This window comes from Balaenoptera borealis (genome assembly GCF_965194805.1).
Source record: "Balaenoptera borealis genome assembly, contig: HAP1_SCAFFOLD_1623, whole genome shotgun sequence".
Lineage (NCBI taxonomy): Eukaryota > Metazoa > Chordata > Mammalia > Artiodactyla > Balaenopteridae > Balaenoptera > Balaenoptera borealis.
The window spans coordinates 1-105,322 of record NW_028122612.1 but is presented as its reverse complement, the minus strand read 5'-3'; the positions used below and the strand labels follow the sequence as shown (position 1 = coordinate 105,322).

General features: G+C 42.5%; 1 protein-coding gene and 2 pseudogenes across 3 annotated transcripts; 2 read left to right on the top strand and 1 right to left on the bottom strand.

The window, feature by feature from the left end:
- Positions 1 to 38,076: 38,076 nt before the first annotated feature.
- LOC309622144 (uncharacterized protein) lies at positions 38,077 to 105,157 on the bottom strand (the record flags this gene model as incomplete). Its single annotated transcript, XM_082409292.1, has 9 exons — positions 38,077 to 45,631; positions 46,342 to 46,388; positions 52,690 to 52,750; positions 55,543 to 55,680; positions 68,233 to 68,370; positions 80,926 to 81,063; positions 89,508 to 89,645; positions 98,090 to 98,227; positions 104,976 to 105,157. Coding segments are annotated over 9 exons (1,048 nt in total), but the record flags the coding sequence as incomplete, so codon positions are not given.
- On the top strand, positions 46,576 to 51,208 carry LOC309622145 (RING finger protein 11 pseudogene; annotated as a pseudogene). The gene has a single exon. The product of its transcript is annotated as an RING finger protein 11 pseudogene (transcript).
- On the top strand, positions 59,136 to 66,103 carry LOC309622146 (uncharacterized protein C2orf78 pseudogene; annotated as a pseudogene). The gene is made up of 3 exons: positions 59,136 to 59,256; positions 62,158 to 62,907; positions 64,186 to 66,103. The product of its transcript is annotated as an uncharacterized protein C2orf78 pseudogene (transcript).
- Positions 105,158 to 105,322: the final 165 nt, after the last annotated feature.

Sequence of the window (105,322 nt, the reverse complement as noted above, 5' to 3'; positions counted from 1 at the left end):
TGTTGGGAATTTTTAAATTGCTGATTCAATTTCAGTTCTGGTAATTGGTCTGTTCATATTTTCTGTGTCTTCCTGATTCAGTCTTGGGAGGTTGTACCTTTCTAAGAATTCATCAGTTCCTTCTAGGTTGTCCGTTTTATTGGCATGTAGTTGCTCATAGTAGTCTCTTATGATCCTTTGTATTTCTGTGGTGTCGGTTGTAACTTCTCCTTTTTCATTTCTGATTTTATTGATTGGGGCCCTCTCCCTTTTTTTCTTGATGAGTCTTCCTAAAGGTTTATCAATTTTGTTTATATTTTCAAAGAGCCAGCTTTTAGTTTCATTGATCTTTCCTATTGTTTTTTTTAGTCTCTATTTCATTTATTTCTGCTCTGATATTTATGATTTCTTTCCTTCTACTAACTTTGGTTTTTATTTATTCTTCTTTCTCTACTTGCTTTAGATGTAAGTTTAGGTTGTTAATTTGAGATTTTTCTTGTTTCCTGAGGTAAGCCTGTATTACTATAAACTTCCCTCTTAGAACTGCTTTGTCTGCGTCCCATAAGTCTTGGATCATCGTGCTTTCGTTTTCATTTGTCTCTAGGTAGTTTTTGATTTCCTCTTTGATTTCTTCAGTGATCCATCAGTTGTTTAGTAGCATATTGTTTAGCCTCCACGTGTTTGTGGTTTTTGCAGGTTTTTTTTCTTGTAGGTGATTTCTAGTTCCATAGAGTTGTGGTTGGAAAAGAAGCTTGATATGATTTCAGTTTTCTTAAATTTACCAAGGCTTGTTTTGTGGCCTAACATGTGATCTGTCCTGGAGAATGTTACATGTGCACTTGAAAAGAATGTGCATTCTGCTGCTTTTGGGTGGAATGCTCTATAAATATCAGTTAAGTCCCTTTGGTCTAATGTGTTATTTAAGGCCTGTGTTTCCCTGTTGATTTTCTCTCTGGATGATCTGTCCATTGATGTAAGTCAGGTGTTAAAGTCCTTACTATTATTGTGCTGCTGTTGATTTCTCCTTTTATGTCTATTAATATTTTGCCTTCTGTATTCAGGTGCTCCTATGTTGGGTGCATATATATTTACAGTTGTTATATCTTCTTCTTGGATTGATCCCTTGATCATTCTGTAGTGTCCTTCTTTGTCTCCTGTGACAGTTTTTATTTTAAAGTTGATTTCATCTAATATAAATATTGGTACTCTGGCTTTCTTTCGATTTTCATTTGTGTGGACTACCTTTTCCATCCCCTCACTTTTAGTCTGTATGTGTCTCTAGATCTGTAGTGAGTCTCTTGTAGGCAGCAAATACACGGGTCTTATTTTTGTATCCATTCAGCCAGTTTGTGTCTTTTGGTTGGAGCATTCAGTCTGTTTACGTTTAAGGTAATTATCGATATGTATGTTCGTACTGTCATTTTGTTAATTGTTTTGGATTTGTTTCTGTAGGTCTTTTTTTCCCCCTTCTTTTGTTCTCTTCTCTTGTGATTTGATGACTATCTTCAGTGTTATGTTTAGATTCCTTTTTTGTGTATGTGTGTATCTGTTACAGATTTTTGGCTTGTGGTTACCTTGAGGTTATTGTATAGCAGTCTCTGTATACATATGGTGATTCTTCTAAATTGCTGATGTCTTAATTTCAAATGCATTTGCCATTACCCTCCATGTGTACTCTCCTCCCCTCATGATTACTGTTTTTTATGTCATGTTTTACATCAAATTGTTTTGTGTATCCCTTAACTGCTTATCGTGGATACAGATGATTTTACTACTTTCGTCTTTTAATCTTCCTGCTAGCTTTGTTTGCGAATGATTTCCTACCTTTACTGTATGTTTACTGGTGAGCTTTTTTGTTCCATAGTTTTCTTATATCTAGTTGTGGCCTTTTCTTTTGCACCTGGAGAAGTTCCTTTAACATTTGTTGTAAAGCTGGTTTAGTGGTGCTGAATTCTTTTAGCCTTTGCTTGTCTGTACAGCTTTTGATTTCTCTGTCAAATCTGAACAAGAGCCTTGCTGAGTAGAGTATTCTTGGATGTAGGTTCTTCCCTTTCATCACTTTAAATATATCATGCCAGTCCCTTCCGACCTGCAGAGTGCCTGCTGAAAAGTCAACTGATAGTCTTATGGGAGTTCCTTTGTATGTTATTTGCTGCTTTCCCCTTGCTGCTTTTAGTATTCTCTGTATCTTTAATTCTTGACATTTTGATTACAGCGTGTCTTGGTGTGTTCCTCTTTGGGTTATCCTGTATGGGATTTTCTGCGCTTCTTGGACTTGGATGACTATTTCCTTTCCCAGGTTAGGGAGGTTTTCAGCTATTATCTCTTCAAATATTTTCCTGAGCTCTTTCTTTCAAATATGTTCCCGGGCTCTTTCTCTCTTCTTCTGGGACCCCTGTAGTGCGAATATTAGTGCTCTTGATGTTGTCTCAGAGATCTTTTAAACCGTTCTCATTTCTTTTCTTTTTTAAATCTTTTTTCTGTTCAGTGGCAGTGATTTCCACTACTCTGTCTTCCAGCTCACTGATCCATTCTTCTGAATCCTTTAGTCTACTTTGATTCCTTGCACTGTATTTTTCATTTCAGTTATTGTATTCTTCATCTCTGGTTGTTCTTTACATTTTCTAACTCTTTTCTTAAAACTTATAACTTCTCGTTCTGTGCATCCATTCTCCTCCTGAGTTCTTTGATCATCTGTATGATCATTGCTCTGAACTATTTCTTGGGTAGATTGCCTATTTCCACTTCACTTAGTTCTTCTTCTGGGATTTTATCTTGTTCCTTCATCTGAAACATATTGCTCTGCCATCTCATTTTGTCAATAAGTTGCTATTTGTATTTTTATGTATGTAGTAGGTAAGTTACATCTGTCAACCTTGGAGAAGTGGCCCTCTGTAGGAGGCGTCCTGTGCATTTCAGCAGCACACTCCCCTCTCGTTACCCAAGCTGTGTGCTCTAGGGGTTCACCCTAAGAGGGCTACTTGGGCCTTCTGTTGTGGTGGGCTAACTATGTGGGCAGTCTGGTAGGCCCCTAGTCTGGTTGGTTGCCAGGTCCTGCCTTGTGTGGATGCTGCTGGCTGCTGTTTAGCAGGGCCTGGTCACAACGTGGCTGGTTGCAGAATGCTAGGGGCCCCGGGGCTAATGCTGGCTCACTGGTGGGTGGAGTCAGGGTCCTGAAGACCCTAGGGTTGTTGCCTACCCACTGGTAGTTGAAGCCAGATCATGGGGTTAGTGCTGGTCTACTGGCAGGCAGAGCTGGTCCCTGGAGTCCAGCTGCAGGGTCCTGGGATCCCAGAGCTCATTTCAGATTGTTGAGGGGGTGGTGTCGGTTCCTGACACAGTTGGGTACAGGGTCTGGAGTGTCCTGAAGGTTTCCTTGGCCTGCTAGTGGGCCAGTCCAAGGCCCAGCTGGTCCCAGGGTAGGCTCTGGCCTGCATTGAGGAATCATAGTTTTCTTGCTTTTGGTGCCTGCATCCTGGTGAATGAGACTGGTCTAGAAGCTTGGCCTGGCTTCCTGGTGGGAGAGTCCTGTGCCTGTCTACTGGTGGGTGGTGCTGGGTCTTGGCCCTCTGGTGGGCTGGGCCATATCTAGGGGCTAGTCCAAAGGCAGCTGTGAGCTTTTTTGTCTTTAGGCAGCCTGTCTGCTAATGGGTGGAGCTGTGTCCTGACCCAGTTAGTTCTTTGGCCTGAGGCGTCCCAGCACTGTTGCCTGCAGGCTGTTGGGTGGGGCCAGGTTTTGGAGCTAATGAGCCAATATGTCATCCACCAACAGTATTCCCCAATATGTCTGCCACCAGTGTCTATGTCCCCAGGGTGAGCCGCAGCCACCCTCCCCCAACCCCTGCCGCTCCAGGAGACTCTCCAAGACGAGCAGGTAGGTCTGGCCCAGGCTCCTATCAAATTACTTCTTTGGCCCTGTGTCCCAGGGTATATGAGATTTCATGTGCACCCTTTAAGGGTGATATCTCTATTTTCCCCAGTCCTGTGGGGCTCCTGCAATTAAGCCTTTCTGGCCTTCAAAGCCAAATGCTCTGTGGGCTCATCTCAACAATGCCAGACCCCCAACCTGGGAGAACCTCTGGAATATATTTACTCTCCAGTTTTCGTTGCCTACATAGGGGTTATGGAATTTGATTATATTGTGAGTCTCCCCCTATTACCGGTTTTGTTGCCGTTCCTTCTTTATGTCTTTTGGTGTAGGAGATCTTTTCTGGTGGGTTCCAGTGTTTTGTGTGTGTGCGTTTTTTTTTTATTGGTTGCTCTGCGGATAGTTGTGATTTTGGTGTGCTTGTGAGAGGAGGTGAGCTCAAGGTCTTTTTACTCTGCCATCTTGCCCACTTTCCTCTATACCACATTTTCTTTTTTTTTGTTTTGTTTTAATTTTTATTGGAGTATAGTTGCTTTACAGTGTTGTGTTAGTTTCTACTGTACAGCAAAGTGAACCAGCTATACATATATATATATATATATATATATATATATATATATATATATCCCCTCTTTTTTGGATTTCCTTCCCATTTAGGTCACCACAGAGCATTGAGTAGAATTCCCTGTGCTATATACAGTAGGTTCTCATCAGTTATCTATTTTATACATAGTATCAATAGTGTATATATGTCAGTCCCAATCTCCCAATTCCTCCCACCCCCCCCCATACCACACTTTCCTTATCTATTCATCCATCAGTGGACACTTAGGTGGTTTCCATGTCTTGGCTATTTTAAATAATGCTGCAGTGAGCACAGATCTACGAATATCTCTCCAAGACCAAGCTTTCAATTGTTTTGTGTGTAGACCCAGAAGCAGAATTGCTGGATCGTATGGTAGTTGCATTTTAACTCTTTGGGTAACCTCCATACTGATTTCCATAGTGGCAACACCAATTACATTCTCACTAACAGTGCACAGAAAAAGGAACCTTTAGCTCCATAACCTCACTAATGCTTGTTATTTCTTGTCTTTTTGATGATAGCCATTCTAACAGGTGTGAGGTGATATCTCATTGTGGTTTTGGTTTACATTTCCCTGATGATTATTGGTGCTGAGCATCTTTTCCTGTATTTGTTAGCCATTCGTATGTCTTCTTCACAAAAATGTCTATTAAGATCCTGTGCCCTCATTTTTTAATTGGGTTGTTTGTTTGTTTGTTTTTATTTGAGTTGAATTCTTTGTCTATTTTGGATGTTAACCCCTTGTCAGATATGTCATTTGCAAATATCTTCTTCCATTCAGTAGTCTGATGGTTTCTTTTGCTGTGCAGAAGCCTTTCAGTTGGATGTACTCCTACTATTTACTTTCGCTTTTGTTGTCTTTGCTTTGGGCGTCAAATTCAAAAAATTATTGCTAACACCAGTGTCAAAGCTCTTACTGCCTATGTTTTCTTCTAGGAATTTTATGGTTTCAGACCTTACATTTAAATCTTCAATCCATTTAGAATTGATTTTTGTGTATGGTGTAAGATAACGCTTCAGTTTCATTCTTTTGCATGTGGCTATCGAGTTTTCCCAGTACCATTTATTGAAGAGACTATCCTTTCCCCATTGTATATTCTTGGCTGCTTTGTCATAAGGTAATTGACCTTATATGTGTGAGTTTATTTCTGGTCTCTCTATTCTTTTCCATTGATCTACATGTCTGTTTTTATGTCAGTACTATACCATTTTGATTACTGTAGCTTTGTAATATAGTTTGAAATCAGGAAGTGTGATGCCTACAGTTTTCTTCTACTTTTTAAAGATTGCTTTGGCTATTTGGAGTCTTTTGTGGTTACATACAAATTTTAGGATTGTTCAATTTTTGTGAAAAATGCCATTGGAATTTTGATAGGGATTGCATTGAATCTGTAGATTGTTTTGAGTAGTATGGACATTTTAACAATATTAATTCTTCCAATCTGTGAACACAGAATATTTTCCCATTTGTTCATGTCTTTTTCAGCTTTTTTCATCAATGTTTTCAGTATACAGGTCTTTCACCTCCTTGGTTAAATTTATTCCTAGGTATTTTATTCTTTTGATGCAATTATGAACAGGATTGTTTTAATTTGTTTTTCTGGCAGTTTATTATTAATGTATAGAAATGCAACAGATCTTTGTCTGTTAAATAATTTTGTATACTGCAACTTTACTGAATGTTTTAGTTGTAACAGTTTTTTTGGTGGCGTCTTTAGGGTTTTCTATATCTAAAACCATGTCATTTTCACATAGTGACAATTTTGCTTCTCTTCTGATTTGGGTGCCTTTTGTTTCTTTTTCTTGCCTAATTGCTCTGGCTAGAACTTCCAATACTGTGTTCAATAAACGTGATGCCGGTGGATATCCTTGTCTTGTTCCTGATCTTAGAGGAAATGCTTTCCATTTTTCAACATTGAGTATGTTAGCTATGGTCTTGTCAGAAATGGTCGTGAGCTATGTTTCCTGTATACCTACTTTGGTGAGAGTTTTTATCATGAATGGATTTTGAGTTTTCTCAAATGCTTTTTCTACATCTATTGACTATATGATTTTTGTCCTTTATTTGGTTAGTGTCATGTACCACATTGATTGATTTGTAAGATGTTGAATCATCCTTGCATTCCTGGAATAAATCCCACTTGATCATAGTGTATAATCCTTTTAATATATTATTGAATTTGGTGTGCTAATGTTTTGTTTGGTTTCTTTTTGCATCTATGTTCATCAGGGATATTGGCTTGTAATTTTTTTGTAGTGTATCTACACTGGGTATCTAGGTAACGTCTGGATAACAGGGTAATGTGGGCCTTATAAAATAAGTTTGGAAGTGTTCTCTCCTGTTCTGCTTATTGGAAGAGTTTGAGAATCTTTCATATTAATCCTTCCTTAAGTATTCGGTAGAATTCAGCAGTGAAGCCACCTGGTCCTGGACTTTTGTTCATTGGGAGGTTTGAGAGTCTTTTTATCCTTTAGATATAAAAGCAGACTCCATGTATCCCACTATATTTTCGGGAAATTGTCTTAGGGATTCCCAGAGTATTTTGTGAAAATTCTGATTACCAATAATCTATAGAGAAGGTAAAATGGATCCCATAGTTACAAGTGATACTGTGTTTCATATGTATGTCTGTTTCTTCCATGACTTAGAACTCTAAAAATGTGTATGGACACTGAATTAACGTTTGCAATTATGGTTTATAGTTGTTAAGATGTTCTACATCTTAAAATGCCTATTTTGATATAGAATGACTGTCAAAATGTGAAGATGGAAGATGGTAAATTATAGTAGGTGTATTTTACCACAATAAAAAAAATGGAGGGGGTGTGAAGATGGTTCAGAAAAAAGAATTTTTCAAGGCTCTAAAACATACAAAGAGTTGGAGTTTTAAAAATTCCATCCATTTAATTACTGATGATAAAAATAAAGTCTCAGGTTTCTTAGCTGAAAATGAGATTAATAATACCTCTCTCTCAGTTTGATAAGAGGGGAAAAAACAGATATAGAGCATATATCATAATAGCCCACACATAGCAAGCAGTAATACATAGCAGCTGCTGTTACAATCCCAAGAACCTAAATGCCCTCCTCAAGGTCATACAGCCAGTCTGTGGCAGAATCCAGCCCAGAATCTGGGTCTTTTGATCCTGAGTCTCTTAAACTATTACCATGCCAATCTAGCCACTAGGCACAAGGCATGAATCCTTTGTCCAGGCAGTGAATTTTCTGAATCTTTATATAGACCATTCTTTCCTTCAGTCTTTGTTTTGTATCTAAAGAATTAAATGTGAATACTATTTCTAAAGGGAATGCAAATATTTTGAAAGTCCTTCAAAATCTTTTTTTTTTTTTTTTTCACCTTTTCAGAGTCCAGATGTCATTCAGAATTTGAAAATACCACCCATTCTGTCTTCAGGTCAGCTAAGTTTTACTTTCATCATCCAGTGCACCTACCAAGTGATCAAGATTTTTGCCATGAATCCTTAGGAAGAAGAGTTTTCATGAGGCATTCTTGGAAAGATTCCTTTCAGCATCATCCAGACAAACAAAGAGAACACACTTGTCTTCCTTCCTCTTATCAAAATGTGGCAAAGACAAAGTCAGATTATACCAGAATAGAGAGCCTCAGTATCAATGTAAGCTTGGAAAACAAAGAAGTACAGCATACTACTAAAAGTCAGGCTAGAGATTTTCCAAAATATGACAAACAAGTTAATGACCTAAAAAGGGATCATAAGGCCACCCCAGAGTTAACAACTCAGCACACTGTGAGTTTAAATGAACTCTGGAACAGGTATCAGGAGCGACAGAGGCAACAGAAACCTCCTGAGTTCAGTGCCAAGAAGGAACTTTCCTTGGTGGAGCGACTTGATCGTTTGGCTAAACTTCTTCAGCGTCCCATCACACATTCTCTCCAGCCCTCAGAAAGTACACAGGATGATAGCAAGGGGGAACAAGATGTTAAGGAATGGAGTGGTAGACAGCAACAGCAGAACAACAAGCTTCAGAAAAACAAACGGTATAAAAGCCTGGAGAAATGCCGTAAAAACACAGGCGATCTTAAAAAAAAAACAAGGTTCTTTCTACTCATCAAGCTGGGAGGGCCAATCAGATTACAATTGAACAGATTAAATTTGATAAATATATTCTGAGAAAACAGCCAGGTTTTCATTATATAAATAACACTTCTTCAGATTCTAGACACTCAGAGGAGAGTGAGCTGCTCACAGATACTGCCGCCAACATCCTTTCCACCACCACTTCTGTGGAATCAGATATATTGACCCAAACAGATAAGGAAGTGACTCTGCATGAGAGGGGCAGCTCTATTTCCACCATTGATACTGCCCGACTGACTGAGCCATGCTTTTGGCCATGAAAGAGTTTGTTTGTCACCCAGGCGAATTAAACTAGACAGCAGCATCACCGACCATCAGAGGAGATACCTTGAGAAGCGGAGCGAGAAAAACAAGAAACCATTGAATACAGGTTACCCCCAAATTACTTCAGAGCACACCAGAAGGAAACACATCCAGGTACATGGCTACAAATTCCATCTGGCAATGTGACTGCATTTTTCATGGACTTTTTAGTTAAGCTTTGCACACAGGTGAAAAATAGCCAATTGCCCTTTCCTCACTATAACATTTCTTACCAGCTGGAAAAGAGTGAGAAAGTGTAGTACAGTGCTGTTTGAGTCGTCATGCTTTTCATCAACACTCATTTACGAATTACCCTTTGGATGAAAGGCTTTGCTGCTAAATGCTTCAAAATCTGCAAAGTCTATACCTTTGGTACAGGGGAGCTTCAAGTTTAGAATGACCTCCATTCTGAACAATATTGCCTGGTTTTTTTGCCTGTTGGTTTTTGTTTATTCATTCCTTCCTGTCTTTTAAGAAATTTTGAGGTGCTTTTAAGCGCGCGCACACACACACACACACACACATACATATATAAGTAATATGATATGATTGTTTTTTAAGTAAATGAAGAATTGGAATGATGGAAAATTAGACTGAAGCCAGGGAGGGGTGAGCTACAACATGATTTGAAAAATAAATACATGAAGAATTAAGAGTGACGGGAAGGCAAGTTGATACCTTGTGGATGTGGTTGCTAAAAATGAGCCACAAATTTTGCTTTATGTTTTCTAGCAATTAGTGTTGCTAGAATTTTGTGATCACTTACATAACTCGAATATAAAAGCAAGCGAAATTTTCAAAAGCATTACAGATATTTCTGGTACTGAGACTTCTTAAATTTCTCTCGTCTGTCCTCATAAAGAAGGCGTTGTGGTGTAACAAAATCCTCAACGGCGTCCTTACAGTACATTCTCAGTAACAACAATCATGTAAGGCTAATAGGGCCTTAGTTTAGGGAATTCCATAAAGGCAGATTTCAAGGGGTCAGTAAATGCAGACCATTACTTTAACCCAAGATAAAATTGATTTGGAGAGGTGCTCTCCAAATAGGGATACTTGCAAAATGGTTCATTGGAGTATGAACCTTTTAAAATTTATATTTTTGTATATGTTTTACAGGGCATGAGTACAGCAATAATATATAATTTATAAATAAGTATCTACTTTAGTAGTTTGTACTCAAAAATATTTTATCAGTGGGACCCCATGATCAAAACAATTTGGAGACCACTAGTTTAGCTGAAAGAAGGCACAAAACATTCAGACATTTAACCATAAATATTATTTCTCAATTGAGTTTTTGGTAGGTATTAAATGACAGTAATTACACATATAAATAGTACAATCAGACTCTTTTTTAAAGTAAGCCAAAAATTGGGACAGACACAGATTGAGGCTTTTTGTTCCATAGAGGAGGTAGGGGGAAAGGATGCAGATAGAGGGGTTTTTGGTGTGTGTACTAGAATACATATACGTAACAAAGTTTACAGTTTTATCATTTTAAAGTATGCAGTTCAGTGGCGCTGAGTATATTCACAGTGTCTTACAACTATCACCACTATCTAGTTCCAGAGCTTTTTCATCACCCTAGTGGAAACCTCATACCCATTAAGCAGTTACTCTCTATTCCCCCTTCCTACCAGCCCCTGTCAATCACTAATCTACTTTTTGCCTCTGTGACCTTGCCTATTCTGGTTATTTCATTTAATTGGAATCATATCATATGTGGCCTTTGTGTCAGTCTTCTTTGACTCTAGAATAATCTTTCTGAGATTTATCCATGTCCCAGCATCTGTCAGTACTTCATTGCTTTTTATGGCTGAATAATATTTCATTATATGTTTAGACACATTTTGTCTATGTGTTCATCCATTCATGAACATTTAGGTTGTTTCTACCTTTTGGCTATTGTGAATAGACCTGATATGCACATTTGTGTACAAGTTTTTATTTGAACAGCTACATACAGTTCTTTTGGGTATACATGTAAGAGTTGAAAATGCTGGGTCATTTGGTAGTTTTATTTTAAGCTTATTTAGGAACCATCAAACTGTTTTTCACAGTGGCCACACCATTTTACATTCCCAGCAGCAATTTCTAAGGGTTCCAATTTCTCCACATTCACCAACACTCTTTGTTTACTTTTTTTTTTTTTTTTTTGCCATCCCAGTAGGTACAAAGTGGTATCTCACACTCATTGTCATTTTGATTGTGGTTTGTTTTGCCTTTCCCTTTGCATAATGACTAATGATGTTAAGTATCTTTTTATGTGCTTGTTGGCCATTTTAAAAATTTAATTAATTAATTAATTAATTAATTTTTGGCTGCATTTGGTCTTCGTTGCTGTGCATAGGCTTTCTCTAGTTGTGGCGAGCGGGGGCTACTCTTCGTTGTGGCGTGTGGGCTTCTCATTGCGGTGGCGTCTCTCGTTGCAAAGCACGGGCCCTAGGTGCGTGGGCTTCAGTAGTTGTGGCTTGCTGGCTCAGTACTTGTGGCTCGTGGGCTCTAGAGTGCAGGCTCAGTAGTGTGGCGCCTGGGCTTAGTTGCTCCGTGGCATGTGGGATCTTCCTGGACCAGGGCATGAACCCTGCGTTGTCAGGTGGATTCTTAACCACTGAGCCACCAGGGAAGTCCCTGCCCACTTTTTAATTAAGTTGTTTGGCCTTTTTGTTTTTGAGTTGTAAGAGTTCTTCATATATTCTGGATTGTGGAATCTTATCAGATGTGTAATTTGCAAATATTTGCTTCCACTCTCTGGGTTGTGTTTTCACTCACTTACTACTGTTTTGTGAAGCACAGCAGTTTACTTTCAGTGAAGCCCCAGTGTACCTATTTTTTCTTTTGTTGCCTGTGCTTTTGGTGTCATATTTAAGAAACCATTGCCAAATCCAAAGTCATGAAGATTTGTCCGTATATTTTCTTTCAAGAATTTTATACTTTTAGTTCTTTCATTTGCATCTTGGATGTATATTGAGTTAATTTATTTATATGGTATGAGGTAGGGGTCAAACATTCTTTCCACATGGAATTGTCCCAAAATCAGCTGTTGAGACTGTTCTTTCTCCATTGAATGGTCTTGGCACCCTTGTCAAAAATCAGTTGACCATAGATGTGAGGGTTTATTTCTAGGCTCTCAGTTCTGTTCCATTGATCTATATGCCGATCTGTATGCCATTACTGCACTGATCTGGTTACTGGAGCTTTGTTGTAAGTTTTAAAATTGAGAAGTATGAGTCTTCCAACTTTGTTCTTTTTAAAGACTGTTTTGGCCAATCAGGGCCCTTGTGTCTCCATATGAATTTTAGGATCAGCTTTTTTTCATTTCTGCTGAAAAGGTTGTTGGGAATCTTATGTTAATTGCATTTAATATGTAGCTTGCTTTGGGGTTTATTGCCATCTTAACAACATTGTCTTCCAGCCGATGAACACAGGATGTTTTTCAATTTATTTAGGTCTTTAATTTCTTCCAGTAAGGTCTTGTAGTTGCCAATGTACAAGTGTTATACCTTCTTGTCTAAATTCATTCCTAAGTATTTGATTCTCGTGTTTTCTTTCTTTTTCTTTATTATTTTTAATTGTGGTAATATATGCATAACAAAATTTATCATCTTAACCATTTTTTCTTTGTAATTCTAGTTTATTTATTTTTCTTCCAGTTTTATCGATTTAATTGACATACAGCACTGTTTGTTTGAGTACAGCATAATGATTTGACTTACATACATCATGAAATGATTATCACAGTAAGTTTAGTGAACATCTATCATCTCATACAGATACCAAATTAAAGACATAGAAAAAAATATTTTCCTTGTGATGAGAACTCTTAGGATTTACTCTCTTAACCACTTTCATCTATAATATACAGCAGTGTTAGTTTTATTTATCATGTTGTACATTACATCCTTAAGAGTTGTTTACCTTATAACTGGAAGTTTGACTGCCCTCAACCAATTCCCACTCCCTCCCCCCACCCGTTGCCTCTGTTAACCACAAATCTGATCTCTTTCTATGAGTTTGTTATCTTGTTTCTGAAGTATAATTAATCTACAACATTCTGTTAGTTCCTGTGCACAAAATAGTGATTTGATATTTCTATACATTTCAAACACCACGGTAAGTCTAGTTACGATATGCCACTATGCAAAGATATTACATAGTTATTGACTGTATTCCCCACACTGTACACTTAATACCCGAGACTCATTTGTTTTACAAATGGAAGTTTGGACTTCTTAATCTCCCTCACTTATTTCTTTCCTCCCTTCACCACCTCCCCTCTGACAACCACCTGTTTGTTTTCTATCTATAACTCTGTTTCTGTTTTGTTATGTTTGTTTGTTTTGGTTTTTAGATTTCACTTAGCATAATACCCTCTAGGTCCATCCATGTTGTTGCAAATGGCAAGATTTCATTCTTTTTATGGCTGAGCAATATTCCATTTCATAAATATATACACCACATTTTCTTTATCCATGGGCATTTAGGTTGCTTCCATATCTTGGCTATTGTAAATAATGCTGCAGTGACCATAGGGGTGTATATACCTTTTCGAATGAGTGTTTTTGTTTTCTTCAGAAAAATACCCATATGTTAATTGTTGGATCATGTGATAGTTCTGTTTTTAATTTTGTGAGGAGCCTCCAAACTGTTTTCCATAGTGGCTGCACCAATTTACATTCCCACCAACAGTGCACGAGTGTTCCCTTTTCTCTTCATCCTTGCCAGTACTTGTTGTATTTTGCTAATAGCCATTCTGACAAGTGGGAGGTGATATTTCATTGTGGTTTTGATTTTCATTTCCCTGATGATTAATGATGTTGAGCATCTTTTCATGTGCCTCTTGGCCATCTGTATGTCTTCTTTGCAAAAATGTCTATTCAGATCCTTTGCCCATTTTTAAAAATCAGGTTGTTTGGGTTTTTGATGTTGAGTTGTATGAGTTCTTTGTATATTCTGGGTATTAACCCCTTATCAGATAGATTGCTTGCAGATATCTTCTCCCATTCAGTAGATGATAGTTCCCTTCACTGTGGAAAAGCTCTTTAGTTTGATGTAGTCCCATTTGTTTATTTTTGGTTTTGTTTCCCTTGCCTGAGGAGACATATGCAAAAAAAAATTATTAAGATCAGTGTCAAAGAGCTTAGTGCCTGTGTTTTCTTCAAGAAGTTTTGTCTCTTTTTTTGGTTGTGGTTTCAGTTCTTACATTTAAGTCTTTAATCCATTTTGAATTTGTTTTTGTGCATGGTGTAGTTTAATGGTATTAAATACATTCATATTGTTGTGCAGACATCACCGTCACCCATCTCTAGAACTCTTTTCATCTTGCAAAACTGAATTTCTACATTGACTCAAATAGCAACTCCCCATTCCACCTTATGCTCAAGCCCCTGGCAACCACCATTCTAAGAATTTGACTACTCTAGGTACCTCACGTAATTGGAATACAGTATTTGTCCTTAAGTAACAAGTTTACTTCACTTAGCATAATGTCCTCAAGGATCATCAGTGTTGTACTATCTGACAGGATTGTCTTTTTTTTAAGACTGAATGATACTGCGTTGTATGTATATACCACATTTTGTTTGTTCATTCATTCATCCATCCGTTAATAGATACTTGTGTTGCTTCCACCTTTAGACCATTGTGAATAATGCTGCTATGAACATGAGTGTACAAATATCCATTCAAGATCCTACTTTCAATTTTGGGGGTTACATATCCAGAAGTGGAATGGCTGGATTATATGGTAGTTCTATTTTTAATTATTTGAGGAACCACCCTACTGTTTTCCACAGCAGCTGCCCATTTTACAGTCCCACCAACAGCACACAATGGTTCCACTTTTTCCACATCTTTGTCAACACTTGTTATTTTCTGTTTTTTTTTTTATAGTGGCATCCTAGTGTGTATGAAGTGATATGTTTTTGACTTGCATTTCTTTCATGATTATATTGAGCATCTTTTTATATACTTCTTGGCCATTTGTATATCATCTTTGGAGAAATGTCTATTCAAGTACTTTGCCCATTCTTGAATCGCGTTATTTTTTGGTCATTGAGTTGTAGTAGTTCTTTACATATTCTGAGTATTAACCTCTTATCAGATATATGATTTATAAATTTTTCTCCCAATCAGTGGGTTGCCTTCTCACCTTTGTTGATTGTGTCCTTTGATGCCCAGAAATTTTTAATATTGATGTAGTCCCAATTGTCGAGTTTTACTTTTGCTGCCTGTGCTTTTGGTGTCATATCTAAGAAGTCATTACCAAGTCCAATGCCATGAAGCTTTTCCCCTGTGTGTTCTTCCAAGAATGTTATGGTTTTAGGTCTTTAATCCATTTTGAGGTAATTTTTGTATACGATGTAAGATAAGGCTCCAACTTCATTCTTTTTTTTTTTTCCCCATTTCATTCTTTTTAAGAGCATGTGCATATCCAGTTTTCCCAGCACCATTTGTTAAGGAGACTGCTCTTTTCCTGTTGAATGGTCTTGGCCCCTTGTCAAGGGTCAGAGATCATTTGACCATGTGGCACAAAGGTTTATTTCTGGGCTCTCTATTCTAGTCCATTGATCTATTTATCTTTATGCCAGTACCACAGTGTTATTGTATTACTGTTTTGAAATCAGGAAGTGTGAATCCTCCAACTTTGTTGTTCTCTTTCAAAGTTGTTTTGGTTCTTCAGGGTTTCTTATCATTTTTAATGATTTCTTATTGTTTTCCATTTTTTTTATTGCTATATGATTTTCTTTGAGTTGTTTTTTTTTGCTAACTTAGCAGCCATGTAATTAACAAATATGCTTAAGCCACTGTCTCAATGTACCACTCAGATATGAAATAGTATCTATTGACTCCATTATATAAAAAATTAAGAAACTGGTTGCACTTGCCCTACTTCTCCCCACTCTCCACCTACACACACTTCCCCCAACATAACAATATTCGTTAATTTTGTGAATGTTGTCTCAGTTCATTATGGTAGTATTACTACTGTATTGATTAGCTTTATTTTTAAGAAGTATAGCATTTTTCTTCCATGTTATAAGCAAAATCACCATTTTATGTGTTTTTTAAAGGGGGTCAATATCATCAGTCTTTTCAGTGTAACTGTTTGTGAGTTTATTAATTTAAATAATTTTATTATTTAGCTAGATTTTTCAACAGTTGTTCAGGAGTGAGCATCTCTTCAGTTCTTATAAATTTGAGATTATCATTCTGTAACCTTTGTATAGGAATAACAACTTGTTTGGGTATAAAACTTTTGAATAATAATCTTTAATTCAAAACTCAGTCAGATTTGCTCCCCCTTTCTGGGCACATACAATTAATATTTCTGTGCCAGAGGCAACCCTAATATTTTTTCCCTATTGGATCCTGGATTGTTGTTGGGTTTTTAAAATTTAAGTTTTCTTACTTTCCCAGGGTATGTCTCAGCGTTGGTCAATCTCTATTGATTTTTTAAAAATAAAATTTACATACCTTACAATTCATTCTTGTAAAGTATACAATTCAGTGGTTTTTAATATATTCAGAGGAGGTTATACAACTGTCACCACTAATTCCAGAACTTTTTGTCATACCAAAAAGAAACCCTGTGCCCCTTCACAGTCATTTCCTAGCCTTCAACCATTAATCTACTTTCTGTATCTATGGATTTGCCCATTGGGCACATTTTCTATAAGCAAATCATGCAATATGTGGCCTTTTGTGTCTGGCTTCTTTTACTTAATATTTTCAAGGTTCATCCATTTTGTAGCAGGAATCAGTACTTGTTGTTTGTTATGAACAGTAACAAACAGTATTTCAAATACATATACAACATGTTTATTCATGAGTTGTTGGACATGTGGATTGTTTCTGCTTTTTTGGCCATTATGAAAAATGCTGCTGTAAACATTAATGCACAGGTTTTTGTGTGGACATGTTCCTTCAATTTTCTTACGTATATACCTAGGCGTAGAATTGCTGGATCATATGGTAACTCTGTTTAAGCTTCTGAGTAACTGCCAAAGTGTTTTCCAAAGTGGCTGCACCATTTTATATTCCCACCTGGATCATATTTCAGTTTGTCTACATCCTCATCAACACTTGTTGTCTGTCTTTTGATAATAACTATCTTAATGGGTGTGAAGAGGTATCTCACTTTTTAATGATTTTAATTTGCATTTCGCTAATGACTAAGATGTTGAGCATCTTTTCATATGCTTATTGGCCATTTGTTTACCTTTAGAGAAATGTCTATTCCAATCCTTTGCCCATTTTAAAATTGGCTTATTTGTCATTTTATTACTGAGTTCTGTTTCTTTGTCTATTCTGAATACAAGTCCCTTATTAGGATATGTTTTGCAAACATGTTCTTTCATTCTGTGCCATCCTTTTCACTTTCTTGATGACTTTACTTGTGGTACAAAAGTTTTAATTTTGACAAAGTACAATTTGTCTGTTTCTTCTTTTGTCACTTGTGCTTTTCATGTCATATCTAAAACTATTGTCTAACCCAAGGTTACAAAATATTTACTCTTTATTTTCTTCTAAAAGTTTTATAATTGTAGTTCTTACTTTTAGTTCTATGATCATTTTTTAGTTAACTTTTGTTATGTGGCATTGAGGTAGTACAGTTTTATTCTTTTGCCTGTGGATAGCCAGTGTCGTAGTACCATTTGTTGCAAAGACTATTCTTTCTTCCATTGAATTGTCTGGGCACCCTTGGCAAAAATCAATTGATCATAAGAAAAAAAAAAATCAGAAAAATAAAAATAAACTTAAAAAATGAAAAAAAAAAGCGATTGATTATAAATGTAAGGGTTTATTCTAGACTATAAACCCTATTTTATTGATCTATATGTCACTCTTTATGCCACTACCACACTGTCTAATTAGTGTGACTCCTCCAACTTTGTTTTTTCTTTTTCAAGATTGTTTTATCTATTCTTAGGTCATAGGAATATTCAGATCAGCTTGTCAATAATTTCTGCCAAAAAGAAAAAAAAAAAGACAACTTGAATCTTGGGTAGGGATTGCATTGAAACTGTAGAAAAATTTAGGGAGTACTGCTGTCATAACGATATAAAATCTTCTAATCCATGAACTGGGGTGTTTTTCCATTTATTTAGGTCATCTTTAATTTCTTCAACGATGTTTGTGGGTTCCACTTCTTTGTAGTTTGGCACTTCTGTTGTTAAAAGTATCCCTGAGGGGGGAGAAGAGAAGATGGCGGAAGAGTAAGACGCGGAGATCACCTTCCTTCCCACAGATACAGTAGAAATACATCTACACGTGGAACTGCTCCTACAGAACACCCACTGAATGCTGGCAGAAAACGTCAGACCTCCCAAAAGGCAAGAAACTCCCCCCGTACTTGGGTAGGGCAAAAGAAAAAAGAAATAACAGAGACAAAAGAATAGGGACGGCACCTGCACCAGTGGGAGGGAGCTGTGAAGGAGGAAAGATTTCCACGCACTAGGAAGCCCCTTCGCGGGCAGAGACTGCGGGTGGCAGAGGGGGGAAGCTTCGGAGCCACGGAGGAGAGCGCAGCCACAGGGGTGCAGAGGGCAAAGCGGAGAGATTCCCGCACGGAGGATCAGTGCCGACCAGCACTCAGCAGCCCGAGAGGCTTGTCGGCTCACCCGCCGGGGCGGGCGGGGCTGGGAGTTGAGGCTCGGGCTTCGGTCGGATCGCAGGGAGAGGACTGGGGTTGGCGGCGTGAACACAGCCTGAAGGGGTTAGCGCACCACAGCTGGCTGGGAGGGAGACCGGGAAAAAGTCTGCAGCTGCCGAAGAGGCAAGAGACTTTTTCTTGCCTCTTTGTTTCGCGGCGCGCAAGGAGAGGGAATTCAGAGCGCCGCCTAAACGAACTCCAGAGATTGGCGCGAGCCGCGGCTATCAGCGCGGACCCCAGAGACGGGCGTGAGACGCTGGGGCTGCTGCTGCCGCCTCCAAAAATCCTGTGTGCGAGCACAGGTCACTCTCCACACCGCCCCTCCCAGGAGCCTGTGCAGCCCACCACTGCCAGGGTCCCGTGATCCAGGGACAACTTCGCCGGGGGGAACGCACGGCGCACCTCAGGCTGGTGCCACGTCACGCCGGCCTCTGCCGCCGCAGGCTCGCCCCGCCTCCTCTGTACCCCTCCCTCCCCGCGGCCTGGGTGAGCCAGAGCCCCCGAAGCAGCTGCTCCTTTAACCCCGTCCTGTCTGGGCGGGGAACAGACGCCCTCAGGCGACCTACACGCAGAGGCGGGTCCAAATCCAAAGCTGATCCCCAGGAGCTGTGCGAACAGAGAAGAGAAGGGGAAATCTCTCCCAGCAGCCTCAGAAGCAGCGGATTAAAACTCCACAAACAACTTGATGTGCCTGCATCTGTTGAATACCTGAATAGACAACGAATCATCCCAAATTCAGGAGGTGGACTTTGGGAGCAGGATATATTAATTTTTCCCCTTTTCCTTTTTTTGTGAGTGTATATGTATATGCTTCTGGGTGAGATTTTGTCTGTATAGCTTTGCTTTATAATAGCTTTCTTTTACTTCACTATATTATAGCCTCTTTCTTTCTTTCTTTCTTTCTTTCTTTCTATTTTTTCTCCCTTTTACTCTGAGCCGTGTGGACGAAAGGCTCTTGGTGCTCCAGCCAGGCATCAGGGCTGTACCTCTGAGGTGGGAGAGCCAACTTCAGGACACTGGTCCACAAGAGACCTCCCAGCTCCACGTAATACCAAACGGCAAAAATCTCTCAGAGATCTCCATCTCAACATCAAGACCCAGCATCACTCAATGACCAGCAAGCTACAGTGCTGAACACCCTATGCCAAACAACTAGCAAGACAGGAACACAGCCCCATCCATTAGCAGAGAGGCTGCCTAAAATCATAATAAGGCCTCAGACACCCCAAAATACACCACCAGACGTGGACGTGCCCACCAGAAAGACAAGATCCAGCCTCATCCACCAGAACTCAGGCACTAGTCCCCCCCACCAGGAAGCCTACACAACCCACTGAACCAACCTTAGCCACTGGGGACAGATACCAAAAACAACGGGAACTACGAACCTGCAGCCTGTGAAAAGGAGACCCCAAACACAGTAAGATAAGCAAAATGAGACGACAGAAAAACACACAGCAGATGAAGGAGCAGGGTCAAAACACACCAGACTTAACAAATGAAGAGGAAATAGGTAGTCTACCTGAAAAAGAATTCAGAATAATGATAGTAAGGATGATCCAAAATCTGGGAAATAGTATAGACAAAATGCAAGAAACATTTAACAAGGACGTAGAAGAACTAAAGAGGAACCAAGCAACGATGAAAAACACAATAAATGAAATTAAAAATACTCTAGATGGGATCAATAGCAGAATAACTGAGGCAGAAGAACGGATAAGTGACCTGGAAGATAAAATGGTGGAAATAACTACTGCAGAGCAGGATAAAGAAAAAAGAATGAAAAGAACTGAGGAAAGTCTCAGAGACCTCTGGGACAACATTAAACGCACCAACATTCGAATTATAGGGGTCCCAGAAGAAGAAGAGAAAAAGAAAGGGACTGAGAAAATATTTGAAGAGATTATAGTTGAAAACTTCCCTAATATGGGAAAGGAAATAGTTAATCAAGTCCTGGAAGCACAGAGAGTCCCATACAGGATAAACCCAAGGAGAAACACGCCAAGACACATATTAATCAAACTGTCAAAAATTAAATATAAGGAAAACATATTAAAAGCAGCAAGGGAAAAACAACAAATAACACACAAGGGAATCCCCATAAGGTTAACATCTGATCTTTCAGCAGAAACTCTGCAAGCCAGAAGGGAGTGGCAGGATATACTTAAAGTGATGAAGGAGAAAAACCTACAACCAAGATTACTCTACCCAGCAGGGATCTCATTCAGATGTGATGGAGAAATGAAAACCTTTACAGACAAGCAAAAGCTGAGAGAGTTCAGCACCACCAAACCAGCTTTACAACAAATGCTAAAGGAACTTCTCTAGGCAAGAAACACAAGAGAAGGATAACACCTACAATAACAAACCCAAAACAGTTACGAAAATGGGACTAGGAACATACATATCGATAATTACCTTGAATGTAAATGGATTAAATGCTCCCACCAAAAGACACAGGCTGGCTGAATGGATACAAAAACAAGACCCATATATATGCTGTCTACAAGAGACCCACTTCAGACCTAGAGACACATACAGACTGAAAGTGAGGGGATGGAAAAAGATATTCCATGCAAATGGAAATCAAAAGAAAGCTGGAGTAGCAATTCTCATATCAGACAAAATAGACTTTAAAATAAAGACTATTACAAGAGACAAAGAAGGACACTATATAATGATCAAGGGATCGATCCAAGAGGAAGGTATAACAATTGTAAATATTTATGCACCCAACATAGGAGCACCTCAATACAGAAGGCAAATACTAACAGCCATAAAAGGGGAAATCGACAGCAACACAATCATAGTAGGGGACTTTAACACCCCACTTTCACCAATGGACAGATCATCCAAAATGAAAATAAATAAGGAAACACAAGCTTTAAATGATACATTAAACAAGATGGACTTAATTGATATTTATAGGACATTCCACCCAAAAACAACAGAATACACATTTTTCTCAAGTGCTCATGGAACATTCTCCAGGATAGATCATATCTTGGGTCACAAATCAAGCCTTGGTAAATTTAAGAAAATTGAAATCGTATCAAGTATCTTTTCCGACCACAACGCTATGAGACTAGATATCAATTACAGGAAAAGATCTGTAAATAATACAAACACATGGAGGCTACACAATACACTACTTAATAACGAAGTGATCACTGAAGAAATCAAAGGGGAAATCAAAAAATACCTAGAAACAAATGACAATGGAGACACGACGACCCAAAACCTATGGGACGCAGCAAAAGCAGTGCTAAGAGGGAAGTTTATAGCAATACAAGCCTACCTCAAGAAACAGGAAACATCTCGAATAAACAACCTAACCTTGCACCTAAAGCAATTAGAGAAAGAAGAACAAAAAAACCCCAAAGCCAGCAGAAGGAAAGAAATCATAAAGATTAGGTCAGAAATAAATGAAAAAGAAATGAAGGAAACAATAGCAAAAATCAATGAAACTAAAAGCTGGTTCTTCGAGAAGATAAACAAAATTGATAAACCATTAGCCAGACTCATCAAGAGAAAAAGGGAGAAGACTCAAATCAATAGAATTAGAAATGAAAAAGGAGAAGTAACCACTGACACTGCAGAGATACAAACGATCATGAGAGATTACTACAAGCAACTCTATGCCAATAAAATGGACAACCTGGAAGAAATGGACAGATTCTTAGAAATGCACAAACTGCCGAGACTGAACCAGGAAGAAATAGAAAATATGAACAGACCAATCACAAGCACTGAAATTGAAACTGTGATTAAAAACCTTCCAACAAACAAAAGCCCAGGACCAGATGGCTTCACAGGCGAATTCTATCAAACATTTAGAGAAGAGCTAACACCTATCCTTCTCAAACTCTTCCAAAATATTGCAGAGGGAGGAACACTCCCCAACTCATTCTACGAGGCCACCATCACCCTGATACCAAAACCAGACAAAGATGTCACAAAGAAAGAAAACTACAGGCCAATATCACTGATGAACATAGATGCAAAAATCCTCAACAAAATACTAGCAAACAGAATCCAACAGCACATTAAAAGGATCATACACCATGATCAAGTGGGGTTTATCCCAGGAATGCAAGGATTCTTCAACATACGCAAATCAATCAATGTGATACACCATATTAACAAACTGAAGGAGAAAAACCATATGATCATCTCAATAGATGCAGAGAAAGCTTTCGACAAAATTCAACACCCATTTATGATAAAAGCCCTGCAGAAAGTAGGCATAGAGGGAACCTTCCTCAACATAATAAAGGCCATATATGACAAACCCACAGCCAACATTGTCCTCAATGGTGAAAAACTGAAACCATTTCCACTAAGATCAGGAACAAGACAAGGTTGCCCACTCTCACCACTATTATTCAACATAGTTTTGGAAGTGTTAGCCACAGCAATCAGAGAAGACAAAGAAATAAAAGGAATCCAAATCAGAAAAGAAGAAGTAAAGCTGTCACTATTTGCAGATGACATGATACTATACATAGAGAATCCTAAAGATGCTACCAGAAAACTCCTAGAGCTAATCAATGAATTTGGTAAAGTAGCAGGATACAAAATTAATGCACAGAAATCTCTTGCATTTCTATACACTAATGACGAAAAATCTGAAAGTGAAATTAAGAAAACACTCCCGTTTACCATTGCAGCAAAAAGAATAAAATATCTAGGAATAAACCTACCTAAGGAGACAAAAGACCTGTATGCAGAAAATTATAAGACACTGATGAAAGAAATTAAAGATGATACAAATAGATGGAGAGATATACCATGTTCCTGGATTGGAAGAATCAACATTGTGAAAATGACTCTACTACCCAAAGAAATCTACAGATTCAATGCAATCCCTATCAAACTACCACTGGCATTTTTCACAGAACTAGAACCAAAAATTTCACAATTTCTATGGAGACACAAAAGACCCCGAATAGCCAAAGCAATCTTGAGAACGAAAAATGGAGCTGGAGGAATCAGGCTCCCTGACTTCAGACTATATTACAAAGCTACAGGAATCAAGACAGTTTGGTACTGGCACAAAAACAGAAATATAGATCAATGGAACAGGATAGAAAGCCCAGAGATAAACCCACACACATATGGTCACCTTATCTTTGATAAAGGAGGCAAGCATATACAGTGGAGAAAAGACAGCCTCTTCAATAAGTGGTGCTGGGAAAATTGGACAGGTACATGTAAAAGTATGAAATTAGAACACTCCCTGACACCATGCACAAAAATAAACTCAAAATGGATTAAAGACCTAAGTGTAAGGCCAGACACTATCAAACTCTTAGAGGAAAACATAGGCAGAACACTCTATGACATACATCACAGCAAGATTCTTTTTGACCCAGCTCCCAGAGAAATGGAAATAAGAACACAAATAAACAAATGGGACCTAATGAAACTTAAAAGCTTTTGCACAGCAAAGGAAACCATAAACAAGACCAAAAGACAACCCTCAGAATGGGAGAAAATATTTGCAAATGAAGCAACTGACAAAGGATTAATCTCCAAGATTTACAAGCAGCTCATGCAGCTCAATAACAAAAAAACAAACAACCCAATCCAAAAATGGGCAGAAGACCTAAATAGACATTTCTCCAAAGAAGATATACAGATGGCCTACAGACACATGAAAGAATGCTCAACATCATTAATCATTAGAGAAATGCAAATCAAAACTACAATGAGATATCATCTCACACCGGTCAGAATGGCCATCATCAAAAAATCTAGAAACAATAAATGCTGGAGAGGGTGTGGAGGAAAGGGAACACTCTTGCACTGTTGGTGGGAATGTAAATTGATACAGCCACTACGGAGAACAGTATGGAGGTTCCTTAAAAAACTACAAATAGAACTACCATACGACCCAGCAATCCCACTCCTGGGCATATACCCTGAGAAAACCATAGGTCAAAAAGAGTCATGTACCAAAATGTTCATTGCAGCTCTATTTACAATAGCCAGGACATGGAAGCAACCTAAATGTCCATCGACAGATGAATGGATAAAGAAGATGTGGCACATATATACAATGGAATATTACTCAGCCATAAAAAGAAATGAAATGGAGATATTTGTAATGAGGTGGATGGAGTTAGAGTCTGTCATACAGAGTGAAGTAAGTCAGAAAGAGAAAAACAAATACAGTATGCTAACACATATATACGGAATCTAAGGAAAAAAAAAAAAAAAGGCCACGAAGAACCTAGTGGCAAGACGGGAATAAAGACACAGACCTACTAGAGAATGGACTTGAGGATATGGGGAGGGGGTGGGGTGAGATGTGACAGGGTAAGAGAGTGTCATGGACATATATACACTACCAAATGTAAAATAGATAACTAGTGGGAAGCAGCCGCATAGCACAGGGAGATCAGCTCGGTGCTTTGTGACCACCTAGAGGGGTGGGATGGGGAGGGTGGGAGGGAGGGAGATGCAAGAGGGAAGAGAAATGGGAACATATTGTATATGTATAACTGATTCACTTTGTTATAAAGCAGAAGCTAACACACCATTGTAAGGCAATTATACTTCAATAAAGATGTTTAAAAAAAAAAAAGTATCCCTGAGTATTTCATTCTTTTTGATACCAGTGTAACTAGTATTGGTTTCTTAAGTTCATTTTGGGAATTTTCCTTGTGGTACAGGAATATTACTGGTTTTTGTATGTATTTTGGTTCCTGCAACTTTGCTGAACTTGCTTATAAGTTTGAGTAATTTGTGTTTGTGTGTTCCTTAGTGTTTTCTATATAAAATATTGTGTCATTTGCAAAGAGAGATAGTTTTCCTTCTTCTTTCCGATATCATGTCATTTATCTCTTTTTCTTGCCTAGTTGCCCTTGCTAGAACCTCCAGTACTGTGTTGAATAGAAGTGTTAAGAATGAGTATCCTTGTCTTGTTCCTGATTTTAAGGAGAAATCTTTCTGGTCATTAAGCATGATGTTAGCTGTGAGTTTTTTTTATAAATGCCGTTTATCAGGTTGAGGAACTTCTATTCCTGTTTTGTTGAGTGTTTTTATTATGGAAGGGTTTTGGGTTTTGCCATATGCTTTTTCTACGTATAATGAAATGATCCTATGTTTTCTTTATGAAGATGGTGTGTTACGTTGATTGATAATCATATATTGAACCAACTTTGCCTTCCTGGGATAAATTCCTCTTGGTTTTAATGTATAATCCCTCTTCTGTGTTGCTGGATTCAGTTTGCTAGTATTTTGTTGAGGATTTTCCTTCTATATTCATAAGGGGTATTGGTCTGTAGTTTTACTGTATCTTTGCCTTTTTTATCAGGGTAATAATCTCCTTATAGAAAGAATTGGGAAGTAATCCTTCTTCTCATTTTGTTTTGATGATGATGTTGTTTTTTGAGTTTGTGAATGGTTGTTGTTAATTCTACTTTAAATGTTTTTTAGAATTCACCAGTTTGGGCCTGGGCTTTTCTTTGGGGGGTGTTTTCTGATTACTGACTCAGCCTCTGTCCTTATTATAGGTTTGTTCAGATTTTCTATTTTTGCTTGAGTCAGTTTTGCTAGGTTGTTTTTCTAGGAATTTGTCTATTTCATCTGGGTTACCTAATTTGTTGACATGTGATTGTTCATAATATTCCCTTATGATCCTTTTTAATTTCTGTGTGATTGGTAGTAACATCCCCTGGTTCATTCTTAATGTAAATGATTTGAGTTTTCCCCTTTTTGCTTTTGGTGAATTCTAGCTAAAGATTTGTCCATTTTTGTTGACCTTTTCCAAGAACCAACTTTTGATTTCTTTGATTTTTCTCTTTTTTTGATTCTCTGATTCATTTATTTTCATTCTAATCTATATAATTTCCTTCATTTTGCCTGCTTTGGGTTTTATTTGGTCTTCTTTTTCTGGTTTCTTAAGGTTGAAGGTGAGGTTATAGTTTCGAAATCTTTCTTCTTTTAATATGGACATTTACAGATACAAATATCTGTAAGCTCTGCCTTCACTGCATCCCAAAGGTTTTGGGATGTTTTGCTTTCGTTTTCATTCATCTCAAAGTATTTTCTAATTGCCCTTGTGATTTCTTCTTTGAACATTGGTAGTTAAGAGTGTGTCATTTAATTTCTCTATATTTTTGAATTTCCCAAATTTCCTTATTGATTTCTAGTTTCATTCCATTGTGGTCAGAAAACATACTTTGTATAGTTTGTAAATATATTGTGACTTGTTTTATGGCCTAGCACATGGTCTCTCCTGGAGAACATTATTATGTTCCCTCAGAAGAATGTGTATTCTGCTTCTGTTGGTTGGAGTATTATGTATATGTCTTTAGGTCTAGTTGGATTATAGTGTTGTTCAAGCCTTCTATTTCCTTATTGGTCTGTCGAGTTTTTCTATCCATTTTGAAAGTGTACTATTGCAGTCTCCAGCTATTACTATTGAATTGTCTATGTCTCCCTTCATTTCTGTCAGTTTTTTTCCTTTGGTACCTGTCCTTGGTTTTCCAACACATGGCAGACATTCATTAATTTTTGGATGAAGTGTGTTAATTTGTCAACTACCTTTTAGTCTCCCTGTATTGTCCTAGCTTATCTTGGATCCATTTCATTAAGTCCATGTTCTTTTTAAATTTTCTCTAGAGTGAGAGTACAAATTCTTTATTGACTAAAATGGGTAAACCTTCTGGCAAAATAAATTCTTTCTCTTTCCCTTCTTTTTTTCCTTCCTTTCTTCCACTTGTTTCTTTATACATTTATTTATTTTATTTATTTATTTTTGGCTGCATTGGGCCTTCATTGCTGCGCCCAGGCTTTCTCTAGTTGTGGTGAGCGAGGGCTACTCTTCATTGTGGTGCGGGAGCTTCTCATTGCCGTGGCTCCTCTTGTTGTGGCGCACGGGCTCTAGGCACACAGGCTTCAGTAGTTGTGGCGCGTGAGCTCAGTAGTTGTGGCTCGCAGGCTCTAGAGCACAGGCTCAGTAATTCTGGCACCCTGGCTTTCTTGCTCCGCGGCATATGGGACCTTCCCAGACCAGGGCTCGAACCCGTGTCCCCTGCATTGGTAGGCGGATTCTTAACCACTGCGCCACCAGAGAAGCCCCCTTTCTTCCACTTTAATGCTATAGAATATTTTCATAAATCCTTCTCTTTTGTTTTCAGATGACCTTTGTCTCAAAACAGTTCTGTGGAAGCCATTTATTTGATCACAACCATTTATTTGATCACATTTGATGACCTTATTACCTATTTACAAGATACTGCTTGAGTCCCCTTCCTAGGACATGAACTTGAAGGCTCATTGTGTATGGCTTGTATTTCTTTTGCCCCTCAGAGTTTGGGAAAGGCAGAAAGATAGTAATTGATTCTAGGACTCTGGACAGCTACAGTAGGTGACATTTTTCTCTGCCATTGTTTTGAAACTCATAAATTGATGGCCACCTTATCAAGTGTGGAGGTGAGGAAAGTATCTTGTTCTATAGGACATGCCCTTGGGGTTTTGCTATTACACTACTGTAAAGTCACCTGGCAGCTGCTTTCATAGCATTGTCGTGTGGGCAGTGATATGGCTGAGGCCTTATTTTTTTCTAGCAAATCTTAGTAATAAAACTAAGACATTTAGACTTAAAAGGTTATTTCCCATCCCTTTTTCTGACTTCTTCCTGGCCAGAGTAGGCATACAGTGAACCATTCTGGCAAGGACATAAGGAGCTATTTTTTCACAGGGAACGTGTCTCCAATTGGGACATTTATCTTTCTCCTGGGCCACTTATTACCTCAGTCCCCTTTCTGAGATACCAGTGGGATATTTTGAATTGTTGACTCACCTTTTACCCTTCTGCTGTATGGTCCTTTGTGTAGGAAGAGCTTTGTGGTGGCTCCTTATATTTATTCCCAGTTGTTTCTTTAGACATTATTTCTGGGATTTTGTGGTGTGAGTTGAGTCTGTTCCCTAGATTCTGAATATTTTTTTACTTTTTTAATAAATTTGTTTATTTATGTAGTTAGTTATTTTGGCTGCGTTTGGGGCTTTGTGCACGGGCTTTCTCTGGTTGTGGCGAGTGGGGGTTACTCTTCGTTGTGGTGCACAGGCTTCTCATTGTGGTGGCTTCTCTTGTTGTGGAGCACGGACTCTAGGCATGTGGGCTTCAGTAGTTGTGGCACATGGGCTCAGTAGCTGTGGCACACGGGCTTAGTTGCTCCACGGCATGTGGGATCTTCCCTGACCAGGGCTCGAACCCATGTCCCCTGCCTTGGCAGGCGGATTCTCAACCGCTGTGCCACCAGAGAAGCCCTATTTTTTTACTTTTTGATGTTTTTTGTTTGTGTCTTTCAGTTATGAAAGAAAAGGTTCATTAAGGTCTCTGTGCTGTCATATTTTCTAAAATCCATTATCTGTTTTCTCAGTTTTGTTTTCGCTCTCTCTTTTATATTCCATTTCTTCCTTTTCTGTAGGCTCCTTCCTCTCAGCTAGAACCATGCTTATGTCTCTCCTTATCATAGACTGGGGAGTGGAGGGCTTGCCTGTGGTTGATGCTTCTACCACTTTACATCTCTCTCTTCTCTTTATTACTAAATACTTTGGTCAAAAAAGATATTTTATTACTTTTGAGTATAAAAGTAAAAAGGTAACTAAATATAAAGAGTTTAGATAATATATAAAATATAAAGACCTTGGAAATCACCCATAATTCTCACCATCCTGAAATAGTCGTGATTAACATTACAGATAAGCTTCCAGGTTTATATTTTATGATTCACATACCTACTGCCTATCTTGGATCTATTTTATTAGGTCTGCAATCTAATGAAGCTAAATATCAAATGAAGAACTCCATGAGAGCATAAAATGAGAGCTTTATTAATGTTTAATTAAATGTTTACCAGTGTTTCTTACACTTTTATAAAACAGGCCGATTTCATACCAGTCTTCAAAATCATGTTCATATATGGAGAGAAACAACAGTCCAAAAAAATGAAATCATACTATGTATATGTATGAATACATATGTATGAATACATACTATGTATATGTATGAATACAATATATGTATTGTTTTGAAGCTCTGCACTTAGTATATCATAGACATCTTTCTATGCAGTAAATAAAGATTTATGTAGTCATTGTTAATAGCTTTATGGGTTCCATTGTATAAATATAATATTTAGTTAGTTCCTAATGACAGATATTTAAGTTTTTTTGGAATTTTTCTTTATCATAATCTGCACTTCGATGGGTAGTCTTGTTACATCTTTCTGAATTTTTCAATTTCCTTGAGAAACATTTCTAAACATGGAATTTCTGGGTTACCAAGTAGGCACATTAAAAATGTTTAAGCCACACTACTAAATTGTCCTTCTGAAATGTTGATTCAATTATTTGTTCACCAGTAATGTGCAATAATATTTTGGTCAATACCTGCCAACAGCATCCTTGTTAATACTTGCCACATTGGCCAGAAATATGGTATCTATCCTGATCCACGTTTCTTTAATCACATGGAGTTTTTAGTTTCTTTTGTGTGTTGATCGACCGTATTTCTTCTTTTTGGAACTGCCTATCTTATCTTTAACCCAGGTTTCCTTAGATATGTTAATGCTTTTTTCCCCCTGAACATGTGTACCCAGGACATGTACATTTGAGGGGTTAAGAGTGAATATAAGGGAATAAGTGCAACTGCCTGCTTGTTCTTCCCTTCTTCCTTTGATTACACCTACTCTTTCTTTGACTCATTCTTTCTGTGCCTCTCTCTGCTGTGTCTATGCAGGCTGTCCCCAGGCTCTATAGTTCATGCTTTTCTCTTATTACAGTGTCTTTGCACCCTGTCTGCTTCTGTGTTCTTTCTCTCTGCCTCTGTGCACCCGCATTCTGTGCACTTGTGCTCTCCTCCACCCCACCCCATGCTGTCTCTTGTCTCACTGTCTCTGCTGTGTAGCTCTCTTGTTCTTCTGCTTACTCCTTTTCTCCTCTCCTTCTCTCATGTTCTTGCTGTGTTTGTCTCTGTGCTCTTTCTCTCTCTCCTTCTTGTTTTTTCTTTCTTTCCCCCTCCCTTTCCCATCTTTTTCTCTCAATGTCTGGGTGTATACTGGGATCAAAGAAAAGGGATAGTTTACTACTGTCAGTACAAAAGAAGCCATATTTAACAGTTTTTGTTTACAGAGAAAAAGCTGAAGATGAATAATTTCTCTGTATTTTTGACCTCTCATTATTTCCAGTTGCCCACGTTTTCAGCAGTGGGGCAAATGAACAACACAAACTAACTACCAAACAAAGAGACCTCCATGAGAGAATAAAATGAGAGCTTTAGTAATATTTAATTAAATGTTTACCAGTGTTTCTTACATTTTTATAAAACAGGCTAATTTCGTATCACTCTTCACAATCACACATATATGGAGAGAAACAACAGTCCAAAGCAGTATCTTGGAACCCAAGGATACATTTCATTATATGCTAAGAGGTAAAAAGCAAGATATAATATTTACATGTATTTATACGACTGGATCAAAATTAAATATTAGCAGATTATTTTAAGATTATGGGATTATACTTTTTTTAAAAAAAATTTTTCATGTTTTTTTTTAAACAAGAAGCACATCTTTTCTACTATGAAACCATAAAAATTTCTTTGTGACATTAATTAAAAAGTGACCTCAGCCAGACTGATCAAACATAAAACGTTAGTTATGAGCTGGAAGAGAGAATTCTCAAGCTTTTCATTGTGTTCTAGTTTCTGCCTAAAGTACCTGTTTGAACCTCCAATCTAGTCATAACAAATCCTTCTAGAAGCAGAGCGAAAGCATAGAATTAGTACGCAGTTTCTATGCCAAGATAAAGTTAAAAAAATTTTTTTAACTTCAGCTGCCAAGAGTTGAGTTAAGTATACTCCTAGGTTCATGGCCTCTCTTTTTAAAATTTCATTCCCATATCCCATCCTCATTCCTGTCCTCCCGTCGGAACTGGCCTTGTTATGTAAATATCTTTTGGCTTACAAGAGTTCTTACAAAATATGTATTCTGTGTTGTCATGTATTTTCAATGTATATAAAAGGTATGTCATTACTTTTGTTATTTTCACTAAGCTTGTATTTTTAAGATTCATCACATTGCTATACACACGTCTAATTCAGGTTTCTGATCACTGCATAGTACTCCATGGAGTGCATCTACCAATCTACCTATGCACTTGCCCTGTAATGGACACCCAGGTCGCCGTCAATTCCCAACAAGGCAAAACACCAGCAGTGCACATCCTTGTCCATATTGCCTTATGGACCTTGTGAGACTACCTTTGTTGCACAGACCCAGAAGTGGAAATCTTGGATCATAAGCTATATGTATACTTAATTTTCTACATTAGTACCAAATTAATTTCCAGTCTATATTCCTACCTGCAATGCATGAAAATTCCTATACTTCCACCTTTCTGCCAATAATTTATAGTTTTTCCGGATTAGAAATACAAGTTTCTATACCATGGAAAGGTAGCGTTTTGGGGTCATTTCTAATTAAATGTTACTTGTCTTGAGAATCTACCCTATCTCCACTCTGTAATTTCCAAGGGAAGAAAGAGTCTTTCAGAGACTTCCAAAATTACTGCTGTGCTTTCAACCAGAGTGCATTCATATGTTCATCCAGACATAATTACAATATACAACGTGACAAAAGTACAAGAATGGGATATTTTCATTGTTTTTATCAGATTTTGACATATAACAGATAAAAGATATGGAAGATTTTAATAGCAATATTAAGAAGTTTGATTTAAAGTATCTATAGAAAACTTTATTCCCAAAACACAGCAGCCACAGTTGTTCCAAATGCCCACGGAATATTTACAAAAATTAACTGTACATTTAGGCAAAATGTTGATAAATCCGCAAAGTAGAACATTTCTAACTAAGCTTATATTCTCTAACCACAGTACAATAAGGTTGGAATTTAACAACTATAACTTTTTCCTTAAATAAACATTTTAAAACAGTCTAAGCTTTTGGGCTACAGGAGAACTAAAAATTGAGATTATAGAATTTTTTTCATTAATGACAGTAAAAGCACATATCCAAAACTTACGGGATGTGACTAAATCTATATTGAGAGGAAAATGTATAGCCTTCAATGATATTTTAGTTCAACAAACTCAACTAGGAAACAATTGAAATAAGCATTCTATAAATCAGTCCCCAGAATTGATCGATATAACCAAGATCTGGTTCTTTCAAAAAAAAAATAGACCAAATCTCTGGTTATTCTGACCATGAGAAAAGGATCAACACTAATAGTATGGAAGGGTATAACCACAGTCAAAGAAGTGTTTTTTTTAAAAAGATTACTGTATGCAACTTTAAGCTGATATATATATTTTTTTTTCCTTTTTTTTTTTTTTTTTAATATGAATGGCTGGATTTTATTTATTTATTTATTTTATTTTTTTGGCTGTGTTGGGTCTTCGTTTCTACGCGAGGGCTTTCTCTAGTTGTGGCAAGCGGGGGCCACTCTTCATCGCGGTGCGCGGGGTTTTCACTGTCGTGGCCTCTCTTGTTGCGGGGCACAGGCTCCAGACGCGCAGGCTCAGTAGTTGTGGCTCACGGGCCTAGTTGCTCCGCGGCATGTGGGATCCTCCCAGACCAGGGCTCGAACCCGTGTCCCCTGCATTGGCAGGCAGATTCTCAACCACTGCGCCACCAGGGAAGCCCTAGGCTGATATATTTTAAAACCGAAATTAGATGGGTGATTTTCTAAGAAAATATAAATTAACAGAGTTGACCAAGAAGTTTTAAATCCTAAGTAGATCATTAATAATAGAAATTTAAAAGACTGTCAGTAATCTGTAGACCTCCCCACCTCTAACTATGTGCCCTCCGGGAATTTTGTACAAATATATGTGCCCACCAAAAGTATGAGAGGATGTGTTTCTTCATTCCTTTGCCAACTATGGGTAGTATCAGTCTTTTTAATATTTGCTAATCTAATGTGTGAAAAAACTCATTGCTTTAAATTGCATTTTTTAAATATTAGGTTTCAGAGATTGCTCTTTACATTTCTTGTTTTGAGAATTAGCTGCTTATATCCTTTGCCCATTTTTCTCTGAAGAATTTTTCTTATTAATTCTTGAGCATTATTGATATTGTATTAATAGTGTAATAGCATTGTTGTGTACTCAACTTCTTTATTTCTTTTTTCCATGCTAAGAAAGATGTCCCCAACCACAAGATTATAAAAAAGTATTCTCCTTTTTTTTTTTTTTTTTTAATACTTATTTAGGGTGGAGGGCAATGCATTTAAACACTTAATCCACATGGAATTTATTTTGTGTGTCTAGATATAATTTTATTGCCAAATGTTTAGCTAATTGTCAGCAGAGATTTTTAAATAAGAAAGTGATATTCATCAATTAATTTATGAGAAGAAACTAAGCTGGACTCTCATCACTTGGACTTGGTAATTAATAGCCGTGGTTCTTTTGAAATTTCTACCCAAAGCAACTAAAATACTATGCAAACACCTTATCAAAATGGAGAGATTGGAAGAGGAAACTAATTCTGACTGAAATATGAAGGAGTTTTATTGATTAAAGTTGAAGTTAGATCAAAACATCCAAGTGAAACTATCTAAAAACATAGCTACGTATGACCTCATGAGTATGTCATGAGTGGAATAAAGATTTTAGAGCCATCCATGTAAAAAAGGTGATCATAATCCTCACAAATACTAAAGCTAAGAGGAAAGATTTCAGAGAATGCAGAGAAGCAGAGAGTGAGAGGGTCACTTCCAGACCATAATTTTTCAAACCTGATAGAAAATCCTTTGGGACTTAAGTCATCTAGCTCTACCACCCTCTACAAGATTTTAATGATCATTTGCTAACCTTCCAGTTTTTCCTGTATATTGAGGGCTTTAGCTCTTGATTTTCTTTCTTTTCTACCCCAAACCCAGCCACTATCTGGGAACCTTACCATCCTGTTAGTTTCTTGACCTCGGTTCTAATGACAAGTACTTCCATTACATTTTAACTCTACAGTCTCATGGCCTGGAATTTTGGCATTATTCAGATTCGTTATGTCTCTGCAATCTTTACTCATTCATGTATGAAAAGAAATTTTCTGAGGACCATTCTGCAGGCGCAATGCATTTTTGATTTGAGGGGGAGGATATATTAGAGTTATCATCTACCATACTTGCAGAAGTAATTGACCAGTTCTGATTTTCTGATGGTGACTACTAGACAGTTATCACCTTAGTTCCTGCTTTTAGAAGTTCTAATCTTGCCTTTCAGAATTAAATCTACGTCAAAATGTTATTTTGGGGGCAGACGAGCTAGTACGTTTTCGTACTGAAACGCCAGTTGCCAGTTTGAACGGTGCATATCTAAAAACTTTTCACAAGAAAAGACTGTCTTTTGGTGCCATCGACTGTATTTCTAATTTTGACTCTGTCTTATCAATGTGTATCTCTGGTCCTAAACTTTAGTGGTTATAAATAAATGAGCATAAACCCATTTTTCTGAAAGAAAAGCATCTTTCAGCAGGCACCTTGCCGGCAGAAGGTCAGCAATAACAATCTTCATACATGAAGAATAGCTGTATAAGGTGATGTAAGAAAATACAGCCTTTTTCCTATATTAGAGATGTTTTCCTAAGTTCAGTTTCCACCTAAAAAGTCATTATTTAATTGAAAAGCTTTTCTTTTTCCCCCCCTGGGTCTCTATGATGGTTTGTCTGATCAATGAACACGGGAATGAATTTCACCTAGATTTTAATTAAACTAAAAAGTACTACAAAAAGCCTGAAACATCTCTGAGATGGTGGCAGTTACTTTTTCCCCAGTTGTAATAAGGCATTAACAGGTGAGTTTACTCTCACAATAATAGAAATTATAACAGAAGAAGCCAGCCAGTGTGTATCTCCTTTCAAGACTCTCTGCAACAGAAAGCTTAAATCATGGTAGCTGATAATGTGAGTTGACTTGTAGTCACTTCAATCTTTATGCGTAAGCCCAGTTGCAGAGAACAGAGTGGGTTGATTCACATCCAGGCGCTAAGGGATGATGAGATCATTAGAGGAAATGCCTGAGACTCTCCCACGGACTAAGGAAAGTGGATTGTTGTGGTTTACCGACGGCATCTGTAAATGAATTCAGCAACAGTTCTATGTTCTATCCCATGGTGGGTCCTCAGCACAAATTGTCACACACAGTGCAGACCTGTGAATTGTGGTTATTGATTGAATCTGTGGAAGTCAAATTAGCGTGACGGCACGGTTCTGACGGTTTGCACTTAGTGCTAGCCGTAGTGTGTGTAGCACTGCACCAAACGTACAATACCCAGCGCCCACATTTTTGTTGGGACTGTCCACTGTTAAATGGAAATGACGCTGTTGGTCACCTTCCATTGTTCTTGTACCCCTGATTCAGTAACAGAAGATGTAAGAACAGAGAGCCCGAGAAGCTTTTTTCTCCAAATAAGGCTTCATAATCGACATGTATTTTAGTTTGCGTACATGAATAAACACATTGTTATAGCTTTCTTGAGATCCTTAACATACCATAAAAGTCACCTATTTAAAGCGTACAGTTAAGTGTGTTTCAGTGTATTCACCGAGCTGTGCAACCGTCACCCCAGTTTAATTTTAAGACATTTTCAACACCTACCATAAACACCCTATGTACATTAGCAGTCACTCATTTCTCCCAATCTCCCACCCCTGCCCCAGCCCCTGCCCCGGCTGTGGTTACTAATCTGCTTTCTGTCTCTATAGATTTCATTATTCTGGACATTTCATGTAAATGGAATCATACAACATGTGATCTTTTGTGACTGGCTTCTTTCACTTAATATTTTCAGAGTTCATCTACACTGTAGCATGTATTCATTCCTTTTTATGGCCAAATCATATTCCACTGTATGAATGCACATATTTCACTTATCTATTCATCAGTTACTGGACATTTGCATTTCTTCCACTGCTTGGCTACTATTAACAAAGCTGCTGTGAACATCCATGTACAAGTTTTTGTGTGGACGTATTTTACATTTCTTTTGGGCATATGCCGATGAATGGATATACTCTGGATAATACAGTTAACTCTATATTTAACCATTTGGGGAACTACCAGACTGTTATGCAAAGTATTGTTACCATTTTGCATTCCTAGCAGCAATGTATGAAGGTTCCCATTTCTCCACATCCTTGAAAACACTTGTTGGCGTCTGTCCTTTTGATTTTCACCATCCTAGAGGGCTAACTAGATACATTTTGTTGAGAAAGAATTTATTTTTAGACTATTTTCTATTTTTAAATGTTTACCGTTTTATAGGCAGGAATGAACTTAATCAGAAAGATTGAAACTAGAAGCAGAAACACACACACCAAGGCTCCTCCCTCATTTAATCAGATGTAAACGTGTGTGCTTTACACCCAGCGGTGCATACCATGTCCTCTGGAAGTGCCAGAGGTTCTCAGACTCGTTCTCGGAAGGGACCGTCAACACTTCCGCTGCCTCTGCTCCACAGGGTGCTCCAGCCTCTGCTTCAACAGCTCCACCACTCACTTGCCGCTCATTGGCAACTTGTTCCATTTGTCTAAGGCTCCAGCTGGCAAAGGTTTTAAAACTTAAAAAGATCCAAAATCTGCCTGTACTAGATTTCCTGGCTCTGCTTCCAGTTCTGCTCTCTGAAGGCACAAAAGAGACCTAATCTTCTACCTCTCAGGTCCCCACTTCCTTCCCTGAAGTATTTTCCCTCAGGTCTTCACTCTTTGAACCGTTTCTCACAGGTCATCCTTTCTACTCCCCTTTCCTAAGTTGACAGCTTCTGGGTCTATTTGTTGACATCCTGTTTTTAAGCATGTCCCTTTGAACTAAGCATGTTGTGCTTCAGATGGTGACAGAGGATTTATCATCTTCCTTTCTGTAAGCTAGAACATTTCTATGGCCTAACATATGTTTTACTCCTATTGAACTCACCAAAGCCATTAAACCTTTATTGCCACACTCTTCCTTGTAAGTTTTTGTTTTGTTTATTCTCATTTCTTAAACTGACAATACATGGTACAAAATTAAAAATATAGAAAGGAGTATTTGATACAGTGTCTTCCCTCTCCCGTTTCCCAGGCACCCATCTTTCCTTTCCAGAGCTACTCAGTGTGACTTGTTCTGGCATATCTTTACAGAGATTTTTAAAACACTTTATAGAAGTTTAATTTACATACCATAAAATACATCCATTTTAAGTATACAATTCAATTATTTTTAGTAAATTTACAGAGCTGTGCAATCATCACCACAATCCAGTTTTAGAACACTTCTGTTACCCAGAAAAGTCCCTTATACCTGTTTGCAATCAATCCACATTCCCAGCCCCAGACAACCTCCAATCTGCCTTTTTCCTTTTCTGCACATTTCATGTAAATAGAATTATATAATATCTAGTCTTTGCATCTAGCTTCTTAGCATGATGTTTTCAAGATTCATCCTTGTTATAGTGTGTACCAGTACTCCTTTTTATTGCTGGTTAGTATTCCATTGTATGGCTCTACCACATTTTGTTTATCCAGTTGCCAGTTGTTGGACATTTGGATTGTTTCATTTTTTTTTTTTTTTTCCGGATAACGTGAATCATGCTGCTATGAACATTTTTGTAAAAGTTTTTCTGTGGACATAGGTTTTCATTTCTTTTGCATATATACGCAGGACTGGAATTGCTGGGTCATATGGTAAGTTTATGTTTAGCTTTTAAGAAAATGCCAAAGTGCAAGCCCCACAAACAGCAAGAAAGTTGAAGAATGAGGTCAGCATTCAAAAATGGGGTCAAATCTACAGCTGGGAAGTGGTGTACAGACAGGTAGAATTTAGATCCTGAGCCTTTAATAAGCACTACCTTCGCTCAGTGCTCTCTGTTTTTAGACTCTATATGAGAACACCTAGGGCTTCCCTGGTGGCGCCGTGGTTAAGAATCCGCCTGCCAAGGCAGGGGACACGGGTTCGAGGCCTGGTCAGGGAAGATCCCAGATGCAGTGGAGCGACTAAGCGCATGTGCCACAGCTACTGAGCCTGCATTCTAGAGCCCGGGAGCCACAACTACTGAAGCCCATGCGCCTAGAGCCCATACTCCGCAACAAGAGAAGCCACTGCGATGAGAAACCCGCACACCGCAACCAAGAGTAGCCCCCGCTAGCCGCAACTAGAGAAAGCCCGTGCACAGCAATGAAGACCCAGTGCAGCCAAAAAAATTAATACATAAAATAAATAAGTTCAAAAAATAAATAAACAAATTAAAAAAAAAAAACAGAACACCTAATGCAGGTGGGAAGGTGGGAGGGACACTGTAAAGGTCATCTATGCTACATGTACAAGAACCCCGAGAGCACACCAATAGGTACCACATTTTTCACTGCTGTAGCCGATCATTCCCCCTGTACTACCACACTGTAGCATTCCCTTCCCTGATCTACTGCTACAGTCTCTTTGGAAGGTGTTTCAGAACTCTTGTTATGAGAGTGCCAGTTGAACTGTCCTCACTTCCTTCATTTATACCAGGATTGAAGACCTTGTGGTCCGAGATCCTGTCCAGAGAGCAAGCAGGCTAAGACTCTGTCTTTGTTGATGTATTTCATCAGAAAGGGCTCTACCCCCTCTCCTAGTTCATGGTGTGAAGTGTTCTTAGCCTCTCAGGAAAGTGGGGAGAATTGGAAAGACTCTACATGAGAATGCTAGGCTTTGTAAAACACTTTAGTTTTTTAAAAATAAGACTCATTTTGTATTGGACTTATAACAATCCTATGAAATACAAAGAAAGCCAAGAATCAGTGACATGAAATGATCACCAGTAAGAACTACAACAGTCACCGCTTATCTCGTAGCACAGGGCATTGTCCATGATCCTTAAGAAGAGTTACTAGAAATGCCTCGCCCATCCTGCCCCTAAACACCAACACAGCAATCATGTACCTTGAACGGTACATGATTGCTGTGTTGGAGTTTAGCGGGAGCATCTCACTTACCAGGGACTGGACTTTTACCTTGATTCCTTTGTAGTGACGGAGACATCCCTGGTGATGAAAAATTCCCTGGGATTGCAACCTCCAAGCCAGACATTTTGTGTGACACAAACTCAAGAACTCCCCAAGTCCTGCAGTAGCAGAAACAGTCACATATTTGAGAGTAACCCAGCATCTGAACTTGGGGACATTTCAGTGACAGCTCCAGTCCAGAGTGCCAGGCGTCTCCTGGCCCTGCCTCCAGCTCCAAGCCAGGGACAAATAGAGAGTAAGCACGTGGATGATATTAAAACCAAGCTTTCAAAGATTCTGGATGCCTAACACATCCCAAAAGAAAACCAAGATCCTCCACTACTCCCTTTAGGAATCCCTGATATTCACCAGCCGCTGGCCTGCACCGATCCCCTCAGCCAAGAGGAGCAGCCTGGTTCTGAAAATGCTGATCTGGGAAAGAACAGCCTGAGTCGTGAGGACCTAGGGACACTCGAAAATGGGATCGAATCCAGCAGTGGTCTTGCAGACATTACTACACTGGCGGAGGATATTCACCTTCCCCAGCTCTTTAGTTCTTTGAAAGATCTTGATCAATCCCAAGGTCCCAACGGGATCAAAGCCAAAGATGCCAGAGCCTTTAAGGTGAATCAGGTGCAGGAAAAGCCAAGTGTCATAAAGGTTCCCTCTGATCAACCCAGGAAGAACAAACAGAAAGCCTCTGAGCCTATCAGTGGCGCTCCCAAGGCCAAAATCCAGCCAAAGAATCCAGAGTGCCTGTTAGGGGGAGAAGTGGTTATATGCCACGCTGCAGTCAGTGACAGGGCTCCTGTGAACACGGCCAAGCACTCTCAAGGCAAACCTCAGAAAGCTGCATCCAGAAAGATCAGCAAAACTAAGAGCCACGGGCAGGAAAAGACCAAAAGGACCAGAGGAAGAAACAAGGCTGAAGAGAACAAGCAGTCAGGGAACAAAGTCAAGGCAGAAGAGAAGCCAACAATTCCCGAGACGAAGCGAAAAAAACACCAAACTGAGCTTTAAAAAGCCTCGAACCTCCCTAGGCATGCGCATGCTGGAGTCTGTGAAGGTTCTTCATGCGCTGGGGAAGAAGGATGATAAGAAAACTGGGCTCTCTTCCTGTCGGCTCTTGGGAAATTCAAGCAACCCCAAAGACCCCCAGCCATCCAGCCATGGCGGCATACCCCACATGAGGGTAAGAGTGCTGAGAAAACTCAAGTCGAAGCCCAGAAACCAGTCAGCAGTGCTGAAACAGAGTGTCTATCCTCATCCCAGTATGAGCGGCCTCCTCCTGGGAAGGTCAAGTTGATACCTCTGCCTTTTTCTGCCTGGGACAAGCCTCAAGCTCGACCCGCTCCTCGGAGGCCACAGTCTCTGGCCTCACATCGGCCTGCTGGGGCTTACCGTGCCCAGCCTGGTTCTACTGACTCAGCTCAACCTGCTGCAGTCAATTCATCCCAGCCAGTTCCTGCCTCTCTGCCAGGTCCCGCCAAACCAGCTCAGCCAACTGTGACCAACCCAACCCAACCGGCTTGGACCAACCATACCCAGCCTCGTGTCCCCTCAGTCTGCTGCTCTTAGGCCTGCACCCTACAAAACTTCATCTGGCGCTTCTCTCCAGCGGGAAGCCTGTTCCCCCTGCTGTGACTAAGCGCCAGTCCCCATCCAAGCTCCAAACCCAACTTCTATGCCAAGACTTCAGCAAGCAACGAGTTCCATGGAGGGAACCCAACGTGCCTGAGCCAGTCATGTCAAAGCCCATCGAACAAGAGCAGAGGCCAGAGCGAGAGGCCATGAAGAGGCGGGCTCAACAACGTGAGAATGCTGCCAGATACACCTCTTCGGGGAAGCTGCAATTTTTCACTGAGAGGGAAAAAGAAATGGAAATTGCTGTCTACTACGGATACGTCAAGTGAGAGCTGCTAGGATTCTTGGTGCCACCTTGGCTACCAGCTGTTCTTCCATACATAGGTAAGATAGGTATAGAACTGAATAAGTAAATGGAATACAATTAATAGATGAGTAATAAACCTTAAGAATTTTGAGATGCTGCTAACTGGGGCGTGAGAAAGGAAGGACTGAAAGTTGGATGGGAGAATGAAGGAAAGGGGTAAAAACTGAGCAAAGAGGAAGGAACTTGGCCCAGGGCTAGGAAGGCCAAAAGAGACGTATGGATTTAGGAAAGGAAGCAGGAGTGAGGATGAAATGGCAGAAGTAAAAAGCAGGGTCAGAGGTCTGGGTTGAAAGAACACAATTGGAGTAGAGTTGAAGGTGACAGAAGATGAGTCTAGGTTTACTAGGAGAAATAGAAAAAGTCTCTCGGGGACGCTGGCCTTAAGTCTCACAACCACCAGATAGGTATTTCAGAAAACAAGAGGTTCAGGACACATCTCTGAAAGGTCTGAGTTGCCTTATTCAGGTGTGACTATAGTGGGGGAATAGGGAAATCTACCAGAGAAGTGGCTAGGGCTCAGAGTTATCCTAGGGGCAGCTGACGACAGGGGCAGAGCCAAGGGAACTGCTGCATCAGGAGGCCCACGAATAGGGCCTGGTATGTAAATCACGATGTACTCAACACCTAAGCACGAGGGGAGCGAATGCGCTCTTCAGTTGACCTTGGCAAAGACAGGCAAGGCCGGTATTCCTGTGCCACTTCACTTACAGAGGTGCAGCAAAGGGCTGAGGTCACATCCCATGTGGAGGTACAAGGACTCAATTTGAGGCCCAAATGCCTCTGAAGTCCTCTGTATTTGCAGATGCCCGTAGGCGGCCAACCTGGCTTTCAGAGCACAGCATCCTGAGGTTACTGGTGGACGAGATCAAACTTCTGCACGCGCCTAAATATTAACTTGAGGGGCTTCCTCCATTGAGCAGGGCACGTGCCGCCTTTTGTAAACATCACCATCTACTGAAACGCATGAGAAAAAATCCGACGGAAGCGTCCACTCTCACGGGTGAGAGTGGTGGGGGCACGCGCACTGGGCAGCAGCTCCAACAGCCACAGGACGCAGGCGCCCAGGGGTTCAGAGGCTCCCTGGGAGGCCTCGTGGGGCAGCTCGAGGGAGTGACGATGGGAGAGAGCGGCAGGGCTGGGCGTGAAAAGGAATGCAGTGGGGAGAAGGGAGAGATGGAGACAGTGGATAGTGACTATGGGAAAATGGGCAATTTTCATTTTCAAAATTATTTTTTTGAGATGTCATTCACATGCCATAAAATTCACCTTCTGAAACTGCAAATTCAGTGTCATTTAGTACATCCACAAGCCTATGCAACCATCACCGGCATCTAACCCATCACGTTTTCATCACCCCAAAAAGAAGCCCCCTTAAGCATCAGCAGGCACTCTTCATCCCCTCTTCCTTCAGCCCTGGCAACCATTAATTTGCTTTCTGTTGCTATGGTTTTGCCTTTTCTGGACATTTCATGAAATAATACAAATGTGACCGCTGTCTCTGGCTTCTTTCACTTAGCATAATGTTTTCAAGTTCGTCCATGTTGTAGCATGTGTTAGTACTTCATTCCTTTTTATGGCTGTATAATATTTCACATATCCACCACATTTAAAAAAATCCATTCATCCACTGATGGGCATTTGGGTTTTTTTCACTAATAATGTCCATTTTTTGAGAGTTTATTCTGTGCCAGGCAGCACCAGGCTGAGTTACTGACCTTACTTCACAGATTAAGAGGCTTGGAGAGTGTGAAGAGTTTGCCCTAGATTAAGAGCTAGCAATTGGGGGAACTGGGGTTTGAACTCAGGCAAACTTCAGAGGTAATAGATTCACATGACAGAACACTAGAAAAGGTACACAAGGGTATTCAATGAAAAGTGACCCTTTTCCCCACGTTCCCCAGCCACACATTTCCCTCCTCAGAGACATCTGCTTTGGCCGTGCTGTGGATCCTTCCAGAGAAATATTTATACCCCAACATTTATGTATCACAACTTATTGACTAATCTGTCCCACTGATTTGAAATGTCACTTTTATGGTATAACAGATTCTTATACGTATATATATATTTTAATGTATTTATTTATTTATTTTTGGCTGCTTTGGGTCTTTGTTGCTGTGCGCAGGCTTTCTCTAGTTGCGGCAAGCGGGCTTCTCATTGCGGTGGCTCCTCGTGTTGCCGAGCACGGGCTCTAGGCGCGTGGGCTTCAGTAGTTGTGGCACACAGGCTCAGTAGTTGTGTCTCACGGGCTTAGCTTCTCCATGGCATGTGGGATCTTCCTGGGCCAGGGATCGAACCCATATCCCCTGCATTGGCAGGAGGATTTTTAACCACTGCACCACCAGGAAAGCCCCTTATACGTATTTATATTTCTCTTTTCAGAGCTGTCCTGACTCTTTCTTGCCTATCTGTTATGTTTGCCATTTCTCTAAAATTCTTTTTATCTTCTTTTTGATTTAAAAAAATTTTTTCCTCTTCTTGTTTGTTTCTCTTAAGGCATTATCCATTATGTTCATTCACTCGTATTATTTTATTTAATTTATTTAATTAATTAACTTATTTATTTTTGGAGGTGTCGGGTATTAGTTGCAGCACGTGGGCTCTTTGTTGCAGTGCGTGGGCTCTTCCTTGCGGCTCGTGGGCTCTCCAGTTGTGGCGCGTGGGCTCCAGAGCACGTGGGCTCAGTAGTTGCGGCGTGCGGGCTTAGTTGCCCTGCAGCATGTGGGATCTCAGTTCCCCAACCAGGGACCGAACCTGCATCCCCTGCACTGCAAGGTGGATTCTTAACCACTGGACAACCAGGGAAGTCCCCACTCTTGTATTATTTTAAATTTAGTCCTCATTTCTGAAACTTTTTTCTTTTATTTTGAATTCTGTCTTGAGTTCTATCATCTTACCTAATTCTGGTTTATGCTGTTCTTTCATCTTTTTTTTATTATGGTAAAATATACATAAAACAAAATTTATTATTTCAACCATTTTCAAGTATACAATTCAGTGACATTAAATACATTCACAATGCTGTGCAACCATCACCACTGTGCAAATTCAAAATAATTATGTCAAAAGATTGAGCAGGACATCAGAAAGATGGAGGCAGCAGCATAGCTTCTGAATCTCTCCAAACCCTTTCATGGAAGAAGATCAACTAAAACCAAACACCCATAGGTGGCATTTATCAGCATTTACCATTTCCAGAACTTTTCCACCATCCCAAACAGAGACTCTATAGCCACTAAACAATAACTTCCCATTCCCTCCTCGATCCATGTTCTTTCATCTTTCGCATTGTTTTTCCTAACATCTTTTAGCCCACTTTGAAATAATAGGTTACAGTTTTGATCTGTTTTGTGGACCTGTCTTTTCCAACTTGATTTTATTGTCTGAAGACATGCTATTCTGCTCCTTATTCTCTTTTTTCTTACACTACCTCTGTACGGGATTTGATCCCAATCCTTTTCTGTTACTGATTTTTGGATGAAAAAAGTTTTACAGCACTTTGAAAAGGTGGTGCGAGGCCATGTGGAAACATGTTCTTCATGGCTGTTTCATCAATGCTTCACTTATACTGCTTTGGAATAACTGTTTTCCAGGAGGCATAAACCAGTGGGCTTTACCATTGGACAGAGTGCAGAGAAAGGACCCCACGAAAGCTGATCACCTTAGCAGAAATGACTTAGTTATGATTTCACCCAAGATTGGTCACAAACCAGCCTGGGAAACTCAAGGCACCAGAGACAAGGCATAATGCCATCTTTCCTTCTCTCTGCCTCAGCTCTCAAGGATTGGTCACCTCCATGTTATTAGTAACTATTATTTGGTTTCTGTTCATAATTACTATCAGGAGACACAGCACTTAGGGGCCTAATTACACTGCCTAGCTACGCACCATTCTTCTTCATCTTGGCTTCCTGTCCACCAGCAGGAACCTGATTTAGTTTTGTTCTCCCTTCACCACAGCCCAGTAATTTTTGTGCATGACTCTCAGTCTCACCAGAATCTGTATCTCTCACTCTGCCCCAACATTCCACCCCATCATTCGCTCCCTGAAGTGTACTCTAGAAATTTCGGTCAACTGGATATTTTACCACTGTTCACCATCTCTTATGAAACCAGAAGACGAGCAGCTTTCTTATGGAATGACGGAGAACTTGTAAAGATAAAACACCAGTCTGCAGGAGAAAGGGAAGAAGAGAATGATGGAAATCGTTTCTGCAAAACTAGTTTTACATTACGTTTTGTTTGTTCCTGGTAAAGAAACTGAAATCTTCTAAACATTAAAAAAAAAATCTAAACCACTAAAGTCAATAATACAGGAATATAACTTTTGAAAAAAAGTTCTTTGGCTGCGCAGCATGTGGGATCTTAGCTCCCCAACCAGGGGTTGAACCCACGCCTGCTGCATTGGAAGCGCAGAGTCTTCACCACGGGACCACCAGGGAAGTCCCAGGAATATCACTTTTAAAGGAGAAGTTATAAACCCCTTGGTTCTATGAACTGGAGATTTTTAGTAAGAAGTCATGTATTTTAAATGACTTGGAGCTTTAAAGGAAGGAAGGAAGGAAGGGAGGAAGGAAAGAAGGAAGGAAGAAAAAGGGACTTCCTTGGTGGGGCAGTGGATATAATATCAAAAGTAAATTAATTAATTAAATAAATTTTAAAAAGAAAAAAAAAATGCTGAAATCCACTGACTAATTATTCAGGCTATTATATCTTGCTATTTCCAGATACATCCCTTTATAAACTTTTGGTAAAAGGTTATCGTATGTCAGAACAAATGAATTACAGACTTTTCTATTTTTCCAAAATTTGAGAAATTCCCTTACATTTCTCCCTTCAAATTTTATAACAAGGGAAAAGTAGTGACAACCCTTATACTTACATTCAATTGCATCATCTGGCCACATGCCTTCTACATCAATCAAATATCTACAAAACAACAAAATTCGAGTCATTTGTAAATAAAAAGGAAAGAAAATCAAGTTTTTGCAAAAAAAGGTCCAATTGTGCTTTACAAATACAGATAGAAAAATCCTAAGAAAATATCAGCATATCTAATCAATAATTATTAAAGCATGATATATACCATGACTACAAAAAGGCTTTATTCCGGAGTTTCCCTGGTGGCGCAGTGTTGAGAATCTGCCTGCCAATGCACGGGACACGGATTCGAGCTCTGGTCTGGGAAGATCGCACATGCCCCGGAGCGACTGGGTCCGTGAGCCACAACTACTGAGCCTGCGCGTCTGGAGCCCGTGCTCTGCAACAAGAGAGGCCGCGATAGTGAGAGGCCCGCCCACCGCGATGAACAGTGGCCCCCGCTTGCCGCAACTAGGGAAAGCGCTCGCATAGAAACAAAGACCCAACACAGCCAAAAAAAAAAAAAAAAAAAAAAAAAAAACAGGCTTTATTCCAAGGACCAAGGATGCAAGGATAACGCAACTTTAGAAAATCTATTAATATAGTTATTTACATTAATACAACAATTTAATCAATAAATGAAAGAGAATAAAATACAGGACCAAACTGGCAGATGTTAAAAAGTTATCTGATAACATACAACGGTCAGTTTCGGTCAAAATGCTTTGTACACTAAAAACAGGAGACTTAATATGACAAGAGTATTCATCAAGAACCAACAAATAACAAAAGACAAATTAGGACAAATATTAACATCATATCTAAAAAACCCTATCTAATCAACCACAGGAGCCAGAAACTTAGGAATCACCATCACTGACAGCTATTTCTCCCTCACCCTCATCCTCAACCCACCACCAGTGCTGACAATGATACTGCCTACATACCTCTAGAATCTGTCCACATCTTTCCACCAAAATGACCACCATACCCTGGTCCAAGCCACCATTATGCCCAATTTCTACACAAGTCTCCTAACTTGCTTCCTCGCTTCCACTCTTTCTCCCTGCAGTGTATTCTCCACTCGGTAGCAAAACGATAGGTTGAAAATGCAATTGGGTATGTTCCACACACTCACCTTCAACAAAAATAGTTCAATGGTTTTCTATTACTCTTCAAGTCTGAAACCTTAAACATAAGCCTGCACGATCGAGCTCCTACCCACACTTGCAGCTCCATTATAATGACATGCTCCCCCAACGGCCCCACCTTCCTGGCCAGTTCCTCCAACACAGCATATGCTTTCCTCTTAGAGGGTCTTTTGCTATTCCTTATGCTCAGAAATCTCTCCCCAACGTCCCTATCTGGTTAATACCTACTCATCCTTCAGATATCAGCTGAAACATCCCTAAACCTTCTCTAATCTCCATGATGAGATCAAATCCTCCCTAAAATATGCTCTCATGGTACCATGTCCCTCTCCTTGGCACCTGTCAGAGTTGTAATTCTACATGCAGAGTGTGATTCTTGAATAGCTATTCCCTCTCTGGACTGCTAGAATTCACAAAGGGCAGGCAGGTCAAGTCTCCTCACTCACAAAATTTCTCAAGTCTTTTTGCTAGCACCCAGCACAGTGCTTAAACATAACAGATGCTCAATACGTATTTCCTGCATGAACAACCATACATTGGTACAGTGTAGCAACACCCACAAAAAGCATAAGGGCATAAACTCCTTGATGCAGAAGTCCCATTCTGAGTGAAGTTAACTGAGACAAAGCATATATATTCAAAGATGTTCACACAGGAATGTTCATTACTTTGATGTTTTATAATATCAAAAACTTCTGACTTGTACATGTTCATCAGTAAGCAAAGGAACAATGCAGCCTTAAAAAAAAAAATAAACCGATCAACAAAGGATTAATCTCCAAAATATATCAATAGGTCATGCAGCTCACTATTAAAAACACAAACAACCCAATCAAAAAATGGGCTGAAGACCTAAATAGACATTTCTCCAAAGAAGACATACAGATGGCCAAGAAGCACACGAAAAGCTGCTCAACATCACTAATTATTAAAGAAATGCAAATCAAAACTACAATGAGGTATCACCTCACACCGCTTAGAATGGGCATCATCAGAAAATCTACAAACAGCAAATGCTGGAGAGGATGTGAGGAAAGGGAACCCTCTTGCACTGCTGGTGGGAATGTAAACTGATACAGCCACTATGGAGAACAGTATGCAGGTTCCTTAAAAACTAAAAATAGAATTACCATATGACCCAGTAATCCCACTACTGGGCATATACCCAGAGAAAACCATAATTCAAAAAGACATATGCACCCCAATGTTCACTGCAGCACTATTCACAATAGCTAGGTCACGGAAGCAACCTAAACGCCCATCGACAGGTGCACGGACAAAGAAGATGTGGTACGCATATACAATGGAATATTACTCAGCGATAAAAAAGAACGAACTTGGGTCATTTGTAGAGACGTGGATGGACCTCGAGACTGTCATACAGAGTGAAGTCAGTCAGAAAGAGAAAAACAAATATTATATATTAATGCATATATGTGGAATCTAGAAAAGTGGTACAGAAGAACCGGTTTGCAAGGCAGAAATAGAGACACAGATGTAGAGAACAAACGTATGGACATCAAGGGGGGAAAGCGGGGCAGGGCGGGGGTCGGTGGTGGTGAGATGAATTGGGAGATTGGGATTGACATATATACACTAATATGTATAAAATAGATAACTAATAAGAACCTGCTGTATAAAAAATAAATAAATTTTTTAAATTCAAAAATAAATAAATAAATAAACTAATTAAAAAAAAAAAAAAAAAAAAAAAAGAATGAGGTTGGGAGACTGTCAAAACAGCACACAGATCACACACTCAAGCCCCGGAAGATGGGGAACTGCCTTAAGTCCCCCACTTCGGATGACATCTCCCTGCCTCACAAGTCTCAATCCGACTGGGCTAGCTTTGGCAAGGGGACGGAGCTGGATCAGGAGCTGCTGCTGCCATATCTGGATCAAGTTCCAGTTTTGGTCTCTCATCCAACACCTAGTCAGACTCGCCTAGCACCTCAGCTGAGAGGAGCAAATTAGGATAGCTCAAAGAATAGGCCTCATACAGCATCAGCCTGAAGGAGTTTATGACCCTGGAAGAAATGGATCAGAAAAAAGGATCCGGGGGACTTCCCTGGTGGTGCAGCGGCTAAAGACTCCACACTCCCAACGCAGGGGGCCCGGGTTCGTTCCCCGGTCAGGGAACTAGATCCCACATGCATGCCGCAACTAAGAGTTTGCATGCCACAACTAAGGAGCCCACCGACTGCAATTAAGACCCGGCGCAACCAAATAAATGAATAAATAAAATAAAACAAATATTTAAAAAAAAGATCGGGGAGTGTGTGATCTGTATGATGCACTTTGTTTATGAGAACCCAATTTGATTTCTGCTGTGTATGCAGATCACCTGGGCTGTACAGATGACTGGCTGATGAGATCCTTCACGTGCCCCTCCTGCATGGAGACAGTTGATGCAGCACTGCTTTTGTCCTACGAGACTAACTGAGCCAGTGTCTCTCACCTGACTTCAAGTGAACCATCATTTTTGGTGGTTTTGATCTTTTGTGGTTGAGCCCAAAGAGCCAGGGATTAGGAATTAAGATCATGCATGAAAGTTTCCTAAAAATTCCTGAACGGCTGCAGATGTTGGGGAAAAGCACGTGATATTTTAGAAATTTAGGGGGAAAAAGGAGGATGGTATTTTTATGTAAAGCCTTCACCCAGTGTTGAAAAATATAATTGTTATTTAGATCTTGTTATTCCTCCAGTACATAGGAATTGTGTAAAGTGTTACAGCAGCTATATATGTTTCAACTGTGTGCCAAAGATTAGGATAAAGATAGTGGTTGTTTTTCCTAAGTGAGATAACTTTCTTCTTCCCCCTACCCAAATTCTTTTCTGAAGTTGCTGGCATTTGGGTCAAGGTTTTATGAAAAGCCACATTTTAGAACACTGGCACAAAAAAAGGAGTTTTAAGCTGGTTTGCATAGTTCTTTTTTTGTTTTAGAATAAACATAGAGCACTTATATTTTTTACTTTATAGGAACTCCACAAGTTAAGGTCCCATTGTTCTTTTGCTGTGATTGTTGTTACTATTGATGTTGCTGTTTTCTGTCTTTGCTGGTTCTTTCTAATCTACCATTTGTCATTATTGGCATATGATCATCTCAGGGTCACAAGATGGCTGCTGTAAAACCAAATATCATATTCTCACAAAACAAGGAGGAAGCAGAAAAAGAGCCCAAATGGTCATTTTCCTAATGCCTATTTATCTTTTCTCAGAGAAAAATATCATTCTCATAAGCACAATAACAGCCTTCCCTTAATTACTCATTTGCCAAAACAGACTGATATGACCATTCGTAAGACAATTCATGGCAAAGAGGGATATGATAATGATTGTCTTAGCCTAACAAGGATTTATCCACTCAAGCTGAATGCTTCACTCCTCAAAAAAGTCATAAAGCTCTATGAGCAAGGAAGAACTACTAAGTGACTGTTAAGTAAACCATCAGAATTGTTTGTCCAAGACCATACGATTCTTTCTTTCCACTGGAAATGGAATTCATTGCCTTAGGTCTTTTTCAATAGTGTACTATTACTGTTGGGGCTGGCTCTGTGCTTGAAAACCAGCTGAAAACCAGTTATAACCTGTTACAAGTGCTATATCTGTTTGCAGTTAAGAAATGCAGAATTCAAAGTGATCTCCTAGCTTGTAAGCCAACTGAGATTCACTGTCCCTCTTCTATAAAAAAAATGAGCTAATGTGTCCAGAAACTAACTCTAGTAAAGTGGGGTTTATTAACATTACCCTTTCTTATGAGTTTCGTCAAATTATTTTGGTTGTTAACATGGTGATAATTAAAAGTCAAGGTAAATTTTAAATATTAAGAATTCTGATGTATTGAGCTTGAATTATGCCACCATGCTTATGTAAAAATGAAAGTGGCACCATGGTTACACTGAGAAAAGTTTCTCAGTTGTAACCATTTTGATTTCTTCTTTCCTGTGACCTCCTTCCCTGTTGTCTTGAAGCACAGCAAAAGGATACTGCATGTCTTCTTACTGTAGTGCTGAGGTTATTGAAGTTATATAAAACACATCTCAGTCTCTTGTTTCTTGGAAGGAAAGTCCTGCTAGTTGACTGACAATTCTAAGCAGGGAGAATTAAGAGAAATGTGTTTCATGTTTTGCACACAAATGAAGAATTTGTATAATCACGACTTCACAGCTGTGATCTCAAAAAAGAAGGAATTTCTCTCTTTCTATTTTTCTTGCAATTAACGTAAGAACACTCTAAATCTCTAAGTTTCTGAAGCGTTAGTAGAGATGGTCTAGTAAAGATGTAGTTGTAATGTTTTACCCATTTAGCATGTGTTTATTTTTCCTTATGTACTCCAAGGTGACATATTTGTTCAGCTCAGTGATATTACAGCTAAAACAATCATTCATTAGTAAAAGGAGAAGCAATCTCAACCTAACAAATCAGAAGTGTTTCTTATTATTTTATACTGAGTTGAATATTTGACTCTTAACACTTTTTGCTACATACAAAACACAAGTCTCTTGAAGGGTTCCTCATAAGTGCATTATACAAGGATTTAGTATGTCCTAAGCACTTAAAGATTTGACATTCAACTGTAGTAGTATCCATGTTGGTTACTTTTCTTACGAGCCCCATGATGAGTTGGAGAAACACTGAAAGAATTAAGAGTATCAGGTTCTATTAAATTGTTACATGTATCTTGCTTAAGTTTGTGCTCATTTATTTATATCCAACTACATAAAGCAAATTTGGAGGAAAAAAAAGAATAATAAATAAATAAGAATGAGGTCTCCAAATATTGTCAGACGAAGATGTCCTCCATATATTAAATTATAAACCAGAATGTCTAAAACACTATACCATTAAATCACAGGTACAGTCAGTTCTGTATATCCAACGGTTCCATAACCTGCAGATATGGAAGCCCGACTGTACTACACCATTTTACATACGGGACTTGAGCATCCGAGGATTTTCGGATCCATGGGGAGTCCTAAAACCAATCCCCCTGCAGATACCAAGGGACCATTGTATATGCTTATATCTGCATTTTTTACGTCTGAAAAAATATGTGCTAAATTATTACTGGTGGTAACATCTGAGTAGGGGGCAAAATTGCCTTCCACTTCATACACTTCTCTGACTGCATTTTTTGCATTCAGCTTACATTAGCTTACATTACTATTGTAAACAGAACAATTTAAACATGCTCTGCCTCTTGGGGTTGGCAACTCACCTGCACATGAGGTAGCCAGTCCTGTTGAAACCATGGGTACAGTGGACACCAAGAAGTCTGTCTAGAAAACAGGGAATATGGAATTAAGTAAGCGAAGTAGATACACTAAAAACGAGTTATACAATTTTCTGAAGAGTAGCCTTTATTAGTTACCACAACACTACCACTATCCTGAAAAGGAAAAACTCTGAAGAAAAGAGTGTTTTTGCAGGAACGTACTATAAAGAATTAACTACTATACAGTCAAAATTCATTGTCTCTGGGAAATTTTGCATAGCCTCCAATCAGATGCAATAGTGTGGACTGGAGAATGCCCATCAGGAACTGATCTGACTATAGAAAAAGGGAGTGGAAAAAAAAAACAGGCTATCAGAAGAACAGAATTTGTTTTTGAGTGAAACAAATGGAATGCCTTCACTTTTAATGCTCAATATTAAAAAGAACAAACGGTTTCTGAAGGGCTCTTGGGGTCCCCAAAGCACTTCCATTCCTTCTCTCCTTCACTGCTCCTCACACGCCACGGGTCTATGTGCCTGGGGAGTTCTCGGGTTAAGTAGCACCGTTCTTATTTCACAATGAAAAAGTAAGGCTTGAGAACGTAAGCCCAAGCTGCAGAGCAGGCAAACAGAAAAAAGACTAGAATCGAGTCTCAGATTTTTCCAACGATGCCACAGTATTTTGTGGTCCAGGACTTAAAAAAAATTATATGAGAGAGTAAATAAAAAACAACAACATGTAGCTGATCTCTGCAAAAGCTATGTCTGTGACTAGGTGGTGTCTGGCATTCGTCATCTCCTGCCTGGAATACTACCGCCCTACAATTCTAACAATCTCTTCTATTTCAACTGATCCTCCACATGGAAGATGTTCTCTCTCTAAAATATAAACTTGGCTGGATTGCTCTGTTGCTTAAAAATCTGTTGTAGCAATGCAACTTCCCTAACACGAAGCGTCTGCAACTTCTCCAGAGTCTCTGCCCCTGCCGTCAGTTCGGCATCGGCTACTGGTACCCCTTTCCAGACACTCATGGGTAGTGCCTACCTTTACCAACATTCTAGCACGACTATGTTACCTGGAGTTACGGACCACAGCCAGATCTCCACTTCAGCTGCTTCCTATCCAGGTGTTCTTGAGTGGGACATCACAGCAAGCACTGAAAAGAATTCTTCTTCACTCGGAGACTTTACTCTGGCACTCACTGACCGGCATACAGCTGCTTCCTCCATGTTTCTGGCAGCCCAGTATGATAAAACTTCAGACGCCAATAACATGGTCCCTCTACATCCATCGCTTTCTGCCAGCCTTGCTCAGGGAACACCATCTCAGATTCCAAATCAGGGGCAGAGCCACCTGTCACTTACCTACCAGGAAGGAAGCCAGGTATATTACTATAACCAAGGCACACTGGGGTCTTTACTATATGGAGAACTTGGCTCCTGCCCGCAATCCTATGGCTCTGTGTCATACACAGGAAGTAGGGCCTCTGTGCAACCAGAAATGGGAATGGGACTGAAGGAGATTCAGCCCACAAATATCCGACCACCAGCTTCCACCTCTGCAATCTGCCACCCTGTGTCTGCTCAACGCATCACAGAAACAAGTTTTCAAGGTGAGTACACAAACGGCAGAGAAAGTTGAAGAATGAGGTCGGCATTCAAAAATGGGGTCAAATCGACAGCTGGGAAGGGGTGTAGAGACAGGTAGAATTTAGATCCTGAGCCTTTAATAACCACTACCTTCTCTCAGTGCTCTCTGTTTTTAGACTCTATGTAAGAACACCTAGGGCTTCCCTGGTGGCGCCGTGGTTAAGAATCCGCCTGCCAATGCAATGCGGGGGACACGGGTTCGAGCCCTGGTCTGGGAAGATCCCACATGCCGTGGAGCAACTAAGCCCATGTGCCACAACGACTGACCCTGCATCCTAGAGCCCGTGAGCCGCAACTACCGAAGCCCACGCGCCTAGAGCGCATGCTCCGCAACAAGAGACGCCACCGCGAGGAGAAGCCCGCACACCACAACCAAGAGTAGACCCCGCTAGCCGCCAACTAGAGAAAGCCCGTGCACAGCAATGAGAGACGCAGTGCAGCCAAAAAAATAAATACGTAGAATAAATAAGTTCAAACAATAAATAAATACATAAACATAAATTACAAAAAAAAGAACACCTAATGCAGGTGGGAAGGTGGGAGGGCCACCGTAGAGGTCATCTATGCTACATGTACAAGAACCCCGAGAGCACACCAATCGGTACCACACTTTTCACTGCTGTAGCCGATCGTTCCCCCTGTACTGCCACACTGTAGCACTCCCTTCCCTCATCTACTGCTATAGTCTCTTCGGAAGGTGTTTCAGAACTCTTGTTATGAGAGTGCCAGTTGAACTGTCCTCACTTCCTTCATTTATACCAGGATTGAAGACCTTGTGGTCCGAGATCCTGTCCAGAGAGCAAGCAGGCTAAGGCTCTGTCTTTGTTGATGTATTTCATCAGAAAGGGCTCTACCCCCTCTCCTAGTTCATGGTGTGAAGTGTTCTTGGCCTCTCGGGAAAGTGGGGAGAATGGAAAGGACCCTATATGAGAATGCTAGGCTCTGTAAAACATTTCAGGTTTTTAAAAATAAGACTCATTTTGTATTGGACTGACAACAGTCCTATGAAATACAAAGAAAGCCGAGAATCAGTGACAGGAAAGGATCACCAGTAAGAACTACAGCAGTCACCGCTTACCTCGTAGCATAGGGCACTGTCCGTGATCCTTAAGAAGAGTTAGTAGAAATGCCTTGCCCATCTTGCCCCTGAACCCCTTGAAAGGTACACGACTGCTGTGTTGGTGTTTAGGGGGAGCATCTCACTTACCAGGGACTGACTTCTCCCTTGATTCCTCTGTAGTGATGGAGACTTCCCCGCTGATGAAAAATTCCCTGGGATTGCAACCTCCAAGCCAGACAGCTTTCCTATGGAATGACAGAGAACTTGTCAAGGTGAAACACCAGTCTGCGGGAGAAAGGGAGGAAGAGAATGATGGAAATCGTTTCTGGGAAACTATTCTTACATTATGTGTTGTTTGTTCCCGGTAAATAAACTGAAATCTTCTTAACAGTAAAACAAAATCTAAACCACTAAAGCCAATAATACAGGAGTATAACTTTTGAAAAAAATTTCTTTGGCTGCGCAGCATGTGGGATCTTAGCTCCCCAACCAGGGATTGAACCCACGCCTGCTGCATTGGAAGCGCAGAGTCTTCACCACGGGACCACCGGGGAAGTCCCAGGACTATCACTTTTAAAGGAGAAGGTACAAACCCCTCGGTTCTATGAACTGGAGATTTTTAGTAAGAAGTCAATATATTTGTTGTTAGGCTCATTTTATGTTAGGCTGTCTCCCTGCACAGGATGCAGGCGCCTTGAGGATGGAAGTCATATCCCTCTATAGTACGTCCCTCTTCTTTCTGCTTTGCAGTTTGCTGCTCCACTTGCTCAACCCCACCTAGTAATAACCTATACTTCCCTTGTTCCTGTTTTCCCATCTGGAAAACAGACAAAAGGCAACCAAACAACGCAAAGGTCTCAACAAATAAGGGATATCCAAAACCAGAGATGGCCAGAACTTCTGTACCCCTGATGAAATAGTCCTCATACAAAACCTGATAATCAAATTCCTTAATGCTAGGAATCACAGTGAAAAATAGTATCTGAACTGACTTCTGTCAGATGAGTGAGAACTAAGGTTAATTCAGTGTATCTGAAGCATAGAAAGTGAGGGCAAAAGTGGCACAAGATGGGGCTAGAGAAGCAGAGAGGATTCTAGACCACGCAGAGTCTTAAAGGCCAACAGTGTGTTTTCTATTCTCAAAACAATGCTTGTGAGCGATGTTTATGAGCAACGTTCCAACTTGCTTTGAAGGTTTCTTGTGTGAAGAGTGGATTGGAAGGAAACAAGATATATGGACACCAGTTAGGACCTAATCGCAACAGACAGGCAAGTTCAGTATTAGGAAGTTGAGGAAGAGCTGGCTGACAGATTCCAAAGAAATTCAGGAGATGAACTGAAGCGGGCTTAATGGGGTAGGAGATGGAGGAAAGGAAGGTCTTAGGGAATTCAAGGGTTTACTGCACACATGAGCAAAGTCTCAAAATTAATCATTTGAACGTACAGAGGCGGATCTCCCAAATGACACCGGTTAGGAAGCAACGGTACGCCCTTTAGAATTCCTAGAGACAACACAAATCAACTGTTTCGATGGAAAATTCGGCGGGACTCTTGATTTCCATGGGAATACAGAGAAAAGAGACACTGATCTGGCTTGCAGGTATATTTAGGAAGTTGTTAGCCGGACATCACCTACTAGTATCATGTAAGTAGGCCGTCCGAAGTAGGAAGCTTAGGGGAAAAACCTGGAGGAAAACTTAAAAGCTTAAGCCACACCTCTACACTACACCACCTTTCACAATTTCTTCTCAGATAAGCATCATCCCCATCAGTGAAGAAACTCGTTCGTACCTCATAATAGGAAAAACAGGCCTAAAGATTCAATGTGTGTCTTGGGAGGTCCCATCTATGCGATATCTTCCTGGGACCAGAAAAGGCCCCAGGAAGATCCATCTCTGCACCCCTGAAAGCTTACCACCAAGGAAAATGACTAGGTCCATAGATTTCCTCCCTCAAACCAGCTTACCTCACACATAGATCATTAGCAACTCCGCCCTTACTCACATTATCACAGTCACAAGAGTGGTTAGGGAGAAAAGCACTAACCAGGGGAACTAAAACAGAGGCAATCCAGGCCAAGCTGGGCTGGTGGCAGATATCTTGCTCCTTACGCTCGGGTGCATAATGCGACTCACCACAGTGCCTTTTTCACAGACCCTTTTGAACGTTTCTCCACAGAATCCAACAGCTCAAGTTAGTTCATGACGCTTCAAGGTCAACAATCGTCAAGAGAAAAACATGCAATATGTCTTACAATGTTGGATTCCTTACAAACAGGACAAGGAGATAACCATGTAGACAAAACCAGAGCATTTGAAAACATCTGTATTCTACAAACACACCAGTGAATGCTATAAATAAGGTACTATGACATAAAACAAAATGAAAACTAGATGTGAGACTGTTCTCTTCAGTGTACAGACTTCATGGCAGTTGCTGCACACTATCTAGCTACTTAGATCTTTAACTCTCTGTTCTGTTAATACCAAATGAGGCCCAAGTGTGTCAACCTGTTTCCCACAGAAACCAAAAAGTCTACATGCATCTCTTTTCTCCTGTGCCCTTTCACCTTACCTGCTCCCAATTCTCCACCAACGTCCTCCTCTTTCTCTAATTATTCTCCTCTTCATTTTGCTTGGCCTTGCCCCCAAGCATGCAAGACAGAGAGTCCTAGAGGTCCAAGATTCTAGAGTGGCTGTTTGCAAGGCGGAGGAGATTACAGTAACTGCCACACTGTATATACTTCTGTGCAAAGAAAAAGGGACAGTGTTCAGAATGTCTCTCACATATAACAAGAGCTGGAGATGGCAGGATACCTGTGTGGCCCAAGGAACTAGAGCTAGCAAATTATGGGCCAAACAATTGCAACCAAAGGCTGGAAGAGGAAAGGTCTGCAACCAGCTCTGTCTCCTAGCTCTCTGGTATTTGCTGCCAACGGGCAGAGTCTATTTCGTGAAGCATCAAGCACTGAAAAGAAGACTCCTGCTGCTGGAAGGTGACAGGAAGTAACGTCCAATGCAAGATCAAGGCTTGTCCTCGAAGCAATGCCCATAATGGAAGAAAAAAAAAAAAGAGAAAGCGGAAGAGAAATGTTAAGTCGCAAGTCCAACCTGGCCCCCAGCCTAGCCCAGCCCAAGGAAGGTAGGAGTCAAGGAGAAGAAACTAAAAGAGAAGAGCCTTGGACCACAACATTCTCCACAAGGTACACTCAACAAACTTCACCCTACTCTTGAACCAAGTTACAAAAAGAGCTTCTTAATCCCTACTTTGGCTCCTTAAAAGCTGCTATCAGTTCACTCATTAGACACATATGATTTCAGAACAACTGTAATAGTTCAAACTAGATGGCTCTTTCCTTCCTAAGGATTATTAATTAAAGAAGATCTATATAGCTCTAAGTATATGATACATAAAATAGAATACTCTGTAGAATATAAGTAACTCTTAGTTCAGTGTATTAATGAACGTCTGTAAGAAATGTGGCAATGATTTCCCTAATGGAAGAGCCTGGGGGAGGTAAATCTGTCTTCTAGGATTTCCTCCCCAGAGCTCAGAAACTCAGGTGTTGTTTTAGCTCTCCTACACTCTCTTCACCCAAGCCCGCCTTCCTGTTGGGGATCGGACCTCCCTATTGGCTCTCTCATACCTTTCAACTGCCTGCTTTGTGACATCACTCTCCTACCAAACCTACTACCACTTGGTAGAGTCTTGGGGTTTCCGTGGAGCTGTTTGGACCAGTAACCAGTGACCTCTGTACTGGACACGTGCGCCGTTCAGCTGCAGCCACTCGGACATCCTCTAGTGTTGTCTCCTCATCCCTGGTACCTGCAGTGGATGCTTCCTCTTCTCTGACCATGTCAGGTAAGAAAAGAAACGTTGGAAAGTTTTGCGTTCGATTTCTTTTGCCCCTAAATTGAGTAGGAGATTCAAAATAGCATGGAATAATGAGGGAAAGTATTGAACTACACGTCTGGAGACCTAATTTCAGTTTTGACTTTGACGTTTACTATCTGTGTGACTTTGGACAAATCACTGGCTGTCTCACAAAGCCTGTTGCTTTCCTTAACTGTTACGTTAGGATACCACGTTGGGTTGATCACTCTGATCCCCTTCTTTTCCAGTATTGAGCCTTAAAGGGTACCCATGTAGAAAACGAAATCAGACACTTCTCAAGAGTGTTTCAACAGAAACACAGAAAAGCCAGGGGACATAGAAAACTAGCAATATATACCAAGATGTTTCATCTCTAATGGTCTCCCTCCACTAGGATTTCGACTAGTTGAAAAGAGAGAATAGGGAGAGAGGATGGAGAGTACTGGGCTCTACAGGGAGGCACAGAGTCGAGCGTAAGGAAGTTTAGGATGGTTTTCATTAGCACAGGCCAACAGGCACCAAGAGATGGGAGAAAATGTAAGAATGAAGAGGGAAAGCATAGAGGAGCTCTCAAGAAAAACGGAGTTTGCAATGGAATGCTGATGGGAACCAAAGATTTTCAATTAAAGCAGAAACAGCACAGAGGGAAACCTGCTCAGAGCAGGGCAAAACCAAGTTGATGGTAGCAAACCCTTACATTAACAGACTAAGAAGGAAAGTAAGGCCAGAACAGGGGATCACCAGGAAAGGCAGCTTATCAGAAAAGTCATACTCCGTTTTCTTTCTTTTATTGCCTCTCTGAATACAGTTGGCCACTTGACAGTTTTGAATATAAACATTTTAGAAATACGTTTTAGAAATGATGCCTCCTATAAACAAGCAACCACAGTGGTTATCTAGGGGGCTGCTTTTCAGTGTTTTATTCTTTCTAATTTTTAAACTAGGTAGACATTTCACCAATTCAACATTTTAAGTGATATCTTCTAAATTGAATCAGAAGGACTATTTTCCTTGGTGTGATATGTAGGTTCTAAGGCAAGGCTGCTTTTCATTTTTACAGTTATTTCCTTCCTAACACAGAGAGCACATTGATCAACAGCCATCGTTCGCTTGTAGATCTTAGCTACCGAAGAAGAAGAAGAAGAAGAAGAAGAAAAAGTCAAGCCCCACATCTCTAATTCCCCCCACTTAGGGAATTCCCTGGCGGTCCAGTGCTTAGGACTCGGTGCTTTCACGGCCAGGGCCACGCGGCGCGGCCAAAGAAACAAAACAAACAAACATCCACATTTATCGAAAACCATATTGTGGAGTCCTGTGGATTTTCTTACATTTGAAAATCTTTTTTAATTGGATTCTAGGCATGATGGTTTTTTGAGGTTTTGGGATGCCATCTTCTTGGATGCTGAAGATGATTCTAATCTAAGTTCTAGGATAAATCCAAAAACCTTCCTGATACATTTTAAGCTTCCTTTCTGCTTATTATATAAGCTATATTCATTGAAATATATATTTCTCCTAGGCTTAATACCTCTTACTTGCTGGGTAAAAATATGAAGGAGCACAATAATGAAACTCTTTTACACTTATTATTTTGCTGTCTGCTTCGTACCGGTTTTCATTGAAATACTTGTCTATATGTGTTGTGGCTACCTATACATGCACATTTATTGCATTCTGTTGCTTGTTATGCATTTTTTACTGACATACCTTCTCTGTCTGTATGCATTGGCTAGGAATTCATTCACCTCTATCACCTCCATCGTGTCTTCTGGTTAATAGTATTCACTAAAATAGAGTGGGCAAAATTCACTTTCATAATATTGCATGGATAGTACAGAATGCCATTTGTTAGTAAATTCATTAGGCTTCGATACTTGCCACATACCCCAGTTTTCATTAATATCTATGGATTTCTTTTTCGTTAACGTAATATGCTTGTCATGATTTTTCTTTGTCTTTCTAGAACTTATTGTATCTTCCTCCATATAAATCATACGCAATAGATCAGCTTATTCATCTATTAATTATTACTGCTATTATTATTGGTGGTGGTGTTATAACCACTTTACAGGTGAGGAATCTGAAGTAATCAGATAACTCTTCCCTTTCCAAAAGCACTTAAGAAATCCACTTTCGGGTAATCATTTTGAGGTAGGATGAGAAACCAGGCTTGAAGAGGGCAAAAATGACTCTTTCAATTCACCAGTTGGACTGAGCTGTACGTCACCTCTAGGTAATAGCGTGGGAACTGCACAAGCAAAGGGAGACACTGAAGACGACCATGGTAATAGCCGTACTGTTTTCTAATGGACAAAAAAAATGCCTATATTATAAGTTCTATTTCTCCTGCTTTCTGGCAGTATCATGCTCAGAGTGGAGTCCTGGCAAGGAAGTCAGGATACTTAGGTTCTGAAACCTGGTAATGATACTAACATAATGAGAGAACTTGAACAAGTCAACCCGACCTCTCTGAGCCTCAGTTTCCTTACTCACGAAATGAGACTGAGAACATCGAAGTTCTCTAAGGGCCTCCTAGTTCTAAAATGCTTCCAGTCTAGGAAATAGCATAGAAGTCAATACGAGTGCAGGCTGAAGGGAAAGACAGGGCAGGGAGAAGGTTGCTTCCAGCCTAGAGAACAATCTCTGAACCACACCACTTGGCTCTTCTGCCCGTCTGTGCCCAAGATGGGAGCACAGGCAGTGAATAGAGAAGAGTGGAAAACTGCTCAGTCCTTACAGCCATCATTAACTGTCTGATTTTGGGTTTCTCAGGAAGTAGTGATAGTAGAGGTGTCCTGATAGCAAGAACCTTCAGATGATGCCGTTCCTCAAACGTAGTGAGAATTTCTCAACCTCCCTGAGTTTTTCATGACCCTCTTGTTCTTACAGAAAATTTCCAACATCCATCTCTACTTGGAACTCTAAATTCTCTGCAGCATTCTCCTCCTGTGGTGAGCAATGCAACTTCCCTAACACGAAGTGTCTGCAACTTCTCCAGAGTCTCTGCCCCTGCCGTCAGTTCGGCATCGGCTACCGGTACCCCTTTCCAGACACTCATGGGTAGTGCCTACCTTTACCAACATTCTAGCACGACTATGTTATCTGGAGTTACTGACCACAGCCAGATCTCCACTTCAGCTGCTTCCTATCCAGGTGTTCTTGAGTGGGACATCACAGCAAGCACTGAAAAGAATTCTTCTTCACTCGGAGACTTTACTCTGGCACTCACTGACCGCCACACAGCTGCCTCCTCCATGTTTCTGGCAGCCCAGTATGATAAAACTTCAGACGCCAAGAACATGGTCCCTCTACATCCATCGCTTTCTGCCAGCCTTGCTCAGGGAACACCATCTCAGATTCCAAATCAGGGGCAGAGCCGCCTGTCACTTCCCTGCCAGGACGGAAGCCAGGTATATTACTATAACCAAGGCACACTGGGGTCTTTACTGTATGGAGAACTTGGCTCCTGCCCGCAATCCTACGGCTCGGCGTCATACACAGGAAGTCGGGCCTCTGGGCAACCAGAAATGGGAATGGGACTGAAGGAGATTCAGCCCACAAATATCCGACCACCAGCTTCCACCTCTGCAGTCTGCCACCCTGTGTCTGCTCAACGCATCACAGAAACAAGTTTTCAAGGTGAGTATAACAAACGCCAGAGAAAGTTGAAGAATGAGGTCGGCATTCAAAAATGGGGTCAAATCGACAGCTGGGAAGGGGTGTAGAGGCAGGTAGAATTTAGATCCTGAGCCTTTAATAACCACTACCTTCGCTCAGTGCCCTCTGTATTTAGACTCTATATGAGAACACCTAGGGCTTCCCTGGTGGCGCCGTGGTTAAGAATCCGCCTGCCAATGCAATGCGGGGGACACGGGTTCGAGCCCTGGTCTGCGAAGATCCCACATGCCGTGCAGCAACTAAGCGCATGTGCCACAACGACGGAGCCTGCATTCTAGAGCCCGTGAGCCTCAACTACCGAAGCCCGCGTGCCTACAGCCCATGCTCCGCAACAAGAGAAGCCACCGCGATGAGAAGCCCGCACACCGCAACCGAGAGTAGCCCCCGCTAGCCGCCAACTAGAGAAAGCCCGTGCACAGCAATGAGAGACCCAGTGCAGCCAAAAAAATAAATACGTAGAATAAATAAGTTCAAACAGTAAATAAATACATAAACATAAATTACAAAAAAAAGAACACCTAATGCAGGTGGGAAGGTGGGAGGGCCACTGTAGAGGTCATCTATGCTACATGTACAAGAACGCCGAGAGCACACCAATCGGTACCACACTTTTCACTGCTGTAGCCGATCGTTCCCCCTGTACTGCCACACTGTAGCACTCCCTTCCCTCATCTACTGCTATAGTCTCTTCGGAAGGTGTTTCAGAACTCTTGTTATGTGAGTGCCAGTTGAACTGTCCTCACTTCCTTCATTTATACCAGGATTGAAGACCTTGTGGTCCGAGATCCTGTCCAGAGAGCAAGCAGGCTAAGACTCTGTCTTTGTTGATGTGTTTCATCAGCAAGGGCTCTACCCCCTCTCCTAGTTCATGGTGTGACGTGTTCTTGGCCTCTCGGGAAAGTGGGGAGAATGGAAAGGACCCTATATGAGAATGCTAGGCTTTGTAAAACATTTCAGGTTTTTAAAAATAAGACTCATTTTGTATTGGACTTATAACAGTCCTATGAAATACAAAGCGAGCCGAGAATCAGCGACAGGAAAGGCTCACCAGTAAGAATTACAACAGTCACCGCTTACCTCGTAGCATAGGGCACTGTCCGTGATCCTTAAGAAGAGTTAGTAGAAATGCCTTGCCCATCTTGCCCCTGAACCCCTTGAAAGGTACATGACTGCTGTGTTGGTGTTTAGGGGGAGCATCTCACTTACCAGGGACTGACTTCTCCCTTGATCCCTTTGTAGGGATGGAGACCTCCCCCCTGGTGATGAAAAATTCCCTGGGATTGCAACCTCCAAGCCAGACGTTTTGTGTGACACAAAGTCAAGAACTCCCCAAGTCCTGCAGTAGCAGAAACAGCCACATACTTGAGAGTAACCCACCATCTGAACTTGGGGACATTTCAGTGACAGCTCCAGTCCAGAGTGCCAGGCGTCTCCTGGCCCTGCCTCCAGCTCCAAGCCAGGGACAAATAGAGAGTAAGCACGTGGATGATATCAAAACCAAGCTTTCAAAGCCTCTGGATGCCTACCAGATCCCAACAGAGAACCAAGATCCTCCACTACTCCCTTTAGGAATCCCTGATATTCACCAGCCGCTGGCCTGCACCGATCCCCTCAGCCAAGAGGAGCAGCCTGGTTCTGAAAATGCTGATCTGGGAGAGAACAGCCGGAGTCGTCAGGACCTAGGGACACTTGAAAATGGGATTGAACCTAGCAGTGGTCTTGCAGACATTACTACACTGGCGGAGGATATTCACCTTCCCCAGCTCTTTAATCCTTTGAAAGATCTTGATCAATCCCAAGGTCCCAACGTGATCAAAGCTAAAGACACCAGAGCCATTAAGGTGAATCAGGTGCAGGAAAAGCCAAGTGTCATAAAGGTTCCCTCTGATCAACCCAGGAAGAACAAACAGAAAGCCTCTGAGCCTATCAGTGGCGCTCCCAAGGCCAAAATCCAGCCAAAGAATCCAGAGTGCCCGTTAGGGGGAGAAGTGGTTACATGCCACGCTGCAGTCAGTGACAGGGCTCCTGTGAACACGGCCAAGCACTCTCAAGGCAAACCTCAGAAAGCTGCATCCAGAAAGATCAGCAAAACTAAGAGCCACGGGCAGGAAAAGACCAAAAGGACCAGAGGGAGAAACAAGGCTGAGGAGAACAAGCAGTCAGGGAACAAAGTCAAGGCAGAAGAGAAGCCAGCAATCCCCCACACGAAGCGAAAGGAACACCAAACTGAGCTTCTCCAACAGAGCTTTCAAAAGCCTCGAACCTCCCTTGGCGTGCGCATGCTGGAGTCTGTGAAGGTTCTTCATGCGCTGGGGAAGAAGAATGAGACGAAAACTGGGCTCTCTTCCTGTCGGCTCTTGGGAAAGTCAAGCAACCCCAAAGACCCCCAGCCACCCCCAGCTATCCAGCCATGGCGGCATACCCCACGTGAGGGGAAGGGTCCTGAGAAAACGCAAGTCCAAGCCCAGAAACCAGACAGCAGTGCTGAAACAGAGTGTCCGTCTCCAGCCCAGTATGAGCGGCCTCCTCCTGGGAAGGTCAAGTTGATACCTCTGCCTTTTTCTGCCTGGGACAAGCCTCAAGCTCGACCCGCTCCTCGGAGGCCACAGTCTCTGGCCTCACATCGGCCTGCTGGGGCTTACCGTGCCCAGCCTGGTTCTACTGACTCAGCTCAACCTGCTGCAGCCAATTCATCCCAGCCAGCTCCTGCCTCTTTGCCAGGCCCCGCCAAACCAGCTCAGCCAACTGTGACCAACCCAACCCAACCGGCTTGGACCAACCATACCCAGCCTCGTGTCCCTCAGTCTGCTGCTCCTAGGCCTGCACCCTCCAAAACTTCATCTGGCGCTCCTCTCCAGCGGGGGAGCCTGTTCCCCCTGCTGTGAATAAGCGCCAGTCCCCACCCAAGCTCCAAACCCAATTTCTACTCCAAGACTTCAGCAAGCAACGAGTTCCATGGAGGGAACCCAACGTGCCTGAGCCAGTCATGTCAAAGCCCATCGAACAAGAGCAGAGGCCAGAGCGAGAGGCCATGAAGAGGCGGGCTCAACAACAACGGGAGAATGCTGCCAGATACACCTCTTCGGGCAAGCTGCAATTTTTCACCGAGAGGGAAAACGAAATGGAAATTGCCGACTACTACGGATACGTCAAGTGAGAGCTGCTAGGATTCTTGGTGCCACCTTGGCTACCAGCTGTTCTTCCATACACAGGTAAGACAGGTATAGAACTGAATAAGTAAATGGAATACAATTAATAGACGAGTAACAAACCTTTCGAATTTTCAGATGCTGCTAACTGGGGCGTGAGAAAGGAAGGACTGAAAGTTGGATGGGAGAATGAAGGAAAGGGGTAAAAACTGAGCAAAGAGGAAGGAACTTGGCCCAGGGCTAGGAAGGCCAAAAGAGACGTATGGATTTAGGAAAGGAAGCAGGAGCGAGGATGAAATGGCAGAAGTAAAAAGCAGGGTCAGAGGTCTGGGTTGAAAGAACACAATTGGAGTAGAGTTGAAGGTGACAGAAGATGAGTCTAGGTTTACTAGGAGAAATAGAAAAAGTCTCTCGGGGACGCTGGCCTTAAGTCTCACAACCACCAGATAGGTATTTCAGAAAACAAGAGGTTCAGGACACATCTCTGAAAGGTCTGAGTTGCCTTATTCAGGTGTGACTGTAGTGGGGGAATAGGGAAATCTACCAGAGAAGTGGCTAGGGCTCAGAGTTATCCTAGGGGCAGCTGACGACAGGGGCAGAGCCAAGGGAACTGCTGGATCAGGAGGCCCACGAACAAAGCAGGGGCATAGCCGCCTGTCACTTCCCTGCCAGGAAGGAAGCCAGGTATATTACTATAACCAAGGCACACTGGGGTCTTTACTGTATGGAGAACTTGGCTCCTGCCCGCAATCCTACGGCTCGGCGTCACACACAGGAAGTAGGGCCTCTGGGCAACCAGAAATGGGAATGGGACTGAAGGAGATTCAGCCCACAAATATCCGACCACCAGCTTCCACCTCTGCAGTCTGCCACCCTGTGTCTGCTCAACGCATCACAGAAACAAGTTTTCAAGGTGAGTATACAGACGGCAGAGAAAAGTTGAACAATGAGGTCAGCATTCAAAAATGGGGTCAAATCGACAGCTGGGAAGGGGTGTAGAGACAGGTAGAATTTAGATCCTGAGCCTTTAATAACCACTACCTTCTCTCAGTGCTCTCTGTTTTTAGACTCTATATGAGAACACCTAGGGCTTCCCTGGTGGCGCCTGCCAATGCAGGGGACACGGGTTCGAGCCCTGGTCTGCGAAGATCCCACATGCCGTGCAGCAACTAAGCGCATGTGCCACAACGACGGAGCCTGCATTCTAGAGCCCGTGAGCCTCAACTACCGAAGCCCACGTGCCTACAGCCCATGCTCCGCAACAAGAGAAGCCACCGCGATGAGATGCCCGCACACCGCAACCGAGAGTAGCCCCCGCTAGCCGCCAACTAGAGAAAGCCCGTGCACAGCAATGAGAGACCCAGTGCAGCCAAAAACATAAATACGTAGAATAAATAAGTTCAAACAGTAAATAAATACATAAACATAAATTACAAAAAAAAAGAACACCTAATGCAGGTGGGAAGGTGGGAGGGCCACTGTAGAGGTCATCTATGCTACATGTACAAGAACCCCGAGAGCACACCAATCGGTACCACACTTTTCACTGCTGTAGCCGATCATTCCCCCTGTACTGCCACACTGTAGCACTCCCTTCCCTCATCTACTGCTATAGTCTCTTTGGAAGGTGTTTCCGAACTCTTGTTATCAGAGTGCCAGTTGAACTGTCCTCACTTCCTTCATTTATACCAGGATTGAAGACCTTGTGGTCCGAGATCCTGTCCAGAGAGCAAGCAGGCTAAGGCTCTGTCTTTGTTGATGTATTTCATCAGAAAGGGCTCTACCCCCTCTCCTAGTTCATGGTGTGAAGTGTTCTTGGCCTCTCGGGAAAGTGGGGAGAATGGAAAGGACCCTATATGAGAATGCTAGGCTCTGTAAAACATTTCAGGTTTTTAAAAATAAGACTCATTTTGTATTGGACTGACAACAGTCCTATGAAATACAAAGAAGGCCGAGAATCAGTGACAGGAAAGGATCACCAGTAAGAACTACAGCAGTCACCGCTTACCTCGTAGCATAGGGCACTGTCCGTGATCCTTAAGAAGAGTTAGTAGAAATGCCTTGCCCATCTTGCCCCTGAACCCCTTGAAAGGTACACGACTGCTGTGTTGGTGTTTAGGGGGAGCATCTCACTTACCAGGGACTGACTTCTCCCTTGATTCCTCTGTAGTGATGGAGACTTCCCCGCTGATGAAAAATTCCCTGGGATTGCAACCTCCAAGCCAGACAGCTTTCCTATGGAATGACAGAGAACTTGTCAAGGTGAAACACCAGTCTGCGGGAGAAAGGGAAGAAGAGAATGATGGAAATCGTTTCTGGGAAACTATTTTTACATTATGTGTTGTTTGTTCCCGGTAAATAAACTGAAATCTTCTTAACAGTACAACAAAATCTAAACCACTAAAGCCAACAATACAGGAGTATAACGTTCGACAAAAATTTCTTTGGCTGCGCAGCATGTGGGATCTTAGCTCCCCAACCAGGGATTGAACCCACGCCTGCTGCATTGGAAGCGCAGAGTCTTCACCACGGGACCACCGGGGAAGTCCCAGGACTATCACTTTTAAAGGAGAAGGTACAAACCCCTCGGTTCTATGAACTGGAGATTTTTAGTAAGAAGTCAATATATTTGTTGTTAGGCACATTTTATGTTAGGCTGTCTCCCTGCACAGGATGCAGGCGCCTTGAGAATGGAAGTCATATCCCTCTATAGTACGTCCCTCTTCTTTCTGCTTTGCAGTTTGCTGCTCCACTTGTTCAACCCCACCTAGTAATAACCTATACTTCCCTTGTTCCTGTTTTCCCATCTGGAAAACAGACAAAAGGCAACCAAACAACGCAAAGGTCTCAACAAATAAGGGATATCCAAAACCAGAGATGGCCAGAACTTCTGTACCCCTGATGAAATAGTCCTCATACAAAACCTGATAATCAAATTCCTTAATGCTAGGAATCACAGTGAAAAATAGTATCTGAACTGACTTCTGTCAGATGAGTGAGAACTAAGGTTAATTCAGTGTATCTGAAGCATAGAAAGTGAGGGCAAAAGTGGCACAAGATGGGGCTAGAGAAGCAGAGAGGATTCTAGACCACGCAGAGTCTTAAAGGCCAACAGTGTGTTTTCTATTCTCAAAACAATGCTTGTGAGCGATGTTTATGAGCAACGTTCCAACTTGCTTTGAAGGTTTCTTGTGTGAAGAGTGGATTGGAAGGAAACAAGATATATGGACACCAGTTAGGACCTAATCGCAACAGACAGGCAAGTTCAGTATTAGGAAGTTGAGGAAGAGCTGGCTGACAGATTCCAAAGAAATTCAGGAGATGAACTGAAGCGGGCTTAATGGGGTAGGAGATGGAGGAAAGGAAGGTCTTAGGGAATTCAAGGGTTTACTGCACACATGAGCAAAGTCTCAAAATTAATCATTTGAACGTACAGAGGCGGATCTCCCAAATGACACCGGTTAGGAAGCAACGGTACGCCCTTTAGAATTCCTAGAGACAACACAAATCAACTGTTTCGATGGAAAATTCGGCGGGACTCTTGATTTCCATGGGAATACAGAGAAAAGAGACACTGATCTGGCTTGCAGGTATATTTAGGAAGTTGTTAGCCGGACATCACCTACTAGTATCATGTAAGTAGGCCGTCCGAAGTAGGAAGCTTAGGGGAAAAACCTGGAGGAAAACTTAAAAGCTTAAGCCACACCTCTACACTACACCACCTTTCACAATTTCTTCTCAGATAAGCATCATCCCCATCAGTGAAGAAACTCGTTCGTACCTCATAATAGGAAAAACAGGCCTAAAGATTCAATGTGTGTCTTGGGAGGTCCCATCTATGCGATATCTTCCTGGGACCAGAAAAGGCCCCAGGAAGATCCATCTCTGCACCCCTGAAAGCTTACCACCAAGGAAAATGACTAGGTCCATAGATTTCCTCCCTCAAACCAGCTTACCTCACACATAGATCATTAGCAACTCCGCCCTTACTCACATTATCACAGTCACAAGAGTGGTTAGGGAGAAAAGCACTAACCAGGGGAACTAAAACAGAGGCAATCCAGGCCAAGCTGGGCTGGTGGCAGATATCTTGCTCCTTACGCTCGGGTGCATAATGCGACTCACCACAGTGCCTTTTTCACAGACCCTTTTGAACGTTTCTCCACAGAATCCAACAGCTCAAGTTAGTTCATGACGCTTCAAGGTCAACAATCGTCAAGAGAAAAACATGCAATATGTCTTACAATGTTGGATTCCTTACAAACAGGACAAGGAGATAACCATGTAGACAAAACCAGAGCATTTGAAAACATCTGTATTCTACAAACACACCAGTGAATGCTATAAATAAGGTACTATGACATAAAACAAAATGAAAACTAGATGTGAGACTCTTCTCTTCAGTGTACAGACTTCATGGCAGTTGCTGCACACTATCTAGCTACTTAGATCTTTAACTCTCTGTTCTGTTAATACCAAATGAGGCCCAAGTGTGTCAACCTGTTTCCCACAGAAACCAAAAAGTCTACATGCATCTCTTTTCTCCTGTGCCCTTTCACCTTACCTGCTCCCAATTCTCCACCAACGTCCTCCTCTTTCTCTAATTATTCTCCTCTTCATTTTGCTTGGCCTTGCCCCCAAGCATGCAAGACAGAGAGTCCTAGAGGTCCAAGATTCTAGAGTGGCTGTTTGCAAGGCGGAGGAGATTACAGTAACTGCCACACTGTATATACTTCTGTGCAAAGAAAAAGGGACAGTGTTCAGAATGTCTCTCACATATAACAAGAGCTGGAGATGGCAGGATACCTGTGTGGCCCAAGGAACTAGAGCTAGCAAATTATGGGCCAAACAATTGCAACCAAAGGCTGGAAGAGGAAAGGTCTGCAACCAGCTCTGTCTCCTAGCTCTCTGGTATTTGCTGCCAACGGGCAGAGTCTATTTCGTGAAGCATCAAGCACTGAAAAGAAGACTCCTGCTGCTGGAAGGTGACAGGAAGTAACGTCCAATGCAAGATCAAGGCTTGTCCTCGAAGCAATGCCCATAATGGAAGAAAAAAAAAAAAGAGAAAGCGGAAGAGAAATGTTAAGTCGCAAGTCCAACCTGGCCCCCAGCCTAGCCCAGCCCAAGGAAGGTAGGAGTCAAGGAGAAGAAACTAAAAGAGAAGAGCCTTGGACCACAACATTCTCCACAAGGTACACTCAACAAACTTCACCCTACTCTTGAACCAAGTTACAAAAAGAGCTTCTTAATCCCTACTTTGGCTCCTTAAAAGCTGCTATCAGTTCACTCATTAGACACATATGATTTCAGAACAACTGTAATAGTTCAAACTAGATGGCTCTTTCCTTCCTAAGGATTATTAATTAAAGAAGATCTATATAGCTCTAAGTATATGATACATAAAATAGAATACTCTGTAGAATATAAGTAACTCTTAGTTCAGTGTATTAATGAACGTCTGTAAGAAATGTGGCAATGATTTCCCTAATGGAAGAGCCTGGGGGAGGTAAATCTGTCTTCTAGGATTTCCTCCCCAGAGCTCAGAAACTCAGGTGTTGTTTTAGCTCTCCTACACTCTCTTCACCCAAGCCCGCCTTCCTGTTGGGGATCGGACCTCCCTATTGGCTCTCTCATACCTTTCAACTGCCTGCTTTGTGACATCACTCTCCTACCAAACCTACTACCACTTGGTAGAGTCTTGGGGTTTCCGTGGAGCTGTTTGGACCAGTAACCAGTGACCTCTGTACTGGACACGTGCGCCGTTCAGCTGCAGCCACTCGGACATCCTCTAGTGTTGTCTCCTCATCCCTGGTACCTGCAGTGGATGCTTCCTCTTCTCTGACCATGTCAGGTAAGAAAAGAAACGTTGGAAAGTTTTGCGTTCGATTTCTTTTGCCCCTAAATTGAGTAGGAGATTCAAAATAGCATGGAATAATGAGGGAAAGTATTGAACTACACGTCTGGAGACCTAATTTCAGTTTTGACTTTGACGTTTACTATCTGTGTGACTTTGGACAAATCACTGGCTGTCTCACAAAGCCTGTTGCTTTCCTTAACTGTTACGTTAGGATACCACGTTGGGTTGATCACTCTGATCCCCTTCTTTTCCAGTATTGAGCCTTAAAGGGTACCCATGTAGAAAACGAAATCAGACACTTCTCAAGAGTGTTTCAACAGAAACACAGAAAAGCCAGGGGACATAGAAAACTAGCAATATATACCAAGATGTTTCATCTCTAATGGTCTCCCTCCACTAGGATTTCGACTAGTTGAAAAGAGAGAATAGGGAGAGAGGATGGAGAGTACTGGGCTCTACAGGGAGGCACAGAGTCGAGCGTAAGGAAGTTTAGGATGGTTTTCATTAGCACAGGCCAACAGGCACCAAGAGATGGGAGAAAATGTAAGAATGAAGAGGGAAAGCATAGAGGAGCTCTCAAGAAAAACGGAGTTTGCAATGGAATGCTGATGGGAACCAAAGATTTTCAATTAAAGCAGAAACAGCACAGAGGGAAACCTGCTCAGAGCAGGGCAAAACCAAGTTGATGGTAGCAAACCCTTACATTAACAGACTAAGAAGGAAAGTAAGGCCAGAACAGGGGATCACCAGGAAAGGCAGCTTATCAGAAAAGTCATACTCCGTTTTCTTTCTTTTATTGCCTCTCTGAATACAGTTGGCCACTTGACAGTTTTGAATATAAACATTTTAGAAATACGTTTTAGAAATGATGCCTCCTATAAACAAGCAACCACAGTGGTTATCTAGGGGGCTGCTTTTCAGTGTTTTATTCTTTCTAATTTTTAAACTAGGTAGACATTTCACCAATTCAACATTTTAAGTGATATCTTCTAAATTGAATCAGAAGGACTATTTTCCTTGGTGTGATATGTAGGTTCTAAGGCAAGGCTGCTTTTCATTTTTACAGTTATTTCCTTCCTAACACAGAGAGCACATTGATCAACAGCCATCGTTCGCTTGTAGATCTTAGCTACCGAAGAAGAAGAAGAAGAAGAAGAAGAAGAAAAAGTCAAGCCCCACATCTCTAATTCCCCCCACTTAGGGAATTCCCTGGCGGTCCAGTGCTTAGGACTCGGTGCTTTCACGGCCAGGGCCACGCGGCGCGGCCAAAGAAACAAAACAAACAAACATCCACATTTATCGAAAACCATATTGTGGAGTCCTGTGGATTTTCTTACATTTGAAAATCTTTTTTAATTGGATTCTAGGCATGATGGTTTTTTGAGGTTTTGGGATGCCATCTTCTTGGATGCTGAAGATGATTCTAATCTAAGTTCTAGGATAAATCCAAAAACCTTCCTGATACATTTTAAGCTTCCTTTCTGCTTATTATATAAGCTATATTCATTGAAATATATATTTCTCCTAGGCTTAATACCTCTTACTTGCTGGGTAAAAATATGAAGGAGCACAATAATGAAACTCTTTTACACTTATTATTTTGCTGTCTGCTTCGTACCGGTTTTCATTGAAATACTTGTCTATATGTGTTGTGGCTACCTATACATGCACATTTATTGCATTCTGTTGCTTGTTATGCATTTTTTACTGACATACCTTCTCTGTCTGTATGCATTGGCTAGGAATTCATTCACCTCTATCACCTCCATCGTGTCTTCTGGTTAATAGTATTCACTAAAATAGAGTGGGCAAAATTCACTTTCATAATATTGCATGGATAGTACAGAATGCCATTTGTTAGTAAATTCATTAGGCTTCGATACTTGCCACATACCCCAGTTTTCATTAATATCTATGGATTTCTTTTTCGTTAACGTAATATGCTTGTCATGATTTTTCTTTGTCTTTCTAGAACTTATTGTATCTTCCTCCATATAAATCATACGCAATAGATCAGCTTATTCATCTATTAATTATTACTGCTATTATTATTGGTGGTGGTGTTATAACCACTTTACAGGTGAGGAATCTGAAGTAATCAGATAACTCTTCCCTTTCCAAAAGCACTTAAGAAATCCACTTTCGGGTAATCATTTTGAGGTAGGATGAGAAACCAGGCTTGAAGAGGGCAAAAATGACTCTTTCAATTCACCAGTTGGACTGAGCTGTACGTCACCTCTAGGTAATAGCGTGGGAACTGCACAAGCAAAGGGAGACACTGAAGACGACCATGGTAATAGCCGTACTGTTTTCTAATGGACAAAAAAAATGCCTATATTATAAGTTCTATTTCTCCTGCTTTCTGGCAGTATCATGCTCAGAGTGGAGTCCTGGCAAGGAAGTCAGGATACTTAGGTTCTGAAACCTGGTAATGATACTAACATAATGAGAGAACTTGAACAAGTCAACCCGACCTCTCTGAGCCTCAGTTTCCTTACTCACGAAATGAGACTGAGAACATCGAAGTTCTCTAAGGGCCTCCTAGTTCTAAAATGCTTCCAGTCTAGGAAATAGCATAGAAGTCAATACGAGTGCAGGCTGAAGGGAAAGACAGGGCAGGGAGAAGGTTGCTTCCAGCCTAGAGAACAATCTCTGAACCACACCACTTGGCTCTTCTGCCCGTCTGTGCCCAAGATGGGAGCACAGGCAGTGAATAGAGAAGAGTGGAAAACTGCTCAGTCCTTACAGCCATCATTAACTGTCTGATTTTGGGTTTCTCAGGAAGTAGTGATAGTAGAGGTGTCCTGATAGCAAGAACCTTCAGATGATGCCGTTCCTCAAACGTAGTGAGAATTTCTCAACCTCCCTGAGTTTTTCATGACCCTCTTGTTCTTACAGAAAATTTCCAACATCCATCTCTACTTGGAACTCTAAATTCTCTGCAGCATTCTCCTCCTGTGGTGAGCAATGCAACTTCCCTAACACGAAGTGTCTGCAACTTCTCCAGAGTCTCTGCCCCTGCCGTCAGTTCGGCATCGGCTACCGGTACCCCTTTCCAGACACTCATGGGTAGTGCCTACCTTTACCAACATTCTAGCACGACTATGTTATCTGGAGTTACTGACCACAGCCAGATCTCCACTTCAGCTGCTTCCTATCCAGGTGTTCTTGAGTGGGACATCACAGCAAGCACTGAAAAGAATTCTTCTTCACTCGGAGACTTTACTCTGGCACTCACTGACCGCCACACAGCTGCCTCCTCCATGTTTCTGGCAGCCCAGTATGATAAAACTTCAGACGCCAAGAACATGGTCCCTCTACATCCATCGCTTTCTGCCAGCCTTGCTCAGGGAACACCATCTCAGATTCCAAATCAGGGGCAGAGCCGCCTGTCACTTCCCTGCCAGGACGGAAGCCAGGTATATTACTATAACCAAGGCACACTGGGGTCTTTACTGTATGGAGAACTTGGCTCCTGCCCGCAATCCTACGGCTCGGCGTCATACACAGGAAGTCGGGCCTCTGGGCAACCAGAAATGGGAATGGGACTGAAGGAGATTCAGCCCACAAATATCCGACCACCAGCTTCCACCTCTGCAGTCTGCCACCCTGTGTCTGCTCAACGCATCACAGAAACAAGTTTTCAAGGTGAGTATAACAAACGCCAGAGAAAGTTGAAGAATGAGGTCGGCATTCAAAAATGGGGTCAAATCGACAGCTGGGAAGGGGTGTAGAGGCAGGTAGAATTTAGATCCTGAGCCTTTAATAACCACTACCTTCGCTCAGTGCCCTCTGTTTTTAGACTCTCTATGAGAACACCTAGGGCTTCCCTGGTGGCGCCGTGGTTAAGAATCCGCCTGCCAATGCAATGCGGGGGACACGGGTTCGAGCCCTGGTCTGCGAAGATCCCACATGCCGTGCAGCAACTAAGCGCATGTGCCACAACGACGGAGCCTGCATTCTAGAGCCCGTGAGCCTCAACTACCGAAGCCCGCGTGCCTACAGCCCATGCTCCGCAACAAGAGAAGCCACCGCGATGAGAAGCCCGCACACCGCAACCGAGAGTAGCCCCCGCTAGCCGCCAACTAGAGAAAGCCCGTGCACAGCAATGAGAGACCCAGTGCAGCCAAAAAAATAAATACGTAGAATAAATAAGTTCAAACAGTAAATAAATACATAAACATAAATTACAAAAAAAAGAACACCTAATGCAGGTGGGAAGGTGGGAGGGCCACTGTAGAGGTCATCTATGCTACATGTACAAGAACGCCGAGAGCACACCAATCGGTACCACACTTTTCACTGCTGTAGCCGATCGTTCCCCCTGTACTGCCACACTGTAGCACTCCCTTCCCTCATCTACTGCTATAGTCTCTTCGGAAGGTGTTTCAGAACTCTTGTTATGTGAGTGCCAGTTGAACTGTCCTCACTTCCTTCATTTATACCAGGATTGAAGACCTTGTGGTCCGAGATCCTGTCCAGAGAGCAAGCAGGCTAAGACTCTGTCTTTGTTGATGTGTTTCATCAGCAAGGGCTCTACCCCCTCTCCTAGTTCATGGTGTGACGTGTTCTTGGCCTCTCGGGAAAGTGGGGAGAATGGAAAGGACCCTATATGAGAATGCTAGGCTTTGTAAAACATTTCAGGTTTTTAAAAATAAGACTCATTTTGTATTGGACTTATAACAGTCCTATGAAATACAAAGCGAGCCGAGAATCAGCGACAGGAAAGGCTCACCAGTAAGAATTACAACAGTCACCGCTTACCTCGTAGCATAGGGCACTGTCCGTGATCCTTAAGAAGAGTTAGTAGAAATGCCTTGCCCATCTTGCCCCTGAACCCCTTGAAAGGTACATGACTGCTGTGTTGGTGTTTAGGGGGAGCATCTCACTTACCAGGGACTGACTTCTCCCTTGATCCCTTTGTAGGGATGGAGACCTCCCCCCTGGTGATGAAAAATTCCCTGGGATTGCAACCTCCAAGCCAGACGTTTTGTGTGACACAAAGTCAAGAACTCCCCAAGTCCTGCAGTAGCAGAAACAGCCACATACTTGAGAGTAACCCACCATCTGAACTTGGGGACATTTCAGTGACAGCTCCAGTCCAGAGTGCCAGGCGTCTCCTGGCCCTGCCTCCAGCTCCAAGCCAGGGACAAATAGAGAGTAAGCACGTGGATGATATCAAAACCAAGCTTTCAAAGCCTCTGGATGCCTACCAGATCCCAACAGAGAACCAAGATCCTCCACTACTCCCTTTAGGAATCCCTGATATTCACCAGCCGCTGGCCTGCACCGATCCCCTCAGCCAAGAGGAGCAGCCTGGTTCTGAAAATGCTGATCTGGGAGAGAACAGCCGGAGTCGTCAGGACCTAGGGACACTTGAAAATGGGATTGAACCTAGCAGTGGTCTTGCAGACATTACTACACTGGCGGAGGATATTCACCTTCCCCAGCTCTTTAATCCTTTGAAAGATCTTGATCAATCCCAAGGTCCCAACGTGATCAAAGCTAAAGACACCAGAGCCATTAAGGTGAATCAGGTGCAGGAAAAGCCAAGTGTCATAAAGGTTCCCTCTGATCAACCCAGGAAGAACAAACAGAAAGCCTCTGAGCCTATCAGTGGCGCTCCCAAGGCCAAAATCCAGCCAAAGAATCCAGAGTGCCCGTTAGGGGGAGAAGTGGTTACATGCCACGCTGCAGTCAGTGACAGGGCTCCTGTGAACACGGCCAAGCACTCTCAAGGCAAACCTCAGAAAGCTGCATCCAGAAAGATCAGCAAAACTAAGAGCCACGGGCAGGAAAAGACCAAAAGGACCAGAGGGAGAAACAAGGCTGAGGAGAACAAGCAGTCAGGGAACAAAGTCAAGGCAGAAGAGAAGCCAGCAATCCCCCACACGAAGCGAAAGGAACACCAAACTGAGCTTCTCCAACAGAGCTTTCAAAAGCCTCGAACCTCCCTTGGCGTGCGCATGCTGGAGTCTGTGAAGGTTCTTCATGCGCTGGGGAAGAAGAATGAGACGAAAACTGGGCTCTCTTCCTGTCGGCTCTTGGGAAAGTCAAGCAACCCCAAAGACCCCCAGCCACCCCCAGCTATCCAGCCATGGCGGCATACCCCACGTGAGGGGAAGGGTCCTGAGAAAACGCAAGTCCAAGCCCAGAAACCAGACAGCAGTGCTGAAACAGAGTGTCCGTCTCCAGCCCAGTATGAGCGGCCTCCTCCTGGGAAGGTCAAGTTGATACCTCTGCCTTTTTCTGCCTGGGACAAGCCTCAAGCTCGACCCGCTCCTCGGAGGCCACAGTCTCTGGCCTCACATCGGCCTGCTGGGGCTTACCGTGCCCAGCCTGGTTCTACTGACTCAGCTCAACCTGCTGCAGCCAATTCATCCCAGCCAGCTCCTGCCTCTTTGCCAGGCCCCGCCAAACCAGCTCAGCCAACTGTGACCAACCCAACCCAACCGGCTTGGACCAACCATACCCAGCCTCGTGTCCCTCAGTCTGCTGCTCCTAGGCCTGCACCCTCCAAAACTTCATCTGGCGCTCCTCTCCAGCGGGGGAGCCTGTTCCCCCTGCTGTGAATAAGCGCCAGTCCCCACCCAAGCTCCAAACCCAATTTCTACTCCAAGACTTCAGCAAGCAACGAGTTCCATGGAGGGAACCCAACGTGCCTGAGCCAGTCATGTCAAAGCCCATCGAACAAGAGCAGAGGCCAGAGCGAGAGGCCATGAAGAGGCGGGCTCAACAACAACGGGAGAATGCTGCCAGATACACCTCTTCGGGCAAGCTGCAATTTTTCACCGAGAGGGAAAACGAAATGGAAATTGCCGACTACTACGGATACGTCAAGTGAGAGCTGCTAGGATTCTTGGTGCCACCTTGGCTACCAGCTGTTCTTCCATACACAGGTAAGACAGGTATAGAACTGAATAAGTAAATGGAATACAATTAATAGACGAGTAACAAACCTTTCGAATTTTCAGATGCTGCTAACTGGGGCGTGAGAAAGGAAGGACTGAAAGTTGGATGGGAGAATGAAGGAAAGGGGTAAAAACTGAGCAAAGAGGAAGGAACTTGGCCCAGGGCTAGGAAGGCCAAAAGAGACGTATGGATTTAGGAAAGGAAGCAGGAGCGAGGATGAAATGGCAGAAGTAAAAAGCAGGGTCAGAGGTCTGGGTTGAAAGAACACAATTGGAGTAGAGTTGAAGGTGACAGAAGATGAGTCTAGGTTTACTAGGAGAAATAGAAAAAGTCTCTCGGGGACGCTGGCCTTAAGTCTCACAACCACCAGATAGGTATTTCAGAAAACAAGAGGTTCAGGACACATCTCTGAAAGGTCTGAGTTGCCTTATTCAGGTGTGACTGTAGTGGGGGAATAGGGAAATCTACCAGAGAAGTGGCTAGGGCTCAGAGTTATCCTAGGGGCAGCTGACGACAGGGGCAGAGCCAAGGGAACTGCTGGATCAGGAGGCCCACGAACAAAGCAGGGGCATAGCCGCCTGTCACTTCCCTGCCAGGAAGGAAGCCAGGTATATTACTATAACCAAGGCACACTGGGGTCTTTACTGTATGGAGAACTTGGCTCCTGCCCGCAATCCTACGGCTCGGCGTCACACACAGGAAGTAGGGCCTCTGGGCAACCAGAAATGGGAATGGGACTGAAGGAGATTCAGCCCACAAATATCCGACCACCAGCTTCCACCTCTGCAATCTGCCACCCTGTGTCTGCTCAACGCATCACAGAAACAAGTTTTCAAGGTGAGTATACAGACGGCAGAGAAAAGTTGAACAATGAGGTCAGCATTCAAAAATGGGGTCAAATCGACAGCTGGGAAGGGGTGTAGAGACAGGTAGAATTTAGATCCTGAGCCTTTAATAACCACTACCTTCTCTCAGTGCTCTCTGTTTTTAGACTCTATATGAGAACACCTAGGGCTTCCCTGGTGGCGCCTGCCAATGCAGGGGACACGGGTTCGAGCCCTGGTCTGCGAAGATCCCACATGCCGTGCAGCAACTAAGCGCATGTGCCACAACGACGGAGCCTGCATTCTAGAGCCCGTGAGCCTCAACTACCGAAGCCCACGTGCCTACAGCCCATGCTCCGCAACAAGAGAAGCCACCGCGATGAGATGCCCGCACACCGCAACCGAGAGTAGCCCCCGCTAGCCGCCAACTAGAGAAAGCCCGTGCACAGCAATGAGAGACCCAGTGCAGCCAAAAAAATAAATACGTAGAATAAATAAGTTCAAACAGTAAATAAATACATAAACATAAATTACAAAAAAAAACAACACCTAATGCAGGTGGGAAGGTGGGAGGGCCACTGTAGAGGTCATCTATGCTACATGTACAAGAACCCCGAGAGCACACCAATCGGTACCACACTTTTCACTGCTGTAGCCGATCATTCCCCCTGTACTGCCACACTGTAGCACTCCCTTCCCTCATCTACTGCTATAGTCTCTTTGGAAGGTGTTTCCGAACTCTTGTTATCAGAGTGCCAGTTGAACTGTCCTCACTTCCTTCATTTATACCAGGATTGAAGACCTTGTGGTCCGAGATCCTGTCCAGAGAGCAAGCAGGCTAAGGCTCTGTCTTTGTTGATGTATTTCATCAGAAAGGGCTCTACCCCCTCTCCTAGTTCATGGTGTGAAGTGTTCTTGGCCTCTCGGGAAAGTGGGGAGAATGGAAAGGACCCTATATGAGAATGCTAGGCTCTGTAAAACATTTCAGGTTTTTAAAAATAAGACTCATTTTGTATTGGACTGACAACAGTCCTATGAAATACAAAGAAAGCCGAGAATCAGTGACAGGAAAGGATCACCAGTAAGAACTACAGCAGTCACCGCTTACCTCGTAGCATAGGGCACTGTCCGTGATCCTTAAGAAGAGTTAGTAGAAATGCCTTGCCCATCTTGCCCCTGAACCCCTTGAAAGGTACACGACTGCTGTGTTGGTGTTTAGGGGGAGCATCTCACTTACCAGGGACTGACTTCTCCCTTGATTCCTCTGTAGTGATGGAGACTTCCCCGCTGATGAAAAATTCCCTGGGATTGCAACCTCCAAGCCAGACAGCTTTCCTATGGAATGACAGAGAACTTGTCAAGGTGAAACACCAGTCTGCGGGAGAAAGGGAGGAAGAGAATGATGGAAATCGTTTCTGGGAAACTATTTTTACATTATGTGTTGTTTGTTCCCGGTAAATAAACTGAAATCTTCTTAACAGTACAACAAAATCTAAACCACTAAAGCCAACAATACAGGAGTATAACGTTCGACAAAAATTTCTTTGGCTGCGCAGCATGTGGGATCTTAGCTCCCCAACCAGGGATTGAACCCACGCCTGCTGCATTGGAAGCGCAGAGTCTTCACCACGGGACCACCGGGGAAGTCCCAGGACTATCACTTTTAAAGGAGAAGGTACAAACCCCTCGGTTCTATGAACTGGAGATTTTTAGTAAGAAGTCAATATATTTGTTGTTAGGCACATTTTATGTTAGGCTGTCTCCCTGCACAGGATGCAGGCGCCTTGAGAATGGAAGTCATATCCCTCTATAGTACGTCCCTCTTCTTTCTGCTTTGCAGTTTGCTGCTCCACTTGTTCAACCCCACCTAGTAATAACCTATACTTCCCTTGTTCCTGTTTTCCCATCTGGAAAACAGACAAAAGGCAACCAAACAACGCAAAGGTCTCAACAAATAAGGGATATCCAAAACCAGAGATGGCCAGAACTTCTGTACCCCTGATGAAATAGTCCTCATACAAAACCTGATAATCAAATTCCTTAATGCTAGGAATCACAGTGAAAAATAGTATCTGAACTGACTTCTGTCAGATGAGTGAGAACTAAGGTTAATTCAGTGTATCTGAAGCATAGAAAGTGAGGGCAAAAGTGGCACAAGATGGGGCTAGAGAAGCAGAGAGGATTCTAGACCACGCAGAGTCTTAAAGGCCAACAGTGTGTTTTCTATTCTCAAAACAATGCTTGTGAGCGATGTTTATGAGCAACGTTCCAACTTGCTTTGAAGGTTTCTTGTGTGAAGAGTGGATTGGAAGGAAACAAGATATATGGACACCAGTTAGGACCTAATCGCAACAGACAGGCAAGTTCAGTATTAGGAAGTTGAGGAAGAGCTGGCTGACAGATTCCAAAGAAATTCAGGAGATGAACTGAAGCGGGCTTAATGGGGTAGGAGATGGAGGAAAGGAAGGTCTTAGGGAATTCAAGGGTTTACTGCACACATGAGCAAAGTCTCAAAATTAATCATTTGAACGTACAGAGGCGGATCTCCCAAATGACACCGGTTAGGAAGCAACGGTACGCCCTTTAGAATTCCTAGAGACAACACAAATCAACTGTTTCGATGGAAAATTCGGCGGGACTCTTGATTTCCATGGGAATACAGAGAAAAGAGACACTGATCTGGCTTGCAGGTATATTTAGGAAGTTGTTAGCCGGACATCACCTACTAGTATCATGTAAGTAGGCCGTCCGAAGTAGGAAGCTTAGGGGAAAAACCTGGAGGAAAACTTAAAAGCTTAAGCCACACCTCTACACTACACCACCTTTCACAATTTCTTCTCAGATAAGCATCATCCCCATCAGTGAAGAAACTCGTTCGTACCTCATAATAGGAAAAACAGGCCTAAAGATTCAATGTGTGTCTTGGGAGGTCCCATCTATGCGATATCTTCCTGGGACCAGAAAAGGCCCCAGGAAGATCCATCTCTGCACCCCTGAAAGCTTACCACCAAGGAAAATGACTAGGTCCATAGATTTCCTCCCTCAAACCAGCTTACCTCACACATAGATCATTAGCAACTCCGCCCTTACTCACATTATCACAGTCACAAGAGTGGTTAGGGAGAAAAGCACTAACCAGGGGAACTAAAACAGAGGCAATCCAGGCCAAGCTGGGCTGGTGGCAGATATCTGCTCCTTACGCTCGGGTGCATAATGCGACTCACCACAGTGCCTTTTTCACAGACCCTTTTGAACGTTTCTCCACAGAATCCAACAGCTCAAGTTAGTTCATGACGCTTCAAGGTCAACAATCGTCAAGAGAAAAACATGCAATATGTCTTACAATGTTGGATTCCTTACAAACAGGACAAGGAGATAACCATGTAGACAAAACCAGAGCATTTGAAAACATCTGTATTCTACAAACACACCAGTGAATGCTATAAATAAGGTACTATGACATAAAACAAAATGAAAACTAGATGTGAGACTCTTCTCTTCAGTGTACAGACTTCATGGCAGTTGCTGCACACTATCTAGCTACTTAGATCTTTAACTCTCTGTTCTGTTAATACCAAATGAGGCCCAAGTGTGTCAACCTGTTTCCCACAGAAACCAAAAAGTCTACATGCATCTCTTTTCTCCTGTGCCCTTTCACCTTACCTGCTCCCAATTCTCCACCAACGTCCTCCTCTTTCTCTAATTATTCTCCTCTTCATTTTGCTTGGCCTTGCCCCCAAGCATGCAAGACAGAGAGTCCTAGAGGTCCAAGATTCTAGAGTGGCTGTTTGCAAGGCGGAGGAGATTACAGTAACTGCCACACTGTATATACTTCTGTGCAAAGAAAAAGGGACAGTGTTCAGAATGTCTCTCACATATAACAAGAGCTGGAGATGGCAGGATACCTGTGTGGCCCAAGGAACTAGAGCTAGCAAATTATGGGCCAAACAATTGCAACCAAAGGCTGGAAGAGGAAAGGTCTGCAACCAGCTCTGTCTCCTAGCTCTCTGGTATTTGCTGCCAACGGGCAGAGTCTATTTCGTGAAGCATCAAGCACTGAAAAGAAGACTCCTGCTGCTGGAAGTTGACAGGAAGTAACGTCCAATGCAAGATCAAGGCTTGTCCTCGAAGCAATGCCCATAATGGAAGAAAAAAAAAAAAGAGAAAGCGGAAGAGAAATGTTAAGTCGCAAGTCCAACCTGGCCCCCAGCCTAGCCCAGCCCAAGGAAGGTAGGAGTCAAGGAGAAGAAACTAAAAGAGAAGAGCCTTGGACCACAACATTCTCCACAAGGTACACTCAACAAACTTCACCCTACTCTTGAACCAAGTTACAAAGAGAGCTTCTTAATCCCTACTTTGGCTCCTTAAAAGCTGCTATCAGTTCACTCATTAGACACATATGATTTCAGAACAACTGTAATAGTTCAAACTAGATGGCTCTTTCCTTCCTAAGGATTATTAATTAAAGAAGATCTATATAGCTCTAAGTATATGATACATAAAATAGAATACTCTGTAGAATATAAGTAACTCTTAGTTCAGTGTATTAATGAACGTCTGTAAGAAATGTGGCAATGATTTCCCTAATGGAAGAGCCTGGGGGAGGTAAATCTGTCTTCTAGGATTTCCTCCCCAGAGCTCAGAAACTCAGGTGTTGTTTTAGCTCTCCTACACTCTCTTCACCCAAGCCCGCCTTCCTGTTGGGGATCGGACCTCCCTATTGGCTCTCTCATACCTTTCAACTGCCTGCTTTGTGACATCACTCTCCTACCAAACCTACTACCACTTGGTAGAGCCTTGGGGTTTCCGTGGAGCTGTTTGGACCAGTAACCAGTGACCTCTGTACTGGACACGTGCGCCGTTCAGCTGCAGCCACTCAGACATCCTCTAGTGTTGTCTCCTCATCCCTTGTACCTGCAGTGGATGCTTCCTCTTCTCTGACCATGTCAGGTAAGAAAAGAAACGTTGGAAAGTTTTGCGTTCGATTTCTTTTGCCCCTAAATTGAGTAGGAGATTCAAAATAGCATGGAATAATGAGGGAAAGTATTGAACTACAAGTCTGGAGACCTAATTTCACTTTTGACTTTGACGTTTACTATCTGTGTGACTTTGGACAAATCACTGGCTGTCTCACAAAGCCTGTTGCTTTCCTTAACTGTTACGTTAGGATACCACGTTGGGTTGATCACTCTGATCCCCTTCTTTTCCAGTATTGAGCCTTAAAGGGTACCCATGTAGAAAACGAAATCAGACACTTCTCAAGAGTGTTTCAACAGAAACACAGAAAAGCCAGGGGACATAGAAAACTAGCAATATATACCAAGATGTTTCATCTCTAATGGTCTCCCTCCACTAGGATTTCGACTAGTTGAAAAGAGAGAATAGGGAGAGAGGATGGAGAGTACTGGGCTCTACAGGGAGGCACAGAGTCGAGCGTAAGGAAGTTTAGGATGGTTTTCATTAGCACAGGCCAACAGGCACCAAGAGATGGGAGAAAATGTAAGAATGAAGAGGGAAAGCATAGAGGAGCTCTCAAGAAAAACGGAGTTTGCAATGGAATGCTGATGGGAACCAAAGATTTTCAATTAAAGCAGAAACAGCACAGAGGGAAACCTGCTCAGAGCAGGGCAAAACCAAGTTGATGGTAGCAAACCCTTACATTAATAGACTAAGAAGGAAAGTAAGGCCAGAACAGGGGATCACCAGGAAAGGCAGCTTATCAGAAAAGTCATACTCCGTTTTCTTTCTTTTATTGCCTCTCTGAATACAGTTGGCCACTTGACAGTTTTGAATATAAACATTTTAGAAATACGTTTTAGAAATGATGCCTCCTATAAACAAGCAACCACAGTGGTTATCTAGGGGGCTGCTTTTCAGTGTTTTATTCTTTCTAATTTTTAAACTAGGTAGACATTTCACCAATTCAACATTTTAAGTGATATCTTCTAAATTGAATCAGAAGGACTATTTTCCTTGGTGTGATATGTAGGTTCTAAGGCAAGGCTGCTTTTCATTTTTACAGTTATTTCCTTCCTAACACAGAGAGCACATTGATCAACAGCCATCGTTCGCTTGTAGAGCTTAGCTACCGAAGAAGAAGAAGAAGAAGAAAAAGTCAAGCCCCACATCTCTAATTCCCCCCACTTAGGGAATTCCCTGGCGGTCCAGTGCTTAGGACTCGGTGCTTTCACGGCCAGGGCCACGCGGCGCGGCCAAAGAAACAAAACAAACAAACATCCACGTTTATCGAAAACCATATTGTGGAGTCCTGTGGATTTTCTTACATTTGAAAATCTTTTTTAATTGGATTCTAGGCATGATGGTTTTTTGAGGTTTTGGGATGCCATCTTCTTGGATGCTGAAGATGATTCTAATCTAAGTTCTAGGATAAATCCAAAAACCTTCCTGATACATTTTAAGCTTCCTTTCTGCTTATTATATAAGCTATATTCATTGAAATATATATTTCTCCTAGGCTTAATACCTCTTACTTGCTGGGTAAAAATATGAAGGAGCACAATAATGAAACTCTTTTACACTTATTATTTTGCTGTCTGCTTCGTACCGGTTTTCATTGAAATACTTGTCTATATGTGTTGTGGCTACCTATACATGCACATTTATTGCATTCTGTTGCTTGTTATGCATTTTTTACTGACATACCTTCTCTGTCTGTATGCATTGGCTAGGAATTCATTCACCTCTATCACCTCCATCGTGTCTTCTGGTTAATAGTATTCACTAAACTAGAGTGGGCAAAATTCACTTTCATAATATTGCATGGATGGTACAGAATGCCATTTGTTAGTAAATTCATTAGGCTTCGATACTTGCCACATACCCCAGTTTTCATTAATATCTATGGATTTCTTTTTCGTTAACGTAATATGCTTGTCATGATTTTTCTTTGTCTTTCTAGAACTTATTGTATCTTCCTCCATATAAATCATACGCAACAGATCAGCTTATTCATCTATTAATTATTACTGCTATTATTATTGGTGGTGGTGTTATAACCACTTTACAGGTGAGGAATCTGAAGTAATCAGATAACTTTTCCCTTTCCAAAAGCACTTAAGAAATCCACTTTCGGGTAATCATTTTGAGGTAGGATGAGAAACCGGGCTTGAAGAGGGCAAAAATGACTCTTTCAATTCACCAGTTGGACTGAGCTGTACGTCACCTCTAGGTAATAGCGTGGGAACTGCACAAGCAAAGGGAGACACTGAAGACGACCATGGTAATAGCCGTACTGTTTTCTAATGGACAAAAAAAATGCCTATATTATAAGTTCTATTTCTCCTGCTTTCTGGCAGTATCATGCTCAGAGTGGAGTCCTGGCAAGGAAGTCAGGATACTTAGGTTCTGAAACCTGGTAATGATACTAACATAATGAGAGAACTTGAACAAGTCAACCTGACCTCTCTGAGCCTCAGTTTCCTTACTCACGAAATGAGACTGAGAACATCGAAGTTCTCTAAGGGCCTCCTAGTTCTAAAATGCTTCCAGTCTAGGAAATAGCATAGAAGTCAATACGAGTGCAGGCTGAAGGGAAAGACAGGGCAGGGAGAAGGTTGCTTCCAGCCTAGAGAACAATCTCTGAACCATACCACTTGGCTCTTCTGCCCGTCTGTGCCCAAGATGGGAGCACAGGCAGTTAATAGAGAAGAGTGGAAAACTGCTCAGTCCTTACAGCCATCATTAACTGTCTGATTTTGGGTTTCTCAGGAAGTAGTGATAGTAGAGGTGTCCTGATAGCAAGAACCTTCAGATGATGCCGTTCCTCAAACGTAGTGAGAATTTCTCAACCTCCCTGAGTTTTTCATGACCCTCTTGTTCTTACAGAAAATTTCCAACATCCATCTCTACTTGGAACTCTAGATTCTCTGCAGCATTCTCCTCCTGTGGTGAGCAATGCAACTTCCCTAACACGAAGTGTCTGCAACTTCTCCAGAGTCTCTGCCCCTGCCGTCAGTTCGGCATCGGCTACTGGTACCCCTTTCCAGACACTCATGGGTAGTGCCTACCTTTACCAACATTCTAGCACGACTATGTTATCTGGAGTTACTGACCACAGCCAGATCTCCACTTCAGCTGCTTCCTATCCAGGTGTTCTTGAGTGGGACATCACAGCAAGCACTGAAAAGAATTCTTCTTCACTCGGAGACTTTACTCTGGCACTCACTGACCGCCACACAGCTGCCTCCTCCATGTCTCTGGCAGCCCAGTATGATAAAACTTCAGACGCCAAGAACATGGTCCCTCTACATCCATCGCTTTCTGCCAGCCTTGCTCAGGGAACACCATCTCAGATTCCAAATCAGGGGCAGAGCCGCCTGCCACTTCCCTGCCAGGAAGGGAGCCAGGTATATTACTATAACCAAGGCACACTGGGGTCTTTACTGTATGGAGAACTTGGCTCCTGCCCGCAATCCTACGGCTCGGCGTCATACACAGGAAGTCGGGCCTCTGGGCAACCAGAAATGGGAATGGGACTGAAGGAGATTCAGCCCACAAATATCCGACCACCAGCTTCCACCTCTGCAGTCTGCCACCCTGTGTCTGCTCAACGCATCACAGAAACAAGTTTTCAAGGTGAGTATAACAAACGCCAGAGAAAGTTGAAGAATGAGGTCGGCATTCAAAAATGGGGTCAAATCGACAGCTGGGAAGGGGTGTAGAGGCCGGTAGAATTTAGATCCTGAGCCTTTAATAACCACTACCTTCTCTCAGTGCTCTCTGTTTTTAGACTCTATATGAGAACACCTAGGGCTTCCCTGGTGGCGCCTGCCAATGCAGGGGACACGGGTTCGAGCCCTGGTCTGCGAAGATCCCACATGCCGTGCAGCAACTAAGCGCATGTGCCACAACGACGGAGCCTGCATTCTAGAGCCCGTGAGCCTCAACTACCGAAGCCCACGTGCCTACAGCCCATGCTCCGCAACAAGAGAAGCCACCGCGATGAGATGCCCGCACACCGCAACCGAGAGTAGCCCCCGCTAGCCGCCAACTAGAGAAAGCCCGTGCACAGCAATGAGAGACCCAGTGCAGCCAAAAAAATAAATACGTAGAATAAATAAGTTCAAACAGTAAATAAATACATAAACATAAATTACAAAAAAAAAGAACACCTAATGCAGGTGGGAAGGTGGGAGGGCCACTGCAGAGGTCATCTATGCTACATGTACAAGAACCCCGAGAGCACACCAATCGGTACCACACTTTTCACTGCTGTAGCCGATCATTCCCCCTGTACTGCCACACTGTAGCACTCCCTTCCCTCATCTACTGCTATAGTCTCTTTGGAAGGTGTTTCCGAACTCTTGTTATCAGAGTGCCAGTTGAACTGTCCTCACTTCCTTCATTTATACCAGGATTGAAGACCTTGTGGTCCGAGATCCTGTCCAGAGAGCAAGCAGGCTAAGGCTCTGTCTTTGTTGATGTATTTCATCAGAAAGGGCTCTACCCCCTCTCCTAGTTCATGGTGTGAAGTGTTCTTGGCCTCTCGGGAAAGTGGGGAGAATGGAAAGGACCCTATATGAGAATGCTAGGCTCTGTAAAACATTTCAGGTTTTTAAAAATAAGACTCATTTTGTATTGGACTGACAACAGTCCTATGAAATACAAAGAAAGCCGAGAATCAGTGACAGGAAAGGATCACCAGTAAGAACTACAGCAGTCACCGCTTACCTCGTAGCATAGGGCACTGTCCGTGATCCTTAAGAAGAGTTAGTAGAAATGCCTTGCCCATCTTGCCCCTGAACCCCTTGAAAGGTACACGACTGCTGTGTTGGTGTTTAGGGGGAGCATCTCACTTACCAGGGACTGACTTCTCCCTTGATTCCTCTGTAGTGATGGAGACTTCCCCGCTGATGAAAAATTCCCTGGGATTGCAACCTCCAAGCCAGACAGCTTTCCTATGGAATGACAGAGAACTTGTCAAGGTGAAACACCAGTCTGCGGGAGAAAGGGAGGAAGAGAATGATGGAAATCGTTTCTGGGAAACTATTTTTACATTATGTGTTGTTTGTTCCCGGTAAATAAACTGAAATCTTCTTAACAGTACAACAAAATCTAAACCACTAAAGCCAACAATACAGGAGTATAACGTTCGAAAAAAATTTCTTTGGCTGCGCAGCATGTGGGATCTTAGCTCCCCAACCAGGGATTGAACCCACGCCTGCTGCATTGGAAGCGCAGAGTCTTCACCACGGGACCACCGGGGAAGTCCCAGGACTATCACTTTTAAAGGAGAAGGTACAAACCCCTCGGTTCTATGAACTGGAGATTTTTAGTAAGAAGTCAATATATTTGTTGTTAGGCACATTTTATGTTAGGCTGTCTCCCTGCACAGGATGCAGGCGCCTTGAGAATGGAAGTCATATCCCTCTATAGTACGTCCCTCTTCTTTCTGCTTTGCAGTTTGCTGCTCCACTTGTTCAACCCCACCTAGTAATAACCTATACTTCCCTTGTTCCTGTTTTCCCATCTGGAAAACAGACAAAAGGCAACCAAACAACGCAAAGGTCTCAACAAATAAGGGATATCCAAAACCAGAGATGGCCAGAACTTCTGTACCCCTGATGAAATAGTCCTCATACAAAACCTGATAATCAAATTCCTTAATGCTAGGAATCACAGTGAAAAATAGTATCTGAACTGACTTCTGTCAGATGAGTGAGAACTAAGGTTAATTCAGTGTATCTGAAGCATAGAAAGTGAGGGCAAAAGTGGCACAAGATGGGGCTAGAGAAGCAGAGAGGATTCTAGACCACGCAGAGTCTTAAAGGCCAACAGTGTGTTTTCTATTCTCAAAACAATGCTTGTGAGCGATGTTTATGAGCAACGTTCCAACTTGCTTTGAAGGTTTCTTGTGTGAAGAGTGGATTGGAAGGAAACAAGATATATGGACACCAGTTAGGACCTAATCGCAACAGACAGGCAAGTTCAGTATTAGGAAGTTGAGGAAGAGCTGGCTGACAGATTCCAAAGAAATTCAGGAGATGAACTGAAGCGGGCTTAATGGGGTAGGAGATGGAGGAAAGGAAGGTCTTAGGGAATTCAAGGGTTTACTGCACACATGAGCAAAGTCTCAAAATTAATCATTTGAACGTACAGAGGCGGATCTCCCAAATGACACCGGTTAGGAAGCAACGGTACGCCCTTTAGAATTCCTAGAGACAACACAAATCAACTGTTTCGATGGAAAATTCGGCGGGACTCTTGATTTCCATGGGAATACAGAGAAAAGAGACACTGATCTGGCTTGCAGGTATATTTAGGAAGTTGTTAGCCGGACATCACCTACTAGTATCATGTAAGTAGGCCGTCCGAAGTAGGAAGCTTAGGGGAAAAACCTGGAGGAAAACTTAAAAGCTTAAGCCACACCTCTACACTACACCACCTTTCACAATTTCTTCTCAGATAAGCATCATCCCCATCAGTGAAGAAACTCGTTCGTACCTCATAATAGGAAAAACAGGCCTAAAGATTCAATGTGTGTCTTGGGAGGTCCCATCTATGCGATATCTTCCTGGGACCAGAAAAGGCCCCAGGAAGATCCATCTCTGCACCCCTGAAAGCTTACCACCAAGGAAAATGACTAGGTCCATAGATTTCCTCCCTCAAACCAGCTTACCTCACACATAGATCATTAGCAACTCCGCCCTTACTCACATTATCACAGTCACAAGAGTGGTTAGGGAGAAAAGCACTAACCAGGGGAACTAAAACAGAGGCAATCCAGGCCAAGCTGGGCTGGTGGCAGATATCTGCTCCTTACGCTCGGGTGCATAATGCGACTCACCACAGTGCCTTTTTCACAGACCCTTTTGAACGTTTCTCCACAGAATCCAACAGCTCAAGTTAGTTCATGACGCTTCAAGGTCAACAATCGTCAAGAGAAAAACATGCAATATGTCTTACAATGTTGGATTCCTTACAAACAGGACAAGGAGATAACCATGTAGACAAAACCAGAGCATTTGAAAACATCTGTATTCTACAAACACACCAGTGAATGCTATAAATAAGGTACTATGACATAAAACAAAATGAAAACTAGATGTGAGACTGTTCTCTTCAGTGTACAGACTTCATGGCAGTTGCTGCACACTATCTAGCTACTTAGATCTTTAACTCTCTGTTCTGTTAATACCAAATGAGGCCCAAGTGTGTCAACCTGTTTCCCACAGAAACCAAAAAGTCTACATGCATCTCTTTTCTCCTGTGCCCTTTCACCTTACCTGCTCCCAATTCTCCACCAACGTCCTCCTCTTTCTCTAATTATTCTCCTCTTCATTTTGCTTGGCCTTGCCCCCAAGCATGCAAGACAGAGAGTCCTAGAGGTCCAAGATTCTAGAGTGGCTGTTTGCAAGGCGGAGGAGATTACAGTAACTGCCACACTGTATATACTTCTGTGCAAAGAAAAAGGGACAGTGTTCAGAATGTCTCTCACATATAACAAGAGCTGGAGATGGCAGGATACCTGTGTGGCCCAAGGAACTAGAGCTAGCAAATTATGGGCCAAACAATTGCAACCAAAGGCTGGAAGAGGAAAGGTCTGCAACCAGCTCTGTCTCCTAGCTCTCTGGTATTTGCTGCCAACGGGCAGAGTCTATTTCGTGAAGCATCAAGCACTGAAAAGAAGACTCCTGCTGCTGGAAGTTGACAGGAAGTAACGTCCAATGCAAGATCAAGGCTTGTCCTCGAAGCAATGCCCATAATGGAAGAAAAAAAAAAAAGAGAAAGCGGAAGAGAAATGTTAAGTCGCAAGTCCAACCTGGCCCCCAGCCTAGCCCAGCCCAAGGAAGGTAGGAGTCAAGGAGAAGAAACTAAAAGAGAAGAGCCTTGGACCACAACATTCTCCACAAGGTACACTCAACAAACTTCACCCTACTCTTGAACCAAGTTACAAAGAGAGCTTCTTAATCCCTACTTTGGCTCCTTAAAAGCTGCTATCAGTTCACTCATTAGACACATATGATTTCAGAACAACTGTAATAGTTCAAACTAGATGGCTCTTTCCTTCCTAAGGATTATTAATTAAAGAAGATCTATATAGCTCTAAGTATATGATACATAAAATAGAATACTCTGTAGAATATAAGTAACTCTTAGTTCAGTGTATTAATGAACGTCTGTAAGAAATGTGGCAATGATTTCCCTAATGGAAGAGCCTGGGGGAGGTAAATCTGTCTTCTAGGATTTCCTCCCCAGAGCTCAGAAACTCAGGTGTTGTTTTAGCTCTCCTACACTCTCTTCACCCAAGCCCGCCTTCCTGTTGGGGATCGGACCTCCCTATTGGCTCTCTCATACCTTTCAACTGCCTGCTTTGTGACATCACTCTCCTACCAAACCTACTACCACTTGGTAGAGCCTTGGGGTTTCCGTGGAGCTGTTTGGACCAGTAACCAGTGACCTCTGTACTGGACACGTGCGCCGTTCAGCTGCAGCCACTCAGACATCCTCTAGTGTTGTCTCCTCATCCCTTGTACCTGCAGTGGATGCTTCCTCTTCTCTGACCATGTCAGGTAAGAAAAGAAACGTTGGAAAGTTTTGCGTTCGATTTCTTTTGCCCCTAAATTGAGTAGGAGATTCAAAATAGCATGGAATAATGAGGGAAAGTATTGAACTACAAGTCTGGAGACCTAATTTCACTTTTGACTTTGACGTTTACTATCTGTGTGACTTTGGACAAATCACTGGCTGTCTCACAAAGCCTGTTGCTTTCCTTAACTGTTACGTTAGGATACCACGTTGGGTTGATCACTCTGATCCCCTTCTTTTCCAGTATTGAGCCTTAAAGGGTACCCATGTAGAAAACGAAATCAGACACTTCTCAAGAGTGTTTCAACAGAAACACAGAAAAGCCAGGGGACATAGAAAACTAGCAATATATACCAAGATGTTTCATCTCTAATGGTCTCCCTCCACTAGGATTTCGACTAGTTGAAAAGAGAGAATAGGGAGAGAGGATGGAGAGTACTGGGCTCTACAGGGAGGCACAGAGTCGAGCGTAAGGAAGTTTAGGATGGTTTTCATTAGCACAGGCCAACAGGCACCAAGAGATGGGAGAAAATGTAAGAATGAAGAGGGAAAGCATAGAGGAGCTCTCAAGAAAAACGGAGTTTGCAATGGAATGCTGATGGGAACCAAAGATTTTCAATTAAAGCAGAAACAGCACAGAGGGAAACCTGCTCAGAGCAGGGCAAAACCAAGTTGATGGTAGCAAACCCTTACATTAATAGACTAAGAAGGAAAGTAAGGCCAGAACAGGGGATCACCAGGAAAGGCAGCTTATCAGAAAAGTCATACTCCGTTTTCTTTCTTTTATTGCCTCTCTGAATACAGTTGGCCACTTGACAGTTTTGAATATAAACATTTTAGAAATACGTTTTAGAAATGATGCCTCCTATAAACAAGCAACCACAGTGGTTATCTAGGGGGCTGCTTTTCAGTGTTTTATTCTTTCTAATTTTTAAACTAGGTAGACATTTCACCAATTCAACATTTTAAGTGATATCTTCTAAATTGAATCAGAAGGACTATTTTCCTTGGTGTGATATGTAGGTTCTAAGGCAAGGCTGCTTTTCATTTTTACAGTTATTTCCTTCCTAACACAGAGAGCACATTGATCAACAGCCATCGTTCGCTTGTAGAGCTTAGCTACCGAAGAAGAAGAAGAAGAAGAAAAAGTCAAGCCCCACATCTCTAATTCCCCCCACTTAGGGAATTCCCTGGCGGTCCAGTGCTTAGGACTCGGTGCTTTCACGGCCAGGGCCACGCGGCGCGGCCAAAGAAACAAAACAAACAAACATCCACGTTTATCGAAAACCATATTGTGGAGTCCTGTGGATTTTCTTACATTTGAAAATCTTTTTTAATTGGATTCTAGGCATGATGGTTTTTTGAGGTTTTGGGATGCCATCTTCTTGGATGCTGAAGATGATACTAATCTAAGTTCTAGGATAAATCCAAAAACCTTCCTGATACATTTTAAGCTTCCTTTCTGCTTATTATATAAGCTATATTCATTGAAATATATATTTCTCCTAGGCTTAATACCTCTTACTTGCTGGGTAAAAATATGAAGGAGCACAATAATGAAACTCTTTTACACTTATTATTTTGCTGTCTGCTTCGTACCGGTTTTCATTGAAATACTTGTCTATATGTGTTGTGGCTACCTATACATGCACATTTATTGCATTCTGTTGCTTGTTATGCATTTTTTACTGACATACCTTCTCTGTCTGTATGCATTGGCTAGGAATTCATTCACCTCTATCACCTCCATCGTGTCTTCTGGTTAATAGTATTCACTAAACTAGAGTGGGCAAAATTCACTTTCATAATATTGCATGGATGGTACAGAATGCCATTTGTTAGTAAATTCATTAGGCTTCGATACTTGCCACATACCCCAGTTTTCATTAATATCTATGGATTTCTTTTTCGTTAACGTAATATGCTTGTCATGATTTTTCTTTGTCTTTCTAGAACTTATTGTATCTTCCTCCATATAAATCATACGCAACAGATCAGCTTATTCATCTATTAATTATTACTGCTATTATTATTGGTGGTGGTGTTATAACCACTTTACAGGTGAGGAATCTGAAGTAATCAGATAACTTTTCCCTTTCCAAAAGCACTTAAGAAATCCACTTTCGGGTAATCATTTTGAGGTAGGATGAGAAACCGGGCTTGAAGAGGGCAAAAATGACTCTTTCAATTCACCAGTTGGACTGAGCTGTACGTCACCTCTAGGTAATAGCGTGGGAACTGCACAAGCAAAGGGAGACACTGAAGACGACCATGGTAATAGCCGTACTGTTTTCTAATGGACAAAAAAAATGCCTATATTATAAGTTCTATTTCTCCTGCTTTCTGGCAGTATCATGCTCAGAGTGGAGTCCTGGCAAGGAAGTCAGGATACTTAGGTTCTGAAACCTGGTAATGATACTAACATAATGAGAGAACTTGAACAAGTCAACCCGACCTCTCTGAGCCTCAGTTTCCTTACTCACGAAATGAGACTGAGAACATCGAAGTTCTCTAAGGGCCTCCTAGTTCTAAAATGCTTCCAGTCTAGGAAATAGCATAGAAGTCAATACGAGTGCAGGCTGAAGGGAAAGACAGGGCAGGGAGAAGGTTGCTTCCAGCCTAGAGAACAATCTCTGAACCATACCACTTGGCTCTTCTGCCCGTCTGTGCCCAAGATGGGAGCACAGGCAGTTAATAGAGAAGAGTGGAAAACTGCTCAGTCCTTACAGCCATCATTAACTGTCTGATTTTGGGTTTCTCAGGAAGTAGTGATAGTAGAGGTGTCCTGATAGCAAGAACCTTCAGATGATGCCGTTCCTCAAACGTAGTGAGAATTTCTCAACCTCCCTGAGTTTTTCATGACCCTCTTGTTCTTACAGAAAATTTCCAACATCCATCTCTACTTGGAACTCTAAATTCTCTGCAGCATTCTCCTCCTGTGGTGAGCAATGCAACTTCCCTAACACGAAGTGTCTGCAACTTCTCCAGAGTCTCTGCCCCTGCCGTCAGTTCGGCATCGGCTACCGGTACCCCTTTCCAGACACTCATGGGTAGTGCCTACCTTTACCAACATTCTAGCACGACTATGTTATCTGGAGTTACTGACCACAGCCAGATCTCCACTTCAGCTGCTTCCTATCCAGGTGTTCTTGAGTGGGACATCACAGCAAGCACTGAAAAGAATTCTTCTTCACTCGGAGACTTTACTCTGGCACTCACTGACCGCCACACAGCTGCCTCCTCCATGTCTCTGGCAGCCCAGTATGATAAAACTTCAGACGCCAAGAACATGGTCCCTCTACATCCATCGCTTTCTGCCAGCCTTGCTCAGGGAACACCATCTCAGATTCCAAATCAGGGGCAGAGCCGCCTGCCACTTCCCTGCCAGGAAGGGAGCCAGGTATATTACTATAACCAAGGCACACTGGGGTCTTTACTGTATGGAGAACTTGGCTCCTGCCCGCAATCCTACGGCTCGGCGTCATACACAGGAAGTCGGGCCTCTGGGCAACCAGAAATGGGAATGGGACTGAAGGAGATTCAGCCCACAAATATCCGACCACCAGCTTCCACCTCTGCAGTCTGCCACCCTGTGTCTGCTCAACGCATCACAGAAACAAGTTTTCAAGGTGAGTATAACAAACGCCAGAGAAAGTTGAAGAATGAGGTCGGCATTCAAAAATGGGGTCAAATCGACAGCTGGGAAGGGGTGTAGAGGCCGGTAGAATTTAGATCCTGAGCCTTTAATAACCACTACCTTCTCTCAGTGCTCTCTGTTTTTAGACTCTATATGAGAACACCTAGGGCTTCCCTGGTGGCGCCTGCCAATGCAGGGGACACGGGTTCGAGCCCTGGTCTGCGAAGATCCCACATGCCGTGCAGCAACTAAGCGCATGTGCCACAACGACGGAGCCTGCATTCTAGAGCCCGTGAGCCTCAACTACCGAAGCCCACGTGCCTACAGCCCATGCTCCGCAACAAGAGAAGCCACCGCGATGAGATGCCCGCACACCGCAACCGAGAGTAGCCCCCGCTAGCCGCCAACTAGAGAAAGCCCGTGCACAGCAATGAGAGACCCAGTGCAGCCAAAAAAATAAATACGTAGAATAAATAAGTTCAAACAGTAAATAAATACATAAACATAAATTACAAAAAAAAAGAACACCTAATGCAGGTGGGAAGGTGGGAGGGCCACTGCAGAGGTCATCTATGCTACATGTACAAGAACCCCGAGAGCACACCAATCGGTACCACACTTTTCACTGCTGTAGCCGATCATTCCCCCTGTACTGCCACACTGTAGCACTCCCTTCCCTCATCTACTGCTATAGTCTCTTTGGAAGGTGTTTCAGAACTCTTGTTATCAGAGTGCCAGTTGAACTGTCCTCACTTCCTTCATTTATACCAGGATTGAAGACCTTGTGGTCCGAGATCCTGTCCAGAGAGCAAGCAGGCTAAGACTCTGTCTTTGTTGATGTATTTCATCAGAAAGGGCTCTACCCCCTCTCCTAGTTCATGGTGTGAAGTGTTCTTGGCCTCTCGGGAAAGTGGGGAGAATGGAAAGGACCCTATATGAGAATGCTAGGCTCTGTAAAACATTTCAGGTTTTTAAAAATAAGACTCATTTTGTATTGGACTGACAACAGTCCTATGAAATACAAAGAAAGCCGAGAATCAGTGACAGGAAAGGATCACCAGTAAGAACTACAGCAGTCACCGCTTACCTCGTAGCATAGGGCACTGTCCGTGATCCTTAAGAAGAGTTAGTAGAAATGCCTTGCCCATCTTGCCCCTGAACCCCTTGAAAGGTACACGACTGCTGTGTTGGTGTTTAGGGGGAGCATCTCACTTACCAGGGACTGACTTCTCCCTTGATTCCTCTGTAGTGATGGAGACTTCCCCGCTGATGAAAAATTCCCTGGGATTGCAACCTCCAAGCCAGACAGCTTTCCTATGGAATGACAGAGAACTTGTCAAGGTGAAACACCAGTCTGCGGGAGAAAGGGAGGAAGAGAATGATGGAAATCGTTTCTGGGAAACTATTTTTACATTATGTGTTGTTTGTTCCCGGTAAATAAACTGAAATCTTCTTAACAGTAAAACAAAATCTAAACCACTAAAGCCAATAATACAGGAGTATAACGTTTGAAAAAAATTTCTTTGGCTGCGCAGCATGTGGGATCTTAGCTCCCCAACCAGGGATTGAACCCACGCCTGCTGCATTGGAAGCGCAGAGTCTTCACCACGGGACCACCGGGGAAGTCCCAGGACTATCACTTTTAAAGGAGAAGGTACAAACCCCTCGGTTCTATGAACTGGAGATTTTTAGTAAGAAGTCAATATATTTGTTGTTAGGCACATTTTATGTTAGGCTGTCGCCCTGCACAGGATGCAGGCGCCTTGAGAATGGAAGTCATATCCCTCTATAGTACGTCCCTCTTCTTTCTGCTTTGCAGTTTGCTGCTCCACTTGTTCAACCCCACCTAGTAATAACCTATACTTCCCTTGTTCCTGTTTTCCCATCTGGAAAACAGACAAAAGGCAACCAAACAACGCAAAGGTCTCAACAAATAAGGGATATCCAAAACCAGAGATGGCCAGAACTTCTGTACCCCTGATGAAATAGTCCTCATACAAAACCTGATAATCAAATTCCTTAATGCTAGGAATCACAGTGAAAAATAGTATCTGAACTGACTTCTGTCAGATGAGTGAGAACTAAGGTTAATTCAGTGTATCTGAAGCATAGAAAGTGAGGGCAAAAGTGGCACAAGATGGGGCTAAAGCAGAGAGGATTCTAGACCACGCAGAGTCTTAAAGGCCAACACTGTGTTTTCTATTCTCAAAACAATGCTTGTGAGCGATGTTTATGAGCAATGTTCCAACTTGCTTTGAAGGTTTTTTGTGTGAAGAATGGATTGGAAGGAAACAAGATATATGGACACCAGTTAGGACCTAATCACAACACACAGGCAAGTTCAGTATTAGGGTGTTGAGGGAGAGCTGACAGATTCCAAAGAAATTCAGGAGATGAACTGAAGCGGGCTTAATGGGGTAGGAGATGGAGGAAAGGAAGGTCTTAGGGAATTAAAGGGTTTACTGCACACATGAGCAAAGTCTCAAAATTAATCATTTGAACGTACAGAGGTAGATCTCTCAAATGACTCCGGTTAGGAAGCAACGGTACGCCCTTTAGAATTCCTAGAGACAACACAAATCAACTGTTTCGATGGAAAATTCGGCGGGACCGGTGCGTTTTTTCACTCCAACTTAGCTCCAGTTCCTATTACTCACATCTTCTGTGCCAAAACAACACAGCTGGAGGAACTGAAGGGGATTCCGTTTTGGTAATTAAGGAGTGTCCCCAACACTGACAGTCCCATCTTAAAAAGCACTCCCTCTGCATTTTACCCGAGGAGCAATGGCCAGAGCCTCCCTTTGAAAACGATGGGCAGAAATGAGAACATCACACACTGTCCCTTTCAGCTACTGTGAACTGAGCCGCGAGACGACCAATACCCCCTGGCACAGCGCGGACGGGCCAGCGCGCGGGGGCAACAGGGACAGGAGACAGCACAAGAGACGAAGCCCAGGCCCAGGGGCCAAGGCCTATTACCTTTCCGGCATGTGCAAAACATAAAACAGAAGCAATATTGTAACAAATTCATTAAAGACTTAAGAAAAAAACAAAAATCAGATGCTAAAGTGCCTACTCTAACCACTATACTATATTGCTTCTATAAAACAAGCACTAAACCTCAGATACAGAAAAAAACCCTTTTCGTGTCCTCACACCTAGGTCAAAATTACAAAGCGTTAATTCAGGAGACAGAAAGGGAAGGAATAAATCTGAATGAATCTGAGTCAGAACACAGTGCTATATAACCTTAGGCAAATTCCACAATACCCATGCCTCAACATGGCAAATTCCACAATACCCATGCCTCAACCTCCCTATCTATAAAGGAGTTAACCACACCAGCGCTAACCATTACTTGCCTCCTGGTAGCTTGTGAGTGTTAATTAATATTTGTAATAAATACACAGATCATCAGTTGAAAGAAACAAGGAAAACTACAGCGTTATTATTATTGCCTTGTTGCTAGAGCTAAACACCACAAATCAACATAAATAACTTATGTACACCAAGAATGTAGGGTTTGAATATGTACTTTGAAAGGCCATCATATAATTAGTTGTTTCACCTCTAATTGCTTTTCCTTTTTTTTTTTTTTTAATTTAAAAAAGCAATACAGGGACTTCCCTGGTGGTTCAGTGGTAAAGAATCCGTCCTGCAATGCAGGGGACGCGGGTTCGATTCCCGGTCGGGGAACTAAGATCCCACATGCCGCGGGGCAACTAAGCCCTCGCACCAAACTACTGAGCTCGCACACCTCAATGAGGTAGCCCACGTGCAGCAAACTACAGAGCCCACGCGCTCTGGAGCCTGCACGCCACAACTACAGAGCCCACGTGCCACAACTAGAGAGAGAAAACCCGCACGCCACAACTAGAGAGAAGCTCTCATGCTGCAACGAAGAGCCCGTGCGCCGCAACGACAATAAAGATCCCACATGCCTTAACGAAGGTCCCGCGTGCCGCAACTAAGACCCAATACAGCCAATCAACCAATCAATCAATCAAGTGGGGCGGGGGGAGCAATACAGGAATTTCCCTGGCAGTCCAGTGGTTAAGACTCCAAGCTCCCAATGCAGGGGGCACGGGCTCGATCCCTGATTGGGGAACCAAGATCCCACATGTGGCACAGCGTAGCCGAAAAAAAAACAAAAAAAGCAACACATACCCTACGGCATTTATCCCAGAGAACGCATGTTCGCACAAAAAAAGGTACACAAATGTCCACAGCATCTCTATCAGTAATAGTCAGGAAATGGGAAAAAAAACTCAGATGTTCTTCAATGGGCAAGTGATTAAACAAACTGAAGTACAGCCAAACCATGGAATACTACTCAGCAATTAAAAAGAAAGCGGCACTGGGACCTCTCTGGTGTTCCAGCGGTTAAGACTCTGCACTCTCAATGCAGGGGGCCCAGGTTCCATCCCTGGTCAGGGAACTAGATCCCGCATGCTGCAACTAAAGACCCGCACAGCCAAATAAATAAATAAATAAATATTTTTTTTAAAAAAGAGGAGCACTGTTGATTCATGCAATTTGGATGACTCTCCAGGGAATTACACTGATTGAAAAAGGCCAATCCAAAAGGTTGCATACTGGGAATTCCCTGGCGGTCCAGTGTTTAGCACTCAGCACTTTCACTACCTGGGCTGGGTTCAATCCTTGGTCGGGGAACTAAGATCGCACAACCGGCAGCGCAGCCAAAAAAAAATTTTTTTTACTTAAAAAAAAAAAAAGGTTACACACTATATGATTTTATTCACATAACATTCTTTTTTTTTTAATTAATTAGTTAATTTATTTTATTTTTGGCTGCGTTGGGTCTTCGTTGCTGCGTGTGGGCTTTCTCTAGTTGCGGCGAGCGGGGGCTACTCTTTGTTGCAGTGTGCGGGCTTCTCGCTGCGGTGGCTTCTCTTGTTGCAGAGCACGGGCTCTAGGCACGCGGGCTTCAGTAGTTGTGGCACGTGGGCTCAGTAGTTGTGGCTCCCGGGCTCTAAAGCGCAGGCTCAGTCGTTGTGGCGCATGGGCTTAGTTGCTCCGCGGCATGTGGGATCTTCCCGGACAAGGGATCAAACCCATGTCCCCTGCAATGGCAGGCAGATTCTTAACCGCTGCGCCACCAGGGAAGTCCCACATAACATTCTTGAAATGACAGGTTGCCAGGGACAGATAGGGCCGGGGGAGTGGGAGACGGGCCATCTTCCCCAGGGGGTATTTTCCCTTGATCATCTGCACAAAAACTTTATTGCAACTTTATCCACTGCACTATCAGATCATTATGATTTGGTGGGGAGTGGGGGAGCAGCAGTGGCTATAAAATGGCATCAGGAGAGATCCTGTGGGATGGAAATGTTCTCTATCTTGACTGTGTCAATGGCAATACCCAGGTTGTGACAGTATACTATGATTCTGTAAGATGTTACCATTGGGGAAAACTGGGTAAAGGACACACAGGAGCTATCGCACTATTATTTCTTACAACTGCATGTAAACCTACAATAATCTGGACACAAAAAGTTTAATCAGAAATGAAGGCAACACATGCCTCTTGTAACAAGTAAAACAATAGTCCGTGGTCAGTCTCTTTCTCTACCCGTCCCATTCCCTCCCTCTTGAGATAACCATGCAAACTCACTGCTCATACAAACAGGCATGCATTTAATACTTTCTGTTTACTGTATCAAAATGGGATCATACATACTACATATTACCCTGCAGCCTACCTTCTTCACCCATCATCCCTATATCATAGAGAGCTTAAAAAAAAAAAATTTTTTTTTAAGTGCCAAGCAGGATGGCAGGTATAGAAAATTTTCTGACTAGGGCAAATCTGACAAATGTTTACCGTGCTAATGTGCCATAGCTCAGCCAGGTGCATTCAGTGAGAGCACAATATGCAAGTAGCATTCTAAAGAGATCTGCAAAAAATGCAAGGTCTTCAGCAGCTCTTCGAGGATCCCATCCCCCTCTCTGCCTCCTCCATGGAACCATCCCATGGAGGTTGAACAGTTTAACTCCATTTGCCCCTCCTGCTGTTTGTGCTTTCGTTGTATACTTCTGTTCTACATCTCCACAAGACATTATTATTGTCACTTATTTACAAAATAACATATAAATATAAAGGTGTATGTACCTGGGTATATGTACATGTATATATTAGACACACACACACTTTAAGTGCTCTTTGTTCTTTCCTGCAGTTGTGTTCTTTTTTTTTGGGGGGGGGGCAAGTTTTTATATTGGTAAAGTTCTGTACTACTAGAAATATAAGATTTGAAAAGAAAAGTGAGACTTGAGGATCATCTGTGGAGCTTATCCTCATTCTCCTGCTGACGCATTATGTGTTTATAATTTGAGAACTGCAGATAAATACAAACTGGTCTTCTCCATACTTGCTCACTAAGGAATTCCTCATTTCTAGGAAACGTCTATTTCAAGGAAAGGAAACAAACAAAAACACCTAGTGCACTAGATGATTAAAAGGTACACATTTTATAGCCTGAGTTCGAGAAAAAAATTACCCAAGAAACGGCCTTTTTCCCTAGGAGCCAGCTTCTACTAGGGGAGTCTAGGGTTCTCTAGGCAAAGAAAAAAAACTTGCCAGTTTAAACAGAATAACAGAAACGTTCAGCCAATCAAATATACAGAACTCATCACTTGCAGTGAGGAATGAAAGGCCTGTATCAACAGAAAAAATAAATGGCACCGGCAACGTCTGCAACAGAAAACAAACAGGAAATCCTTTAAAAAGCCAAAATTGCAAAGACAGATGAACAGGGTATGAAATTACACGCCGGGCAATGCACCTGTTAAAGGAAAAGAGGCGCACACCAAGTCTGAAGTCTTAAGAATTCGGTGTTTAACACTACTTCTGCATGCTGCCCAGCAGAAAACTCGGGTCCTGGCTTAATCCACAACGCACACTTCATTTAAGGAGGTGAACTGCTTGGTCTGACTCAGTTTCTTATTCTGTAAAATGAATGCAACACAGCTGTCGTGAGTCCCCAAAGAATTCTGCACAAACGCTTTGTAACTCCAAAGTGCTGTGCAAATCAGAGCAGCCCTTCTCTCCTTCACATTCGTTGGACTTAGAATTTCAGAAGTTTAGCTGAAAATATAGACGACTCGGAAGCAAGGGACTGAGAGTGGCCCACACAGGTGGAAAGAAATGCAGAAACTGGAGCACCTCATACAAACCGCAAGAGACCACGTTCACGTGCACACGTTATCAGTGACAGAAAACGCCACCGGTAGCAACTGTAAACCACTGAGAGGACCAGCAACGACATGTGTCCAAATCCAGCCGGCAGCACAGCCTCGTCGGCGGCAATGCCTTAAACACAGCTCCCCGCACTCCGCGGCCTAACAAGATCCACTTTTTCCAAAAAGTTTAGCAACTTGCCAAGTACACTGGCGTAGTTCACCTTTTTTAAATGCTAAGCAAACATGCAGGGGAGTTGAGACAATCAAGGGAATGTTCAGCCTTCCTCAAAAATAAGATCCAGGAAATTCACGTTTTGCTTGAACAGTTTCATGTCTAAAACTGATCACAAACCTCTGTTTGATGTTGTTTTCTCGCTGCTGGCCAATGAGCCCGGGAAAGAGAACCAATTCTTTCAAACAGGGAGGGCTCTCTGCACTCTTCAGCTAAACCAGCGAGGCTTTACCACCGTCACGTTTAAAATAATGAGGAGGATGCCTCCATAGAGTTTACCGGGCTGCGCTAATCACGAGGGGCCTCGGGCGCCCAGGGCGGATCCCAGCGCCGGTGGCCGCGGGACCGGACCCCCTCCCCGGGACGCGGCCGCGGGACAGGACGCCCCCCAGAACCCCTGCCCGGGACGCAGCTGCGGGACAGGACGCCCCCCAGACCCCTGCCCGGGACGCAGCTGCGGGACAGGACGCCCCCCAGAACCCCTGCCCGGGACGCGGCCGCGGGACACGAAGCTCCCCCCTCCCCAGGAACCCCTCCCCAGAGCGCGGGCCTCGCCGCCGTCTCGCAGCACCCGCCGCGCTCACCGCGGGCCGGGAGCCCCCTCAGGCCGACTGGCCCCCGCCCGCCGCCCGGCCTCCCTCCGGCCCGCGCCGCCCGCCGCGCTCACCGCGTTTTTCTTCTGCACCATCTTGTCCATCTTCTTGGCAATGCGGACCACCTCGTCCTCCATGGCCCTGGCAGGCCTGCCCCGCGCCGGGCCGCGGGGGACGGGAAACGAGCGGAGCTGGCCGGGCGGCAGGTAAGCCCAGGCGTCGGCGAGGGCCCTCACCAGGCGTCACCGAGGCGCTTCTTCACTCACGACGACTGCGACGGCGGGGGCGGCGGCGGCGGCGGCGCTCCTCCCACGCAGGCAGCGCCAATCGAGCTCCCAGCTCGCGGCGGCGACGGCGGCGGCGCTCCTCCCACGCAGGCAGCGCCAATCGAGCTCCCAGCTCGCGGCGGCGACGGCGGCGG